Genomic DNA, 105,002 nt, shown 5'->3' with positions numbered 1-105,002 from the left:
CACATGTTCTGAATAATTCATTTTTTAACTTGCAGAGAAAAAAATAACAGCCGTGGGAGATAAAGATACAGGTAACTAAAGAATGTGTACAATAACTACTGCTTCTCACAGTAGTTTCTGGAGGATTCGAGTCTGGAAGGCGTCAAGCTCTGTGACATTGGGATTGAGCTGTGGGGGTTTTAAAAGTTACATTTAGGGGCTGGAACAATAGCATAGCGGGTAGGGCATTTGCCTTGCACGCAGCCGACCTGGGTTCGATCCCCGGCATCCCATATGGTCCCCCAAGCACCACCAGGAGTAATTCCTGAGTGCAGAGCCAGGAATAACCCCTGAGCATCGCTGGTTGTGACCCAAAAAGCAAATAACAATAATAATAATAATAATAATTCATTCATTCATTCATCATCCTGTTATTCGTCGATTGCCTCGAGCAGGCCCCAGTAACGTCTCTTTCATCCTAGCCCTGAGATTATATTCAAGGCTCTTTAGGAGAATGAGACCCATCATTGTTACTGGTATTTGGCATATTTGGTACGCCACGGGAAGTTTGCCAGACTCTGCCCTGTGGGCAGGCTACATTCGATAGCCTGCAAGTTTGTCCAAAGTAGGAATGAGATAATAAGATGTCATAAAAAGATGTCCTGATAAGATGTCGCACGGCCGCAAATGCGGCCCCGCGGTTCCGGGAGCTGGATTTTATAGTCTCTGAGTCTTGGCCGCTGATGGGATTACACGGCGCCAGGGGGCCAGGTGGTGGGCGTGACCCCCGCCTACTGGAATTTGAAGGATCTGGGTGGAGGATGCTCAACTCCAATCCGAGTAGGCTTGGAGATCTCGGCCCCGGAACCCACGTGGCTTTGTCCCTCTGCCAGTACCTTCATGTGTGCGGAGAGTGGTCTCGGCATGGTGGTGGCTGGTCCTGGAGGTCTTCTGCTGCCGGAGCCCTGGTCAGGGCGGGGAGGAAAGCTCAACCCGCTCCCCTCCAAGGGACCCCGGCGAGGAACAGCCAGGAGCAGGGGCAGGAGACTGCACTGGTCTCGTCCGGGAGCTGAAGGTACTGGCAGAGGGACAAAGCCACGCGGGTTCCGGGGCCGAGATCTCCAAGCCTACTCGGATTGGAGTTGAGCATCCTCCACCCAGATCCTCCAAATTCCAGTAGGCGGGGGTCACACCCACCACCTGGCCCCCTGGCGCCGTGTAATCCCATCAGCGGCCAAGACTCAGAGACTATAAAATCCAGATCCCGGACGAGAACAGTGCAGTCTCTGCCCCCGCGCCTGGGTGTTCCTTCCCGGAGTCCCTTGGAGGGGAGCGGGTTGAGCTTTCCTCCCCGCCCCGACCAGGGCTACGGCAGCCGAAGACCTCCAGGACCAGCCACCACCATGCTGAGACCACTCTCCGCACACCTGAAGGTACTGGCAGAGGGACAAAGCCACGCGGGTTCCGGGGCCGAGACCTCCAAGCCTACTCGAATTGGAGTCGAGCATCTTCCACCCAGATCCTCCAAATTCCAGTAGGCGGGGGTCACACCCACCACCTGGCCCCCTGGCGCCGTGTAATCCCATCAGCGGCCAAGACTCAGAGACTATAAATAATAATAATAATAATAATAATAATAAAATAAAAGTTACATTTAAAGTGAGATGTCACAGACAAAGGTATAGGCTTTAGAATACAGCTAGAAAACAAACTAGCTCATATGAAGAATTATAAAGATCTTAGAAAGAAGTGTGGAAAATCTAAGCATGCGAGAGAAGGATTTAAAAAAAAAAAAAAGCCTTTGAAATTTTTCTGGCTCTGAACTCAGGAATTACTCCTGACAATGCTAAGGGAAAAAGAAGGTCTGGTTAATCCTGTGAACACAGTCTAGTGAACTTGACACTGGGAGGAGAAACTCTCGAGTGAGTTATTAAACAGATGGCTTGTAAGCTCTGAGAGAGGCAATAAGCACTGAGAGTCAAAATAGGTGTGACCAGGGCTGGAGCAATAGCACAGCAGGTAGGGCATTTGCCTTGCACGCGGCCAACCCAGGTTCGATTCCCAGCGTCCCATATGGTCCCCTGAGCACCGCCAGGGTTGATTCCTGAGCGCAGAGCCAGGAGTAAACCCTGTGCATCACCGGGTGTGACCCAAAAAGCAAAAATAAATAAATAAAAATAGGTGTGACCGACTCATGCCAATTGAAACTTAACATCCTGTCCATGAAGCTGTAGAAACCACTTGGGTTTTACCATAGTTCTCTTGTGGTGGCTTCTGTGTTCTCTCTCTCATCCAGTCCTTCTTCATCACTTGCCGGGAGGTTGGTATTGGGCCACTGTGAGGGTTACTCAGGGTCTCTGTGTTAGGAGGGGTCGGGGGTGTGTGTGGGGGGACTTGTGAGTTGAAGCAGATCTGCAGCACACTGGCCAAGTGCCCTAACCCTCGTACTAGCTCTCCAGCCCCCATTTATTCTTTGAACAGACAAATGTTTTAGCCACTGCAGGATGTTTTTGCTGCTGAGGAAAATTCCGTTTCCTCTCTGGTGAAAAGTGTCATTTGTGGTGGCAAGTACTTTGCCAATTCTAGAACTTTATCTCAGCCATTGGTGCTTTCCTATTCTGGTTATTTTTTTTCTTTTTGGGTCACACCCAGCGATGCACAGAAGTTACTCCTGGTTCATGCACTCAGCAATTACTCCTGGCAGTGTTTGGGGGACCATGTGGGATGCTGGGATGCACGCAGGTCGGCTGCGTGCAAGGCAAATGCCCTACCTGCAGTGCTATTGCTCCAGCCCCCCCCCCTTTTTTTAAATTGTTTATTTTGGTTTTGGTTCTTGGGCCCCCCAGCTGGTAATTTTCAGGAGTTACTCCTGGCTCTGAACTCAGGAATTACTCCTGACAATGCTAAGGGAGGCAGGAACCCATATGAGATGCCAGGGATCTGACCTGGAGATTGACTACGCGCAAGGCAAGTGCCTTACCCACTAAAATTTCTCTTCGGCACCTCTTCTATTTTGCTTTGCTTGGGGGCCACACCTGGCTGTGCACAGAGCTTACTCCTGACCATGCTCAAGGAACAGTATGTGATAGTAGGGATCAGTCCTGTGTTAGCTGCATGCAAGGCAAGTACCTTACCCACTGTACTATCTCTTCAGCCCCTTTTCTGTATTTTATTTATTCAGTGAAACAAGGTAGTTTTTTGTTTTTATGCTTTTTGGGTCACACCCCGTGTTGCACAGAGGCTACTCCTGGCTCATACACTCAGAAATTACTCCTGGCAGTGCTTGGGGGACGATATGGGATGCTGGGAATAGAACTTGGGTTGGCCGCGTGCAAGGCGGCCAGTGCTATTGCTCCAGCCCCAGCAAGGTAGTTTTTGTTGAACACAACTTGCTTAGAAAAATGTGAGAGGAAAGAAAGAGAGGAAATGTGTTCAAGAGAGAACACACGTTTCTCCAAAGTGGGAACAAGCAACCACAGAAACACACACAGAGAGAAAGAGAGAGAGAGAGAGAGAGAGAGAGAGAGAGAGGCACTCGAGATATGTGTTCAAGAGAGAACACAGGCTTGAGCTGCAAGCCTCTCCTGCATTTTTAAAACTATAGGTAGTTTTCCTGAGCTAGCAGAACGTGTCTGTAGTCGGCTTCAAGCTCCTCTTGGCCTCTGGCAGAGAGTGAGGCGGAAACCAGGTTGCAGTTTTCCTTGGTCAACAGGTGCTGGCATCTTTTGCAATGTGCCCAGAAATGCTATCATTCAGGTTCCGTGCGAGTTCTTAATGATCTAAATTTCAAATCTGGCAAACCGACCTTTCCAGCTTCACATTCTACTTTGGTCATTACCATCCCCAGCCCCCGCCCCCGCCCAGAAATTTCTAAATCTGTGCTTTTTTGCTCAATCCATGTTGTCATTCAGGAATGCCTAGCAACTCCTTCTCCACCTATGGAGAGATTTCCCAAGATGGGACTCAAAAACTTCATCCTCTCTGGCATGATTTAATCACTAACTTTGCTCAGTAAATTCTGCCCAAGCCCCCATAGTTGATACTTACAATACTACTATAGAGATATTGGCCTAATAATATATATTATTGGCCTAATAATATTATATATATATGTGTGTATATATATATATATATATATACAGGGCTTACTCTGGCTTTGTAATTACTCCTGGAGGGACTTGGTGGCCATATGGGGTGCCAAGTATTGACCCAAGGTCAGCCACATGCATTTCAAGGCAAGTACCCTATTGGCTGGGCTGGAGTGACAGCACAGCGATAGGGCGTTTGCCTTACAAGTGGCCAACATGGCCGACCGGAGTTCGATTCCTCCGCCCCTCTCGGAGAGCCTGGCAAGCTACCGAGAGTATCTCGCCCGCAAGGCAGAGCCTGGCAAGGTCCCTGTGATGTATTCGATTTGCCAAACACAGTAGCAACAAAGTCTCCAATGGAGACATTACTGGGCCCGGAGCAAATTGATGAACGGAAGGACAGTGACAGTGACCCTATTGGCTGCTCTATTGCTCCAAACCTTTAGATCTCTTTCCAGATAATTACTTGTCTAGTTTGCCCACTAGAGTCTAACTTGTTTTTGCAGCTTTTTACCCCGTCCGGCTGTAGTATTTTACAACTGAGTTGGTAAACTAAGGTCTGCGTTAAGAATGGCTGAAAAAGTGACCAACAGATGACTTTTTTCCCCCCTCTCTTTTTGGGTCACACCCTGCGATGCACAGGGGAAACTCCTGGCTCTGCATTCAGGAATTTGTCCTGGCAGTGCTCGGGGGACCATATGGGATGCTGGGAATCGGACCCGGGTCTGCTGCGTGCAAGGCAAACGCCTTAACCACTGTGCTATCTCTCCAGCCCCAGACTCTTTTCTGATACATAAAAATTATATGAAATACCAATTTTAGGGTCCGTAGACAAAAGACAACTTCTATTCCCTATGACAGTTTTTGAGCTTCAGTGATTTTTAGCATTAATGTTTACCCAAAACGACATTAATTCTGCTCTCCAAGGAGAGTTGAATGTCTTTGCCTCACTGGGTTTGCATCACCAGGATGCCAGGTATCCATCGAGTACAGGGCCACACCCACCGAGTTTTACATTTCTTTTTATACTGGCGATAATAACTATCTTTCCTTTAAATGGTCATAAATATCAAAGGAGCGAATACACTTGGAAAAGTATAAAAAACTTCCCATAAATAAAAACCAACTATGTTTACGACGTCGTGAAAAGATGATAATATGATAAAACGATAAAGCACTGCGTGGTTTTATTATTCTCCTTCCTTTATAGCTTGAAACTGGAAATGCTCAGCAAGTGAAAAATTCACTTCTAAGTTTCCGTTTATTTATTTATTTTTGCTTTTTTTTGGGGGGGTCACACCTGGCGAAGCTCAGAGGTGACTCCTGGCTCTGCATTCAGGAATTACCCCTGGCGGTGCTCAGGGGACCACATGGGATGCTGGGACTAGAACCCAGGTTGGCCGCGTGCAAGGCCTACTCGCTGTTCTATTGCTCCAGCCCCAAGAGGTACTTTCTATCCAGTCGGGTTTTTGCGTTGCAACCGCTTCTCTTCTTTTTTTTTCTCACTTGCAATCTGTCCATCCCTTCCCCACTTTTAAAAAATTTTCTTCTTCCCCTCCCCCACCCAAGTTTATCTTCTCACTAAACCCTTTCGGGGGATGGGCGCAGGAACACGCCTGATACAAAAAAACCATTTCACAGACAGGGAGACTGAGCGCTACCCCCGCGGGCGGCCGCGTTCGGCCTCAGCACGCTGCGGGGGGAGAGGGGGGTGTCTCCTCGCCTTTCCTGGGATGCACCGACCCGGCACATGGAACAGAGCCGACCTGCCCGAACTTCCAAGCGCGGGTCTCCCACGGCGCCCGAGCGCGCCCCCCGGGCATGCTCGCGTTCTTTCCTCTCGCGCTCCCCCGGCGCCCCCCGTTCTGCATCGCGCCCCTCTCTCCTCCGGGGCGAGGGGAGCAGGTGGTACGTCCCGCGCTCACTGCGCAGGCGCGCGCCGTGGCGGGGGCGGGCCCGGGCCGGGGGGGGGCGGGGCGTGCGCGGGCTTGATTTGGGGCCGCGGCGGGAGCCGGAGTTTTTTCCTCCCCCCCACCCCACCCCCGGCACTCGAGTGCGCAGGCGCCGGGCGGTTACCGGTCTCGCCATGGAGCGGAAAGGTGAGCGGTGGAGCGGCCTCCGCCACGAGGGGCAACGGCCGCCGGGCGAGGACCGGGGGGCGGGGGGTCTGCGCCGGGAGCATTGCCCAGCCGCTGCGGTCCGCTCGCCGGGCGTGCAGCGCCCCCAGTACTGAGGTGGCGCCGCCGCCCCTCCGCCCCCGCCCCGGGGCCGCCGCCGCCGCCGCCGCCGCTCCTCGCCCCTCGGCCCGGGCGTCCTTCCGCACGGGCAGTCATCGCCCCTCGTTCCCGGCCCGGCCGAGCGGCGCGTCGGGGCGGCTCCTGGGCCTGGCCGCGGGCGGGCGGCGCCGGCCCCCTTCCGTGTGCCCCGGGCCCCGGCCCGCGCCCCTTCCGGCGCATCCCGCCTTCGCGCCGCCCTGCGCCCGCTGGGCCGCCGGACCCCCGGTCCGTGCCGCGGCGCCGGGCCCGGAGCCGCACCGCCGGCTGGTCCCGGCGCTGGGCCTGGCGCCGCTGCTCGGGCTGCACCGCCTCTCCTCCAGGCACGCCGTTCATCCCTCCTTCTCTCCCGCAGTGCTCGCGCTCCAGGCCCGCAAGAAGAGGACCAAGGCCAAGAAGGACAAAGCCCAAAGGAAGTGAGTCTCGCACCCCCACCGTCCCCGTGCTTTTGTATTTTAATATATACATATATTTTTTTGCATTTCTCTCCCTTGTCCCCCTCCCGCGTGGCCGCCTCCACTCTCTTGGCCTCCAACGTCCCGGACGTGCCCGGGGGTGTGGGGAAGACCCCGCGCCCTCGCCCCCCAGCCCCGCGGCGGCTGCAGCCACATGGCCTTGCCGCGGCCGGCGCGGGCCGCACCCCGCTGCCAAGTGCAGAACGGGGCGGGGGGAAGGGGGGGGGATGGCCGGCTGGTGGCGCGGTCGGGAGGAGGAGCGAGACCCTGTGTGCGGTGCATCTCCCTCCCCCAGAGAAAGGGGGCACTGGCTCCCCGAGGTGGGGGACTCGCCCTAAACACCTCCCTGCCCGCGCCCGCGCGGGAGGCCGTCGGGGCATTCCCCGAGTGCGTGTTCCCAGCCCGCCCCGGAGATCCTTTCATCCTCCAAACGGGGGGTCCCCAGAGCTTTTTGCCCTCCCCGAGGCCCGCGACTTGCCTGGCTGCCTGCAGGGGCGCATCGCCCGCCTCTGCGTCGCGGGGCGCGGGGGTGTGCAGCGAGCGCGGGTTGCAGCTGCCGCGTCGCGCGCCCTCCAGCCCTCCAGCCCCGGCTAGCACGTGGCTTGGAGCGCGGGGCTTCAGCCGTGCCGGGGAAGGGGCCCTAGTGTGACCGGCTCACTCGGGAGCTGGGGTCGGGGGGCTTTCAGGTTTGGTGGCCTGGGCGCCGTGCGGCCCCCGGGTTTTCAAAGCAGGATGCGCTTGGCGCTATTGTGGGAAACCCAAAAGTTGGCCGGGTGAACGCCCGGTAGAGGGCATCTCTCTGCCCAGGAGGCCCAGCCCGGAGAACTTTTCTCTTGGACCTTTTTTTTTTCGCGGTGGAACGTCGTAGAAAATCTTTATCCCTCCCCCACCCCCCCTCGGACCAGTTGTTTTTAAATGCATTGTGTTCTGTGCTTTCCTTTTACTTGATAGTACTTGGTGGCTTAAGCCAGTGTTTCTGCCAGATCTCGTGTGTGCTTGTGTGTGGTCCTCCCTACTCTATCGAGATCACAAAAATCGTTACTGGGCCTAGAACCGAGATGGTAGATGACCTCACTTTTTGCTGCATTTCTACCAGCTGTCGTTAAAAAAAAAGTCTCATTTGTAAAGTTTGCACTAGCCAAGACATTTAAATGTCGATTTTAATATATCTGTCTGTGCCTTTGCTTTTTGATTATTCCATGTGTGGGTTATTCAAAAACCAGATTTTAATTCCAGACTGTGTTCGTGGGAACAGCAAGGAGCTAAGCTGGTTCTAAGATGCTCTGGGTATTTGAAGCGTTGTGTATGTGTGTGCCTTAGTTTTGTTATTTCCTGTGGAGGGGGGTGTGTGTAAACATATTTTCCACTGAAGTGGGAAGGTCATTATTTTTTTCACTATTATTTAGAGGTCATCTGCCCTGGTTGAACTTAATCTTAACTTCATCTTCACAGTAGCTTGAATCATCCCTATAATTTGGGAGGTAAAGCTACATGGGTGACCATAGACTTTATTTTGAACACAAGATATTCATTACTTTGGATTATCTCTTAAGACCACATGCTTGCTTTTTTTCTTTTTGTTTTGTAGGCCACCCCAGCAGTGTTTGGGGTGCTACTCAGGCCCTGTGCTCAGCGGTTGCTCCCTGTGGTATGTGGAGGCCATATGACGGCCTGGGATCGAACCCAGGCATCTCTTGTATGCAAATCCTATTTTGTACGCACTCAGCCGTGTTGGGCTGACTGGCTCTATGCTTTTATTGCTAAAGCCAAAGCAAAATACATTGTTACATACTTTGAGTTAACTCTGCTACTCCTTTATTAGAAGGAGTAACAGAGTTACTTGTATTCTTAACTGTTTTCATATTTGCATAAAAGCAAAAGACGTATGCAAGGAGTTTAATTAGTAAAATAGTTAATTGTGCACCACTTTGACTCCAAAAAATAGATGTGAATGAACCTCCCTGCTTACCTGTTCTTTGGAGATTTTTCCTTTTTTTTATTTTATACTTATTTCCAGTTTTTCTTGGTAATTTTGCCTTTTTTATTTCACAAACTTCCTTTTAGGTTTACTGAAATGTCGAATTTGCTTGATTAGTGTCTTGTAATAGAAGCCCATCTTGATTCTGACTACTCATTGTTCTCCTGAATACCGTCATTTTGCAAAGTCAGGTTGTGGTTTACCAGTTAGGAGATCTGGAGGAAGAAGAGTTAGTCATTCGGTTTTTTGTTTGCATGCTCGTTTTGTTTTTAATTCTGATTTGCTGCATTTTATTTATTTATTCATTCATTTATTTTGGGGAGGGGTCACATCCGGCGATGCACAGGGGTTACTCCTGGCTCTGCACTCAGGAATTACTCCTAGCGGTGCTCAGGGGACTATATGGGACGCTGGAAATAGAACCCAGGTCGGCTGTGCGCCTGGCAAACACCCTATCCACTGTACTATCATTCCAGCCCTGATTTGCTGCTTTTTAGCAGTTTGAATTTGAATTACTTAAGGGGACTTGAACGTATTAGAACTGCTAGTTTAGTCTTAAAAACTGGAAGACTGATCAGAGCCTGATAATAATAAAAGACATTTTTAGGGTTGAGAATGTGTCTCCTTGTAGAGCAAACTAACATTTGCATTGAGAAGTCAAACTATAAATAGAATGCATGGAATATTCAGAGTAGGTGGGAAGGGTTTGCAGTTCCCCTGGCTAGGACCCTGTGTATGAACTGAGCCATCACTGGGCCTGTGAAGTGGCCACTCGGGGCAGCCCCCGGAGTCCAGGGCTTCTGCTCCTTTGCCTTTGGTTCATTCATTGTGCTGAAAGATTGGACTTGGGAAGCTTTTACTTATTCTAATTGAAGATTTCCCTTCTGATTGCACCCTGTACTCTTAACTTAGAAGAAACAGTTGGTGATACTGTAACTGTACAGGTAAGGGAATTGGTATTTGCAGGATGACTCCCCTGAAAAATTGTAGAGCTAGCAATTGCAGCCCAGGTCTGTCTGGTCTACCTCAGAGCCCTGGGCACTGGCGGTGTTTCCCAAGCAGCCAGTCTTTTGTGTCTGAAGACAAGTATCTGGCGGGAACTGAGGGAACCGAAGACCGTAGTGTTTGTTTGGGGCCACCTTTTCGCGCTTCAGTGTGCTTGCCTCTAGAAGAACACCGGCAATGGCTCTCTTCGAACATCTGGCTCTGCGTTTGTGGATCAATAGCTGGTGCCTTACCTGTCTGTAGTTACTAAGCCTTTACAAATGGACACGGTCTGTGTTTATTTGGACATGATTTCTGGGCACCATGGTTCCAGGTGGGATTTCACAGCAATTTTAAGGGACATGGGGGGAGGGGGCTTATTTGGGGCCACACGGAGCAGTGCTGGTAGGTGGCCTGCTTGGGAAACCAGCCAGAGTTAGTTCCTGGGACTGGACAGGATCATGTGCGTGAAAGGCCAAGAGTCTAACTTGGCCCTTTCGTCTATGACATTAACTGGGATGTTGATTTTCACTTACGTATGGCATTGGATACTTCTCACACCATTGCACTTTAGACATCGGTTGTATGGAGGCTGGAGTGATAGAACAGTGGTTAGGGTGTTTGCCTTGTGCATGACTGACCCAGGTTCTATCCCTGGCACCCAAATGCCCCCTGAGCCCACCAGGAGTAAGCTGCCCTGAGCTCCGCTGGGTATGACCCAAAAACAAACATAGAAATTTGTTCTTTGTCTGTTCATGAAATTCACACTATATTTTTAGTTTTGCCCCTTTTTCCTGTGTTATAGAATTGGTTCTGTGTTAGAATTATCTCCCCAACTCCGCATCGTCCCCCAACAACATCAAGACTGAAAAAGACCCACCATACCCACCCACAAAATATCTCACGTGGATATCCCGTAGTTCAGTTTCTAATAATGTATATATTTTCTTTTTCTGGTGGGTATTATGTTTTTTGTTTTGGCCCCCCAAGAATTGCTCAGGGCCCTGGGGCCACTTTTGGCTCTTACCTCAGCCGCGCAAGCATCTTCCCAGGCCACCTCCTGTGATGCTCTGGGAAACCAACCCTGTGCTCTCCCTGGCTCTACATGGATTTTTTTTTTTTTTTAATTAGTGAAACACTGTGAGGTGGTACAGTTACAGACTTACAGCTTTCGTGCTTGCATTTCAGTTATACGGTGATCGAGTGCCCATCCTTCCACCAGTGCCCATTTTCCACCACCAATGCTCCCAGCATCCCTTCCACCACCCCCACCCCGCCTCTGTGGCAGGGCATTCCCTTTTGCTCTCTCTCTTTTTGGGTGTTGTGGTTTGCAGTAGAGGTATCAAGTGGCCATCGTGTTTGGTCTATAGTCTACTTTCAGCCCGCATCTCCCATCCCGAATGGGTCCCCCTAGCACCCTTTACTTGGTGGTCCCTTCTCTATCTGAGCTGCCTTTTCCCCCAGCATGTGAGGCCGGCTTCCAAGCCCCGGGGGGCAATCCTCCTGGTACTGATCTCTACTATTTTTGGGAGTCACTCTCCCATTCTGTTACTTTATATTCTGCAAAGGAGTGCAATCTTTCTATGTCTGTCCCTCTCTTTCTGACTCATTTCACTTTAACATGATACTCTCCATCAACATGGATATCTTTCTTTTTTAAGACCAAAAATGGGATGATTGAGTTTTTTCTCCAGTGAACATTTTTCATAGCATTAACGATTCCGCTTCACTTTAAATGTTCCACTGTGCAGTGTTTTCAGCTTCTCATAATTCACAGCTAAGGTAAATAATCTTTTCTTTTGAATATGCATTGCTCACATCAGCAGTTATTTCCTTAGGGTGATTTCTTAAAGGTGGTGTGACTGCTGCACCTGCCTTGCATTTGTTAGGCCCTGGGTTTAATCGTCAGGAACACAAGAGTAAAAGAAGTGATCTCACTGGCGGCCGGGCTTGCACACTAAAACGCTTGTGGTGGTTTTTGTTTTTGTTTTTACTTCATGTTGGCAGTGATTTCTCAAGAGTTAACCCATTCACATCTAGTCATTAAACAAGTGGTTTAAACATCTTGTCCCAGGCACTGGTTTCCATTTTTATGATACAACAGTGAAAGAAAATATCCTAGCCCTTAGGAACTTTAGTTTAATGGGGTAAGACAGATTGGACAGTAGATGTAATTACATAATATGTGAAGTGATAAGGTTTTTTAGGAGGGGGGACGATGATAAAGAGAGTAGAGAGCTGGAAGTGGAGGGGCGGTTTGAAATGGGGCGATCCGCACTGCGGGGAGGAGGTGATGGGCTGCTCACACGAGAGTGCTGGGAGTGGGACGTCCCAGATCGAGATCTTCGGCTTAGCCTGAGACCTGGCCGCTATTTCTTGGTAATCTAGAAGAAATCTTGTTTGTCATTTACCACCTTTCTCTTAGTTGCTGTAGTTGCTACGACCAGGGGACTTTGTGGAGGCATACAGTGTGCTTTAAGAGGTGGGGGCTTGCTTGCACGTGTTTCTTTAATTGTGATGCCCCCTGGGGTCCACACTCTTCGGGCAGAGGCTCCCACATTACCTGCTCTGGGTCCCGAGAGCAGGGGCCTCGCTCAGCTCCCAGGGTAGCCCCAGAGAGCAGATCCAGCCCTCACACCTGCAGGTCAGGTACCTTAAGGGGGTCAGCGTGGGTGTGTTTGTTAGTGTGTCCAGTCTGCTGGATTAGTGATCTTTATTTTTTTCCTCTCTCCCAGAAGCATGATTATGTGGCGGATTTGTATTTCTCATTGATAGTTTTCCAAGATTTTGACTTCTTAGAATGTGACCAGTTTATCTTTTGCTTTTTTACATTTGAAAATTTCTGTGTCGGCTGCTACATCTTTTAAAGAAATCCCTAGCGTTTTAATTAGATCTAAATTAAATTAAAATTTAATTAAATTAAACGTCCACTAAGGTGTATAATTGTAAGACTCATTTCTAGAGGTGCCCTTGTTAGGAAAAAGTTTGTCCTCTTCCTTAGACAAGACAGGCTGAACAAGTAGGATTAGTTTTTATTGTATATTTTAGACCTGGTGGAGCAAATACAATTTTTCCCCCCACCTTAAGTAGACTTCCTTGAGTAGACTTCCTCAAGCTCATAAGTCTTCTCTACAACTAATGCTAGTTGGGGATTAAGTGCATTTCCATATTGGCTAAAATAGTTTAATGCTGCCACTGTAATTTAATTCTTAGCAAGTGAGAAAATTCAGATTGGGGCTTGAGTGATGGGACAATGAGGAAGACATTTGCCTTGCGTGCTGCTCACCCGGGTTTCATCCTATGTGCCCATATGTTCCCCAGAGCCCTGCTAGAAGTAAGTCTGAGCACAGACTGGTGTGGCCCAAAAACAAAACAAAAAGACAGTCACAAGACTTTTAGAATTCTTACTTTTCAGGTATAACGTTTAGTTTAAGAAGAAGTAGATAACCATACATGTATTTTTTTTTTATTTTTTTGCTTTTGGGGTGACACCCATCAATGCACAGGGGTTACTCCTGGTTCACACACTCAGGTATTACTCCTCGAGGTGCTCAGGGGACCATATGGGATGCTGGGAATCAAACCCGGGTTGGGCGTGTGCAAGGCAAACGCCCTACCCGCTGTACTATCACTCCAGCCCCACCATACATGTATTTTTAATTGAACTTGAGATGCTATTTTTAACTGGAGCAATAGATAGCACAGCGGGTAGGCTGTTTGCCTTGTACATGGCCAACCTGGCCAACCTGAGTTCGATTCCTTTACCCTCACGGCAAAGCCTGGCAAGCTACTTGTGAGGTATTGATACACCAAACACAGTAACAAGTCTCACAATGTTACTGGGCCCTCTGGAGCAAATGGATGATCAACGGGAGGACAGTGCTACAGTGCAGTTTTTAACTAATTGTGTTGTGATCCCCCACCCCCAGAAAAAGTAACAATCAGACACAGTATTAACAAGATATGTCAGAGATGTAAAATGGAGGAAGAAATACTCCTGTTTGGATTTTGTGAAATGTAATTCTGGTGATGTAATTAGAATTCACAGTCTTGGGTGTTTTGGTTTTTTTTTTTTTTTTTTTTTTTTTTGCGTTTTAGGTCACACCCTGCAATGCACAGGGATTACTCTTGGCTCATGCACTCAGGAATTATCCCTGGCGGTGCCCGGGGGACCATATGGGATGCTGGGAATCGAACCTGGGTCAGCCGCATGCAAGGCAGATGCACTACCCGCTGTGCTAGCACTCCAGCCCCCTTGTTGTATTTTTAAATGGAAAATGTTAACTATGTACCAAATTAAGAAAATCCAGTAAAGATTTTACAGTACCTTTAACAATTATTATTTCCCGTCTTAAGTTAAAGAAGCTGGAGCGATAGCACAGCGGGTAGGGCGTTCGCCTTACAAGCGGCCAACATGGCCGACCCGAGTTCGATTCCTCCGCCCCTCTCGGAGAGCCCAGCAAGCTACCGAGAGTATTCGATATGCCAGACACAGTAACAACAAAGTCTCCAATGAAGATGTTACTGGGCCCGCTCGAGCAAACCCACGATCAACGGGAGGGCCTTTTAAGTTAAAGAAAATTGTATCACTTGTCATCCAGTTGCTCATTGATTTGCTTGAGGGGCCGGGCGCTGGTTACATCTCTATTGTTCCTGTAATGTGCTTTTGTATCCCAGTGGTGTCTACTCGCTCCAGGAACACTGAGAGCATCAAACTGTTCTTCCAGGGTCTTGACGAAGAAGTCCGACTGTCTTGTGGTGGGCGGCCAGGCATTCTTTTGACATCCTGTGGAATCTAGTTGGTAATGGCTCTAGTCCAACAGTCATCTCCAAATCACATTATGTGTCTGGCCCATCTGATGGTTGATGCCTTGGCAAACGAGGCAGCGTCCCTGATCATTTTAAATATATGGTGTCTTTATAAACATAGCTACAAGTGCTGTTGTCAACACCTAGAAAAAAAAATAGTGGGGTGAGGGCTTTGGGCAGACGTTGGGCCATACCTGGTGGTGCCTAGGGGTCATTCCCAGCTCTCTGCTCAAGAATTTCTCCACACACACACACGTACATTAAGGGGAGTGAAAAGGTCTGCCCAATGCAAGGCAAGTAAGTGCCTTACTCAGCCCCTGTACATCTCCCCAGCTCCACCCTTAATGTTTTTTACCATAAATTTTTAGTATCAAATAGCAACAGTTGTTCAGATTTCCCTGCTAGTTAAAAAAAATTGTTTTTGCTAGACTTTTTAATATTTCTGTCAGAAAGCACCTACAGGTCTCTTTGTGATTATTAATGTTCACGAATTCATTGCCTAGATCATTTAAGGTTACAGAATGGTGTTATTCTATTACTTAATTTATTCATTGTAATACTTCTATAATAAGATCCTGACTTCTCTTTGGTTACCCAGAGCAACAGTTCATATATAGGAGACACTGAATTAAATGCTTGAAAGCTTCCAGTTTTCAAAATAATGAGTTGGAGTTCTAAACACTTTTCCAAGATGACAAGATTTTCTATATAAACTCAGAATTATAGACACCAGCCCATCACAGTTGAGGCTGAGGGGGTAGGTAATAGCTTTACAGCGGTACGATTTGCACATCACACAGTTCACCCTTTTAAGATATATGATTGAGTGGAGTTATGCAACCACCAGATCTTAGGTTTAAAATGTTCTGTCACCCTAAAAAGAAACCCTGAATCCATTAGTCATTCCTACTTGCAGCAGCTCCGACCCTAGGTAAACCTTAAATCTTTCTCTGGATTGGCCTGTTCTGGGCATGTCATATAAACGGGATCGTGTTTAGTATGTGGTCTTTGGGACTAACTTCTTGAGTTTAGCTTTCATGAACTTTTTGTTTGTTTTGTTTTTTTGTTACCCTGTTTTGGCCAATTGGAATTCCTTGGATTGTGACTGTGTCCAGTTGGCTTGCACTGAGCCATCTTTGGTGGCATTGTTATCTAATAGGACAGTTTGTTCAGACTTATCCTGTACGTTTTTTTTGCCCAATACCAGGAAATAGCCCTTTCTCTAAGAGTCCTTTAGTGGAATTGACTTTTGGTGATCACAATCTCTCAGCACCTAAAATGCTTATTCCCTCTGGGTTAATCATTGTTCTAGGCCTCTTCTGTAGTTTAAAAGTAGGAAATAAGTTTTTTCCTCCTTTCTCTTAAAAAAAATTAGGAGTTGGGATGTGGGGGGGGGAACGGAACGGGACGTGAATTTGTTATATACTTAAAAACAAAAGGGACCTGCAAGACATACGTCAGGTTAAGGCAGTTGGCTTTGCACATTGTCTGCCTGGGTTCGATCCCTGGCACCCAGTATGGTCCTCTAGCACCGCCAGGGGTGGCCTTCAAACCATCCTGGAAAAGGACCAAGAGGCTTCTGCCTGTGAATGTGTTGGTTTTGGTTTTTTTTTTTTTTTCATCTGTCTTCTTTCTCTCATACTTGGTAAGCCCGTGTCTCAGCATGATTGCTCGTTTTCTTTTCCCTATAAAAACAAAAAATAGTCTGGCAGTGCCCCACACTCCACCAAAAATAAGGCTACTGAGAAAGCTCATGATTGTTGTTAGCGTGTTTCTCTTTATGCTAGTAGAGTAATTGATTTGTATGCTACTTTCTTGCCCTGTGATTATCTGTGCTACCACAGTTAAGCAGTTTGATTTGTTTCCTTTTGCTTTCATTATTACTGGCTTGTTTTGTCTGTTTCCCTTTTCCCCCTTTGTTGTCTGCTGTTCTCAGAACAGTGGGTACCCTATCTGCGGTTGGGGAGGGGGAGGGCAGTGGGCGATCACACCACAGGTGCAGTGGGACTCACCGGCAGCAGCTCGGGGTGGTGCTGGGGACAGAGTTCCTGGCCTCACTTACACAACCACATCTCCGGGCCCATCTTTTAAGCCTTTTTGAAGATTCCAGATCTTGCAGAACTTGCATTCATAGCATAACATGAACAGTGCATGTAATTTACGATCGCGTTGATTTTTTTTTTTTTTTTTAGAATGTGGCTTTAAAAAAGCGTTCAGTGAAGGAGTCAAAGAGAGTAGTAATTATTAAAACGTGTGGAGCAGGCATTCTTCACATCTAAGGAAAGGGCTTCTTACTGCATGCTGATTGTCCAAGACGAGGCCATTGTGAGCAGATCTTCGCATGTTTTTCAAGAGATGCTAGAAATCTGTTTAATTTTGTAATATTTTGGTTTGGGGGCTCGTGCAGAGGTGCTCAGGGCTCCGCTCTGGGATCATTCTTGGTGGGCTGCAGGGGACTGGATGCCGGGGTTCGAGCCTGGTTGGCTGTGTGTAAGGAACGCACCCTTACCTGCTGTACTATCATAGCTCAGGCTCTTTTTTTTTTTTTTTTTTTTTTTTTTTTTTTTTTTTTGCTTTTTGCTTTTTGGGTCACACCCGGCAATGCACAGGGGTTACTCCTGGCTCTGCACTCAGGAGTTGCTCCTGGCGGTGCTCAGGGGACCATATGGGATGCTGGGAATCGAACCTGGGTCGGCTGCGTGCAAGGCAGACGCCCTACCCGCTGTACTATCTCTCCAGCCCTCATGTTTAATTTTTAAACCTTTGTAAATACACGTTTTGTGGTAAAAAATGACAGCATTTAGTATAAGCAGCCTGTAGTTTTTAATCTCTGCCATAGAGTCTTCAGTGCCAGGGTTCTATTTGAAACAAACACGATAGCACTGGACACAAAATTGGCAGGAGCTAGATAAATAAAGATCATTCATTTGTAATATGTGCCTTAGGTGAAGGCTAAGTCCAAGTTTAATTCATTGCTACTTTGCAATAAATTTATTGATGGCTTAATTGTCTTGAAAAATATTGTAGGTATTTTAGGATAGCTTAAAAAAAAGGTTGAGAACTTTAGTTTGTTTGGGGTTGCTGGGGGATCCATATTGGATGTCTGGGATCAACCCGGGTCAGCCACGAGCAAGGTATTCCACCTGCTATACTGTTGCTCCGGCCCCTGGTTGAGAACTTTTAATATTTTCGGCTACCAAACAATAGTGAACTGAGGTTGATCTAAGGACAATGAGTCACATCAATGATCTTTATTAATTTGCCCAAGTTGAGAATTCTTTGGAGTGAGTAGGGACTTTCATTTGGGCAAAGCCACTGGTCCTTTCGGGGGTGATCTTGTGAACTTTTCTTTTCCTCGAATACTAGGGTAGTCTTATTTGATTATAAGCTTATGGGTAACTGGATCTTCTCTTTGCTTAATTGTGGTACTGCTCTCCAGCCTGTGAATGTTCTTAAATATCCTTTCAACTTAACAGTTTGATCAAAGACAGGTTCTCTCAGCACAGGTGCTGGGTGGTAAGCTCCCTTGACGCTTTCCCCAGCCTCTGAGAATGGCATCAGTAGATATTGTATTAATCCTTTTTCCTTTGTAGGGGCATGGGGGTGTGACTTAGCTGATAGAACTCAAGCCTTAATTTGTGAGGCTCTGGGGCCAAGCACTGCGGGGTTGGGGTGGGGGGTGCCTGGTGCCCTCCATCCCCCCCGCCACAGGTAACTCCCAAAATGGTAGCATTGTAGCACTGCCCTACCGTTGTTCATCAATTTGCTCGAGCAGGCCCAGTAACGTCTCCGTTGTGAGACTTGTTGTTACTGTGTTTGGCATATCGAATACGTCACAGGGAGCTTGCCAGGCTTTGCTGTGGGCGCTCGATACTCTTGGTAGCTTGCTGGGCTCTCCGAAAGGGGTGGAGGATTCGAACCCAGCTCGGCCGGGTCGGCCACGCAAGGCAAATAAATGCCCTACCGCTATGCCCCCAAATGGTAATGGATATTAAGTCATGCCCGTGTTTTGAGGTGTAAGTACATGCATGTTTACTCTCCAGAGAGCTGGTTCTTTTGCATCAAGCTTGCCCCCAACAGTCTTTGTGCTTCTTGAGTCTGAGTTACTGCACTGTAGGGGCAAGGTTCTGGGGTGCAGTTGTGAGTAGTGGCTGGCCCCCTGCTGGGCCCTGGAGAGTTCACCTTCTGATTGCCTCGTGCTTTCTTCCTGATGTTAGAGAGGGTGACCTTTGGCTTTCTAGTGACATTTCTTACTAAACCATTCTTGGATCACACCAGTGGTTTTTAGCTTAACTTTGGGTATTTCACAAAAATGTATCTGGCGAATCTAGTTTGGCACATAGTTGCCCAAAGATCTGGTTCAGGCTATATTCAGTTACTCTGTTACATTCCCAAAAGCCTAACACTCAACTGCTAAATTCAGTCTAGCTTAAGTGAGTTGAGGTTAATATGCCTCAGACGTTAAATTTAGATAAAACTAGATGTGTAAATGTTACGTCAATTTGCAGGAAAAAAACCTGTCTGTCAAGAGAACCTACATAGAAAAGATGTAGGTTATTGGGGGCTCGTGCAGAATCTTTACATAGAAAAGACGGTTGGGAATATTTAGTATGTGTTCAGCCCCACAGTGTATGGTCTTGACTATCTTCCTCGCTGGGTGGAGGCTGTGGAATTGGGGCACTGTATCCATGGAACCCTAACATTAACAGTGTTGGAAATCAGGGATGGAGATAGTGTACAGGGCAGGGGTAAGACAGGTCTTGCACTTGCCCAATATGGACTCAATCCCAGCATCCTGTAAGGTCCCCTGGGCACTGCGAGGATCCTAAATTGCCAGGTGTGGCACAAGAACAAAACAAAACCAAAAAAAAAAAAGGAAGAAGAAACAAAGGTGTGACTGAAAATTATTTTTAATTCCTCTAAAGAATACCTTTTGAAATTCTACATCAGATCAAGTACCCTGAGTACTCTGTCATTTGGTAGAGATGCTTAAACACTCAGCTGGCTCCAAGGGGCATATGATTGAGTAAGCTGAATGTTACAAAGACCCTCTTTAAATGCCTGTACCTGGGTATTAGGGTTGCCCTAACAAGTACTACAAAGTGGGCACCTTCAGCATCAGATATGAGTGCATTCGTTGTATTGGGGTTCACCCTAATTATCTGATCTTTACTTGATCGCAGCATCCTCACTCTCTGGAGACGGGCTTGAATACATTGTGGGGGGGAGGGGCGCGCATTGGGCACAATTAAACCCAAAATGTAGACTTCAGAAACTTTCTAGGCTAATGATCTTGCAGGTTTTTTTTTCTCTAGAGTGGAAAGAAGCAAAAGGCTCAAGTTTATAGCTCAGTGGAGTTTCAAAGGTGCTTTTCAAGTTAGCAAAATCCTAAGGCCAGCCCAATTTCCTAAGTTTATTTTATGTTAAATAGTTTCCGATTAAACTCTAGCATTTCTCACCATTCTATTCCAGTGTCTCAAATCTACTTAAATTTTATCAGCATGCTCTGTCCCTTCTGAATCTTTCTCACCATACTCTAGAATGTGAACGTGATAAAGACTGAGGGACTCTTTTATCTCCCCCCACTTGTTGACTGCATTTCCAGTGATGAGAAAAGTGCCTGTCTGACCTAAAGCACCACATTTTTTAGGGTCAGTTCATTGCTTCAATCTCTTGCTGACTAACTCAACATAAATCCAGTGTTTGACATTTTAAGTTCTTCACAACCTAGCTCATTAGGGAACTGGTTGGGTTGAAGGGAGGGTTTATACAGACTTCAGTTACACAGTGATGATTAAGTTACAGATGAAAAAGAAGTATATTTGCTAGGCATTTGGGATAGGTGGTGAGCCTTACAATCTGGGGGTGTGGGGAATAAGGACAAAAGGTAACTGCCAACAAGAATTAAAGCAACTTAAAGGGGGGATGAGGGAGAATGTGGAAGTTCTGCAGACCTAAGAAAGAAAAGTGGATTTGAGGGGCAGTGGAAGACCAGATCATGGATTTATAGACCATCATAAAAACATGTTTGAGTGTAGTAGCTGTTTAATATTGGCGTTTTGGGGGCTGGAGCACGCGTCCAACCTGGGTTCGATTCCCAGCATTCCATATGGTTCCCCGAACACTGCCAGGAGTAATTCCTGAGTGCATGAACCAGGAATAACTCCTGTGCATCGCCGGGTGTGACCCAAAAAGCCAAAAAAAAAAAATTGGCCTTTCGTTAAAGGTGACCTTTTTTTAAAATGCTTTTTAAACTACCAAATGTAATTGATTCTGAAATGTTTATAGAAAGCCAGCCTCTGGGATTAAAAAGCTTAAGAAATCACATCGCCATCTAGTGACTGTTTGCCATAAGAGTGAGTGTGCCAGAAAATAAAGTTGGCTACTCGGTTACTCAGATGAAAAAAAAACCTTTTAATCTAAATGCTTAAACACTTAATCACAATATAGTTACCAGAATATGAAATGAAACATTGTAATGTTAGTACTTAATCTCTTTAGATTTGCCAATTGACTATCTGTTCTTACTAGCAGTGGTTGAGAGAGTAGGAGAAAAGTGTAGAAATGTCTATGGAAGAGAAGATTGAATTTGTTGTTTGGGAGGAAGGGGGAGGTAAAAGTTTTTAAAAATGGCCTGTAGAGCTGGAGCAGTAATGCTCTGGGAAGGACACTGTGCTTGCATGTGGCCACTCCGGGCTTGATTCCCGGAATCACATACGGTTCCCCAAGCTCAGCCAGGAGTAAGCCCTGAGCACCACTGGGTGTGTCCCAAAACCAAAAATTGCATGCAAATTTTTTTTTACAGAATGTCAAAACCAATAAGGTGACATTTGGCATACAATAAGGGTTCGTTGTTAACATTCTGTTCCACTTTGGCATCTTCTCAGACTTGTATTTTGGGAGTGGTAGGGCACGTTACTGTGACTCCGAAGAATGAATTCTGTACATTCCCTGTACACCCCGTTGTCTTTGAATTTCTGGATTCTCTTCCAGTAGTCTTTGTTTAAATGGGTACAGGTCTTTTTGTTTTAACTCCTTTGTATGTGGATGGCATCATAAGACAGGTGATCCTTTTTGTTTTTCAGTATATTCGGAATATCACTCTTGTCCCTGCATACAGACCTTTCTCATTCATAAAGCAGATAAAGACCCATCCTATGGATGTTCTTACCAAGTATTGGCCAGATTTCCTTTCGGTGTGATTGAATTATTAAACATTCTTACTAGCAGAGTACCAGAGTGTTTGTTTGCCAACAGAATGTTAACACGGTTTTGTCAGTCTGGTAGTGAGAAATACTGTTTCAAAATCTATTAAATTGTGTATGTGTGAGTTTGAAAATGCTTTTTTATATGTGATTATTTTTGTGTGATCTTCTTTGACCACACAACTTTGTTAGGAATTACATGTTTTTTAACTTGTAAAAAGTTTTTGTTTTTTTGACCCCAGCGATGCACAGGGGTTACCCTTGGCTCTGCACTCAGGAACTACTCCTGGTGGTGCTCAGGAGACTATATGGGATGCTGGGAATCGAATCCAGGTTGGCCGTGAGCAAGACAAACGCCCTCTCCACAGTACTATCACTCCAGCCCCTAATTCTTGCCGTACTTTTTAACATCTCTAATGCTGAGGGGTTACTCCTGGCAGTGTTCGGGGGATCAATCCTGTGGGATGCTGGGGATTGAATTTGAGTCTATGGCTTACAAGGTAAACTCCTTACTTGCTGTACTAATGCTTCAGCCCTTCTAATCTATTTTCTAACTTAAAGCTATAGAGGGCAGAGTCTGGCAAACTCCCCGTGGCGTACCAAATATGCCAAATACCAGTAACAATGATGGGTCTCATTCTCCTAAAGAGCCTTGAATATAATCTCAGGGCTAGGATGAAAGAGACGTTACTGGGGCCTGCTTGAGGCAATCGACGAATAACAGGATGATGAAATGAAATGAAAAATGAAAGCTATAGAAATAACTTTAGAGGGACCATGGGGATAGTACTATGGCCAGGTGTGGTTCAAAAAAATAACTTTTTTAAAGACCTTAGAAATGAGTTTACATTTTTTGGGACTTTGTTATAAATGTAGTATTCTTTTGTGTTTGACTTTTACTTGACAGAATGATTGTAAGCTCCAATCATATTCTGTGGGTTCATGTTTGTTAACACATTATTATGTGGTATATAGCCAAAATTTGTTTATCCTCTTATCCATTCATTTTTTTCAATGAATTTAGATTACCTAGATTTTAGATACCACTTAGATTATTTCCAAAAGGGAGCTTTATGAATAAAGCTGTTTTCAGCAGTAGAGTTTTTTTTTTTTTTTCACATTGCTGAACCACTTGGAAATTACACATTACATGATTCATCGCCTCTAAATATTTGGTGTGTACCTTCTAAGAGTAACATTTTCTTTTGATAACATAGCATCTCGCCTAGGAAATGAGAGCGATGCTACAGGAGGTACAGCATTTGCCTGCTTGCATGCAGCTGACCTGGTTCAAATCCCCCCTACTGCATATGGACCCCTGTGTACCCTCAGGTGTGCTTCAAATGATGAATATTATCGTTCAGTGTCACCAAATAAGTCAGACAATATTTAGGTTTTCTATTGTCTCAAATCTTTTTATGTCATTTTTAGATTCAGAACTTAATCAGGAGTTCACTTTACCTTTGATTTTATTTCTTCAACCTACATTATGGCCCTTTGCTTCTGTTTAAGCAGGTACTTAAAATTTCTGCGTGCTTTCCCTGTCCTGGACAAGAAACTTCCAGGGAACCAAGCAATAGTACTGCAAGAAAGGAGTTTGTCTTGCACTTGGTTGACCCTGGTTCTCAATCCCTGACACCCCATGTGGTCCCCTGAGCATTGCAGGGTATGACCCCAAAACAGACATTATCCCCCCCCAAAAAAAATCTATTTCTGCAAAGAGCACCCCTTTGTTGGTCCTAAGTGAGGTGTTTGTTTGTTTATTGAAACCAGTGTCCAGCTCAGTGTTGCCCAGCGTGGGTAGTACTGTTGTGTTGTGTGAAATGATGTAGGGTTGATTGGAGCCTCAGCTGCAATTTGGGGTATGTTTTCTGGTTTTATTTGGTGGGGGGCTGGGGGGGCATTCAGCAGAACAAGCCTGGAAAGCTGGTCTAATTGCCAATTTTTTTGATTTGCTGCTTTGCTAAATTTCATTGGGCACCCCTTTTCATTTCACCAATTTCGGTAGACAGAATTAGGAAATATACTTACATAGACTAGTTATATATGAATACATATAAATAACATAATGACTGGGGGGGTGCTGATGACATTATGGTCAAATTAGAACCTTCACGTGCTTGTGAGAGAGTCTGAACAGCGCACACAGCCACAGTTGGCGATTTCTCAGTGCGTGGGAGGGTGTTAAGTTCGAGGGATTGATTCCAGTTTGGAGCTGTTTGGAACTTTTCCTCACTGCCTGGCTTCTTTCTACCTAGTTCTCAGTGACTTCTATGTATTTTTTTTTTCTTTGCTGCAGTATACCGCAATAATTTAAGGATTACGTACCATAGTCTACGCCAAATTGAAAGTAACCAACTAGAAAGTATGACTGATACACGTATGTGTGGTTGATGCAAATATAAGTGGTTAGGGAATGTCAGTATATCCCTATGCAAAGAAATCACATTCGACGTGCAAGGCAAATGCCTTAACCCACCCCACCCCCACCCCAATAACCCTTCGGGCTCAGAAGGCAAATGATTGGTTGAAGCTTAGGGTGTCCATGGCAAGCCTCCAGCGTGCTGGGGTCTGGAGTGATCCTGTGCATTCCTACAGTGCTTGCAAGAACATTATGAAATGGTTTGAGGCCTTGCCCTGCTCCATTCAGAGCAAGGTTATAGAAATTTCAGACAAATGAAAAAGAAAATGAATTAGGGCGCCTCTCCTTGAATGCAGCCCTTTACATCCCCATTTGAAAGTGATTCACCCCAGAGGCTACTAATACATAAGTATCATGCTATAGTAGTGCAAAATAAGCATATGGATATATATATATATATATAGTGTGTGTGTGTGTGTGTGTGTGTGGTATTGACTGACAAAAGCAAAGTAATGTGTGGCTTGAGAGATGATTTCTTGGACGAGTAGATAATAGATAATAAACACAGCATTTAGGGTGCGTTTCTAACACAGGCTGACCCAGGCTTCATCCACAGCACATCCCTACGGAAGAGCTGGGCGACTCCCTTAGTTGTTTCAGCCGGTGATCCCCTGCTTTGCTCAGCCATTTCACACAATCAGCAGAGCTACCAGGACGGTCACATTCAAGTAGAAGACGCTTTGCCCCTTGAGATGTGTTTCCCCATCAAGATGGCAAGGAATAGAAAGGTTTATGTTTGTGGTCCCCACGCATTGCTGTCGGCACGCAGGAAGCCAGTGCTCCGAGACGGCCCTGAGTAGGCTCAGGCGGCACAAGTTTCTCGGACCCTTGCAGAGCCGCTGGGAGGTCACCAGGCTCCCTGAGCACTGTTTGGGAGCCCCCCCACCCCCAAACAGAGAACGTATTTCCAGTGTAAACTCTTGACTGTGTCCTTGGCTGTTTAATCTGGCTCTTCTCCGTGAAGCGCCGGAACCCAGAGCTCCGTCCTGTTCATGACCGTGCCATGCTGGATTGTGTCCCGGTTCTCCAGGACCAGACCCACCCCTTCAAGAAGAGGGGGTCAAGGATGTTTGCCAGAAAGGCAGAGGGCAGCTCCTGCAGCAGTCTCTGCCCTCGTGTTCCTTTGTCCTAGTTTGAGGTTTTGTGTACGATACTCCTGTACCAAAAAAAAAAAGTAGTCTTGAACTCTTCCATGGCGAATGTAACACTTTTTCTTACTGTTGCAGTTGGTTAGCTAGTATGATACTGCTTCATTCACCTTCGAAATCAGGAAATCATCATCCCTTTAGTTTGCTGGAACTCTGACATCTTAGCGTTTCATGGTGACATTCATGTCACCACAAAACCTTCAGTATTTCAATTATTATGTGTAAGAACATATTTTAGCAGGTTTTATTAAAGGGGGATACAGGGAATGGGTGCAGTGCAGGGGGACTGCACCCAGGTAGCACCCCCCTGTACACGGTTGACCTGGGTTTAATCCCTACTTTCCCACGTGGTCTCCTGAGCACAGCCAGGTGTTGCCCCTAACACCCCCCCCCAAAAAAAAAGAGGAATGCCTGGGGTCATAAAAGTTCTGCAGAATATGAAATATTTGAATTTTGCCTAACTAGGTAATTAAAAATTATGCTATGAAATACTCTCCTAAAGGTGGCACACAGTTGTAGGTTATTAGACTAACTCACTTATGCTCTTGGCTTCTAGTTTGAGCCTCATCTATGCACACAGGGGCCTCTTGTAAAAATCAAGTAATTGTTTCCAGGTCTGCTTATATTTTTGCCTTTTTTCCACCCCCACCCCCACCCCCCTTGCTGCTACCGCTCCATCCGGGGCCTTTCCTCATGAAGAACTGCTGGTGTTGGAATGTCCGTAATTCCTGCCCATATGTTATTGGGATGTTTTGTTACTGTATAAAGTTATAAAAAGCTTTTAATGCTCTGCTGAGTTTTTCTAATTTGGGAGCAAGTCCTCTGTCAGATGTATGTATTGTGAATATTTTCTATATTTAAGCGTATCTTTAGGCAAACCGGGGTTTTTACTTTTTATGAAAGTACAATGTATCAAAAAATGTGTCTTGCTTTGCTCCTGGGCCACACCCGGCAATACTCAGGAGTCACTCCTGGTGGCCCTCGGGGAACCATATGTGATACTGGCTTGAACCTGGGCCAGCCGCATGCATGACAAGCTGAAGAACGAACCCCTCGCGGTGCAGGGAAGCAGGGCATACGGGATGCCTGAGATCAAGTCCAGGTTGGCCACAAGCAAGGCAAGCACCTACCCACTGTACTATCTCACCCCCTAAATTACTTGTAAGTGTACATAGAGAATTAAATAAGTTCCTTTTTTTTTTTTTTTTTTTTTTTTGCTTTTTGGGTGCGATAGCACAGCGGGTAGGGCGTTGCCTTGCACACAGCCTATCCAAGTTCAATTCCTTCGCCCCTCTTGTAGAACCCAGCAAGCTACTGAGAGTCTCGCCTGCAAAGCCTGACAAGCTATCTGTGACGTATTGACATGCCAAAAACAGTAACAGCAAGTCTCACAATTTGTTGTGAGACATTACTGGCTCCCACTCAAGGAAATCAATGAACAACCTGAGAACAGGACAGTGCTGCAGTGCTTTTTGGGTCATACCCGGCGATGCACAGGGGTTACTCCTGGCTTTCCTCTCAGGAATTACTCCTGGCGGTAGCTCAGGGGACCATATGGGATGCTGGGAATCGAACCCTGGTTGACCACGTGCAAGGCAAACGCCCTACCTGCTCTACTATCACTCCATCTCCCACAAACACATTTAAAAAATGGGCATGCTTAAATAATTGGTTTGTTATGGGTCTGGGGAGCAGAAAGATAGTACAGGGGCTAAGGCAGCTGCTTTACACACATGGCTCACCAGGTTCGATCTCTGCCACACCAAATGGTCCCCTGAGCACTGCTAGATGTGGCCCCAAAAACTGAGAATAAGGCTGGGCCAGAGTGATGGTACAGCAGATAGGGCGTTTGCTTTGCACGTGGCTGACCCACCACCTTAGCCTGCCCCCCTGCAGACATAGATTTATTTCATATTGTTTATTACAGCACAGAGACAAATGGAATTAATCAAAACTTACCAGGAAGAGTCAGTTTGTGATGATCGTTCTAGACTGAAGCGGTGTTCCTAACATCCCCGTCCAAGGCTCTCCTGTGCTGGTTGGTGCTAGTGGAGTGTCCTGTCCTATCGTTCAGGCTTATTGAGCTTGGTGCTTCTGCGCAGCTTTTGCTGTGATCCTACTGGGCTGCTGGTACTGTGAAATTTTTGAAATGTCAGCCGTCGCAGTCACAGGCAATAGATCTGGAACAGTTCGGTGGCTTGGCAGTTTGACGTGCTTCAGTTGTGCAGCGGGGCTATTTCTAGGCTGAACGGTGTCAGGTCAGGCAGTGGGCAGAAAGGGAATCTGCCCTCCCCATTCTGACGGAGGCCTAGGAGACCAGCCTGCCTGGGAAGGTTCAGTGGTACTGTGTTCTTTTGGAGATGTGGCACCAGGCCATTTCTCCTAACAAGATCTGGCATTTTCTTAAAGTTCTGTTTGTATTCTTCCCTAGACCTGAAACTCAGCACAGAGGCTCTGCTCCCCATTCTGAGAGTGATCTACCAGAGCAAGAGGAGGAGATTTTGGGATCTGATGATGACGAACAAGAAGATCCTAATGATTACTGTAAAGGTAAGACAGCGAGGAGCAGTGCTGACAGGCCAGCTCCATCTGTGCAGTTTCTCGTTTGACTGGTGTGTCATTGTAAACAGTTGGTTGATGCTGTCTGCTTTCTCTGTCTGTCACCCTTTTCTCCCGCGTAGAGGACTTAGCTTGACTTGATTTGTTCAAATGGCTTAATGTTTGTTTTTAACTCTTTCTCCCCTGAGAAATGTACTTTTTTTTTAAAGGAAAAGAAAAACCACAATGAAATCAGTAAAACAAGTAATTGGAAGAGTTGGGGGGGAAATACGTTATCAGTGTTTACTTTTGGGTGATATTAACATACACATCTTTTTATTTCCTTTTCTTCTCTTGATGATTGCTAGGACAAATTAAAATAGAATACTAGGTATTGAACAAGTACCGCCAGTGGCTCACACTTGAATGTGGTTGAATGAACACAGGTAGCAGTGACGGCATGAACCTGTAAAACATGGAGCTGCCGCATACCTTTCCTATCTCATGAAATTTTACAGAATTTGTGGGCAACAGTTTACACCAGAGTATCTTCCTGAAAATCCAGGAGGGGGGAAAAGACCTTTCTCATTCTTAGCAGGCAGAGAAGTACCAAAATATCGTGATTCTTGTCACCGATGGCAGCCTTCCCCAGATTAGTTTTGTTATTTTTGTTGATTTTAGAGACATTTCTGGGTTGTTGTTTTTAAAACTAAATATAAGGAATTTAGTGCCCTTTCAAGAGAAATTCCTGAACCTGCACCTGCAAATAGACTTATATGCTTAAAGTCCGTTGATTATTGAATAGGAATATTGTGATACATTGCCTTATTTTTGTTTGAGGGCGACTTTTTAAAAATGGGAGTTTAGGTGATAGGGTTACAGTAGTGTTAAAGTCTGTGGTATTGATGATGCCCTCCCCGCCGAAGCCCGTGACCTTCTACCCATTGCCCCTGGATCACCTCCAGTTTGACCTTTCCCCCTCGGTTGATTGATTGGCCCCTGTGGTCCATACCTCCCCCATGTGTGCTCCTGATCTTCCCCCGGTGCTCCCATGGTCTTCCTCGTCAGCCTCCTTGTTCCCCTCCCTGCCATTCCAGGTCTCTAACGTAGCGCCCACAATACTGTGCTTGCATTGATTTATTCCTCATATACTGTATTTGTCCTTCCGCCTCTGGCTTGGTTGGCTCAGCATGATACCTTCTAGTTCCACCCAAGTTGCCATGAGCTACAGACTTGTTTTTTCCTTGTGACTGCATAGGATTTCATCATGTATGTGCCACAACTTCCTTAAAGGGTGGCTTTTTTTTTTTTTAACTATTGGTTCTGCAAAGTACGCCTTATTCCTTCTAAATCAGTATTTCTTTTTTTCCTTCTTTCTTTTTTTTTTTTTTTTTTTTTTGTGGTAACTTGAGCTCAGTAATACCTGGTAACTGACTTGACTTAAAGGTTTTTTTTTTTTTTTTTTTTTTTTTTGCTTTTTGGGTCATGCCCGGCGATGCTCAGGGGTTAACTCCTGGCTTTGCACTCAGGAATCACTCCTGGTGGTGCTCAGGGGACCATATGGGATGCTGGGAATCGAACCTGGGTTGGCCGCGTGCAAGGCAAATGCCCTACGCTGTGCTATTATTGCTCCAGCCCCCGACTTAAAGTTTTTGTTGAAATTTTTTGTTAGAGGGAAATTGTTTTGGTTTGGCTTTTGGCTTTTTGGGGTCACACCTAGCAGTGCTCAGGGGTTACTTCTGGCTCTGCACTCAGGAATTACTCCTGATGGTCCTCAGGGGACCATATGGTATGCCAGGGATCGAACCTGGATTGGCTGCATGCAAGGCAGACACCCTCCCTGCTGCACTATTGCAGTGTTCAGGGGCTACTCCCAGCTCTTCTTAGGTTCCCAGTGATGCCAGTGATGGAACCCAGACCCTCCTGTGGGCAAAGCATGCACGCAGCCTCTTGAGCCATCCCTCCAGCTAAAAAAGTTTAAAGGGCGGGCCTCCTGCTTTGCATGTGGGAGGCCCAAGTTTGATCCCTGGTACTGCCTGGTGCCCCAAGCACAGAGCAAGGTGCAGTCCCAAAAGAACCACCAAAAAAATTTCAGTTACGAGAACTAAAACATGTGTTGGTAAGTATTGAAGTGGGGTGTGAGATACTTTTTCTTGTTAATTCAGTGGCTCTTTTCCTGCTCTTTTCCAGGAGGTTACCATCTTGTGAAAATTGGAGATCTGTTCAATGGGAGATACCATGTGATCCGAAAGTTGGGCTGGGGACACTTTTCAACAGTGTGGTTATCATGGGATATTCAGTAAGTTCTAGTGACCCAGTCAATTCATTAGTTTGGCGATGCGTAAATTTTCAAACTGTTTTCCAAAAAATGACGGCTCTGGACTGATTTCTTGATTTTGCTGATTTTGCCTGATTTTTTTGTATTTTGTTGTTGAGAATCTGTGTTCTATCTATGAAGGAAGGCACTTGGAACTCCCGTATTCAAAGTTCTACAAATGTTTGTAATTTTTCTCCCTGGAGTAGCATTGACTTTTGGTGATGCCTTAGACCAGCGATGCCAAATGCCACCCTCTGAGGCAGGGGTGGGGGGTCATAGCATAAGAGGGGGGCAGTAATTAGCCTCAAGTACGATGGTTGCTTTCTCTTTGTCACTTAAAGATAGTAGATTACGACCAGGCAGCACTGAGAAAAAAATTTTTTTCTGAAAAGATTGTGGTAAGTCAAATGTGTTTGGGAACTTCTAGCATGGGCAAACTTGTCGAATTATTTTCTTATATTTGGATTTGTGAGATATATAAAGCTTTGTACAAATCACAAGCAATTAGCATTATTATTATTATGTTTGCATTTTGGGTCACACCCAGCAATGCTGAGGGGTTACTCAGGAATCATTCCTGGCGGTGCTCAGGGGACCATATGAGATGCTGGGAATCAAACCCAGGTCAGCCACATGCAAGGCAAACGCCCTGCCCACTGTGCTATTGCTCCAGCTCCTAGCATTAAATTTTTTATCTAAAAGTTTTCTCTCTAGGGCCAGAGGAATGTGAGGACAGAGGGATGGAACAGTAAGAGTGAGGGCAGAGGGGATAGTATAGTAAGGTGCTTGCCTTGCACATACATGGCTGATCCTGGTTCCTCATGTGGTGGTCCTCTGAGCATTGCCAGGAGTGATCCCTGAGCATAGCCAGATGTGGAACCAAAACAAGTCTTACGTATCTAATATGATAGTAAGTGTTATCTACACATTAGTTTTCTCTCAGGCATTTCTTCTGTCTAGTTACTCATAGGAAGGTGTTTTTACCTTTCAGTTTTTTCCCGTATAGATACGAAGGATACTCGTGATCCGTGGGGTTTTTCCCCTTAGGTAAACCATTTTATGGTTTCACTTGATTTCAGGGTGACATTCAGAAGGGAAATTTTAAATTGGGGAAAGTGTTTGGTGGCTCACATGACCTGATAACAGGTTTTCTTCCTGTAAATGAAATCTGGCCAGTTCCAAGGGATCACAGAGAAGTAGCATATGCTTGCGTGAAAGGAACCAGGAAATGAATGGTGGTAGTTCTGTCACTGGCTCTCGGGTTTAGCTAAATCTTGGCTTCCTGAAGTATGGAATGCTTAGTCTTAATTGCCTATCTGTGTTTCATAGGGGGAAGAAGTTTGTAGCAATGAAAGTAGTTAAAAGTGCTGAACATTACACTGAAACAGCACTTGATGAAATCCGGCTGCTGAAATCAGTAAGTATCTGCTCATGTGTGAACTGCAAAGCGTCCTGAGTAAGTCTTTGCTGAATTAAGCATCCCAAATGACCTCTGTAGCGTGGATACTTCTTACCATACAGTTTGCGCATCCTTAAAAGGTGCAGGAAAATGACAGTATGTGGTTGGGTCTGTTTGACCCATAGAGCTCTAAAGAAGTATTGTTCAGGGTGCCAGGCTCTAGTGAGATAAGGAACTTTTGACCAAAAGTAAGTCAAAGGCAGGAGTGAAGCACAGCAGTTGATTGTAGGTTGGTGGCGCCCTGAGTTCTCTTCCCTGGCATTGCCCAAACTGGAAAAGGCCAATCAGTGTGTTGCTTCCTTTCAGTAAAATGTGTTTAGAAATGTCACATCTTGGGCAATTCCTCGATGGGCAGGGAGCATGCTGGAGGCCCAGGTTTGATGCCTGGTACGACGTTTCCCCATCACGTTGCCAGGTATGACCTGAGCCCAGCGCTGGGAGTGTAGCCCCTGAGCACTGTTGGATGTCGCTCCAAAACAAAGACCTGTCATTACTTTACGTGCTGTTTAAATTCCCTGATTCCTCATGGCCAGGTAGTCTGGGAGAGGGTCTCACTTTTGAGTAGGAAAATGCTTGAATTGGAATGATAGTCGAATTCATTATATTGGCCAGGGTAGGGGGATGGCCGTATCCCAAAGCTCAGAGATCATTCCTGGCAGTGCTTGGGGTACTTGCTATGTGGTGCCGAGGATCAAACCAGTGTCATTTGTGTTAAGGCAAATCACTTTGACCCCATACTGAAGCCCTGTATTTCCTTTTTGGAACTGCCATTTAAAGTTCTTTGCCTATTTAAGCTGTTAAGATTTTTGCTGTTTATCTTACAGAATTGTGTGAGGTCTTTCTTGGAGTGTTTACTCCTTCATTGTATTTGCTCCAATACCTGTGAATGTTTGGCTCTTGTCATGCTTTCTTTTTGACTACTTTCTGTTTCCCTGTTGTAGGTTCGCAATTCAGACCCTAATGATCCAAATAGAGAAATGGTTGTTCAACTACTAGATGACTTTAAAATATCTGGAGTTAATGGAACACGTATCCTTTGAAGAACATATTCTAAGCCACTAAGATTTTACTGAAAAATCTTACTAGATTTTAATTTCAAGTGCTGTTACCGGTTTAAGTGTGATGTGCATTCCTGTCCCTGTCATCTGTTCACAGACCACACTCACATGAAACTCTTGATTGGAACTTGCCATCCCTGTCCCTTGCCACCTTTGGGGCAGGGCGTGTCTGTTGGGAGGGTGGGTGGCGCACTTGCTTGTTCAGTGTGTATGTGTTCCAGGAATAATTTCTAGTGCAAATGTCTTAAAAATCCACCCATCTTTCCTTGTGCGCCTAAGCCACCATTTTTCCCTTCCACTGTGCTTTTCATCTTAAAGTTTTGGTTTGGGTCTCTTTACATCCGTCACCTTTCCACTTTCCAGTATTCTGGTATCTGTTGAATATCATTGACTTCTAGCATTGTGGCTTTCAGGGGGCCTGGGAGCCTCGTGGGGAGGTGCACTGAGCACGCTGTGCAGGCCTGTAGTTCAGAACTGGGGTACACACTGCACCCGGTGCCCCCAGTACTGCACCAGTTCCCTTACTCCTCTCTCCCCTCCCTGCTGTTGGTAAGGATGGTTTCTAATTTATAAGTTTGATTTTCTTGCAGAGGGTGTTGGGAGGGGGCCCGAAAGGCTACGGTGGCTCTTGACCAGCTGGACCTAATAACTCAGTGCTGAGGTCTGAGGGTATGAAATTGCTCACCTCTAGGATGCGGGGTCCCCAGGGCCCCATCCAGGACTGCTGGGGAGCTTGTGATGCGGGGGGTCTAATTGGGATTGCTCCCTGTCCTCCCAGTGTAGAAGTTAATTTTTTTAATCTTTTGTCTTTAAAATACAGAGATGGTTTTGAACACGGGCTGGTTCCTGGTTCCTCCTGATAGCATTCCCTTCTGTTAGCACCATTTTAAGAGACCACACGGTGGCACCATATTCAAGATTAGATTTTTTAAGCACAGACCATAAAGCTAGTCAGTTTCCTTTTTAAAAAAGTTCGAGAAGCTCTGAGCTCCGCCTGGGTTAGCCCTGAGCACCGACAAGTGTGGCTCCAAAACAAAGTTGGAGATTCTGAGAGTGTGGGTCTAGTGGCCAGGCACCCCTGGCTTGTGTGAGTCCTCGAGGGAGTTCTGTGCCCAGTACTGCAGGGGATATGCCACCACCACATCTTTTTTAAATATTGGCATTTGCAGTTTTTAAATCACATTTTGATGCAATGGGTCGGTTTGTTTTCAATGGTTAAAGTAAAAATTTCTTCACTTTGAGATGGAGAGGAATTATATTACCCTGAACATTATTTTTCATGTCTGAGAGAAAACATGGTAAGCCTTGTGCTTTTACCAATTCCATGTATACATGCACTTCTTGGGCTGTGAATTTTTGCATCGACTTTATCCATTGGCCAGAATTTTCTACTTGCAAGTTTCTTACGACCAAAGAATTAGCCCTTGGGATAGCAGAATATTGACATGTGCTTACTTCATGCTCTTTAACATTCCTCAGAAACAATTATATGGTGACATTTTGTTGGGGTAGAACACATGCTGCCCTTTTGTACCTCTTTTTCTTCCTTAATGTGCTCCTAGATATCTGCATGGTATTTGAAGTTTTGGGGCATCATTTGCTCAAGTGGATCATCAAGTCCAATTATCAAGGACTTCCATTGCCTTGTGTCAAAAAAATTATTCAGCAAGTATGTATCTTTCATGTTCTGTAATTGTGTGATCTTTATTGAAAAATAGCATATCAAGTATGTGAGAGAGAGAGAGTGTGTGTACGTACACACACACACACACATACACACACAAAAAAAACCACTGTTGTGATTTTTCTTTTTATCCTTCTGTGGAAAGACTTGTATTCTGTATTTATGAGTCTACTGTTTCAATTCCATTCAGGTGTTACAGGGTTTGGACTATTTACACACCAAGTGCCGTATCATACACACTGACATTAAACCAGAGAACATTTTACTGTCGGTGAACGAGCAGTACATCCGGAGGCTGGCCGCAGAAGCAACCGAATGGCAGCGCTCTGGGGCGCCCCCTCCCTCGGGATCTGCAGGTACAGTTTCTTTGGAAGTTAGGAGAAGTTCCTAACTTTACCCCCTTATGACTCGCAATACAACAAGGACTTCTGTGTAGAACTAATACCAACTCTCAGAAGACTTTTTTTGGAGGGGGTGGGGGCCACATCCCATGGTCCTCAGGGCTTCCTCCCGGCTCTGCTCAGGAGTGACGCCCGACAGGGTGCATCAATGAGCTGTGCAGGGCCAAGAGATCAAAACCACCTTCACTGAGGTGGACAGATTTGCTCTGAGTGCTGGCTCGGTGATCATGAGCTGATGACCCAATGCCAGTCTCTCAGCTTCATTTTCTTGTTTTGTTCTGTTCTTTTTTGTTTTGGGGCCACTCCCAGCTGTGCTCAGGGTTTCTTCCTGGCTCTGTGAGTGTGCAGTGCTGGGATTGAAACCCAGATGAGCCGTGCCTGAGACCAACTCCCTACGTGCTGCACAGTCTCTCCGGCCCCTCAACTTCAAGCTACACTTTAAGCTTCACTTACCATCACATGGGAGTTATTACTGGGATTAAACGTCATAGAAAGCAGTTAGTAATGTGCTGCATAACAGTGAGTTCTAAAGAAAAGATTACGACTCTTCCATTAGGGATGGTTTTTTGTTTTTTTTTTTAATTTTTGTCAAATTATGTTTGCGCTTCTTTCTAAATCACATTGAATTGTCAGGGATCTTTTAAAAAGTAGCTCTGGGGCTGGAACGAGAGTGCAGCGGGTAGGGCATTTGCTTTGCATGCGGCCTACCCGGGTTCGATTCCCAGCATCCCGTATAGTCCCTGAGCACTGCCAGTTCCTGAGTGCAGAGCCTGTGCATTGCTGGGTATGACCCAAAAAGCAAAAAAATAAAAAGTAAAAAGTAGCTCTGGAGAAGAGATAGCTAGGGATAGGGTTTCATCAGCTTTGTAAAGTGAAAACATTCCAGCCAGCCCTCCTGAGCTGCACCCTTCAAGGGTGGCTGAGGGTGGAGCCATCATGATGTGGCAAGTCCCTGTGTTCAGTCCCCAGCTCACGTACGGCCAGGCACCCAGACAGTGGCTCAGAGGCCAAGTTCAGCAGCTATTAAAGGACTAGGGATGCTTCTGGAGTAGGCGCCTCCCATGAGTGAGGTCCTGGATTTGATCCCTGACAGCATACGCATAATAATGGTAATGATGGTAATAGGAATGTAAGATTCAGCTTCTCACTTAGCAACTTGAACATAGATCATCAACTGTTACAGCTATTGATGCCATTTAAAACTAGGCCAAGGGGCCAGAGCGATAGCACAGAGGGTAGGGTGTTTGCCTTGCACATGGCCAACCTGGGTTCAATCCCCAGCATCCCATATGGTCCCCCAGGCACTGCCAGGAATGATTCCTGTGTGTAGAGCCAGGAGTAACCCCTGGTGTGGCCCAAAAAAAAAAACAAAAAAAAATAAAACTAGGCCAACAGGAAGATCAGAGATGGGTGGGGATGGTTATTGCCTGTCATTTTCTGTCTGAAATAGTGTGAATACGATTTGAATAACATGACCGAACTAGAAATGGGAAGTTGGTTCTTTGCATATATTGATGCTTATCTGTAAAAGGAATCTTTTAAGTTTATTGGCCATTGTATACATTGTTACTTTTAAGAGAGCCTGCTTCTACCAAACTTGTTTAAGAACAATTGTTTATTTTTGACTATGTAAACTATAAGGAAGATTTCCTTTTTATAGGGTGCCTTGTATGAGCCTTAGGTTATATTGCCATTTGAATGTTGAAATTCTTAACTTGATTTTTTTTTTGTTTTCTTTTTAGTTAGTACTGCACCCCAGCCTAAACCAGTAAGTATAAGGTGTTTATATAATTTTTATCTGTGGGCCTTGAGTATATGCGTTCTTTGGCTATGATTGGTCACAGTTTTCGAGTTCCAACCCAGAGAAAAAAATTCCTACTCTTCCATAAATTTCTTCAGTAAATTTCCGTGTAACTTCAGCAAGTTTATACTGGTGAGACATAAATTGGAGTGAGTCTGGATTACACCAACCCCACAGACTTCTCAGAAGACCAAGATACTGTGCTTTTGTTTTTATTTGGCTTAGTAAGAGTATCCACATTTTTTTAATTAATGCAAAACTAAAACGCTATATTAGGAAAAGAATGGAATTTAATTAGGAAGTAATTAACATTAACAGTTATCTCCAACTGGGGGTGATGGATTAGCCACCTGAAGGCTTTATCTGTTTGTAATCTCCGCCCAGGCTGACAAAATGTCAAAGAATAAGAAGAAGAAATTGAAGAAGAAGCAGAAACGCCAGGCAGAATTACTAGAGAAGCGAATGCAGGAAATTGAGGAAATGGAGAAAGAGTCTGGCCCTGGGCAAAAAAGACCAAACAAGCAAGAAGAATCAGAGAGTCCTGTTGAAAGACCCTTGAAAGAGAACCCACCTAATAAAATGACCCAAGAAAAACTTGGTATAAATAGAGCATCACAAAAATTACTTTATAGCAAATTTAACATTAATTTATCATTGTTATATAATAGTGGTTTCATGCGTACAACACCTCTCTGGGGGTGCCCTTAATACAGTAAGAATACGGCATTTGCCATAAATACTAGGCAGGTAATATTCAAATGTAATTTCTCTAATTTTTCTCAGGAAATATAGCATAGACTTCATTTAGCAACTGGGTAAGGATAAGAAGATTTCTGTCCTTCCTTAAATAGGTCTTAGCTATCCATGTTTCTATACCACCTGTTATAAGTTCTAGAAAATACTTTATTCTTGAGAGTGTTTCTGTTCTTTCACGCCTACATGTACACATACATCCTTTTTGTCTGTTTGTTCTTTAGAAGAGTCACATACCATTGGCCAGGATCACTCACTCACCCCCCTCTGTGTAGAGGGTGGCACAGGAGAAATTAACTGCAATGGAGTAATCGGAGTCGTTAATTACACTGAGAACAATAACAAAGAAACAATGATGCTTAAAGAGGATCTCCATAATGCTAATGACTGTGGTGTCCTAAACTTGAAGCAGGAACCTAACTTTGTCAACTCCCAAAACGGAGATAGCAGGTCTCAAGACACAGACGCTTGCACATTGGTAGCTTCTGAGGTGCCTCCAGACACCATGGTCTGCCAGTCTCCGGCAAATGTAGATCAGTCATTTTGTGGACAGGACATTAGCCAACTTCAGGAAAGCATCCGGTCAGAGATGCCGTGTGAAGATGAGCAGGAGCGGAACGGCCCCGTGGATAACAAAGGTACCTAAGCTGACCTGTGCTTAACTTAAACCTACACGCCAGGTTTATGAATGTCTGGACCAAGTAGGGTTGTTTCTGTGACATCATCGCTTTACAGCAGGCATCCTAATCACACTGAATAAATCTCCAGCTAAGTGTGAGTTGTTCCCCGTGTACAGATCTAGCGCTTCATTTGCTGCTATGATAGCAGAGGTCCTATGGGACCGGAGTGATAGGTGATAATAGTGCGGTGTCGCATGCAGCCAGCCGGGATTCCGTCCTTGCTACCCCATTTGATCCCCAGAGCACTGCAGGGTGTGTCCCCCACCCCCAGGGGGCAGGGGTGCAGGGAGGGGAAGGTCTTAGTTCTGGAAACTCAAGATGTTGCAGGACTCTTGTTTTCTTTGGGAAGCAGGCGAGGGGGATGTTGTAGTTCTCCGGTTGAGGACCTGGGTATACATTTTATTAAAATCTTTGATGATTTCTGGGTTTAGTCATGCTGATGTCTATTGCTGTTGTCTATAGGGAAAACTGCTGCTGGAAATTTTCTTGTTAATCCCCTTGAGCCAAAAAATGCGGAAAAGCTCAAAGTAAAGATTGCTGACCTTGGGAATGCCTGCTGGGTGGTAAGCTCTCAGTGTTCTGTTTTGAATGACTAGGAATACATGAGAATTTGGTTGCTGGTTGTTGAAAAATAAAAACTGATTGTACTTAACAGAATTATATTCTGTTACCCTGCTTGCCCTTTTTTTTTGGCTATTAACATTTTTTATCATAGAAAAGTTCAAAGTTCAAATCTGTTAGAAAAGGAGAATGGAATAATACTCTGCCTGCCCGTAGTACGCACAGACTAAGTAGTACTCACCTTTTAGCCGTATCTGTTTCATCTCTGTCCTTCTCTCTCTCTCTTTTTTTTTTTATTGCTTTTTGGGTTACTCCTGGCTCTGCACTCAGGAATTACTCCTGGCAGTGTTCAGGGGACCATATGGGATGCTGGGAATTGAACTCAGGTCGGCCGCATGCAAGGCAAACCTGCTGTGCTATTGCATTCCACCAGTGTCCCCAGTTTCCCTCCTGCCACCCTAACCCACCTCTCTGGAAGGCACTTTTCTATTCTTTCTTGTATTGTCCTTCTCTATTTTCAATGCCTGTGCTCCGACTTACCCCATCTGGGCTGGGGCTGGAGAAATAGCTCAGCTTGCTAGAGCACATGCTTTGTTTCCTGGAGGCTCAAGTTTGATGTCCAGCACCCCTGAGCACAGCAAGGAGTAATCCCTGAGCACCACCAGGTGCAGTGCACTGTCACCCCCACACCAGAAAAAGCGCCCAGTTGTCAAAAGTGAGTATCTCACTTACTAATTGTAGCCTTTCCATTCACTTTACTTTGGGAACTTTTTCTTGATTTAGAATTTATGTTAAAGCTAGTTGGTTGGGTATTCCTTATTGATACATTGTCACTACCACACATTTTTCTTTTTCATAATTGACTCATGGGAGATAGACAGTTACAAAGTTACTCATGATTGAGTTTCAGTTATACAATGTTTCAACATCCATCCCTTCACTGGTATACATTTCCCACCACTGATGTCTCCATTTTCCCTCCTCCTAACCCACCTCTATGTCAGGCACTTTCCTATTCTTTCTTGTATTCTGGCCACTACGGTTTGCAGTTCTGTTACTGAATTTACCTATGGTTGATTTGTAGTGAGTGCCCTAATACGATTATTCATTTAAGAAATTTTTTTTAAATCTTTTTTATGAATGTTCTGTATTGGGGCCGGAGCGATAGCACAGCGGGTAGGGCGTTTATGCCTTGCACGCGGCCAACCTGGGTTTGATTACTGGCATCCCATAGGTTCCCCTGAGCACTGCCAAGAGTAATTCCTAAGTGTAGAGCCAGGAGTAACCCCTGAGCATCGCCGGTTTGACCTAAAAAAAAAAAAAAAATTCTGTATTGCTTTTTGTGTGGTTTGTTGGCCTATGGTCCATTAAAGGTAGTGTAGCTCTCAGGCCCCAGGAGACTGCGCCAAGGGTAGTTAATTGTGTGTTCTACATTTGGAGACCTGGGCTCCCACCTGTTCCCCCCAAAACAGAACCAGCCAATGAGAAGCGGCTGTCAGAGTTGGCCCTCTCCACTGGGAAACTGGATCATATCCTCAAGGCCTCATAACCTGTGGTGACTCGGAATGAATGCCAAAGCTCTACCGTGACCCCCTCACTGCCAAGCAAAGAATGCTTCCCGTTGCTCTGTTTTGTATTCTTTTCCCAAGACTATGTGTACAGCTCACCACCCCCTTGAGTTCAAGTTCCTTTACAGGTGTCATCTTTCTTTGTTAATTCTGTTTTGTTTTCGGACTGCACCTACTGGTGCCCAGGGCTCCTCCTGGCTCTGTGGAGATCCCTCTTAGGGGGCCTGGGGAATCATGTGGGAAGCTGGGGGTCAAACCTCCCAAATAAGTCTACACTTCGGCGATACAGAACCCAAATGGCATTCACAGATTTTTTGTTTTGATACTTTGGGGGTGGGGGGCTGGGACGTCGGGGTAGACTGTGTGAAAAACAGAGTGATGTTTGAAACTCCTAGCATCAAAATAATCAAAGTTAGTTAAACTGTTTAGGAGGAAACTTCAGGCTTCGTTTTCATCTTAATTATCAAGCAGCCATGCCTGTTTAGGAAAAATGGATTCTAAAATACTGTTTCCTTCACTCAGCACAAACACTTCACTGAAGACATTCAAACAAGGCAGTACCGCTCCCTGGAGGTCCTGATTGGCTCTGGCTATAACACCCCTGCTGACATCTGGAGCACTGCGTGCATGGTAATGCTCTCCCCCTCCGCCTTGACTTGCTGTGTGGTAATCACATACCTGGCCTGTTGGCTCAGTTTAGTACACCGGCCAATTCACAAGCACAGGAGGGAATTGGTGAGTTAACACTGGCATGCTGGGTCTTGAGTCTGGAGAAGTCTGAGTTCTCAAAAGCCACAAACATCCGGTGTTGCCCTTTCCACTGCCATGGGTGGCGAGGGGGGAACCCCACACCTTGTCGCTGTGCCGGGGACCGCTCCTAGCAGTGCTGCTGGCATTGTGCTCAGCCCGTGGAGTAGGGCAGTGTTCACCACAGCACTATTCTCAGGCCCTGTAAGAGCCCTGTGCTTGCTGGTTCCAGAGACACGGCCACAGCCAGTGAAGACAGCCTGGGATATTCTCGGGTGTTTAGAAATTCTGTGCCCAGCAGGCCTCCAAAGGCAGAGAGGGTAGTTTGGTGTTTTGCTTTTAACCTCATTTGTAAACTTGTAACTACTATCAAATACCTTAAGTTTCAGAAACAGTATTTTCGGAAACCTTTCTGTGACTCTATTTAAGTACCCAGGTGAAATTTTTCAGGAAAAACTCACAAGTTTATTTCACTCATTGAAAAAAAAACTTGTATCTGTTGAATTCCCACTATGAGAGTTTGTGAATTTGAAGTACTTTAGAGTAGGGAAATGACTGTGGGTTGCGTAAGGAATCCGTTCCCAGCAAGAGGCCATCACCTTCCTGATCGTAAGAGACGTGCCTGAAATTTGGGGGCTGTGACTATGCCTGCACCAAGATGGAGGCCATTCTGTCCTCAACAGCTGACATAAGACACTCGCAAGCCACTTGAGGCCTGTTTCTGGACCCTTGGTCAGCGTATGTCCAATTAAATCTGCCTCACAACTCTGGAGATCATGGACTACTTACAACATAGGCTTAATCAGAATCACCAGGGACTAGCACTTGATTTAACCCTACTTCTGTATCAACAAAATCTTTTTTTTAACTGTTGTTACATTGATTTTTTTTTAAAAAAAGTCAGTGAATTAAGGCTTCATTACCCAGCTGCTATTTTTCCATGCTGCATAACACTTAATCTAAAGAAGTAAGCGCCTTCAGATCCCCTTGACGGGGGAGATTTTCTTGTTCTGAGAGACGGATGCCAAATATCTCTGTCCTGACGGGTGAATGAACTTTCCAGTCACGTACAAATGAGTGACCAATGAGTAAATTTACGCTTAAATCTTTTCCTGACTTTCTGTAGACATAGAAATTTGGACTCTTTTTTTTTTTTTTTTTTTTTTTTTTTTTTGCTTTTTGGGTCACACCTGGCGTTGCACAGGGGTTACTCCCGGTTCTGTACTCAGAAATCACCCCTGGCAGTGCTCAGGGGACCATATGGGATGCTGGGAATTGAACCCGGGTCAGCTGCATGCAAGGCAAACGCTCTACCCACTGTGCTATTGCTCCAGCCCCTAGTTTGGACATTTTAGAGAGTACTGTCCAGATCTAGAATTTTGAAATACTTTTTCCTTTTTCTTTTCTTTTTTCCTTTTAACCAAATACTAAAGACATAGTGAAATGTCCGGATTTTTTAATTTTGGGTACAGAATCTCAATTTCTAGACACTAAAAACTTAGAGTGCAGGTGGGGGTGGGACCTGGAAACGGCAGCTGACCCCGAGCGCTCTGAGGTCCCTGCAGCACCACCAGGAGTAAACCCCGAGCAGCACCAGGTATGGCCCCAAATTAAAACCCTGAAGATGAGTGATATATTTTTGTCCAGACATGGTCCTTTCTGAACAAAAACTGAAACTTGAAAGCTGAATTGGTGCATGACAGGGTAAGTGGAATAGTCCACATGGTGATACAAACTGGGTTTACTATTTCCTAGATCCATTTTAAGAGATAAGGAGGAGGAAAAACTTCCAGGGAAAGTCTTTAAGAATCTGATCATTTGTGGGTTGTACCAGGGCAGAGGAAAGTTGATAAGAGCCACACACGCTGTCTTTTCCTTAGGCCTTTGAACTGGCGACAGGGGACTACCTGTTCGAGCCCCACTCCGGGGAAGAATACACCCGGGACGAAGGTGAGCCTCTCCCAGACATGCCTCTGTCCTTCTGGTACGCTCAGTAACTAGATCGCAGGAAAGATCCAAGTATAAAAAATGCATTCCTACTGTATCAGTGGTCTCTCTGCTCCTAAACTCGTGCTCAGTCATGACTCCCGCTTCGTCGGCAAGTCAGCCACTGTAAACACCAGCACCCTGCCTGAGTGTGCAGGCCACCTCCCCTCTGGAAAAGGGTGTCCCGTAGCTCAATTTTCTGAAAATTGAGGCCAGTTTCTTTCTCGACACTGACCTTTGCACCCGTCAGGACAGAGATATTTGGCATCCGTCTCCCAGAACAAGAAAATCTCCCCCGTCAAGGGGATCTGAAGGCGCTTACTTCTTTAGATTACACATCTCAAAGCAGAACGGTTGGTTTGCAGGCAGTGATAGCCATGGGAATAGCCCCAGCTGTTCGTTGCTCCGTCTGAGAAGTCACACACGGGCACCAGATGTGTGGCACCCGGGCCACTGGATGAGTTAATAGCTTGCATGAAAATAGCAAAGAAATGGTTTGCCTTTAGTTACACAGTTTAGGCAGCTTGAGAGAGCCCGAGCTCAGATCTCTCTCCCTATGTGGAGGTAGATTATGTATGACGTTCTGTGCTTCCTTGATGCTTTGGGAAATCAGGTTTATGCTCTGTGGAATGAAGAGCATGTGCTATTTCTCAAATTGTGCTCCTCTGAGTTATTCATATGCAGTGTTAGTAAGTCCTACTGATATTCCTAAACCGTAGAGTACTAATTACCATAGCCAAATGCCTATTTTAATGGTTACAGGTAGGACAAGTTTTCTGTACATAAGCCCCTAGTAAAAATATACTGTGATAGCTACCTCTGGACACAGTTCTTTTCTTCTGTTCTCTGCTTGTTAAAAATAACGCGTGGCACAGAGGAAGTTGAGTGCCTAAAATTAATGTTGTATAGGATTTGTGCTGCCATGCCCAAAAGTTGAAGTATGTATGAGAAGTCTCAGGAGTCAAAGAAGAATCATTTACCTAGGTATTCAGGTCCTTCCTGGACCAGTCAGTACCAACAGTCCTTATCTGAAACCTGAGCCAACTTGATTTGATCCATATCAGCAAAAAAAAACAAATCATACATACCTTAGCTTAGTGTGTGTATATAAAGTTGGTTACAGTTCATGGTAAGGCTGGGACCCGTCTGTATCTTTACCCTGCAACCCTAATTCTTATTATACGAGGCAAAATATTCTTATCAGTTTTGCCAAGTATATCAGTCCTGTGATTAATTAATAACCCAGAAAAAGGTTGCTGAAATTAAACAAAATTTCAAGGGAAAAAGTTTCCTTGATAACTATTAAAAGAACCAATATTTCTCTTGGCAATTTACAGTAAGATAAAATATAGTCTCATTTATTGTTAATTTACACGAAGACATTTATTTGCAGGTCCTGCCTAAAATCGGCAGAGATTTCTTGGCAGCCAGGTACTTGTTACCAAACCAATCATAAATTAACCAAAACTGCCCAAAGGTTATAGTGATTAATGTAAAGCCTCATTTATCACTTTCATATTTACATGAGAAAGATACAATATTTTCATAGATTCCCGTATATGGATACTACTAGCGTATTACTCCCCTGAAAGAAACATTACTGAGTTTTTATTTTATATTTTGATGGTGCCAGAGCTTAAACCCAGGGCCTTGCGCATGTAAAGTATGTGCTCTTCCACTGAGCTATTTTCTTGGCCTGTTACTGGCAGTTTGTAAGTGATTGACCTGGTGATCCTATCAGTAGAATAAAATCATTTATAAAGCTCATTTGTAACTAGAAGACATCACTTTTTAGAACATCATCAGTGTTCTTAGTTTTGTCAACTGCAGAGTGACACAGATAGTCGAACTCTCTCAAGTATGGGTGCTGACTGGCCCAGAGCTCACTTCTGGTGAAAGACAGTACACCTCCCCCAGCACATACCAAGGTCACGCTGTGACAGTTGCAAAGAACTGCAATGTTGGAACCTTCTAATAGTCAAGTGTGATGATACTTTAACATGTTTGTGCTGGAGGGGCCAGAGTAATAGTACAGTGGGTAGGGCACTTACCTTATACGCCCGGCCATCCCGGCTTTGGTCCCTGGCATCGTACACAGCCCCCAGAGCCCACAGAGAGTGGTCCCTGAGCACAGTCAGGGGTAAGCCCTGAGCACTGCCAGTGTGGCCCAACCACCACCCTCACCCCACAGGTCCCTCCCCCACAACCCCTCCCCCCAAGAAAATGTTTGTAAAGGGCTGAAGCATTTGCATTATATGTAGGAGGCATGGGTTGAATTCCCAGAACCGCTAAGTGCTAACCCCACACCTGCACCCCTCCCCCCCACACACACACACACCCAAAAAGCCCTAGATTAACCATGTTGAGATGAGGTTTTTCAGGGCCAGCGAGAGTACAGAGGTTAAGACAGTTGTCTAGCGTGTCCATTGCGGCCTGGGTTCAGGTTCTGACACGGCATCTGAACAGAACCAGGAATGTCCCCACCCCAAAACAAAAAAAGATGTGAGTTTTTATTCGTGGTCTAATTTTTACCAACCCTAGAGCTTCAAGCAGGTCGTTCTACCCAAGGTTCCTTTTTCTCATCTTTAAAGTGGCTATTACCTAAATTTGGGCATTTTATACAGTCAGTTACGAAAACAGCTGACCGCTGTCTTCATTGGCAGCATGGCGGGGGGGGGGGGGGTTGTTGTTTGTTTGTTTTGCTTGTAGGGTCACACCCGGCAATGCACAAGGGTTACTCTTGGCTCATGCACTAAGGAATTAACTCCTCACGGTGCTCGGGGGACCATACGGGATGCTGGGAATCAAACCCGGGTCAGCTGCATGCAAGGCAAACACGCTACCCGCTGTGCTATTGCTCCAGCCCCGGCAGCATTGTTCTTAAATACCATAATTGCTGCTCTAACCCCGGAACAGTCTTAACAAGTTCTAGAATTTCTAGAACAGATTGATTGCTTAACCTTAACACCAATCTACCTGAGTCTTTGCACGTAGTCAACAGTGTGTAGATAAAGAGAAATGAAGAGGTGGGTTGACCCCATGTTCAGTAGAATGGGACTTGGCGGCACACCACCTGAAACAATCCGGCTTTTCCCAGCCTCCCCCCAAGCATCTCTGGTTTTATTTGTAGTTACATGTAAAACAGCTAGTACTTTAAGAAGCTATTCGTACAGAAGAGATTCTGGCACCTTGTCCTTGATCCTGTTCTTCTTGCCCTTCCTTCTATTTTAGACCACATTGCGCACATTATAGAGCTGATAGGCAGAATTCCAAGACGCTTTGCCCTCAGTGGGAAATATTCCCAGGACTTCTTCAATCGCAGAGGTAGTATTGTTACCGTAGTTCTCGTCTAGGCCCTAGGGACCCAGCTCCAGGAAGCAGTGCATTCACACCAAGACTGTCTGTAGTTACCTCTGGGGCCCCCTCCCCGGAGTGGGTTCCGGTGTCCTTCCGGTCTCCTGGATTCTCCACTCACTGGATAGAGTCCTCCTCTGCCCATTTCGCACAGAGAGCCAACCTGAAACGCTTTACAGAGAGGTGTGCATGCTACTCTTTCTGCCGGTATCTAGAACTGTATGTTACTCCTGTTATGTATGTCTTTTTTTCCCCCCCTCTTGAAATGTTTGAAACATACAGATCACATTGCATTGATCATAGAACTTCTGGGGAAGGTGCCTCGCAAACTCATTGTGGCAGGAAAATATTCCAAGGAATTTTTCACCAAAAAAGGTAAAATTAATGTGTTTGTTCCAGACTTGGAGGAGGCAGGAGTTTTTTTAAATAATAAGGTAAGTACAGCTGGGTATATGTTCACATTACGCGCACCCCCCCCCCAAAAAAAGCTCTTACTTTGAATGCAGAAAGGTGAAATAAAAGCAATCGAGCGCCAAGATTAGATCACGTGTATGCTGCATCATGGATTTGATCTTGAATAAAATAAAAATAAATTCTGAGAACAAAGGCTAGAGCCAAAACTGTTGGGGTTCGAGTCCCAGTTGTACTAGTTGTATGGCCTGTGTCACGTGACCAGGCTTTATTTTGTTGTGTTTTAAATAGTGGTGGCGGGCTGGAGTGATAGCACACTGGGTGGGGCGTTTTCCTTGCATGTGGCCAACCCAGGTTCGATTCCCAGCACCCCATTTGGTCCCCTGAGCGTTGCCGGGTGTGACCCAAAAAGCAAAAAAATTAAATAAACAGTGGTGGCAGCAATCTTCTTAATAAGCGAGTTAATACGCGTCAGGTCACGTAAAGTAGTTGGTACGTGGCCCATTGTTGGTTGGTTACTCCTTGTACACATTTCTGAAGTGGCCAGTTTGGGACTGGGATTTAATTCAGACTGCTGTGTTTGCTGCTTTTTAAGCTACCCTTTGGGGTTTTTTTGTTTGTTTTAATCTTCTGGGTTTTGGATTTGGGGACCCCACACCTGGTGATGCTGGGGGTCACTCCCCGCTCTGCTTGTCTTCAGCCCTTCAGGCTCTCTCCATCCTTGGCATTCGCTTCCTTAGGGCAGACTGTTCCAGGCATCCTGTGACACCCAACAGTTACTTGAACACCAAACCCTTTGCCATGTCCTGTGTTTATATTCTCAATTATTGGTAAAGGAGACCAATAAAAGTCACCAAGGGTTTTACTTCGTAATATATGAAGTAAAGACATATTTAAATTGCCTTTTTTTTTATGTATTTAGCTAACACTTAAAAAGCTGAAATGGTAAAGTATGACCTAGAGGGGTCTAGAAAATTGTACTGCCTTTTTATCCCTCTGTTTCCCCATCTCTTTTTTACCTTACAACTTCTGCTCCTAGACTTAAGGGGGGGAAATCTATTTTTCTCAGTACGTAAAAGCCAGTGGCTGGAGCAGTAGTGCAGTGGGTAGGGAACTTCCACACAGCTGGTGCAGGTTCAACCCTTGGTTCCCTGTATCACCGAGGAGTGATCCCTTAGCACCACCAGGTGTGGCCCAGACCCCCACCCCATTTTCAGTCATTTCTAATTTTTACAGAAAAATAGTAAATTGCTTCATAAAAGTGTTTGTGTGCTCAGATTATGGCAGTGTGTATCGAATATGTAGTCATTAGCTGCCCACAGAATAGATTTTAAATGTCCCAAAAGAATAAAAATTTTAGTAAGTCATTGATCTTGTAAAAGTCACTGATCTTTGCATCTTGTAGAAATTGTCACATGTTTGCATGTTTCGGGCTCTATATTTAAGCTGCTGGTACATTTTGACGTGATATTGGCTGGAACGATTGGGCTGGAGCGATAGCACAGCGGTAGGGCGTTTGCCTTACAAGCGGCCAACATGGCCGACCCGAGTTCGATTCCTCCGCCCCTCTCGGAGAGCCCGGCAAGCTACCGAGAGTATTCGATATGCCAGACACAGTAACAACAAAGTCTCCAATGGAGACGTTACTGGGCCCGCTCGAGCAAATCGACGATCAACGGGAGGGCCTTTACCTTTTACCTTTTATTGGCTGGAATATAGAGCCCCATAAGAGGGCGAACCACTTTGACTATGTGCTGATAAAATGCCTCTGAGTCACCGTGGGAGTTGCGGGAGAGTTCAGGCTTTTTCTGTTGCGGGGGAGGGCAGGGATCGGTTTCTGACGGCCCACCTGATTCTTTGTAGACATCGCCAGCAGAGTGATTTCCACGGCAGGGTCTTGTGGCTGGTCCCGGTTGGTCCATTTGTTTCATTCACGCTGTTTTTGCCACAGGTGACCTGAAACACATCACGAAACTGAAACCCTGGGGCCTTTTTGAGGTTCTGGTGGAGAAGTATGAGTGGTCTCAGGAAGAGGCAGCCGGCTTCACGGATTTCTTACTGCCCATGTTGGAGCTGATTCCGGAGAAGAGAGCCACTGCCGCCGACTGTCTTCGGCACCCGTGGCTCAACTCGTAAGGCCCGCCCAGCGCTGCGCGGAGACCTCAGCAGGCCGCGGCCCCTCCCCTCTGCTCTTGCTCGTGTCCCTTTTCAGGGTGAAGCTCTCCTCGAGGGTTTCTAGGTTGTTGGTTGTTTTTTTTCCCCTTTTAATCCAGCCTATTCATTGGGGGGGTGCTTACTTGACACTGTGGAGATATCCCCCACAGCCCCAGGGCGCATCCTAGGTGAATCTGGCCTTGATCAGGCTCCGCCAAAGACTAAGGTTCTGAAATGTGAAGCAATCTCTCGCCCTGTGCCCTGTCTTTGCATTAGGACATCCTTTAAATTATGCGCCCGAGTCCTTTTTCAGAGAGCTCTAAGGCTTGTGTGAGCGCATCCTTTTATTCCTGACTCTACGAGTCAAGTTTTCTAGTGCGTGTCCCAGCGCCAGCGTAAGGCAGAGAAGGGGAGAAGAGTGTCGCTTCCGTGCACAGCAGAGGCATTAAACTTGCTGGGTCCAGGCTGCATCATCCTCCTGGATTGTTTCTGTTGTTCTCTCTATTCACATTCTCTCCTGCGACTGTCTTTGTAAATGAGCTGTAGAAACATCGAATGTGTTTTATCACTGTTCAAAGCACCGTCAAATTCCTTTCATCCCTTAATAACTCTTTAAGATCGTGAATCTTCAAGTCTGATTTTTTTGATGGTAACAAGAACAGAGCCATTGGCTAGTGATTTCCTCAGAGCCGCAGTTATCGAGCCAAAAGTCCTTTCCCGGGAGTTCCCCTGTCTGTTCCGTACCAGCAGTTCCTCCGATGGGCTTCTCTGGCGTTAGGAATCCTCGCCTGGTGCTTGACTCTTGGCACCTGAGTTTGTTGCCCGGTGACTGAAGAATCCCGGGCAGCTTCAGGAAGGCAGTCTGGGCTGCAGAGATTCCCCACCTGAGGAAGCAAATGCCACAGCGTTTTCTTTTCTTCCCCATGTTAGTCCCCTCTTGGGACCTGAGAGGTGGCTCAGAGTGGGCACTCGCCTCGCCTGGTGAGGCTCTGCTTCAGATCTGCCAGCCCCACAGCAAAAGAAAACAAAAGCAGCCCCCTACTTTTTTTTTTATTTTAAAGTAATTAACTTTTTCTTTCCCCCTGTGCCTCCTCCTCTCCCCCATCTTGTCTTAAAGTTCGACCTTGGCCTTGGAGCACTTTCCCTGACTGATTTCCTCAGAGGCTTCAGGTCTTAAAATCCCCGAATAAAAGAACCAGCGGAGGGGTAGGGTGGCACTTTTTTTTTTTTTATGTTTATTTGAGAGTTGCAGGTTTTTTGTGGGGAGGGTTGGGGTTTTTTTTTCCCCCCTTCTGTGTGTGTGTGTGTGTGTGTGTGTGTGTGTGTGTGTGTGTGTGTGTTTTGGAGTGGACGAGGACCTTTGTTTCTTTTGTTCTTTGTTGTTTTTAAGATTAGCCATTCTCTGCTGCTATATTCTATGATGTCAGATTTAAACTGCAATTTTGAGATGACTGAGATGTTACTTGAGACTTTTTTTTTTTTAATGAGAAATGGCTTTGGAAATTTTTATTTTGGAGTGTACCTGTTTTAGATTTACCCACAACATTACATACTTCTCCCATCTTAATTAAAAGGCAAAAGAGGGGCAGGATTAGGGTCCCAGTTGCTTTTTCAGCGTGGACCAAGCGGGCCTAGGGGATCACCTTGTTCTTCGGAAGCGGCTCCCAGACAGATTTACAGAGCGCCAAGGCGAGGCAACGTGGGGCTCTAGCTTGCAAAGCCACCGACCCTGGAGACTGTGCGGGAGCTGCCATCCATACTGAGGGATGGGAATCAGTTTTCTGTCCTTTAACCACCTACGGTGGCAAAGGAATACACGGTGCCACTCCTGCAGTCCAGTGAACTAACCGTGCTACCCTGAGCGCTGCGCGCCAGCCTTTCCTCAGACTCTGATTGGGCGGTTCTGAAATCAGACATGTTCCTGTAGAAAGAATCTTAGGTGAGGTTGACTATGCACCTATCACGATAAAGCATAGATTGTATCAAACATACGGCAGGGAAAATCCTTCAGCAATTCTAATCCCACTTTGGGCTTTCAACGACATATACGTACATCTAAAGCAATAGCCGACGAGAACTGAATCCTTTTCTATACTGTAAAATCGCAATTGTGGAATTAAAAGAATTGTGATATTAAGGTGAAATAACCAAAATGCACACACATGCACGCACACACAGACCCATCTTAACAATTGACATGGAAAAGAGTTTTAGTCAGAGAACCTGTAATTTCATTTTGGAAATGTTTACGCATCGATTAAGGGCTTTTTCCCCCATTATTTAAGGAGCCAGATAAATTAGAAGCCGTAGAAAGGCAGCTATGAATTTGACCTTCCAAGTACCCTGTGTACCTTTATGGAACTTAATTATATCGTCAAATTGCCACAATCTCACTAAAGGATTTCTATTTGCTGTCAGTTAAAAATAAAAATCCCAAATACATTTTTATTCTTTCTACTGGGCACATTGTCTGTTTTCTTTGTAAATGCAATACAATAAACAGATTATTTAATAACGTGCATGTTTCCTGATTTCTATATATTGCCTAAGTTGTTCTGATCCTAGTTTCAGGATGGAGGAAAGAAGTGAGTGAGTATATTTTTCAGTTTTATTTATTTGGGGGGACGAGTTGGGGCCACATCCGCAGTGTTTGGGACTTCTAGGTCTGCTCAGGGATCACTCCTGGCAGGCATGGGACCATTAGGGGTGCCAGGGGCAAGCCACATGCAAGGCAAGTGCCTTACCCACTGTACTGTTCCTCCACTCCCCCCCTCTTTTTTTTTTGATGTACAATGAAATTGCACGTTTTAAATTTGAATGTGTGGTCATTTTGTGAGTTCTGATGACTTTTGGTCAATTTAAAGACCAAAAGTCATCGGAGGTGGGGTGGGAATCGCAAAACAAACTCCAAATCCCTACCTTCTTCCTCAGTTGCAATTACGGAATGTTCAAAATGCCAAAGACTTAGAAATTCTAAGGCCCTTGGTTAATAAACTATAAAACACAGATTTTTATGCATTTATTGGTCCCTTAGAATAAATTCTTAAAATGGCTGAACCAGGAAGCAAACACTTTCTTGGTGGGGTTAAGGGACTACACCCGGGTACTGCTCAAAGACTATTTCTGGCAGGTCTCCGTTTACCATGGAGTATTGGGGAGTCCGGCTGGGCCGCCTCCATCGCGTCTGCACCCAGGCCTCAAGCCATCAGACCTAACCTAGGATTGTTGCAGTAGCCCCAGAAACCCCCTGAGCATTACTTTGGGGGCTAAATAAATAAACAATATCCTGACTTGAAACAGTTCGGTTTTCCTGTAACTGAATGGGCCTGTTAATCTGCACTTTTTGTTTCTGTCTTTTGATTTTGGTTTTTGAGGCCACACCCAGCAGGGCTCAGGATTTTATTTGTGTCGTTTTCAGTATTCCTCATAGAAGGGCCTTCCCCACCCTGAAACTGCATGAACTGTTCCACTGTAACTGAGTGCTGCTAGGCGATATCTCAGCGGATAATTGTGTGGGGGGGGGGGGGTGGGGGGGGAGGGTTTTCCAATGTGCTCTGCTTGCAACATAAGGCTTCCCGACTTCCACCAGGACTGGAGGGCTGTGGAGTGGTGACAGCCTGTGCATGCTTTGCTTGTGGGAAGCCCGGGTCTGGTTTCCCTAGCACAAGACATAGCCCCTAGCGTCACTGGTGCCATATTTCAAACCCAGGACACTCAAACGCAAAACCAGGTACTTGAGCCCTTTCAGCTCAATGGTCTTCCCAACTGACCAGCTGAGGTGGTCTTGGGCCTCCACGTCGGTGTAGGGAGCCAGAATTCCTGGGGCTATGGGACACTTAGGTGTCCTCTAGGACAAAGTACAGCTCCGAAGAAGCAGCAAAGCTGAGATTGATTTTACCCCACCTTTAACTGTTCTGTGTCCCACACCACATGTCCACCAAGAAACTCTTTGGCCCCTTGAGAGCTGCTCATAAGTGGGCAGAACCTGCAGCCTTCCACTTTGTCCTTGGGAGACAAAACTGATAGGGAAAATCGGTGATATGTTGATCCTCGAGTCTGAACGTCTGTTCCAGAAATGAAGATCTTATGACTCCAGAGAAGACATTTGTGTTTCACCCACTGATTTGTTGATTATGGCACTGCTACCACCTCAGATTATTCCCCTTAAGCCAGGAAATACAAGATGTTAAATGTTTACTTTTCACTAGGCAAGTTGACATGAGCTAGTTACCCCCCAACATTTTTCTCCCTTAAGATTTTTAGTTCATTCCGTTTGACACCCCGTCAGCTGCCCTGCAATTTGAGCTTCATTCTCAGTTGTGCCCTTACAATGGTCACACTGGTTGCTTTGAATTTTCTAATTATAGAGGGAAATGGTAATTCTTTTATTTATTTTTTTGGGGGGGTCACACCTAGCGATGCACAGGGATTACTCCTGGCGGTGCTCGGGGGACCATGTGGGATGCTGGGAATCGAACCCAGGTCAGCTGCGTGCAAGGCAAACACCCTACCCACTGTGCTATTGCTCCATCCCCGGGAAATGGTAATTGAAACCAGAATGAGCCACATACAAATCTCAAAGTTACAGAAGTAACGAATTTTGCGGGTTTGGAGCATCCAGCAAGATCCCAGATGCCCCGACCTGAGCATTGGGCACTTCCTAACCCGTTTACCTTGAATGAGCTGCATTTGGTGACTCCATTCTGAGATTGGTGGGGAGGGGAGGAGGAGGAACATCATTCTGAGATGGTCCCTGAGGGCCTGTCACCATGTTCTTGGGTCTCCGGAAGCAGCTTGCCTAGTGAGTGACCCTATGGAAAAACTCAGCAAGGCCCTCAGGCTTGTGTCCACATCTTAATCAGCCTGTGGAGAAAATTCGGGCACTTTGCTAAGCCTTACTGCTATCCCTCACCCCCAGAGAATGATTTGCACACTAAACCACTTAATTCTGGATTAATTCTGGAGTTTGTCAGGGGAGCAATGGGAACTAACAGTTCACATTTTGGCTATAAAAAAGACTTGGACCGGAGCGGTAGCACAGTGGGTAGGACGTTTGCCTTGCACGTGGCCAACCTGGCTACTATCCCCGGCATCCCATATGGTCCCCCAAGCACCGCCAGGAGTGATTCCTAAGTGCAGAACCAGGAATGATCCCTGAGCATCGCTTGGTGTGACCCAAAATTTTTTTTAAAGATTTTTGACTCACACCCAGTGGTGCTCAGGGATTATTCCTTGTGAGCTCCGGGGTCCATGTGTCAGCTGCATGCAAGGCAAGTGCCCTGCCCCACTGTAGTCTCTCTCCAGGCCATAGATACCTTTCCTCTTAATCATAATGCCTTCTTGTTAACCATATCTGCCAGGTTAGAGTCCTCGTGGGTCAGTCTTGGACATCACAGCCATCCTTCCACCCCTGTCCAGTCAAGACAAGAAAAGAATATGGTACCTTGGTTCTGTGTGTTTTTTTTTTTTAATATTTTTAAGTACTACCAAATCCGAGGTTCAAAGTTCTTTTTAGGAATTTATTTGACCGACCAGAGATAATAAGTACAGCGGGTCAGGTGCCTGCCTTGCACGCAGCTGACTCAGATGTGATCCCTGAGTGCAGAGCCAGGAATTAGCTCTGAGCATATACGCTGGGACCCAAGCTCTGCCCCCCTCCCCCCAAAATTATTTGAGGGTGAAGCCACTGAAGGACTGATAATTATTAGTATTAGATGTCAACAAAAAATCCTCCCTGTTCTGGAAAGATGGAATTGTTTCCTTGAGAACAAAGATCTTGAGTGACTTGTAGCTGCTGCCCAGGCACTGGTTATTACTCAGCCCAACTCGAGCTTCAGTGAAGAAAGCTCATGGTTGTAGCAACAGCAAGGCGGTGGCCGTATAGAAACTTCTGGAAGTTGCTGTGGACCACTACAAATGCTGTTTCAGTGAGAAATAGTTTGCAGGTAGGGCATCTTTTAGGAAAACGTTTGCTTCAAAAAGTAAAATGGAGGGGGGCTGGAGTGATAGCACAGCGGGTAGGGCGTTTGCCTTGCACGCGGCCGACCCGGGTTCGATTCCCAGCATCCCATATGGTCACCTGAGCACCGCCAGGAGTGATTCCTGAGCGCAGAGCCAGGAGTAACCCCTGTTCACTGCCGGGTGAGACCCAAAAAGCAAAAAAAAAAAAGTAAAATGGAGATAAGTGGACAGGTAACTAGAATAGTTACTAGGCTACAGAATTGGCTGCATTCTTGTTTACTAAGCTTTTTGCATGAAGTCGTTTTCCGACACTGATGTACTATCCACATGAGAAAACATGAACGTGCTCTCCTTAAATCCCATCCTAACATCCCATCGTCAACAGTTTGGAAGAACATCTAGAATAAGCCACTCTGGTCAAAACTATCAGCACTCTGAGGCCTGGCCTGGCCTGGCTAGATGAGTGCATTAGCAGCGTAGAGGTGTGGCATATCCAGCCCTCTAACTCAGCCAACAGCGCTCATCAGGATCCAGACTCAACGATGAGTGTGCAGTCTGAGGGGTGCAAGGGAACGTGGGGACGTTGGTGGAGGAAAGTTGATACTGCTGGTGGGATTGCTGTTGGAACATTATGTCTGAAACTCAAGAATAACTTTGTAAAACATGATGCCATAAAAATGCATTTATTAAAACAACAACAAGAACCCACGCCTTACAAGCCAAGAAGAAGAAACCTGGGTTTTTTGTTGTCTGTGATCAGGGTTTACTCCTGGTAGGACTCAGGAGAACCGGATTGGCCCTGGCAAGGCAAGCGCCTTTTCCGCCTGCACATTTAATCTTGTTCAATGTGGGAACACCTGGGAGCGAGCAGCACCTACATGTCGTCGTACACCATGGACAAAGACCAGGCTTTCTCCAGAACTCCATTACTCACTGCAGATAATCAGCAGAACCTGTAGGGCACCGCCTGCCAGGCTTAAAAAGCACTCGCTCCTCCAGCCACCTGCTCCCTGAACAGTGCCCACATGGCTTGCCAAAAGCAACGTTTTCGGAAATGTCACAAATGGAAACAGTTCATCTATGAGGCAGAGAGCATCAAACCAAACTCAGGGCCCAGCTCTCATGGAGGGCATTGGAAGGAAAGGTGATCTGACTGCCCAAGGGAACAAAATATTGTCTGAGTTTGTTTCTTTTTTGGGGGGGGGTCACGCCCATTGATGCACAGGGATTACTCCTAGCACTGTAGTCAGGAATTATGCCTGGCAGTGCTCAGGGGACCATATGGGATGCTGGGGATCAAACCTTGAGTCGACCATGTACAAGGCAAACACCCTCCCCACTGTACTATCGCTCCAGCCCCTGTCGAGTTTTTTTGTTTTTGTTTTTTTCTTTTTGGGTCACACTTGGTGATGCTCAGGGGTTAAATCCTGGCTTTGCACTCAGGAATTACTCCTGGCAGTGCTCAGGGGACCATGTGGGATGCCGGGGGTCGAACCCAGGTCAGCCACATGCAAGGCAAATGCACTACGCGCTGTACTATCACTCGGGCCCCAGCCCAAGTTTTCTTATCCTGTGTTCACCCGATCTCTCTATGGCTTTGTGATGGGTTCCAGTTCTGATGGCCTCATCTCTGTGCCTTACGAACTTCTGAGAAGCAGTGAGGGAATGGGAAAAGGGAGAGGCGAGGACAGTCCCCTCCAACTCCGCATGTTAAGCTGGAATGATCCCTCACTCCCACAGCTGCTGCCTCCTTCAGTGGCCTGACCCTGCCTGAGCCGTGGGTCCAGCAGGATGGACTCATTGGAGTCCATTGGACTTATTATTTTCTTTCTTTTTATAATTCTCTCTCTCATTGCCATTTGCACAGAAGCCCATGAGGGACAGGAGCGTTGCTGGTTGGAGTAGGAACCGCCCATCCTAACCCTCCCTCTCCCCCAGTCCTTCCCCAGCTGCGGTGGGATCAGTTTCACCTGAGGTTTCTGTCTGTCAAGGCCTTTTTGTCACGGGGGACTGCCAAATTCTAATCCTAAATGAAAGGCTTCAGAACTTGAGAGTAGAAAGGGAAGCTTAGAAGGAATATTTTAATCTCCGAAGAATTCAATTTCCACGGTTTCCATTGTCAGGGAAATTGATGACCTGCAGCATTAGAAAAAAAAGGATGAGTTATAATATTCTTTAATGCCAAAAAAAAAAAAACCCTCCCTAAAAAAAAACCACTTTTAATCTAACCCTACCTACCCAGACAGATTCGAACTTCTTCAGTGGGAGTATTCCAGGCTTCCTCTGCAAGCCCAAGTTCTTCCTTAAGCATCTATGTTGCTTCTTTGCCTGTTTCCACTCCGGAGAAACCTATGTTCTCTCTCTCTCTTTCCATTTTAATAAATCACCGTGTGATACAGCTACAGACTTAAAATCTTTCATGATTGCCTTCCAGTCAAACAATGTTCGAGTACCCATCCTTCCACCAGTGCCCATTCTCAACCACCAGTGTTCCCAGTATCTTTCCCCCCAACCCCCAACCCCTACCAACCTTCTGCCTCTGTGGCAGGCACATTTTCTCTTACTCTCTCTGTCCTTTTGGGTATTATGGTTTGCAATTCAGCTACCAAGTAGTCATCATGTTTGGTCCATAGTCTACCTGTGTTCTCTCTTAAGCACATCTCTCTCTCTCTCTCTCTCTCTCTCTCTCTCTCTCTCTCTCTCTCTCTCTCTCTCTCTCTCCCTCTCCTCTCAGATCTTGCTAAGTTTCAGTAAAAACTATCTTCCTTCACCAAAACAAGTACAAGTTCATGAGTCTTAAAATCTAACATCCAGGGACTGGAGTGATAGCACTGCAGGTAGGGCGTTTGCCTTGCATGTGGCTGACCCGGGTTCAATTCCCAGCATCCCATATGGTCCCCCGAGCACCGCCAGGAGTAATTCCTGAGTGAAGAGCCAGGAGTAACCCCTGTGCATCGCCGGGTGTGACCCAAAAAGAAAAATCTAACATCCAGAGCGCCACGAGATTTAGCCCCATGGTCCTCCCAGATTACAATGGAGTCACAAAGGGGGAGAGGGGCATTATAGTTTTCTTGAACTCAGTAATTCTACTCCAGTACCAACACAAAAAGTAATGATGCTAGAGACTGACTTTTCAGTGACTAACAACCAAGGCCTAGTTTAGCAGTGAATGGGACCCAGTGCAGCAGTTTTTAAAAACTTGAATAATGACCTTGCCATGATAAAAATGTTTCTGTTCTTCAGGTTTTCTACTTGAGAAAATGTGCTTGCTCTCCCAGTAGCCGTCGCTGGGGGAGCTAGTGAGAGATGTGACCAGCTGGACTGGAATCTCATTTTAAGCAACTCTGAGGCGGCTGCGCACATCACAGCCTGAGGCTGTGCGGGTATTCAAGGGAACTCACTATTCCCACCGGGGTAATGGGTCTTTTGCAAGGGGTTGGAAGGAACTTCACACACATTAGAAGTTTAAGGGGCTGTAGCTCAAGGATGGAGCATGTGTAAGGTCCTGGATTTGACACCCCCCCCCCAAAAAAAAGAATAAAGTTCATTTGAAGATTATTCTTCCTTTCTACAAAGGAGGGCCTGGAAGTATCTTCTTTAGCTTATTATTTTCTTTCTTTTTGTTTTTTTGGTGGTTGGGAAATGGGGTTGAGCCACACCCAGAGATGTTCAGGGGTTACTCCTGGCTCTGCACTCAGGAATTACTCCTGGCGATGCTTTGGGGACCATATGGGATGTCGGGGGTTGAACTTCGTGCTATCGCTCATGCCCCAGTAATCTTCTTTAAAGTGTCATCTTAATATTAAATCTCATTTTGGAAACTTAATAGAGGAAAAATTGTACATCCTGCTTCCTTTTGAGTCAGACATTAAGGCCGGTTAATTTGTGTATTTCTTTTTGTCTCAAATCTCAGGAAGCATAGAACTAAATTTAATTCCCAGTTACGGTAATTCTGTTAGCCTTGTTTTCTAGAGTATTTGTTTTCTTTTCTATGACTTCTATATTCTCTTATTAGGTTTTCCAGTGTGTGTGTCTTACAAATCACTTAAAAGTCTTTCTGAAAACGGGTTCAGAAAACAGAACCTGTTTCTAAAAACAACCTCTTCTTCTTTGCCAGGTTCCACACAAGATTAAAAAAAAAAAAAGATTCTTTAAACCACCTGCCTAGTATTCTCTTCATTTGGGTGGGGGGGTTACACCCGGCGATGCACAGGGGTTTCTCCTGGCTCTGCACTCAGGAATAACTCCTGGAGGTGCAAGGCAAACACCCTACCTGCTATGCTCCAGCCCCTCTTCATATTTCTTTTGCATCTTTTTCTATGTCTCAGGATGCAAGTCACTTAAGGGTTCCCATTTGCCATAAAGGTCTCTCCTGCTGCCTGCCTCTTGCTCCCCCAATACCTGTTACTCTCACCCCAGGCCATGGGGCAGCCCCTGCCTGGTCCCAGCATGCAGCACACCCTCCAGTGAAGGTGAAGGTACTCACCGATCCTTCAGCCGCTCAGACTTCCTCTGCAATGAAAGAGAGAAATGGTCTCTGCCTACATTCAAGCCTGTTTTTCAGGAGCATTCCCAGTCCACGACTCCCTCTCCCTTGTTCTAATGCTGACCCATTTGTAACTCCTGTCACATGACTATCTGTCTCCCTTATGAGGCCTGAGGTCCAGATTCCTTCATTCCCACTGAATCCCGGTGCTAAAAGCTAAAAGATGTTCGTGGGGCCAGAGCCATAATACAGTGAGTAAGGCATTTACCTTGCATGCAGCCAACCAAGTATGATCGCTGGCACCCCAAATGGTCCCCGGAACTTGCCAGGAGTGACTCCCAAATGCAGAGCTAGGAATAATCCCTGAGCCACCAGGTGTGGCCCCACAACCCAAAAAATAAAATATTCATGGGCCCAGGAGCTGTGATTGGTTGGAAAGGTAGATGATGTCAGAAATATTGCTAGTGAGATAATACAGTGGGGAAGGCACTTGCCTTGCATGTGGTCAACCATATTCAGTCCCCGGCAGCCCAGACAGTTCCCCAAGCTCCACCAGAAGTGATCCTTGAGTGTAGAACTACTAAGCACCACTGAATACTGCTGGGTGTGGCCCCAAAACAAACCAAAAGGATTTGCAAGGAAAAGGAGAACTAACATTAATGTTCAGTGATTAAAGTGTAATGTTCATTAATCACCTCTTGGGTACAGGCACTGTCAGTGCTTTTTATATGCACGAGTTCTCAACAGTATTCTTTCTTTGTTTTGCAGAGCAGGGGAGGATTGTTGAGGTCACACCCAGCTATGCTCAGGGCTTACTCCTGACTCTGCACTCACCAACATCAAGTTTACTTAATGAAAGTGTATGATTTGGAAGCCTGAGAAATAGTACAGGGGTTAAGGCTCTTGTCTTGCATATGACTGTCCCCAGTTCGATCCCCAGCATCACAGGGCCTGATCATACCCCATCCTCAGCCCTCACCTTGAACCACCAACCCCACTGGGCACCCTGGAACTGCTGAGCACTACTTAAGAGACCCAAAATGAAGTGTAAGCGTTGATGAGATTTGGCATATTTCCTATTTAATTCCAAAACAGTTGCATCATCCAAAGAGAACCCTGTACTCATTACTAATTACTCTCAATTTCTTCTCCTTGCCAGCTCTTGGCAACTAAAATCTAACTTTCACCTCTGTGGATTTCCCTATTCTGAGCAATCTCTATAAATGGAATGCTACAACATGATCTTTTGTATGTGACTCCTTTATTTGTGGGGGGGGCATGCTTAGGATTTACTCCATGCTCTGTGCTCAAGGATCACTCCTGGCAGGCTCAAGGGGTCAAAAGGGGTGCCAGCTCTATTATCTCCCCAACCCCTGACATCTTTCATTTAACACAGTTTTCAAGATTCATCCATATTGAACCAGTGAATGGTACTTCAATGACTGACTGCTACTCCCCTGTCTGGATTTTGTTTCCCCAGTCATCAAGCATTTGAGCGGTTTCTACTTGGGGGAGTATAATGCTGCTGTGAACATTTGTGTACGCTTCATCATGTGGATACAGATTTCCCATTTTCTTGCATTGCTGTTTCAGTGTAGAATTGCAGGTCATAGGGGAAGTGTGGAACTATCTGAGGAACTGCCTGCCAGGCTACCATTTTCACAAACAGCAGAAGGTTTCGAAGGTATTTTTCTCCACATCCTCCCTAACACTTGTTACTGTTCATCTTTTTCATTAGCCCCTGAGTGCATGGGAAGTGGGTATTTTGTTGTGTTTTTAATTAATTTGTTCCATTTGGGGGTCACATCCAGCAATGCTCAGGACTTACTCCTGGCTCTGCACTCAGGAATCATTCCTGGTGGTGCTTGGGGACCATATGGGATGTTGAGAATTGAATTCAGGTTGGACGTGTACAAGGTAAGTTTCCTCCCCGCTGTACTCTCTCTCCAGTTTCTCTTACATGGTTTTGATTAACATCTTTCTGATGCCAGATTTAAGCATCTTCTCACATATTTATGTGTATCTCTTCTTGGGAGAAATGTCCAGATCTTTTGCCCATTTAGTAAACTGGTTATTTGTTATTTCATTGTTGAATTATCAATTCTTAATGTACACTTGCTACTAGGACTACTTCTTTGATTTGCAAATATTGCCAATCTATGTGTTTTCTGTTTCTTAGTTTTTGAAACAGAAAAGCTTTATATTTTGATGAAATCAAATCTCTGTTTTCCTTTGGTTGCTTAGGTATCATATTGCCAAAAAAATCAAGGTTAATAAGGTTTTCTTTATATTTCACTTCTAAGATTTTGGGATTTTTTTGTAGTTTTTTTTTTTAATTTTGTTTTGTTCTAGGGTCACATCCAGCAGTGCTGTGTGCCCCGAGGTCACTCCTGGCAGTACGTGGGGGACCATGGAAAGCATGTGCTCAGCCCATTGAGCTATTTCTCCGGCCCCCTTCTAAGACTTTTGTAATTATATTTGGGTCTTTGATTGTTTTTGAGTTAACTTTTATACCTGATATCAATCAGGTAGGGTTTTTTTTTTACTTTTTTATTGGGGTCACTCCTTTGGTACTTGTGAATCAGAAAAATTAGAGAAGGAAGAGGCAGATTAGGGAGAACCTCTGAGTGACCCATCCTAAGAGCTGGGCAAAGATAAATAATAGGTCGAAAATCACAAGGGTACAATAAGAACACTCAGCCAATGGCTCAGTAAAGTGGGGAGCAAGGGAGAGGAACAGGAGAGAAAAATGCTTCCGCCTCTCTGCTCGACCCACCTCAGTCACCAGCGCTCAGGAAATGCCTCGCGTAGGTCAGGACTAGTAAGAGTCTGCTGTGAGCCCCTAGAGGGCACGAGGTTTGTGTCCCACCTGCCCCATGAGACAACCTGGAGTCCACTTATTCTTGGAGATGATCCCAGCCACCTGATTCCTCAGGGAGCCACAGACTTAGGCCGGAACAAGGAATTACTTTTTGCAGGAAAGGAAACTCAGTCCTCAGCTCAGCATAGGCATTCTGAGTCCGACCCTGCCGTTGAGGAGGTGAAATTGAAATTGTCAAGCAAGATAGTTTTGTTTGCTTGTTTGCTTGTTTGTTTGTTTGTTTGTTTGGGGGCCACACACTGCAGTGCTCAGGCTCTGCACAAAGGGATTACTTCTGGGGCCAAAGAGATAGTACAGCCGGTAGGGCGTCTTTGCATGCAGCCAATCTGGGTTCAATCTGGGTTCAATCTCTGACATCCTATATGGTCCCTCATGCACTGCTAGAAGTAGTTCCTGAGTGCAGAGCCAAAAGTAACCCCTGAGCATCGCTGGTTGTGATCCAAAAAGCTTAAAAAAAAAAAAAAGGAATTACTCCTGGTGGTCTCAGTAGACCATATGGGATGTGGGAGCTCAAACCCAGGTAAGCCTTGTGCAAGGCAAGCACCTTTCCCGCAGTACTATTGGTCCAGCTCCTGAAACAAGAGAGTTTTTATTGAACAAAACTGATTAGAAAGCTGTGGGGTGGGGAATAGATGAAATGAACGTTCATAGGAGAACAAAGGCTTCCTCAGAGTGGAAAAAACCAGCAAAGAGATAGAGAGACAGGGAATTAGATACCTTTTTTAAGAACAGGGCCTTGAAGAACAAGTCTGAAGCAGCGGGTTTAACTTTATTCTTTTGCAGACAGATATCTTGTTCCTCCACCACTCAAAGGACTTTTCTTGGGGTTGCAGAGACAGCTTAGAGGACTGGGATGGCTTGTGGGTGGCCCAGTTTCAATCCCTAGCATCCCATGAGAACAGTCCTCAAGCACCACCAGATGTGGTGAAAAACTTAACACAAAATTAACAAAATATTTAAAGCACCCTCCCAGAACTAAATGACTTCTTGAGGCCTAAGTTTAAGGCATTATGCCGACCCTGTTTTAATCCCTGGCACCACATATAGTCTCCTAAGTCCCTTCAGAAGTGATCTCTGAATGCAGAGCCAGAAGTAAGCCCTGAGCACGACCAGGTGTCCCTTCCCCCCACAAAGAAAAAAGAATACAAATGAATGATATGTGTTGAGGCTGAGAAGATGGCTCAAAGGACTGGAGCACTTGCTTCACATGGAGGAACATCGGGTTCAGCCCTGCAAAGCACCAAGCCAGGAGTAACTTCTCAAGCACCTCTAGGAGTGGTACAAAACTGAATTCACGTGCGTCATCTCACAGCGTTAAAGATGGTGCAGCCCTGAGCCTGTGGATGCTTCCATTTGTGGGGACTAAATGGAAAGGCTCTATGGAGGCCCTTCATACCCCTGCTTCCCACAGGCGCTCCGTTCACTGACTTCAGCTCCCTTCCCTGTGGGCACAAGCATCTGCCCTCTAAGGACATAGGGGTGCCCACGGCTGCCCTAGACCAAGTTCCCCACAATCTGCAGCCACCACATCTGTGTCCCGTTCTATACCCTGACAACTCTCCCCCTAAAGCCCCATGAGATTTTATTTTATTTTATTTTTTGCTTTTTTGGTCACACAAAGTGATGCTCAGGGCTTACTCCTGGCTCTGCACTCAGGAATGACTCCTGGAGATGCTTGGGGGACCATATGGGATGGCAGGAATCAAACTCGGGTCAGCTGCATGCAAGGAAAACACCCAACCCACTGGACTATTGCTCCAATCCCACCCGTGGGATTTTAGACCCAACCTGCTGAGATATGGGTCTAAAATCCTGCATGGGCAGGAACCACGCCAGCCCTCACCCCCCAGGGCTGGACCAGGGCTCAGAGATAGAGCAGGCTGGAGGACATCACTGTCCCTCACACATGCCGTTGCCTGTGTCACTGGCCAGTCGCACCTTCCCCTTGGCCTCTGGTGCCCAGGCGAAGAGGGGGCGGGGAGCCTGTTACCTTTTCCGTCCGCCTTGTAGTCGTCGGGGAGCAGCTTGTCCTGCCGGTAGCCCAGCACAAAGGCCAGAAAGGAGAGGATGAGGGCGTCCCCGATGCTGAGGATGGCCAGCATGAAGGCCCAGCGGATGGTGCAGTGGCCCAGCGTGTACTTGCCCGTCTGCTCCCCACACATGCGCCGCACCTCGCTCGAGTCCCACCCATCTGGGTAGACCAGGCAGCCGATCATCAGGCCCGTGGCTGTGGGACAAAGGGGCCACACAGTCAGCTCAGGAGTGTCCCGCCTGGCACAGCTTCGACTTGTCACCTTGTTTAGACAGTTCATGACAGGTCATCAAAATCCCCCAGGTGCCAATTTTCTCTCACTCCGGATGACAGTTACAGTGAGTAAGCTTTAATTTCCCATTTGACAGACTAGAAAACAGAGGTCGAATAGCTGAGGAAGTGACTTTCTCAGGCATTCAGACATGGCAGCACCAAGGCCTGGATTCACAACTTTGGACTTTCACAACTGGATTCACAACTTGACTTCACAGTTTATTCTCCTCACATGCTTTGCATGCCCGCATGGGCCCCTGAACACTATTGAGAGTAACTCCTGAGCACTGAGCCTAGAGTAGCCTCTGAGCATCGCTGCGTATAGCCAAAAAATAAAAAGGTTAATTCTTCCTACACCTGTCTGGAAGCATCACTCCAAAGAGTTTAATATATTTTGTGACATTTCAGACTCAGCAGCGACCTGAGCACTGTTGAGAAGATACTTTGGGTGGAGAAAGGGAACCTGCCAGAGCCTTTTTATTTTTTTTGGGAGGGGGTCACACCTGGCAATGCACAGGGGTTACTCCTGCTCTGCACTTAGGAATCACTCCTGGCGGTGCTCAGGGGACCATATGGGATGCTGGGAATAGAACCTGGCTCAGCCATGTGCAAGGCAAACACCCTACAGGCTGTTCTATTGCTCCAGTTCCTGCTGGAGCCTTTGATAAAACCTGCACTTTCCCCTTTGGGCCTGGCCTGCGCAGGTGAAGGGGCAAAGGGGCATCTGCTCCAGACTCTCCCTCCTCCTCTTTTCTTTGCTCCTCCCCTTGCCCTTCTTTAGTGCCTCCCCCTAGGTGCTGTGGACAGACCCTGAGACTCAGAAACAGATTGTTCCTCGGGGGACACAACTCACCCACCTATGGGCCTGGGCACAGTGGCACCCAGGAGACCTCCGGGCAGTGGCCAGCTCCACATTCGCAGGCTCTTCTCCCATCTGTGAAGCCTGACTAAGGTGGACCACAAATAGAAAATGCATGTGCCCGTGTCTGGTACAGGGGTAAGAGGCCAACTGAAGGTATTTTTCCTGTTAGTCCCCATGGCAGTGGAGCCGGGGAGAAGCAGCTTCCACTGGTGTGGCCATTGTTAGGGCTGCCCACAGGGCGGGCATGTGGCTCAGGGGTGGAGGGCTTGATGGGCATATGTCAAGCCCTGGGTTTTATCCCCAGCCCTAAGAAAGAAAAGAAAGCAAAGTTAAAAGGGGAAGGAAAAGAGGGAGGAAGGGGCGGGAGAGATAGCACAGTGGATAGGGCGTTTGCCTTGCACACAGCCGACCCAGGTTCAATTCCCAGCATCCCATATGGTCCCCTGAGAACCACCAGGAGTAATTCCTGAGTACAAAGCCAGGAATAACTCCTGAACGTCGCCGGGAGTGACCCCCAAAAAAAAAAAAAAAAAAAAGAGGGAGGAAGAGAAGGAAGGAAGTAAAGAAAAGGTTTTGGCTTTTTTTGGTCAAACCTTGGCCCTACACCGGGGTTACTCCTGGCTCTGCACTCAGGAATTACTCCTGGTGGTGCTCAGGGGACCATATGGGATGCTGGGGATCAAACGTGGGTCGGCCGCATGCAAGGCAAACACCCTCCCTGCTGAGCTATCACTCCAGCCCCCTCCAGGTGTCTTAAACGCACAGTATCAGCCCGTCTTCTAAAGAGCCGGACAAGGTATACTGTGGTGACCTGGACAGAAGAACCGAGGCTCAGAGAGGTGAGCTCGCCCTGCCCGAGCTCCCTGAAGCTAAGCCCATGCTCAGCCAACAGCTGGGTCCCAGAAGATGCATCACCATGTTGAGCTCCAGGCCCACCGTCTTTCTTTTTTCCTGGCCCCAGGTTTCCTGGGGTTCAGCTCAGTCACTGAGGCCTCTGGAAACACAGCCCTGTCCCAGCTGCTGTCCAGTGGCCTGTGTCCCCCTTAGCCCTCCCTGGGCTCATCTTCCATGGAACATGAGCCGCCTTTGCGCTCCTTCTGAATGTTTCATGCGATGGCGCCTGAAACTCAGTGTCTCGGCTCAGTGACCCAGGCAGGGCCTGACTCAGGTGTCCTGGGGCCCCCTGGCCTCCGCCCAGCGCTGCTGGTTTAGCAGAGGATGCCTGTTGCAGGTGGTTGAGGGAAAGAACAGAGTAAGGAGGGGTTGGGTTGGGGGGATTCCAGCACCCATAACTCTGACAGAGACCCAGCCAGCAAGCAGGCCAGACTCCCCTCTACAAAGTTTACCAAACAGTCTTCCCGCTCGGCCTCGGTCTCATGGGGAGAGGGGGATGGCAGGGCTGTGCGGTAGGCAGAGTTACCTGGAATCAACCGTGGAGCCTGAGTCTAAGAACAGGAATCCAGGGTTGGGTCGATCCCTCCCTCTGGGCACAGACAGAGATGCTTCACATATCTGTAACGAGGCTCCTCCAGGATTTTTTTGCAAATCATTTTACTTGTGCAAACATACAGTGCAAGAAAAATGTTCTGGGGTCTGGAGCGATAGCACAGCAGGTAGGACATTTGCCTTGCACGCGACTGACCCGGGTTCGATTCCCAGCATCCCATATGGTCCCCCGAGCACTGCCAGGAGTAATTTCTGAGTGAAGAACCAGGAGTAACCCCTGTGCATCGCTGGGTGTGATCCAAAAAAAGCAAAAAAAAATGTTATGGGGGCATATTCAGGATCCATTTCTTGGATCGTGCCACCTTCATTCATCCAGAACATGTCAAATTTGACTCTGTGTGTGTGTGTGTGTCTGTGTGTGTGTGTGTGTCTGTGTCTGTGTCTGTGTGTGTGCATGCACCACACCCCGCGATGTTCAGGGGTTACTCCTGAATCTGCTGAGGGATCACTCCTGACAGTGCTCAGGGGACAATATGGGACACGGGGGGATCAAACTCAGGTTTGACCACATGCAAAGCAAACACCCTGCCTCCTGTACTATTGCTTCAAATTTGATTTTCTATAGCCTGGCCAAAGTCTTGTCTTCTCTCTGAATCCCAGATTTCACATCTATAGTTGGGTAAAAGGTAAAGATAAAGGCCCTCCCGTTGATCGTCGATTTGCTCGAGCGGGCCCAGTAACGTCTCCATTGGAGACTTTGTTGTTACTGTGTCTGGCATATCGAATACTCTCGGTAGCTTGCCAGGCTCTCCGAGAGGGGCGGAGGAATCGAACTCGGGTCGGCCATGTTGGCTGCTTGTAAGGCAAACGCCCTACCCTCTGTGCTATCGCTCCAGCCCCAGCAACTGTATGAAATTACTTAAATTATTTTACCTTTCTGGATCTCCATTTTCACATGTACAAAATGGAAATAATATTACCTAGTTTTCAAGATTCTTATGAGGTTGGGTTAGGCAGGCTAATAATCTCTGGGGTCCCCTTCAGCTTGGATACAATCTGAGACTGTGTCTTATGGTCTGAGTTCAGATCCCTGTTCTGTCCCCCACAAACCATCATCAGGATAATTCTGATGCTCCTTCCAAGCAACAATTTTGAGATGGTTTCACACTGGCCTAAAGCCCCTGTGAGCAATGTGTGTGAAAACCAGGTCTTGGTACCCCCCATTTCTCTCTCCCTCTCCTTTCTTTCTTTTTCTTTGGGGGGAGCACAATTGGTGATGCTCAGGGATTACTCCTGGCTCTACACTCAGGAATCTCTCCTGGCAGGGCCCAGGGGGCCATATGGGGTGTTGGGGATCAAATCCGGGTTGGCTATGTGGAAGGCAAGCACCCTACCCGTTGTGTTATCTCTTTGGCCAGACAATACCCCATTTCCTCCTTGGCTCTAGAGAGCAGAACAAACTGGCCCAAGGACCAACAGGCTTGTCTGACCCAGGAGCAGGAAAGGAGACAGGGTAGTCTTTGCCCTTGAACATGACCACAGCCCCCCCAACGCATACATTGTTTTAAAAGATCCTGGTCACATGCACATACACACATCACATCATATTATCCTCACTTGCTGGAATCATATCATCTGGTCACAACAACATTCACTCTACAGTTAAAAAAAAAAAAGGGAATTTAAATATCAGGTTCTACAGGTCAGGCTTCGCTTCATATAACCATCCCAGGTTAACTCCTGTACCCAGCTGGCTAACAATGACAGACATGTCCTTCCCAGGTCAGGAATGACCAGGTGCCCGGGAGTCAGCTCAGCTGCCTTCTGTGTCTGTTCCCCACCTGCTCTGTAAGATGCGGGCCTGAACTCGGAACTCTTGTGGTCCTTTTGTCTCACAATGGAGACGTTACTGGGCCCTCTCGAGCAAATTGATGAACAACGGGAGGACAGTGCTACAGTGCTTTGTTCTGGGGCCACACCCAGGGTACCCAGGGCTTATTCCTGGCTTTGAGCTTCAGGATCACTCATAATGGTGCTAGGGCGACCCTATGGGTTGCTGGCGAGTGAAACGGTGGAGTCAGCCACGTGCAAAGCTGTACTCTCCTCGCTTGGGATCTTTTTGGAGTCAGACATTCTAAGATTCTCCACTCCTTGGAGACTTCAGCAGGGCACTGAGCCGGGCGGAAGGAGCCAGAGTCCCCAGAGAGCTCAAGGTGGGCTAAGCTGTACCTGTGACCTGGACTGGGGGGTCCTGTCTTCCATTGCCCCATTACCCCCGCTCACCCGCAGCCAGCTGCATCCACGCACAGATCTTGTAGACGGTGGCTGTGTTGCAGACGAAGAACAGACTGAAGCAGATGATGGAGCCGATGATGAGGAACATGGCCAAGGCGATGAAGAACATGGCCGTCTTGAACGCTCTCGACGGGATGGAGGCGAAGTCCAGCGGGCCCCCCTTGCAGATGAGCTCGGAGGACAGCACGTTGCCCACGCAGTAGGAGAACAGGCCGAAGTAGCCTGCCTGGGGCGTGTTGACGCTGTCTCCGATCCAGTAGGGCTGGATAAAGAGGGCCATGACCAGCACGGAGAAGCAGATGGTCAGCGTGCCCCACATGACCCCCACGGCCCTGGCATTGCGCACGTAATTGGTGTGGTAGATCCTCGCGGCCTCCTGGGCGGGCAGTAGCTTCACCATGATCAGGGGCCTGCAAGAATTCGGGGCTTTGGGCAAAGCAGGGCCCAGAAGTGAGCGGCACTGCGGCCAGAACTGGGAAGGAGGCTGAGGTCAAGGTTCTGGCTTAGGATTCTTGGAGCGCAGGAGAGGGCCAAGAGGACCACCCTGGCTGCCCGATAGGGAAGCCGGTCGGCGCGGTGCCGGTGTGCCAGCTGCCCGGTGCGGGCCCCGCTGCCCAGCGCCGCCCCGCCCCGCCCCGCCCCGCCTCCACCGCGGGCGCTGCTTCAGCACCGCGGACAGCGCCAGGCGCCCCGGGAGGCGGGGTGAGCGCGCTCGGGGGGTCCCCTCACCGCGCACAAGACCCGTGCACCCCGCACGCGGCGTCACGCTCCCGAGCCAGAAGATCGAGCCGTGGCCCGCGCAGCCAGTTCCAGCCCGACCGCGGAACCGCTTCCGGGGTGCGCTCCCCACCCCTCCGGGCCCTCAGCTGGCTCACTCGCGTCCTGAAGCCCCAAACCCCTGGAGCGCAGCAAGGTCTGGGTCTCGTCCCTGTCCAGCCCTCAACAATCACTAAGAGCCTGGGCTGGGCTAAGCCCTTTGTTCGAGGCCGCCTTCCCTAAGCTAGAACCGGAGACTTGAAAAGGTCAGGGCTCCTCCTCGTCTATACGCACGTGTATTTTCTTGCACATGTGTGTTGCACGGATTCTTTCTTAAATTCCCTTCGAGAGTGTGATGACAGAAGCATCTAAAAAGCATTGCAAGCTGTCTTGAACCAGGAAGATACTTCAGCAGCTGGAGCGCTAGCTTCGCCTCCAGGAAGCCTGCCCTGGTTTTGAACTTGAGCACCCATTGTCCTTCTCCATCACCACCGGGTACGAGCTGGAGGGAGGACTGAGCTGAGACTACCCCCCTCCCAGCGCTCCAGGATGTGCCTCCCCCGTAAAAAAAAAAAAGTTTCTACTATCTTCTTCTGAGCTTCCTCAAACCAATAATAATAGCAATAATAATATTAATAATAATAATATTTTTGTTCTTTTCAATATATTTCTTCTCTTGTTTTTCTGTTTTTGCTGCGGATTTTTTCTCTTTTACAAAATATATATTTCTGGGGCCAGGAAAATAGTGCAATGGTTAAGAAACTTGCCTTGCACATGACTGAACCTGGTTTGACCCCCAGCACTGCACTTGGATCCTCCAGGGCTGTCAGGGTGATGTCTGAGCACAGAGCTAGGAGTAAGCCCTGAGCACAACAGGGTGTGGTCCCAAAACAGAACATTCGATCACATATCTCATATTTATGTTAGGTAAAGTAACATGTAAAATTTCTAGCCCATACCCTCACACATTTAAAAAGTATTGAAAATGTTCAGTCTTGGTATTAGATTTGGTTTCGGTTTTTAGTTTGGGGACCACACCTGGTCATTTCTGCCAGGCTCAAGGGACCACCTGGGATGCCAGGGACAGAATCTGGATTGGCTGCAGCAAGGTAAACACACTACCCACTGTACATCCTCTCTGGCTCTCAAATTAATATTTTTGTCTTCATTAACATATTGCACGCAGCCGACCTGGGCTGACCCCGGTTCTATTCCTCCACCCCTCTCAGAGAGCCCGGCAAGTTACTGAGAGTAACGGTCTCACACGGTAAAGCCTGGCAAGCTATCTGTGATGTATTCGATATGCCAAACACAGTAACAAGTCTCATATTGGAGACATTACTGGTGCCCACTCAAGCAAATTGATGAACAATGGGCGGACAGTGCTATTAACAGAATGGTATATTCCCTTCCTTCTATAAGTACTGCTGGGTACAATTTAGTGTCCGTGTTGTTGTTGTTGTTGTTTTCACTTATTTCATCATTAGTGCATTGAAACTACAGTCATTTTTGTCTTTCTTTGTTTTGGCAGCCTAATTCGGCCTTGAGATTTCATCACTGGTGAGAGAAAAAATCTGGAGTTCCGACCTCCGTTGATGGTCAAGATTCAGGGACGCTGTCTCGTTTGCCAAGGCATCGAAAATCAGATGGGCTGGACACGTAATGAGATTTGGAGACGACTGCTGGACTAGAGCCATTACCGACTGGATTCCACAGGACGTCAAAAGATCGCGTGGCCGCTCACCTATGAGATGGTCAGACTTCTTTGTCAAGACCCTGAACGATTGGATTGAGGCTCTTCATGTTCCTAGAATGAGCAGACGCCATTGTGCTACACAAGCACGTGACAGGGACGAATGGAGACTTTACTGGTGCCCGCTCAAGAAAATTGATGAGTAACGAGATGTCAAGTGATCAAGTGATTCATCATTAATATTTTGATATTAAAAATATTTTGGGTCTGGAGAGATAGCACAGTGGGTAGGGCGTTTGCCTTGCACGCGGCTGACCTGGGTTCGATTTCCAGCATCCCATATGGTCCCCTGAGCACCGCCAGGAGTAACTCCTTAGTGCAGAGCCAGGAGTAACCCCTGTGCATCTCCAGGTGTGACCCAAAAAGCAAAAAAAAAACCAAAAAAAAAAACAAAAACATTTCAATGCTCATATAAGGATGAAGAGTATGTACATATAAAATCAATTAGTTTCTTCCTCCTGAGGGGGTATTTTGGCAGCTTTCAGGGGTCTGTTTCTTGTTTTGTCTGCTGAGGGGCCTAGTGCTGTACACGGTAGTGCTCCAGGGTCTCTGCCAGCAGTGCTCAGACCGAACCTGGGACTCCCGCATGCAGAGCATGTTCTGATGGTGCTCTGGCTCTAGGGGGCAGTGGTCTGTTGTGCAGGACACCCCCCTCGAGAGGGGAAATCTGCAAAGAAAGTAGAATTTCACACACGCTCTCACTCCCGCTGCCCTTCCCAAGATCCTAAGACCCCAGAGTCCATGAACATTGCCTTACTTAGAAAAAGGGTTTTTTTGCATGATTCTAAGGATTCTGAGATAACCAAGAAGCTCCTGGCTTAGCTGGGTGGGTCCTAAAACCCAGTGATATGCATCACCTGGGGCAGAAAAAAACAACTTGAAACAGGAACAGGTCTGAAGCAGCAGCAGCCAGAATGTAGGCAACAGCTGCTGGCTCACACAGTCATCTCTCTGCCACCTCTTATGCCAAAGAACTGAAAACTTCTTGCCACCCCAAAACCTGCGCAAAGCTTATGCAGTGACTTTCTTCATCATCGCACCAAATGTTTCAGAAACAATCTAAATATCCGTTAACTGGTGATTAAATAAATACAGGAGGGTACCACCACTCAGCAAAATAAAGTCACAAACAACTCAAGCCTACACCATATGCACGGGTAAGAGGGAAGGAGGGGGGTGGAAGATAATCCTGGTGGTCTGATTGGTCCTTTTAAACTTCACTCACAAGGGGAGTAGCCAGTCAGGTTGCAGAAACAGCTAAGGGGGTGGGGCGAATAGGTTTTAAATATATATGTAAACATAGGCCACAGCATATGATTGCGACAGGTAGATGGTGTGGACTGACAGCACAAGCATTCGGTCTGGTGGACAACAGATGCAGACTGAAGGTCTGCAACCAGCAACTTGTCCACAAACAGCAAAGGCTCAGGTCATGGCCTGAGCCGCGGAGCTGTGGAGAGGCAGGGTGGTGAGAACCAGCCAGTCCCAAACAACAATGCATCTGCGGCACGGGAATCCGTGAAAAGCCACTGGCGTGGCTCTCCCGGCCACAGGGGTCACAGGCGCCGGGGCTGGTAGGGCCCCCAGAGATCAATCTTCCGGAGCTGCTGGAATAAAGAGCTGTTTCACCACCGACATCTGGTGGTGGGCGGGGTCATCTTCCACACTGCCCACCAGGACCCACAAGTTAGGGAGACTCCACTGTCACGAGCACCTCTCAAAGGGGCTGTTTCCGTGAACTCAGGAAGATACTTCATTTCCGGAACCAGGTCCCAGCGACAGTCACACTGCAAGGCAAATGCCTCACCTCCTGTAGTGTCTCGCCAGCTCCATTCCACTTCTTTCCTCTTTATTTGTGGTGCTTCGATACCCCAGAGGCTCACTCTTTAATGGGGTGCTCACGCATTCTGATTGCTCACTGAGAGGTAGAACGGTGCTCACGTGGGTACTTGCCAGGGGTCACACTTCCTGGTCAGGGTGCTCAGGTGTGTTGTTGTTGTTGTTGCTGCTGCTGTTGTTGGACCACACCCGGCTGTGTTCAGAGCTGCCCCAGAGACCATATGGGGCACCGGGAATCAGGCCCAGGTCAGCAGCATAGAAAGTAAACAGCACCTCACGCTCTGTACCATCTCTCTGGCCCCCTCACTAGTCTCTTGTTTAGTGGGATTCACCAGGGGTCATCCACCTTTCACTTGGGGTGCTCACACACACACACACACACACACACACACTCACACACACATTTGTTTGTAGTGCTACTGGCAGTCATTTGGGTGCTGGAGGTCACAGCAGAGCTGCCAGGCTCAGGTCCCAGAGCAACCAGGACCACACATGGCACATGCAGAAACAGCAGGGATTGAACTCCTAGTGAGTGCAGTTCACTGAACCCTTCCCAGGGGGCTCAGGGTGGATTTTTATTCATTGTTCCCCACACCCCAGATCAAGATTTCAAGCCATTTCTGCACTCCAGACATCCCTCTCCTGCCCCTTCCCGGTCAATCCCCTCCATACGAGACCTGTCTCACGTGGGGTTGAGTTTGCATCTCTTAAAGTTCATGTCTGTGGATCACACGGGCTCTACTCTTTTGACTGTAGCTCATCTCATTCAACATCAAGCCTGCGAGATTAAACCATAGGGTTGTATGTGGAAGACTCAGAATTTGAGTCGTTTGTTTTATTTCTTATTCATTTGTTTTTGGTTTTTGAGCCACACCCAGCACTGATTGGGGCTTCCTCCTGACTCTGCACTCAGGGTTCACTGTTTGTAGAACTCAATAAACCATACGGGCTGCTGGGATCAAGCCCAGGTTGTGTTAACGGCAAACACCCTGCCTGGTGTATTATCTCTCTGATATTCCTCAAGTCATTTTTAAAGGGGAAATCCCATAGCAAAAACACTTTAGAGGGGCTGGAGTGATAGCACAGCAGGTAGGGCGTTTGCCTTGCACCCGGCTGACCCGGGTTCAATTCCCAGCATCCCATATGGTCCCCCAAGCACCTCCAGCAGTAATTCCTGAGTGCATGAGCCAGGAGTAGCCCCTGTGTATCACCAAGTGTGACACAAAAAGAAAAATAAAACTTTAGATCAGGAAAGGGCTGGTTAAATCTTGTGATGCTATGGTACAGAAAGTGCTTAATAGGGGCTGAAGCGATAGCACAGCGGGTAGGGTGTTTGCCCTGCACGCAGCCAACATGGCCAACCCAGGTTCGATTCCCAGCATCCCATATGGTCCCCCGAGCACTGGCAGGAGTAATTCCTGAGTGCATGAGCCAGGAGTAACCCCTGAGCATCGCCGGGTGTGACCCAAAAAGAAAAAAAAAGTACTTAATAATTCTTCTCACATTTCAGAATCACACACATGGTTAAAGTTCTCTTTGCCATACTTTTCACTTATCACAGACAAAATGCCAACAGGATGTATTCTCCATTTCATTCACAGATGGAAATAACTTTGCTGCCTTCTACCCAAGTCTCCTAGTCTTGTGAAAAGGAAAGAAATTATACTGCCCCCTCCCCACAACCAAACACACACACACACACACACACACACACACACACTTCTGCTCAGCTCAGGAGTATGGGGGTGGGATGGGGGGTAGAGACAGAAGGAGGGACCAGATGAGATCACAGGGAAAAATGGTTTTGGACACTGAGACCATCCCCACAATAAGAGAGGCCATGCTCCTTTAATTTTTTTTAAACTTTATTTTTTTTACTTTTTATTTATTTTTTTTGCCTTTTGGGTCACACCCGGCGATGCTCAGGGGTTACTCCTGGCTCATGAACTCAGGAACTGCTCCTGGCGTTGCTCAGGGGACCATATGGGATGCTGGGAATCGAACCTGTGTCGGCCATGTTGGCTGCTTGCAAGGCAAACGCCCTACCCGCAGTGCTATCGCTCTAGCCCCCATGCTCCTTTTAAAGTTCTCTATGGGCAGGTGCTACACCCAGTGATGCTACTCCTGGTTTTGTGCTCAGGCGGTGCCAGGGATTGAACCCAGGTCGACCCCACACAATGCAAGCACCCTATTGGTTGTACATGGCTCCAGTTCCCAAGGCCATGTTCCTTTATCAGGTGCCTTCTCTGTCTTCGGATGGGAGAGTTTCCTGGTGGGTTCCTCCAGCTTCTCTTCTAGAATCCCATGAGTGGTGTAAAGGGAGAGGCACCCACCATGTGCCCTTTCACAAGAACCCCACAAATGTCTTCTGCAAACTTGCTCATTCAAAGGCATCGTCAGCCTCCTGAGACTGGGGGTTTGGAAACTTCAGTTGTCTACTTCATGCTGTGGCCAGGTCGGCAGGTCAGAGCTGAGTTGCAGGCGTCACCATCCAGGTCCTTCACCCGGAGATATCCTCCTCCTCCTCCTTCTCCTCCTCCTCCTGGACGTCCTTCGAGTCTACCAGGCAGTGACCGGGGCCTCTTTCTCAGGGAAAACGTCTGTGGGCCCCAGCTGAGCACACACCCACAGCTGCAGCTTCCCAGCCTGGGGAGCCCTGGACCGCCGAAACTCCTCCCTCTCGGTGCAGCTCAACAAGCCAACAAACGCTCACATGCGTGGCCTTGTCTGGGGGGAGCATTGCAGAAGCTTTAAGGGGGGGCGTGTCTTCTGTGCTGGTATCCAGAGAGGTAGGAGGGAAATAGAACCACTGAGAACTACCTCCTAAGGGTTCCAGTTGAGGGCAGGATAGGGGACACTCAGAGCAAGCTCCCTGACCCATAGCCACAGTACCCAGCAGGTCCTAACATCCCCAAGGGGACTGGAAGAGTTGGGGATGCAAGAGGCAGGGCCTCTTCTTCCCTGAGTCTGACCATCAGGACCAGCTTGAGCAGACCAAGAGCAGGGTCCAGGCTGGGGTTAGGAAAGAGAGGTGCCCAGGCAAGCAAAATGTAAAGAAGTGTCCAGCTGGAGTGCCTCTGGCCTCACCTGTGCCCACATTGAGGAGCTCAGGGCACAAGAGAGGGTTATATGACCACATTCGAGCAACGCCCACCACCTCTTCCCTGCCTGTTCTGTGTGGCTGCCTTATACATAGATGACCTAAATACAAATAAACAATTTTTACTCTCTTGACCTTCATGGTTCTTGAAATTGTGTTCAGTTGGCATAGAAGGAGTCTCAGAATAAATCCTCCAGAAAGAACCTGGACAGCTAATGCTGTTTCAGAGCCCACAGGGTGGCCCATGTTGTAATATTCCATGCCTCCCCTCAGCCTCCAACACACACACACACACACACACACACACACACACACACACACACAGGCACAAGTGCAGAAGGAGCAGGTGCCCAGGTGCTGCCCCAGCGGCCTTATCAGGAACCCCCCAACCCCCACCGCCAGCAGCTGGGTCACAGCTGGGCCAGTGCTCACGGCAGACCCTGAAGCAGAGAGGGTGGGTCACATGTGGACATCCACCCCTTTTAAAGTCGCAGAGCCCCAACGAGCCCTGCTTTCTGCCACCTGCCCGCCTGGTTGCTCCTTGCACTAGCTGCGCTCCTCATCATGAAGGTCCTGGCCCTCTTGCTTGTCGCCGTCATCGCGGTGGCCTATGCAGTCCCTGACCCCCGGGGCATCATCATCAACCTGGTAAGGATTTCCTCAGGGGCCCCTGGGAGAGAGTCCATGGGCACTACCTGCCCCTTCCCACCCCCCAACCCCCATCTAGCACTAAGCCAGATTGAAAACACGCCCAGGTGGGGGGTGTTATAGCCTAGACCCCAGGGAGGTGTGGTCTCAGGACCCCAGAGAAGGCTGATCCCAGAGAGTCACCCAGAGGCTGAGGAGTTTTGTGCAAATCCAGGGCACAGTAATCCTAATCCCAATCTGGTTCAGAAAACTCCCTGTGGTTCTGTGCGCAGACATTGCTCTGGGCATTGCAGATGTCATGGGTCCAGAACAGCCGTGTAGATGCAAAATTCCCAGCAGGGGATGGGGCTGGAGTGATAGTACAGTGGGTAGGGCGTTTGCCTTGGACGCGGCCGACCCGGGTTCAATTCCCAGCACCCCATATGGTCCCCTGAGCACCACCAGGAGCAATTCCTGAGTGCAGAGCCAGGAGTAACCCCTATGCATCGCCAGGTGTGAAGGGAAAGGGTGGAGGGTGAAGAGAGATGTTCTCCAGAGAGATATCCCAACACTTTCATGGACTCCTTTCACGCAATCCCATAAGGCGCAGTGGGGTTTGCAGAGCCTGTCTGGGGTCACCCGTTCCAGATGGGGATACTGAGGCAGGGGAGGAAGGAAATCACAGGGAGTTGGTGGCGAAGCCAGAACTGAACCCCCAGAGTCGTGCCCTTCCCAAGCTTCTCACACTCTTTGTCGGAGGTCACCCACCCTCACCTCCCTTTTATCCCTTCATTCGGCTCCGCCCACCCGGGGAGGCATTGTCAGCGGTCGCAGATGGGAGAAGGGGCGACGATCGGGGTGGAGGGGGCACGGGGGTCCCCGCTGACCGTCTCTGCCCGCAGGACGAGGGCGAACTCTGCATGAACAGCGCCCAGTGCAAGAGCAAGTGCTGCCACCGCACCAGCGGAATGAGCCTGGCCCGCTGCGCCCCCAAGGCCAGTGAGAACAGCGAGTGCTCTGCCAAGGTGGGTGCCCTGGCGAGGGACGCGGGGAAGGATGGGGTGTGGGAGTGGGGGGGGGGGCGCAGAGCTGAGCAAACATCAGAGCACTGAGATGGGTGGGGATTTCTTATCTTTAAATCGTGACTGGTTGGGGCTGGAGCAATAGCACAGCGGGTAGGGCGTTTACCTTGCACGCAGCCGACCTGGGTTCGATTCCCAGCATCCCAGATGGTCCCCTGAGCACCGCCAGGAGTGATTCCGGAGTGCAGAGCCAGGAGTAACCCCTGAGCATCGCCGGGTGTGACCCAAAAAGAAAATAAATAAATGAATAAATTGTGACTGGGTACATCGGGGCACACCCACCCCACCCCGAGATCTCTTATTACTAAGAGCTCCGACTGCACAGCACCCCCTGCTGCAGCAGCCCGGAGACGCGTCACTCAAGGGACCCGCCCCGTGTCTCTGCAGACCCTCTATGGGGTTTACTACAAGTGTCCCTGTGAGCGCGGCCTGTCCTGCGAGGTGGACAAGACCATCGTGGGTTCCATCACCAACACCAACTTCGGCGTCTGTCACGATATTGGCCGACGATCCCAGGAGTGAAGTCAGCGTGTGGCGGGCGCCAAGCCCTGAACGCCCAAGCATGGTCCTCCTCCACCCTGGACCAGCGTCTCCATCTTCTAATTGGTTTTTTGGCCATTAAAGCCTCTCCTGCAAACCTTCCCAGGCTCCGGGATGTTCTTGCCGAGTCAGCGTCTGGCTCTGCGGGATGAGGCGGACCGTCTTGGAGGCCCCCTTCCATTTCTGGGGGGCAGGAACCCCTCCTGAGGAGGTGCTCTTCTGAGTTGCCCCATATCCGTTGTCCTGCATCAAAACATCCCAGTTCCCTGTCCTGGGCTCTCAGTGCTTCTCCGGTCCCAGCTTGCAGGCACAACCCACGCGGCCGGCAGTGGTGGTCCCGAGCACAGGCGCTTCCCTTGCACGCTGCCAAGCCAGGTTCAACCCGTGGTCCTCCATATGGTCGCCCAGGCTCCTGAGCACAGAACCAGGAGGAAGCCCTGAGCACTGCTGACGGTGGCTCAAAAAATAACAAACAAAAGTAAGACCGCTAATGATCTCTGGCTCCTAGAAAGTATTTGTCTCCATTTTTTTTTCCTTCTTTTGTAGGAGTACTGCTATTTATTCAGCCACTGATTAGCTGATTGAATTGTGCATGAACTCCACCTTACTTTTTTTTTCTTTTTCCATTTTTTTATAATTTTATTTATTGAATCACCGTGAGAGCAGTTACAAAGCTTTTGGGTCTAAGTCTCAGTCATACAATGAAACACCCGTACCTTCACCAGTGCCCATTCTCCACCACCAAAAATCCCAGTATACCCCCATCCCACACCCTCCCCCTGCCTGTGGGGCAGATGATTTCTACATTACTCTCTCTCTACTTTGATCACATTCACTATTTCGACACCAGACCCACCATTATTTAAGATTTTACCCCAACACTCAGATCTGCTGAAAAGGCAACAATAGACAATTTGTGTTCTATTGCTGGTTATGAATAACATATGATGTCGTGTGGCTGCAGTAGGGCCATGTGGTTTTGAAATTCTGAAATTTTAACACTTAAATCTGGAGGGATTTCTGCCAAAAGCCACTGGGTGTAGAGATCTGCTCCTGAGTCTCTGGGATCATGGCCATTGAGCAGCTTGATGAGGAGCCAAAGAGGCCATTCGTGGGCGATGACTTGGGGTCTCATTGGGGTGGGGAAGACAGGCCCGGCTCCACCTCCCTCCCCCATCCCGTGAGACCCAACAAGTTTCGTCACTGGGGGCCCAAGCCTGACTGTCCTATGGCCTCTGGAGGATGACAGCCACCAAGTCGCCAAGAGGGAGCAGGCGGAGGGACAGCACCCATTCCCCCCTGGGATGGCCCGGTGACAGTAACCTACTGTGGGGTCCGGACACATTTCTGACAAAAGCCGCTGGGTTTCGAGATTTGTTTCTGAGTCTCTGGGATCAAGGCCGTTGAGCAGCTTGATGAGGAGCCAGAGAGGCCGTTTGTGGGCGATGACTTGGGGTCTCGTTAGGGTGGGGAGGACAGTTTGTCTCCATTTTATAGATAAAAGAAATAAGGTTCAAAGAGGTTAAGTAATTTGCTCAGTGTCACGCAACTAGAAAAAGTTGGAGCTAAACCCACATACTTCCACCACCACCTCCAGCACACACCCTTTTGCCATACCCTATTTTTCTCAATTGTCCATGTGAAACAAACAGTGGCGTTGTAAGGAATTTAGTGTGGACTTAAGTATTTTAGGGCCAGAGAGATAGTGCAGCAGGTAGGATGTTTGCCTTGCACGCAGCTGACCCAGCTTTGATCCTTGGCATCCCATATGTTCCCCCTGAGCCTTCCAGGAGTCATTCCTGAGTGCAGAGCCAGGAGAAACCCCTGACCACCACCGGGTGTGGCCCAGGGAAAAAAATAGGAAAGATAAATATTTTAAGGCTGGAAATGTAGGACAGCAGGTGAGCACTTGCCTTGTGTTAGGCTCTGAGTTTGGGGCTGGAGCGATAGCACAGCGGGTAGGGCATTTGCCTTGCACACGGCTGACCCAGGTTCGATTCCCAGCATCCCATATGGTCCCCCAAGCACCGCCAGGAGTAATTCCTAAATGCATGAGCCAGGAGTAACCCCTGTGTATTGCTGAGTGTGACCCCCCCAAAAAAAAGGCTCTGAGTTTGAACCCTGACATCAATCTTCCCCCCCCACAGAGAGAGAGAGAGAGAGAGAGAGAGAGAGAGAGAGAGAGAGAGAGAGATTGTAACTTCGGGAGTCCCTGGGTTCCCAGATGATGCTGAGGTCTTCATCCCTGGGGAGGATCACAGAGCCTCAGCGAGGATGCTGAGGAGGAGGAGGGGGATGCACACACAGACCTGGAAGCTGTGAACAGAACGAAACTGGGGTGCTCCAGACTTCACCATTCCCAGATTCTGAAATCAATGACTTCTCGGGGAAAGCGTTAGGTTTAGGAGTTAGATCCGGATTCGGCTAAGTCACCAACAAAACCCCAAGTAAAGATGATTGGAACAAATAGGGGCGTGGACGTCTCCAGAATCAGAGATGCTGAGATCGGATGTGCTGGCATGTGTGTGGCAGCTGCAGGGTGGGCTGCTCTGCCCGCTGGGCACAGGCTGGTGGCTCCTGGCTTCCTGTCCTCTTCCCCTGGTCCAGGCTAGGAAGCAGCGGGAAGGAGTGGGTGCAGGGGTGAGGGGAAGTGTTTCTCTGAGTATCCTCTGAACCTTGCCACAAAGCCTCCAGTTCGACTTCCCAAAGGCATCGTGGCCACAGCTAGCTCTGCTGTCTGTAGCTGCAAGGGAGGCTGGGAAAGCAAGCCTTGAGCATCAGAAATGCAACTGCTGTGACTGGGAATGACAATCGTCTCCCTGGGCCCTCTCTACCCACACAATCGTGATGTCAGGGAGCTGGGAAGGGGTGAATGGCTCTTAGGGGAGCTGAGTGATGGTGTCACAGCTGCCTTACATTCAAGGAGAAGCTTTCCCATACCTTACCTCAACAGAGGTCTCTGGCCCAGAGGCAGAGCTGGGCTCCTTCTTGCTGGTCCCAAAATTGGCAGTGAGGGAGGAACATCCATTCACTTCTTCATACGTCCGCTGAATAGCCACAGGGCCCACCGCTGCGTTATAGACATGCTGTGTCACTGAGTTACAGTGTTAGGGACACAGAGTCCTGAGTTTCCAGAAGCAAGTGGAGAACTGGGTCCTATGCAAGCAGTTCTTCCCTATGGCCCCCACCCCTTGCTCCCCTATGTTAAATCCTCTCCACCTGAAATACTCAGTTGGGCTGGAGAGAGAAAGGGGCTGAGCTTGTGCTGTGCATCCATGAGGCCGAGGTTTGATCTTGGCACCACATGGTCCCCTAAGCACTGCCAGGAGTCAGCCCTGAAGACTGAACAATGCCCAACTCCCACTACCACCCCCAAATTGAAAAAGTAAATACCCAGGGTGGTTCTGGTTTTTCTAGACTGATTCTGGCTAACACAGCCTGCTGGAAGAAGGGGCGCATTCGGTAAGATGGTGGTGAAAGTGTTTTGACTTCTTGTGGAGTGCCACACCTGACAGTGTCCTGGAAATATGTAGGGGTCAGTTCTGGCAGTGTTTGGGGCACCATGTAGTGTTGGGCATCAAACCCAGGCTTCCGAGGTGCGAAGCATGTACATCACAACCCCTTGGGGGGTGGTTTTGTTTTGTTTTTTTATTTTGTTTTGTTTCTGAGTCACACCCAGCAGTGCTGAGAGCTTACTCCTGGCGCTGTGCTCAGGGCTCACTCTTGACTCAGGGGAGTGCCCGTCAGCTGTGTGCGAGGCAAGTGCCTTACCCGCTGTGATATTTTTCTGGCCTGTGTAGCAGGTGGTGATTAAAAAGCGTCTTTTTCTCACCAAGCCCAGATCTACAGGAATCACCACTCTCAAAAGCACATAAAAATGTCCTCGGGATTGGGACCCTGACATAGGCACTCTCTCCCCCCCTTCCTGTCCCCATTCTGGGAGCTCCTCTCCTTGCAATAACTTTTTTCCCCTATATTTTCAGCTATAGAAGCAGGGTGCTTATAGCCTCAAGCCCATAACAATTCCCAATGCTAAACCCTTAGACTCTTGCTGTCTGATACGGTGGAAAGGAGCGTGTTAAGCAGCGTGTTAAGCGCTCAATATGTGGCTTATCCGAATTGGGATAAGTAGAATGTACGAATTAGGTTGTTTTGTTAAGAACCACACCCAGCAGTGTTTAGAGGCTATTCCTAGCTCAGGGGCCACATGCAAACAGACTCAGAGAACTGTGCGGTGCTGAGTGTCAAAGCCTGGGCCTCACACATGCAAAGCGAGTGGCCAGTCACTGAGTTACACCTCTATAAGCCAATTTGCATTGGATTTTGAACACCAAAAAGAATGGAAAGAATATGGACCACTTTAAAGGATGATCATTTGGAATTGGGTTACATATGATCAGAACTGGTTCCACCTGTTTTTTGTTTGTTTGTTTATTTGTTTGTTTGGACATGCTTTGCCCCTGAGAGATATTGTTTTTAATCTCTTAAGGTAAAGGTAAAGGCCCTCCCGTTGATCGTCGATTTGCTTGAGCGGGCTCAGTAACATCTCCATTGGAGACTTTGTTGTTACTGTGTCTGGCATATCGAATACTCTCGGTAGCTTGCCGGGCTCTCCGAGAGGGGCGGAGGAATCGAACTCGGGTCGGCCATGTTGGCCGCGTGTAAGGCGAACGCCCTACCCTCTGTGCTATCGCTCCGGCCCTAAAGTAAGTAAAGGCCCTCCCGTTGATCGTCGATTTGCTCGAGCGGGCCCAGTAACGTCTCCATTGGAGACTTTGTTGTTACTGTGTCTGGCTGGGCTGGAGCGATAGCACAGTGGGTAGGGCGTTTGTCTTGCACACAGACAACATGGCCGACCCCAGTTCGATTCCTCCGCCCCTCTCAGAGAGCCCAGCAAGCTACTGAGAGTATGTCCCCCACACGGCAAAGCCTGGCAAGTTACCTGTGACATATTTGATATGCCAAACGCAGTTAACAAGTGTCACACTGGAGACGTTACAGGGCCTGCTCGAGCAAATCGATGAACAACGGAGGACAGAGACAGTAAGTTACCTTTAATCTCTTAATTAGTAATTATCTCATTCTTACTTTGGACAGAATGGCAGGCTACCGAATGTAACCTGCCCACACGGCAGAGTCTGGCAAACTCCCCGTGGTGTACCCAATATGCCAAATACCAGTAACAATGATGGGTCTCATTCTCCTAACCCTGGAAAAGCTTTTAATATGGCACTTTTAAAAAAATCTCAGGGCTAGGACGAAGGAGACGTTACTGGGGCCTGCTCGAGGCAGGATGGTCGTGATCGTGATCGTGTTTGTTTGTTTATTTGCTTCTTTTTTGCAGGGAGGGGCCACACCCAGTTGTGTTCAAGATCACAGTTACCACCTTTTCCTCCTGGAGCTTGACTTATTATCAGACGCAAGTCCATGCTGCAGCTAAAGTGTTCAGGGCTTGCTTCTGGCTCTGTGTTCAGGGATCACTCCTGGTGGGAACCTTGTGGGGATCGAACCCGGGTCAGCCATGTCCAAAGCAAGGGCCCTAACCACTATGCTATCTCTCTGCCCCCTCCACCTATTTCTGTTTATGTTGTCACGAGAGCTTTAGAACAATTAATTCTAAATAGATAATTTAGAATAAGTAAAACAAATGAAGATGGAGTTTTGAAGATTTTCACAAGCGCACACAGCTCACGTTTTCTTCCTGGGAGACTTTGGTGCTGTAGAGAAGCCATATTTCTTTTTTTTTTTTTATCTTAAATTCTTCCTTTTCATCTTAAAATTTTCTTTTTTTTTAGCATTTTATTTTATTTTATTTTATTTTTTTTTATTAGTGAAACACCATAAGGTACAGTTATAGACTTATAAATTTTTGTGCTTGGGTTCCAGTCATACAATGATCAAGTACCCATCCCTCCACCAGTGCCCATCCTCCACCACCACGGGTCCCAGCATCCCTCCCACCCCCATCCCACCCGTCCCACCCTGCCTCTGTGGCAGGGCATTCCCCCTTGTTCTCTCTCTCTTCTTTTGGGTACTGTGTTTTGCCAGAGAGGCATTGAGTGGCAGTCACGTTTGGTCTATAGTCTACTTTCAGCATGGAGAAGCCATATTTCTTGCTACTGCTGGTGGTCCCAGGGACCAAACCCAGGGCCTCACATCTGTAAGGCAAGGCTTCTACCACTGAGCAAGCCTGAGGGTGACTTTTGCTGCCTTCCAGCATTAGAGAAGCTCCTCTTTTCTGCAGTGCAGAGCCAGCTCAGCCTGAAGCCCCAAGGTCCTTTCTCCCCACAAGCATCTCCAGCCTGGCAATGGTGCCATACCACGTGCATGCCTAGGGATCTAGGGAGCCAAGCTTTGTGGAAGGGTCCAGAACATATCACAGTGGGATGAAAAGTTTGAAAGCACTTGAAAATAGACTTTTTTTTTTGAGGGTGTGGGGCACACCCAGTGGCACTCAGGACTTACTCCTGTCTCTTCACTCATCAATCACTCCCGTCAGGGCTCAGGGGATCATACGTAGTTCCAGGAACTGAATCGGGGTCAACCGCTTGCAAGGCAAATGCCCTACCTCTTGTACCCTCCTTATTTGCCTAAAAACAGTAACTCCAAAAAGATCTCAGTTACCATCTTTTCCTCCTGGAGCTTGACTTATTATCGGATGCAAGTCTACGCTGCAGCTAAAGAGATATTCAAGGACTGGGGCTGGAGAGATAGCACAGCGGGTAGGGCATTTGCCTTGCACACGGCTGACCCAGTTTTGATTCCCAGCATCCCATATGGTCCCCTGAGCACCGCCAGGAGTAACTCCTTAGTGCAGAGCCAGGAGTAACGCCTGTGCATTGCCAGGTGTGACCCAAAAAGCAAAAAAAAAAAAAAAAAAAAAAGGGGCTAAAGAGATATTCAAGAGGGGCCATAGTACAGTGGGGTAGGGTATTTGCCTTGCATACAGCCACCCTGGGTTCGATCCCCAGCGTTCCATATGCTCCCCCGAGCACTGCCAGGAGGAATTTCTGAGTGCAGAGCCAGGAGTAGCTCATGATCATTGCTGGGTGTGACATCCAACCCCCCCACCGAGAAAAAAGCAAAGAGGGAAAGGGCATCCCAGCCTGCCCATGTCCCTTCCTAGAGGTCTGACCCCTGCAGCCCAGGCTGCCTGCCCGTTCCAGAGGCTACTCCTGGCTGTGTGCTCACGAGTGTCCCTGGCAGTGCTCAGCCGACCTCCCGCAAATTGTACCTCTCCTCCTGTGCTCTCTCCTGCCCAGGACCACTCGGCTCTGTGGCTCCCCAGTGGGTGGAGGAGCAGGGGAAGAGGCAAGGAAGAGGGAGAACTAGAAGAAATCATTCCTACCTTCCTTCCTGGTTTTTTTTTTTTATTATTCCTTAGAGCGGCCATGAATGATTCTCGACCATTTCTCATTCTTTGGAAATCACAGATCAGATCCACCTACAGGGACCTTTACTGAACTTGAGAAATATATGCAAAAGGCAAAGGCAGGACTGTGCCCGTGATCTTGGGGACTGCTCTGCCCTCAGTCCTGAGGCGGGGGTCCCTGTGCCCAACCAAAGAGGGGTGACCCCAAGGGCTGGGGCCGAGGCTTTGCCTGCAGGAGATCTGGCCTCCAATTCTCCACCTGGTCTCCGCCCACCCAGCCTCACGGGTGTGGCCCCCAAGCAAGACCCTCGGACTGGAGCCCGCTGCCCGCCCCCCCCCCCCAGCTGCAACCTGGTTTACTCACACACCCACCAGCCACCCAGCTCCTTCTCCTGCTGCCTCAGTCTCCCTACCCCACTCTCAGGAATACCCCCCACACAACAATCTGGGGCTTTGGGGGAGAATGGGCTGAGACCCAGGGGAACCACTTTTAGGGACAAACCAACTAGAACCCACCTTAGAAAAAGAAGTGAGGGGGCTGGAGTGATAGCACAGCGGGTAGGGTGTTTGCCTTGCATGCGCCCAACCCGAGTTCGATTCTCAGAATCCCATATGGTCCCCTGAGCACCGCCAGGAGTAAATCCTGAGTGCAGAGTCAGGAGTAACCCCTGTGCTGGGCGTGACCCAAAAAGAAGAAAAAAAGAAAAAAGAAAAGAGAAACGCCCAGTGGACAGGGCGTTTGGCTGGCCCCTAGCCCAACTGGGTTCGATCCCCAGCCCACCAGGAGTGATCATGGAGTTCAGAGCCATGATTAAGCCCTACCAGGTGTGGCCCCGCAAAACAAAATAAATAAACACAAATTTGGAGTGAATGCACAGGCCTGTGGTTTGCCGGGTGCAAGCCTCTAATACCGGGGGTGTCTTATCTCCAGAATCAGGAGGGCTCCGAGTGGGAGGGATGTCAGAGTCTCTCCTGCAAGGCAGCTGTGCAACAGCAAACAAGCTAAGGAATATCTTGTTTCTCAGATGAGCTGCGGGAGACCAGAGAAGTTGCAACATTTCCCCCCACAGGGCTATCAAGTAACAGAACTGAAATTCTAGCTTTGGTCTTCCCACCTCCTTTCCCCTTTAATTATGATTTCAGTGACTTGGTCTCCCCGTCTGGGTGCATTTCTGTGGCTGGTTTGGCGAGCACCAGAATGACGAGGCCAGGATGTACCACCTGTGTGTGGGCAGTACCACAGAACCAGAAGGCCTGGGTCAGGGCAGCAGAAGCAGAGGAGACAGACCAGTGAGAGTCAATTTGTTGTTTTTATTTATTTAGAATTTGAGCTCCTCTGGGCGGTGCTCAAGACTTATTTCCTATTCTGCGCTCAGGGATCACGCCTGGCGGGGTTTAAAGGACCATAAGGGATGCAGGGGATAGAACTTGGGTTGGTCTTGTACAAGGCAAGTGCCTTCCCTGCTGTACTGTCTTTCTGACCCCATGAGAGTCTGTTAAAAATGCGCCAAGTGGGCCTAGATGATAGCACAGCGAGTTGTGTGTTTGTCTTGCATGCAGCCGACCCAGGTTCGATTCCCAGCATCCCATATGGTCCCCCGAGTACCTCCAGGAGTAATTCCTGAGTGCATGAGTCAGGAGTAACCCCTGTGCAACGCCGGGTGTGACCCAAAAAGCAAAATAATAATAATAATAACTAAAATAAAATAAAATACACCAAGAGCAGACTCGGTGCTGCGAAGGGAGAAAGTACCCCAGAATCACACAGACATCACAGGACAAGACTTGATTTCTTGGTGGTTATTGTTTGTTTTGCTTTTTTTTGGGGGGGGTAGGAGGTCACACCTGGGCTCAGAGCTTCCTCCTGGCTCTGTGCCCTTGGCTCACTCTTGGCAGAGCTCAGGGCCCCCTCTAGGGTGGCTGCCATTGAACCTGACTTGGATGCCTGCAGGGCAAGCACCCTCCCCACTGTACTATCTGTCTGGCCCGAAAGTGGATTTGTTGCTGAAGTCAAGCCTGCTGAGTGTTGGGAAACCACCAAGGCAGCCATCCTTCCTGCCACACTCATACCTCCCACGCCCAGCCCCCACAGCTCAGCAGCAGGGCGAGGAAAGAGAATTGGAACAAACATCAATTTTCTAGAAGGCCCTAGAAAGGTGAACTCAAACCCCACTCTAAGCTGGTTCCAAGGGGCCAGAGGGGCAGTAGAGAGGGGAGGGTGTTTGCCTTGCATGCAGACGGCTGACCTGGGTTTGATCCTCGACATCACATCTGCTCCCCAAGCACTGCCAGAAGTAATTCTTGAGGGCAGAGCTAGGAGTAACCCCTGAGCATCACTGGATGTGACCCAAAAAGCAAATAAATCAATGATTAATTATAGAAGAAGAGCTTAAACAAACCAACAAACAAAAACCAAAAGAACTGGTCCTGAGGCCAGAGAGAGAGCTCAGCACTGAGCGCATCTTTGCTCTGAAGAGGCTCAGGCCCCACCCACAGAGCCACACGGTCCCCTGAACACCAGCAGCAGTGAGCCCTGAGTGCAGGGTCAGGAGTAAGCACTGAGCACCACTGGTTGTGGCCTCAAAATCAAACAAAACACCGATTAATGGCTGCCTCCTTGTTTTGGTGAGTGCGGGCCGTGTTTTACAGAACTTGCTCATAGCAAGGTTGAGTCTTGCGGTTCAGCTGAGCCTCAGTCCCCGAAGATAAGACACTTTCAGAATCTCCTGATCTCAGTGCAGTTGGGAGTCCTTGGCTTTGTTGCATTGGAGGAGATACAGCACAGCGGGTAGGGCATTTGCCTTGCACACAGCCGACCCGGGTTCAATTCCTCTGTCCCTTTCAGAGAGCCCGGCAAGCTACAGGGAGTATCCCTCCTGCACGGCAGAGCCTGGCAAGCTACCTGTGACGTATTCGATATGCCAAACACAGTAACAACAGGTCTCACAATGGAGATGATACTGGTGCCTGCTCGAGCAAATTGATGAACAACAGGAGGACAGTGTTACAGTAGAAAGCTAACGAGAAAGGCACGGTCTCCCTGTGTGGTGATGGTGGGAGTCATGGAGGGATCTCTGGCTTCCCCCTACCCAAGGGCTCCGTTCAGCTGTGCCCATTCTCCATTCTAAATAGTCCTGTGGTTTCTAGAACTCTCTTTATGTCCCCCTATTTTTTTATGTCCCCCAATCTTTAAAAATTGTATCTGGGGTTGGAGCGATAGCACAGCGGGTAGGGCATTTGCCTTGCACTCAGCCAACCCAGGTTCGATTCCCAGCATCCCATATGGTCCCCTGAGCACCGCCAGGAGTAATTCCTGAGTGCATGAGCCAGGAGTAGCCCCTGTGTATTGCCGGGTGTGACCCAAAAAGCAAAAAATTAAATAAAAATTGTATCATAATCACTTTCAAAGTGACGGAAATACTTGTGATTGAGTTCCAGACATACAGTGTTCCAACCCTAGTCTCTTCCTCAGTCTTCATGTCCCTCCACAAATATCCCCAGTTTCCCTCCTGTCCCTCTGTGGTAAGTACTTCCCCTCCCCCATTGTCCTGGCATTGCCTTCCCTAGCTTATCCCCCAACCCCAGCCCAGCAGCAGGCTTCTTTCTAAAGACCAGGGGTGCCAGGGATCGAACCCAGGGGGCCAAGAACAAGGCAGTAGTTAGTACCCGCTGTACTGTTGCTCCAGCCTGCCTGCCATTTAATGTTTTTTTTTTCTTTGCCATTTAATGTTTATAAAAATGCTTTGGTGGGGCTGGAGCGATAGCACAACGGGTAGGGCATTTGTCTTGCAGGCGGATGACCTGGGTTCAATTCCCAGCATCCCAGCATCCCATACGGTCTCCTGAGCACCGCCAGGAGTAATACCTGAGTGCAGAGGCAGGAGTAACCTCTGTGCATCTTCGGGTGTGACCCAAGAAGAAGAAAAAAACACTTTAGTGACAAGGGGGGATAATTATGGTGTAATAATATAATAATGTAGAAGGGCAAACGAGTCCTGATTTCAGGGTGAGGTAAAGGACGTGAACTACCTGGTGCTTATGTCAAATAAAGGGTGGCAAGTGCATCCAGGACAAGGTGACCCTGAGGGTAGATGGGACTTGGGGTGAGGCAGGGTCTTGGGGTTCCAGCATGACGCAGGGAAATGGTGTGGAAGCTGGCCAGGAAATGGGTGATTCTCCTTCGCTTGTGAAGACACCAGACCAAATCCACGCCTGTCCCCAGCAGCATTTGCACCGTCTCCAACCTGCATGAAATCTTGAATGTCATCATCAAACTCCAGAAGCTGATTCAGGGGTGGGCTTCAAAAGGGGGCTCGCTGGGTCAGAACCAGTCTTAGCATAGTGGATGGTTGGTTTATTTGGAAGCAGGACAACACCCAGCTGTGCTCAGGGCTTACTTCCTGTTCTGTATTCAAGGATCACTCTTGACATGGGGTGCCGGGAATTGAACCCAGAATGACCGTGTATGTACAAGGCAAGTGCCCTCCCTGCTGCACTATGGCTCTGGACCATTTGACATGTTTGTAGAGCATTGTGGGACAGAGATGTTTCCCTTCTCTGAAAGGCATGATCGAGAAGGGACTGATGGTTTAAAAATCTGTGTTTTGAGGGCTCAGAGAAGGAGCACAGCAGCTTAGAGCAGCTTCCTTGAGAGAGTGTGGTCATGAGTTCAAATCCCAGGGTCCCACGTGCACCAAGCATGATCCCCAGCACCACAGCCCAGAGCATGAAAACCCCACAGAAAGGGGTGTGGGCCCTGGTGAAGAACTGTGAACACCAAGGCCAGGAAGGGTCAACACAATAGCACCCCCACCATAGAGAATAGTTTGGGCGTTAGAGTTTTTTTCGGGGCTACAGGAGTTCCCAAGTAGAGAGCTTGGGTCCACTCCCAACTGTCCTTGCCCAGTAACGTGTGCCTGATGGGTCAGGGCTCCTGGGGTCCAACAGAGCATGGGGGCCACCCAGCCTATATGGTATGGGGTTAGGGGTGTCCTGCAGTGTGAGGCTGGGCTGCTTCTGCTTTGGTTGCCTGCAGCACAAAATCACCCCTCCCTGACACCCCCAAAGGTAACTTGGGGGAAGGCATGTAGCTGTGTGGACCTACTTCTCTCTAAAAAAGACCAGAGGAGCTGGAGTGAGAGTACAGGAGGTAAGGTGCTTGCCTTGAACATGGCAGACCCCGTTCCACCCCCCCCCCCATAAGGTCCCCAAGCACAGAGCCAGGAGTCAGTAAGAAAAATAAGAAAATAAAATGAAGCAGACGCACTGAGTCGGGAATGGGCAACCTCCCACATCTCTCTGTTCTTCTAGGAGCCTGGCAGTCACATTCACGAACTGCCTCTGGGTGCCATATAAGTTCATGAATGGCCATGATCCAGAGACTCACAAACAAATCTCAGAAGAGAGCAACTAGCTGCAGAGATGTCTCAAGATCCTAAGGTCACCATCCAGTTAAAAAATTGACTTCGTCTCTATATCACCCTATTTAAAATTTTAGAATATCTGGGGGCTAGAGCGATAGCACAGTGATAGAGCTTTTCCCTTTCACACAGACCGACATGGCCGACCCAAGTTAGATTCCTCCGCCCCTCTCAGAGAGCCCAGCAAGTTACTGAGAGTATCTCACCCACACGGCAAAGCCTGGCAAGTACCTGTGACGTATTCAATATGCCAAAAACAGTAACAACAAGTCTCACAATGGAGACATTACTGGGCCCACTCGAGTAAATCAATGAACAACAGGAGGACAGTGACAATGACAGAATTCCTGGAGCAAATCCAGTCATGCAACAACTCATACTCTACACCACTGATGTACCATATTTGATGGGGTGTAAAGTAGAAGGCATCTGATATTGATCAAATATATATATATATATATATATATATATATATATACTAGCACACCAGACTCAGCCTGTAACAACATATTAGTAATCTCTTATATAAGGGCTAATGTCTCCAAGGTGAGATACAACAATCTTCACATACACTTTCCTCTAAGGAAATCTTTTTTGATAATTTTTAGCAGATTTTTAGGACAAAACAAATCATAAAATAATGGGAGCTGGAAGGATAGTACAGCAGACAAGGTGCTTACCCTGCAACACAGCCAACCTGGGTTCAATCCCTGGCATCCCATATGATCCTCTGAGTATTGTCAGGAGTAACTCCTGAGCACAAAGTCAGGATTGGGCTGGATCGATAGCACAGTGGTAGGGCGTTTGCCTTGCACGCAGCCAACATGGCCGACCCGAGTTCGATTCCTCCGCCCTTCTCGGAGAGCCCAGCAAGCTACCGAGAGTATTCGATATGCCAGACACAGTAACAACAAAGTCTCCAGTGGAGACGTGACTGGGCCCGCTTGAGCAAATCGACGAACAACGGGAGGGCCTTAGCAGATTATTCATAACAAGCAATACAAAAGAAATCATTTAGGATCTGTCTTTGGGGCAGGTTTGGGTGGTGGTGGGAAAATTTGAAAAAAAAATGGTGGCAGTAAGGTGTAATGGTGGTGGGACTGACATTAGAATATTGACTGTAACAAATTATTTGTGAACAACCTTACAAAAATAAAATAACATGGAGCAGAAAAGATGAATGTGAGAGGGTGGTGGGCCCATGCCACACCCAAGCTCACCACCCTTCTTAGTGCCCTCACTGAGGGAGACCCTCAGCCACGATTCCCACACACCCCTCCATATTCCTGGAGCAGACCTCTCCCCTCTCCCCTTCCCCAACCCTTCCTTCTCCCCATCCCTCCTGCCCCCAGAATCCAACCCCCTCTCCCAGGAAGCCAGACGGAGGCTGAGAACTGTGAACCCACTTTATTGTCTTCGGGGCTGGTGCCAGGCAGGCAGCCTGGTCCTGCCTAAATCCAGTGGCATCGGCGGGGACAGTTGGGGTCTCCGGTTGAGCAGCTCAGAATCCTTCTGCAGGGGCATATGATGTTGAGGGGTCCCTTGGTCTGTGTGGGGGGTGGAGGAGAGAATTGGGGGTTCAGTGGGGTGCAGAGGGGTAAAGGGGGCGTTAAACTTCGTGGGGAGCAAAGACACGGGGCACAGGGGGGGGGTGGCATGAGCGAGTCCTGGGGTCAGGCTCCTGAGCTTCTGCACCTGCGTCCTCATCCACACAGAAAGCCACCTGTGGGTCTGACTGGTTCCTCGGGCTCCGGCGGGTGCAGACAGGCCTCGGGGCAGAGCAGGAGGCGCTGACCGCACTGGGCACTGAGAGTCTCAGTGTCTCCCGGCTCCGGCCAGCTCACAGCCCTGCTCAGGGCGCATGCTCGCAGCCAGGCTCCCAGGCACTTCCCAACGACCCGTGGAGTCTGTTCGTACTGGTGGGGAGCTTGAGGTGCTTCCAAGAAGAACAAACTGAGCCCCAGGGCCCACTCCTGGATCCTCCGCCAACTCTGGTTCAGTGCTCCGACCCTACCGTGCAGTATGGCTGGCCACGCTGCCTGGTTCTCCTTTAATTCCAGGCCCAGGTTCACACCCTGTGGCACTTTGTGGAACTCTATCCAGAGGGAGTCCATGCAGGGGAGGGATCAAACCCAGGGTCCCCCATGCAGGCATGAGCCCCATCCCTGAACTGTCTTTCCGGCCCTGGAGTGAATTCTGAAGCCCCACTTTAGAGACGAGAATACTAAGGTTCGACCAGCAGATATGCCCTGGCTGGGGTCACAGGAATAAGCCCGGGGGCTCCAGTTCAGGTCTGGTGCTCAAGCTGCGGCCCTGCAGGGCCAGGCTCAGGGCAGAATGTCAGGTCCCCAAGGCAGGAACAGGGCTGGGAGGAGTCTCTGCCTCGGTGGGGTGGAATGGATGGTCTTCATTCCACAAGCCTTTGCAGAGCAGCTGGGAGTGGAGCTACAGCAGGGGGTCCGGAGACAAAGGCGCTGCCCCGACCCACACAGCCCCCCTCCCTCCCCTCCCACCCCCATGGCAGAGGCAGGAAGAAGGCACAGGAAGTCAGTTCTGTGGGTCTGAACCTGGGACAAGGAGCACTGCAGACAGAGGCTGGTGTAGGATTGCAGGACAGGTAAGAGTTTTCCCCACGGTGGGGGGGGGGGGGGGCAGAGCAGGTGTGGCCAGGTGTGGCTGTGTTCTTTTGTTATTGTTCTAGTGGCCACACCTGTTGGTGCTGGGTCTGCTTCCAGCCCTGAGCCGGCCAGGCTAGGTGAGTTGGGGCCACAGCCTGCAGGGGCAACCCCTGGGCCTCCGGGGCCTGGAGTCCTACCACAGCAGCTAAGGCATTTTGCCTTGAGTGTGGTTGACCCGGGTTCGATCCCTGGCATCCCATATGGTCCCCCGAGCACCACCAGGAGTAATCCCTGAGTGCAGAGCCAGGAGTAACTCCTGAGCACTGCCTGGGTGTGTGTGGCCCCCCCCAAAAAAAAAACAAAACAACAACAGAGTCCAGGCCTCCAGCCCCACCAAGCACGGGCTCTGGCCCCTTGAACCCTCTCTCTCCAGCTGCTTCTGAAACCTCCCCCACCCTACTTGCTTAAAGATCCCCCACCCCCGCTGCACCCAACCTCACCTGGGGCAGACACAACTTGGTAAGTCGTGCCCTGGGGGCACAGAAGGCGCCACCGAGATCGAAGTTGATGAGGCAACAGTCACTGGAGCACTGTGAGTGGTGGGAGCACCCAGCCCCTTCCTTCTGTGGGGATAGTCCCTGTCACTGGCAATCCCCCCCCCCGACCCTCCCCCCTGCCACACAGTGCAGCAAGTAGGGTCCCTGCCTTGACAAGGCTGCAGGGATCCCGGAAGAGAAACCCGGGGGTCAGGCCCAAGAACAAACAAATCCCCCATGGGGCGTGGAAGGGGGGATCTTATTGCCAACTCTCTCTGAACCACCCCTGTTAACAGCAGGCCACAGTGGGTGCCCCGGGGCCCCTTTGTCTCACCTTCAAAGGCTGTCTGTGGAAATGAGCCCCGCAGAGAAGCAGGGCCCCGACCAGGGTCACCAGGGTGTTGCCCATGGCCTTGGCTGCAGAAGTGGGGCTCTCTGAGCCGTAGGGAGGCAGGCAGGCAGGATGAACCCCTCTATGGGCGGAGGGGAGTTAATGGTTAACGCCTGTAGGAGGGAAATGCAGCCAGGAGGGAGGGAAGGAGCAAAGACACTGCTGTGAGAGCCGGTGAGAACCTGCAGCAACTGGATCCCAGCATTTTGGGGTACAGAGTGCTCCCATGCATGTTACTTTTTTGGTTTTGGTTTTGGGGTCACACCCAGCAGCACTCAGGCTCTCTGCTCACGGGACCCTCTGCCACCAGACCCACTTTCTGGCGGGGGTCACAGGGAGAGTTGAATGGGGCATAGAAAGGAGGCACAACCCAAGCTGAGCCCATGTGAGACACCAGGGATTTGAACTCATAACCAGACTCTTGTGAGGGAGCCACTGGAAACCCCTGCTCTGTTCTTCCGGGTCCTGCTTTCTGTCTCACTGACCGGCATGGTGAGCATCATTCCACCAAATCTTGCCAATTCTCAGCCAGTTGCTATTGACACCGCGTCATGGCCCATGAAGGGCTCGGTCCTCTCTTTCCCGCTGGCTGGCAGAGCACCAGGCCCTTCCTGGGAGCCTCTGGGTCCTGGAGCTAAAGAAGAAGGCAAAGGGGACAAGCAGTGTGAGAGGAATCAAACATTCTTTAAAAAAAAAAAATTGTATGTTTTGTTTTGGGGCTCAGGGCTTACTCCTGGCTCTGCACTCAAAGGTCACTCCTGGAGGGGCTTGGGGACCTTTATAAGATGCTGGGGATCACACCTGGCCACGAGCAGGGTAAATGCCTCCCCTCTGTCATATTCAACCTGGAATTGAGCATTTTTTCTTTGATGTGGGGTATTGGGGCCCCCACCTGGGATGCCAGGATGTTCAGTGCCTACTCTGCAAGATCACTCCTGGTGGTGCTCAGAGGTCCATCAGGGATGCCAAACATCGAATCCGGGGGCTGGAGCGATAGCACAGCAGGTAGGACATTTGCCTTGCACGCGGTCAAACCGGGTTCGATTCCCAGCATCCCACATGGTCCCCCGAGCACTACCAGGAATAATTCCTGAGTGCACAGCCAGGAGTAACCCCTGTGCCTTGCCTGATGTGACCCCCCCCCCCCCCAAAAAAAGGATGGAACCCGGGTTGGCTGCATGCAAGGCCACCCGCTGTACAATTGCCCCGACACAAAATTGAAGGTTCTTTGCCATCGCATTCCGTAGCCCCACACCCTGTTCCTGGTCTCCTCATCGCCGCCTGTCTCTGACGGTGGCCTTGGCAGCTGCCTGTGGCCCTTGACCGTGGACTTGCTGTACTGCTATCAGGGCTCCTGGCGGCCTGTGGCTCTCAGGCCTCCCCCGGCCCTGCGCTCTCTCTGGGGGTGGGCAGTGGTGACCTCCCGGACCCCCCTCCACTCTCTGGGCCCATCTCCGTGGCTGGGCACAACTCCTTGGATAACATACCCCTGCAGTGCCTGTTCTCTCGAGCTCCCTCTCTCTCTCTCTCTCTCTCTCTCTCTCACAGGAAACTGAACAAAGCTGGCTCTGGCCCAAGGCCGAGTTCCGAGCAGAGATTCAAGGTCTCTCTGTTTTCTCTGGGTCCCACTCCCAAGGCTCCGCTGTTTTGCCGAAACCAAAAACTCTTTCCCGTTCCCAGACACACTCATGGGCACGGAGCCAGTCCCTCGGACTAGCGAACTGCTTAGTATTGGAGAAAAGATTACTACTAGCATCCTTCCTTCCTACCCTCCTGGCCTCCTTCCTTCCTTTCTCTTCCTTTCTTTCTCTCTCCTCTTCCTTCCTTCCTTTTCTTCTTTCTCCTTCCTTCTTTCCTTCCCTTCTTCCTTTCTTCCCTTATCTCCCTTTCTTTCTCTTTCTCTCTTTCCTTCCTTCTTTTCTTCCTTTTTCTTCCTTCCTTCTTTCTTTTTCTTTCTTTTCTTCTTTCCTTCTTTCTTTCTCTTTCTCCTTCCTTTCCTTTTTCTTTCTTCTTTTTTCTTCCTTCCTTTTCTTCTTGTTTCTTTTTCTTCTTTTTCTCCCTCCTTCTTTCCTTTTTTCTTCTTTCCTTTCTTTCTCTCCTTCCTTTCTCTTTCTCTCTCTCTCTCCTTCTTTCTCTTCTTCTCTCTCATGCCAGGATTGAGCCCACAGTCTCACACATCCAAACAAGTGCTCTAACTGCTGAACTACACCCTCAGCCCTGCTTTCTTTTCTTTTTCTTCTTTTTAATTTATTTTTATTAAAGAACCATGATTTACAAAGTTCCTGATAGTTGAATTTTAGACCTATAATGTCCTAGCACCAATCTCAAACATTGTGTCAACTTCCTTCTGCCAGTGACCTCAAGTTCCCACCCCCTGCCACCTGGACAGACACATTTTAAAGTGCGGTGGTTGTGGTTTGGATCTCGTGTTTTCAGTGTCGTTGACTCTGTGGCTAGAACACTCCTCCACGTTACTGATGTACTTGGGCCCCTGACCCTGCTTCCCCAGTAACTTCCTTTCCTCATCTTTTTACTTCCTCCGTTGATTTCTTTTTTTAAATTTGACTTTGGCCTACAATATTAATTTCAGAGTTTCACCTCAAATCTCTATATCTGTCGTCGGTCCCTCCACCTGTTTTCTATTTTTTTTGCTTTTTGGGTCACACCTGGTGATCCTCAGGGGTTACTCCTGGCTCTGCACTCAGCAATCACTCCTGGTGGTGGTCGGGGGATCATATGGGATGCTGGGAATCAAACCCAGGCTGGCTGCATGCAAGGCAAATGCCCTACCCGCTGTACTATCACTCCAGCCCCCTGTGTTTTCTATTTTTTATTTTGTTTGGGGGCCACATCTGGCAGTGCTCAGGGCTCACTCCTGGCTCTGCACTCACAGTTTACTCCTGGCGCAGCTTGAAGGACCATATGGGGTGTCAGCGATTGAACCCGGGTCAGTTGCAGAAGGCAAGCGCCCTACCCGTTGTACTATCTCTCCAGCCCCACCCACCTATTTTCTAACTCCACAAATCCCTCCTAACCCATGTCCAGATCCTCTCTCCTATCTCCTTAGCAGTGCTCTCTCCTCCCCGCTCTGTTCCCGACTCACTGACCCCAGCATGGCCCGAGTGCTAGGAAAAGGTGCAGTGAGGCTTCACTTTCCTGGGCTGATCCTGGCCAGACTGATTCACAGGACCGAGCCAAACACAGTGGCCACTTGACATCTCTTGTAGACGACGCTGAATTGCTTCCTGCCCGGCACATGTTACTGGGTTTCCACTGCATGGAGACTCCTCCCTCATTCCAGGGACTTGGTCTGAGGGCTGGAAAAATTGTCCAAGAGTCAGGCACTCGCCTTGCATGTAGCAGATCCCCATTCCATTTACCTTGCAAAATTAAAAATCTGAGGATGTAACCGGGGGGCAACTCTAGCCTTGAGAACCTCCCCCTGTGGCCACAGCCAGGGTTCAGGACTCAGGAAGGACCTGAGCGTTCCCCCCACTCGTCCAGACCTGCGAATGCTCTGGTGGGACCCCAGGAAGGGGCAAGAGTCGTCGGGATGCACGGACTCAGCCCTCTCTGCCTTCCTGCTTCCTTCCTACTCCATTGTCTGGATCTGGGTCCCGGCGTCTCCAACAATCACACAGCGACAAGTTTCAGAAGTCACCTCTCTCTGTTCTATTCCCCTTTACTACTCACTTATTGTTTTGCCATCTGTGACTCATCAGCAGATCGGGCGGGAGCAGGTGCCAAGCATTTAAGGGAAAAAATCTCTATTCACGTCTGTTCTGCCTCCCCGGGAAGCAAAGACAAGTGTCCTTTGGTCACTTGGTTTGGACTGTGGGGTTCCTGGGTTCTGGGGGTCAGGGAGAGGAGGTATTGGAAGGCAGCCATGATGATGGCAGAGAGGGAGAGAAAGTTGGGGGGCGGGGCTGGTAGCTGAGGTTCGGCTTCAGCCTCTGGCTCCTTGGCAGTGGGTCACGGAGCTCTCAACAGCCCCAAAGTTCCCACATTTGAGTGGAAAGTTGCAAATGGGTTCGGTTTCTTGGATTTTGTGTTGTGAACCACAACTGGCAATGCTCAGGGCTTGCTTCTGGCTCTACACTCAGGGATCATTCCTGGTGGGGTTCGGGCGCCGGGGATGGAACACAGGCAAGGCAAACAACTTACCCGCTGTACAATTGCTCCCGCCCCAGGAAATATATATATATATATATTTTTTTTTCAGTCTGCATGGGGTGGGGTGGGACCTGGATGGTGGGGCTGAGGGGGCTGCATGGTTGGGGGGGGCGCAGCCTGAACAGTGAGGGTGGTGGAATTCACTGGGAAGTGAGGGGGATGCACGGTGGGGGTGAGGGGGCTGCACAATGGCGCAGGGGCCTAGGGGCTGCTCCGTGGGAGTAGGAGACTGCATGGGCAGGGGAGGTCGTGATCTGCATGGTGCCTACAGAGGATGGGGTGACGTGGTGGCAGGAAGGGAAATATATTTTTTATTTTATTTTATTTTATTTATTTATTTATTTATATTAGCGAGACACCATGAGGTACAGTTGTAGACTTACAAATTTTGTGCTTGGGTTTCAATTATACAATGATCAAATACCCATCCCTCCACCAGTGCCCATTTCCCACCACCACGGATCCCAGTATCCCTCCCACCCAGGAAATACTTTTTTTTTAAATAAATTTAAAGGTTTGGGCTGGCGCGATAGCACAGCGGTAGGGCGTTTGCCTTGAGCGCAGCCAGCCTGGCCGAGCCAGGTTTGATTTCTCCACCCCTCTCAGAGAGTCTGGCAAGCTACCGAGAGTATCTCACCCACACTGCAAAGCCTGGCAAGCTACCCATGACGTATTCAATATGCCAAACACAGTAACAACAAGTCTCAAAAAATGGAGACGTTACTGGGCCTGCTTGAGCAAATCGATGAACAATGGGAGGACAGTGTTTGACAGTGTTTAAAGGTTTGGAGAAAGAGCACAGAAAACAAGGAGCTTGCCTGGTGAGTGATCAACCCTGTTTCCATCCCCAGCACCACATATGGTCCCCCAAATACCACCAGGAGAGACCCCTGAGCAGAGAGCCAGGAAGAAGCAGACTGTGACCACAAAAACTTAGTGGCTGGAGCGATAGTACAGCGGGTAGGGCATTTGTCTTGCGTGAAGCCAACCCAGGTTCAATCTCCGGCATCCCATATGGTCCCCCAGAGTACCACCAGGAGTAATTCCTGAGTACGGAGCCAGGAGTAACCCCTGTGAGGGCCAGGATTGAATCCTGCTTGGCCATGTGCAAAGCTAGTATTTTACCCTCTGTACTAGCTCTCCAGTCCCGTCAAACACCTTATGGCAGGGATAGTTTTTTGTTTTTTTTTTTTTTTTTGCTTTTTTTGGGTCATACCCGGCGATGCACAGGGGTTTCTCCTGGCTCTGCACTCAGGAATTACTCCTGGCGGTGCTCAGGGCACCGTATGGAATGCTGGGAATCGAACCCGGGTCGGCTGCGTGCAAGGCAAACGTCCTACCTGCTGTGCTATCATTCCAGCCCCCAGGGATAGTTTTGACCACACCCAACTGTGTTCAGGAACTTACTCCTGGCTCTGTGCTTAGAGGTCACTCTGGGTGGTGCTCAGGGAGAATGGAGCTATGTCACACTGGGGATCAAACCAGAGCTGGCCACACGCAAGCCAAGCATCTATCAATGTACAAATTCTCCGCCCACTCACACTCCTTTTAGTTGCGGTGTGTGCAGGAGTCGTGCCTCTGTTGGTGGCTGTTTGGATGCACTCTGCTGTGTGGCAGCTGGAGACCACTGTGGCATGGGAGAAGCGGTCAGAATTGTTCTGGGCACCTACATACACCAGAGTTCGGGTTTTATACACCTGTAAAGCAGGCACTCCAAACCCTGGCACTATTGCTCTGGGATCTTCTTGTTTCTTAGCTCCTGGGATCAGCTCTGCAGTTACTTCCAGGTGAGGATAACACAAGGAGAAAAAAGGAGCAGCTCAGCTTTAAGACAATCCATTAGCTTGAGAACCTCGCTAGACGGACCTGTAGAAAGCTGTCTCCTGGAAGCCGCCATTCCCTTTGACCTTTTCTTTTAAAAAAACAAAAATTAAAAACAGGGGGCCTGGAGTGATAGCACAGCGGGTAGGGCATTTGCCTTGCACGCGACCGACCTGGGTTCGATTCCCAGCACCCCATGTGGCTCCACCCCACCCCCAAGCACCTCCAGGAGTAATTCCTGAGTGGATGAGCCAGGAGTAACCCCTGTGCATCGCTGGGTGTGATCCAAAAAGCAAAGAAAAAAAATTCAAAACAGGGCCTGGAGCAAGAGCACAGAGGATAAGGAATTTGCCTTGCATGGGGCTTACCTAGGTTCAATCCCCAGCATCCTATTTGTTCCCCCTAGGAGTAATTTCTGAGTGCAGAGCCAAAAATAACCCCTGAGCATTGTCGGGTGTGGCCCAAAAAGAGAAAAAAAAATTTCAAAACAGCTCTTTGAAATGCCCTATTATCTTGCTTACAGCAAAAAATACATTTTCCATCATTTTTAACATGACATTAAAAATGAGACACCAGGGGCAGGAGTGATGGTCCAGGGAGAAGGGCATTTGCCGTGCACACGGTCGACCTGGGTTCGATCTCTGGCATCTCATATGGTCTTCAGAGCACTGTCAGAAGAAATTCCTGATGCAGAGCCAGTAGTAACCCCTGAGCATCACTGGGTGTGACCCCAAAAGCCAAAAAATAAATAAATAAAATAAAATAAAGAAAAGCAAAAAATCAGACAATAGTTAAACATATCTGAATAATAACATAAATAGGAGCTTCAGTCATATTCTTCAGCCTATATTTTCTCAGTGCTTCAAAGATGGTAAACTTGTTACTGAAATGACTCTTCTGAAGAAGGAGCCTCCGAGGAACCCAGGAAAGCATCATCCACCTGCCTTGGTCTTCACTGGAGAAGCTGTGAAGACTCGCACACAGAGTACGGAATTGTTTCCCCCTATAAAGGCTGCCTCAAAGTTCCTGATAGTTGCTGCTGGTTTGTTTTATTCCCAAGTGCTGGGATGGAGCCAGGCTCTCTACTTGCTAGGCACGTGCCCTACTTCTGAGCCACACCTTTGTTTTCGCCTCTCATATATATCCCACAGAAAAACAACTACAGAAGTCTTGGCAGCTTAGAGGCCAAATACTTTCCACCAGCACCTCAGACTCTACCGTAATTCCATCAGAGGGGAACTGATTTCGCTCTCCTAAGCCCAGGCAGCCTGGTGCTGTAGAAAACTCTTCCTTCCGTATCCCAGAGATGCAATCCAGCCCCTCCTCTTCCATGAAGCCTTAGAATCAACAGGGAAGATCAGATGTTAACATAATGTTCAATCCTCCTCAGCATCTCGTAGGGTCCTCTGAGCATCGCCAGGAACAATCCCTGAGCACAGAGCAAGGAGTAAGCCCTAAGTACTGCCTGTGTGGCCCAAAATTAAAACAAAACAAAAACAGGATTCAAGTGTTATTTTAGCAGATTACTGTATTATTTAAAATAATCCCCCCCTGCCAAAAATAAAATTATTTTGCTTCATTTGATGATACTCTGCCATTTAACTTCTATTGATACATAAAGATCATCAGTCCAGGTTAAAGGATGGGGTGAGCCCATGTGGTAAAGCCCACGTTCAACCCCCAGCGCCTTATGGTCTCTCATGCACCACCAGCTATGACCTCTAAACTACACCAAAACAGCCATTCATCCAAGCCCCAGGTTTTTCTCCAATAGTTCTTAGTTGATCCTACCTGTCTTTTTTGTTGTTGTTTTTAATGATTTTTTTTTTCTTTTTGGGGCACATCCAGCAATGCACAGGGGTTACTCCTGGCTCTTCACTCAGGAATTACTCCTGGTGGTGCTCAAGGGACCATATGGGATGCTGGGAATCAAACCTGGGTCAGCCGCGTGCAAGGCAAACACCCTACCCGCTGTGCTATCGCTCCAGCCCCATTTTTAATAAAATTTTGCCTTACAAATTTGCTTGTCATTCTTGCCATGGACCTTGTCTTAGTTTATGTTGAGTTTAGTTCATCCTAGCTTTCATATATGTTCCACCCAAGAGAACATCACAACAGTTTCTGTCATTTTGTTTTCGTCTGGGTTTTTTGTTTTGTTCTATTTCCGGAGGTGGGGGCACACCCAGCGGCACTCAGTACCTGCTGCTCCTGGCTCTGTGCTCAGGGCTCACTCCTGGTAAGAGTGAGAGGGGGAGGGGCATGTGGTGCTGAGGATCGGGCCGTGTGCGAGGCAAATGCCTTGCCCCCCATCCCCGCCGCTGGCAAATGCCTTGACCCTGTTCTGTCTCTCCCGGCTCCATTATTGTGAGGTTTTCTTTTTGGGTTAGGCCACACCTGGTGATGCCGGTGGCTTCTTTCTGGCTCTGCACTCAGGCATCACTCCTGCAGTGCTCTGGGGACCATGTGGGGGACCCACGCAAGGCAAGTGCCCTCCCTGCTGTACTATCTCTTCAGCCCCTAAATACAAGTTCCTTGCTGCTCTCCTGTAAAAAACTCCGTGGGCGGCCAGGGGGTGGCCCTGACGGCTCTTTCCCTGGCCACCCAGGTTCTGGGGGGCCCACGCCGCTCCCCCAGCCACGACGGCCCAATCCCTGCTCCCCCAGCCGGGATGGCCCAGGCCCTAGGGCAGATGGCAGAGGAAACAAGGGCCAAGCTGGTTAATCAGATGCCTTTTATTCCATATTCATCCCTGTTCACTCCTGTTTCTCTCTCCTTCTCTCCCGGGCCCATTCAGGAACACCTCTTTCCTGACTCTGGCTCTGGATCTTGATCTTCTCCCTACCACAGCCCTCTCTTACAGTCTAGTTAAATCCCCACAACCTTGAGGGGCTGGGCTTACACATAGGTGTGGTCACAATCAATAGGGTTAAAGTTCTTCCCCTCAGGGGATGCTGCTTCTAGGACAGATTCTCTTTCAGCAGGACCACCCACCCAAGGGTGGAATTCCATGGGTGTGTTTCTCCTCTCCTTGACGAACAAACATATAAGCATTCATAATATTAATCATTTTTGTATGGATACAGTAAGAGATGCATTAAGCTTATATAATTGCTCTCCTGGGGTTATCTCTATCTCAGACTACAATGCTCAGACCAGATTAGTCTTTCCTATCCCTAGCAGGGTCCTAGTCTCGTCATTACTTTTGGATCATGACAGCATTTGTCATGATCAAGCTCTTAACTTATAGTTAAGAATTGTGGTGCTTTGGCCAGGCCCATCTCGATGCCAGGGTAGCACATAGCTTACTGCTTGCCCTGGTTCCATCCAGTTCCTCGTCGGGACTCTGCTTTTGGGGGCACTAGGAAGTGAGGGCAACTGAGGCTTAAGTTGAGAAAGAAGATGCCCGGGAACAAATAATATTCGAAGCTAATTAAATCTCAAGTTACAAAAGCATAATATTCATTGTCTTCTTGTGTCTATACAAAAGGACATTGCTTTAAAGTAAACTATTCCAAAGACGTAAGGAGAGGAGAAAGGCAATATTAACTTACAATTCAGTGTCCTAGAAAGATCTAACCTTACAAATTAACAGAATCTGATTAGAGGAATAAGCTGATTAACTGTTTGGGGAAGAGAGCATAGAGAAGTAGTTACAAATAAACAAAAGAATGGGAGTGACTCGGGAGCACTGGGATGGGTGTGACCCAATAAACCTAAACTAACCTGAGGAAGAACAAAACAGTGTTATCCTACACTCTCTCATTCACAAGGCTATAGAGTCTTATTTCCCTGCCACTGAATGTTGGCAAATCTTGGGCCTCGCTTCTAATAGAATGTAGCGGAGTGGTAAGGAGGGAAAGGCACCACAGTGTTTGCCCTGCTCTCTCGGGGATGATTGGCCATGAAGACAGCCAATGGTTCTATC

General features: G+C 48.2%; 4 protein-coding genes and 1 non-coding gene across 5 annotated transcripts; 3 read left to right on the top strand and 2 right to left on the bottom strand.

Annotated features, from left to right (window-relative positions):
* The first annotated feature begins 6,153 nt into the window (after positions 1-6,153).
* SRPK1 (SRSF protein kinase 1) lies at positions 6,154-49,700 on the top strand. Its single transcript, XM_056132372.1, is given in 16 exon segments — positions 6,154-6,288; positions 6,290-6,756; positions 27,773-27,891; positions 30,070-30,178; positions 31,526-31,613; positions 32,597-32,684; positions 34,276-34,382; positions 34,588-34,753; positions 36,541-36,566; positions 36,984-37,197; positions 37,577-37,990; positions 38,495-38,595; positions 40,684-40,791; positions 42,789-42,858; positions 46,531-46,623; positions 48,611-49,700. Coding segments are annotated over 16 exon segments (2,490 nt in total). The 3' UTR covers positions 48,796-49,700.
* Positions 24,318-24,449, top strand: LOC130040537 (small nucleolar RNA SNORA9). Its single transcript, XR_008795017.1, has one exon. It is a non-coding gene; the product is annotated as a small nucleolar RNA SNORA9 (small nucleolar RNA).
* A 6,984-nt stretch (positions 49,701-56,684) lies between the features above and the next one.
* On the bottom strand, positions 56,685-69,497 carry LHFPL5 (LHFPL tetraspan subfamily member 5). Its single transcript, XM_056132381.1, has 4 exons — positions 69,038-69,497; positions 64,132-64,368; positions 59,261-59,286; positions 56,685-56,910 (listed from the first exon to the last, which is right to left on the bottom strand). Exons 1-3 carry the CDS (start codon positions 69,447-69,449, stop codon positions 59,276-59,278), a joined length of 660 nt encoding a protein of 219 aa, XP_055988356.1. The 5' UTR covers positions 69,450-69,497; the 3' UTR covers positions 56,685-56,910; positions 59,261-59,275.
* A 7,549-nt stretch (positions 69,498-77,046) lies between these two features.
* On the top strand, positions 77,047-78,839 carry CLPS (colipase). Its single transcript, XM_056132382.1, has 3 exons — positions 77,047-77,145; positions 78,027-78,149; positions 78,594-78,839. Exons 1-3 carry the CDS (start codon positions 77,062-77,064, stop codon positions 78,726-78,728), a joined length of 342 nt encoding a protein of 113 aa, XP_055988357.1. The 5' UTR covers positions 77,047-77,061; the 3' UTR covers positions 78,729-78,839.
* A 14,150-nt stretch (positions 78,840-92,989) lies between these two features.
* On the bottom strand, positions 92,990-95,636 carry CLPSL2 (colipase like 2). Its single transcript, XM_056132123.1, has 4 exons — positions 95,629-95,636; positions 95,027-95,165; positions 94,657-94,779; positions 92,990-93,085 (listed from the first exon to the last, which is right to left on the bottom strand). The coding sequence occupies exons 1-4, from the start codon at positions 95,634-95,636 to the stop codon at positions 92,990-92,992; spliced, it is 366 nt and encodes a 121-aa protein (XP_055988098.1).
* Between the last annotated feature and the right edge of the window lie 9,366 nt (positions 95,637-105,002).

This window comes from Sorex fumeus, unplaced genomic scaffold, assembly GCF_029834395.1.
Source record: "Sorex fumeus unplaced genomic scaffold, SorFum_2.1 ptg000094l, whole genome shotgun sequence".
Classification (NCBI taxonomy): Eukaryota; Metazoa; Chordata; class Mammalia; order Eulipotyphla; family Soricidae; genus Sorex; species Sorex fumeus.
Note: the sequence above shows the minus strand (reverse complement) of the source record. Positions and strands in the feature narration are given on the sequence as shown.

Excerpts from the sequence above, each read along its gene's own strand:
- CLPSL2 (XM_056132123.1), bottom strand. Across the intron at positions 94,780-95,026 it reads TCCACAGACAGCCTTTGAAG|AAGGAAGGGGCTGGGTGCTC; the intron begins GTGAGACAAAGG and ends CTATCCCCACAG. Across the intron at positions 93,086-94,656 it reads CCAAGTTGTGTCTGCCCCAG|ACCAAGGGACCCCTCAACAT; the intron begins GTGAGGTTGGGT and ends CCCCCCACACAG.
- LHFPL5 (XM_056132381.1), bottom strand. The coding sequence starts at position 69,449 with ATGGTGAAGCTACTGCCCGCCCAGGAGGCCGCGAGGATCTACCACACC. Across the intron at positions 64,369-69,037 it reads GTGGATGCAGCTGGCTGCGG|CCACGGGCCTGATGATCGGC; the intron begins GTGAGCGGGGGT and ends TTTGTCCCACAG.
- CLPS (XM_056132382.1), top strand. The coding sequence starts at position 77,062 with ATGAAGGTCCTGGCCCTCTTGCTTGTCGCCGTCATCGCGGTGGCCTAT. Across the intron at positions 77,146-78,026 it reads GGGGCATCATCATCAACCTG|GACGAGGGCGAACTCTGCAT; the intron begins GTAAGGATTTCC and ends CTCTGCCCGCAG. Across the intron at positions 78,150-78,593 it reads ACAGCGAGTGCTCTGCCAAG|ACCCTCTATGGGGTTTACTA; the intron begins GTGGGTGCCCTG and ends GTGTCTCTGCAG.